Below are 101,343 nucleotides of genomic sequence, written 5' to 3'. Positions count from 1 at the left end.
TTTAAAGTGTGAAACTCAAACTGAAGTGTAACTATTATCGTTCTTCGGTTAAAAAAAAATGTTCAAAAAGCTTTTAGAAAACAGAAGTAGGTCAAGTCACCAGCTTTTTAGTACTGGATTTACCAAAAGAGAAAGTTCATTTAGCAGTTCAGAAAAAGTTTGATAAACTCCGAGCATATGAGTATATTGTGTAATTCTAGATCCTAAAATAGATTCCACTTGTACTTGAATTTAGTTTGAATGAATGAATTGTTTCTAATGTTTTCAGACCAAAAAGTATAGTTACAAAAAAAAAAAAAAAAAAGCCGGAAACCAATCCTGCGCATCAAAGAGTTATTTTACTGCATAAATAATAATGCATTTTTATATGTTCCTGCAAATTCCCATTAGACATTAATTGTAAATTATATACTGTCTTATGTGCATTCATTAAGTATCATTTTGTTATTATAAAACAAGAACACTCCAAGCTAAAATATTGTAATTACACCTCATTAATGCAAAGTGAAAACTTCTTTTTTTTCTTTTTTCAGCTGCAATATTCTCTCTAAACCAGGCTTTCTTCTTGTATTTCTCTTTCTGTGAAGCCACTGTTCAGATTCATGCTCAACCACAATGAATATTCCCCCTTTTACAGCAGCTCTATGATATATTTGTGTTAAATATTTTTGAAAATTAAGATTAACTAAATGAAAATGATATCATGATACCAAACACTCCAGATAAATGAATACAATCCTGACAGGTAATTAAATAATTGCATTTTAATAACATTTAAATTGAAATTTTCAGTATGTATCTCAAAATATACATTAGCAGTTACATCATTAGGTTTGTGCAGAGGTATAGTGTGACAGTTGTGCTTCAGTTTAACTTGGACTTTATTTTTATGCAAAAGATGTGAGTGATAGAATTTTATATACCTAAATGCATAAAAAGAGATGATTGATGCATATCATATTTGGGTCTTCATAAAGTAAAAAATAACCTACATAATATTTCTATCAAGGTATTAACATTATGACAATATGATTTTAAAATGTGGATAACTTACTTCCATATATCACAAAATGAACGTATGTGTGGAAAAACGAATTAATTAATTGTTGGTTTTGTCTAAAAGTCTGTCATTTTAAGTTTTTATTGTTTGTTTCTTAGGTTGAATGAATATTATTATGCTCTAAACCAGGGGTGTCAAACTCATTTTGGTTCAGGGGCCATATTTAGCCCAATTTGATCTCAAGTGGGACAGACCAGTAAAATAATGACTTAATAACCTATAAATAATGACAAATCCAAGTTTCTCTTTTTGTTTTAGCACAAAAAAAACCCAATTACATGATGAAAATATTTAGATTTTACAAAAAAGATGTGAATAACCTGAAAAAACTGAAATTTCATCAGAAAAATTAGTGCAATTTTAACAATATTATTCCTCGACTTATTATTTATACATTTACATTACACACAATGTTACATAAACATTTAGTAACAGGCAGAATATTGTTAAAATTTTTGGATTTTGGAACTAAAATTTGAACTATTTCGACAATATTCCATCTCTTATTATTAACACAACTCCACATCACAGTGAATCTATAGATGCACAAAACATTTAGTAACAGGCAGAATATTGTTAACATTGCACATTTCGGGTTGTTCATCTTTGTTTTTATTTATGTATTTATTTGCATTTTGTTGTGAAAGAATAGTTTTGTAAATGTAAATATTTTCACAGTGTAATGTTATTTTTATTTTTATTTTTTTTTGTAAATTTTTCCACATAATTTTTCAAAAAGAAAATTTGTAGTTGTCATTATTTATGGGTCATTGTGTTGTTATTTTTACTGTAGATCACATTGGTCTGTATGTGGAGCCTGAACCAAAATGATTTTGACAACCTTGACTGTTCAGGTTCATTTTTGCACTTTCATCCCGCGGGCCGGAACGGAACCTTTGGCGAGCCAGATTTGGCCACATGTTTGACACCTGTGCTCTAAACTCTACATTTTATTATAATTCTCATACAATTTATCATTATCTGGGTGAAAACAGCCAAATGGCCAAAAAGTTGACCTCATTTTTCTCAAACATAGTTCCTCATAAACTGCGGCTGAGAACTAGTGGCGTTGATGTTTTTCCAATAGAATCTCTTTTGCTTTGCCATTCATGCATAAATCACTATATGTTTTATGAACAGTCTTAGGTTATAACCTCTGAAGCTCGTAGCTCTTCAGTTTTCCCATAGGTCTCCATTCACTCAGGTGTGCAATGATTGAACTGCACTGCACGGTATGTTCAGTGACTTTAATCTTCTGGTTCCAGTCCATGACTAGAGCTGTTTAGTCACTATTTTACAGAGCTGCTTGGACTAAAATTACCTTCAGAGTGATACTGACTCTTCCAAACTGAGGTTTAAGTATGCCATGTTCTGTTGAAAATCCTTGATACAGACAAACAACCTCCTTTATTACTAATTATGTAACTTCTAAACCAGTTCCTCCATTAGATATGCATATATTTCGTATACATCCTTGCATGGAATGTATAAGTTCTTCCTGAGGCGAATGGATATTTTCCTTCTGTTGGTCCTTGAGGCAGTAATGAACACTGCGCTGCTATTTAAAGCAGAGTGATTCATTCATTTGAGGAGTAATGAACTGATCAAATGGCTTAGATTAAAGGCAGCAGGATGTAGCCGAATCTATCTATCTATCTATCTATCTATCTATCTAAATCACAGGTTTCAAACATGCGGCCCGGGGGCCAAATCCGGCCCGCCAAAGGGTCCATCCCGGCCCTTGGGAGGAATTTGTGAAATGCAAAAATTACATTAAGATATTAACAATCCTTTTAGTTCAGGTTTCACATTCAGACCAATTCAATCTCAAGTGGGTCAAACCAGTAAAATACTATCATAATAACATATAAATAATGACAACTCCAAATTTTTCTCTTTGTAAATGTAAATATTTTCATGTATTTACACTAAAACAAAGTATAATTTTGCAAAAAATGAGAATAACCTGAACAAATATGAGCAACCTGAAATGCCTGAAGAGAAGTAAGTACAATTTTAACAATATTCTGTCTATTATTAAATGTTCGGTGTATTTGTAGATCCACTGTGATCTGTAAGTTATAATGTACATGTGTAAATGATAAACTGAGGCAGAATATTGTTAAAATTAGACTTTTTTTTCAGTTTGTTCATGTTATTCACATCTTTTGAAAGGATAGTTAGTAGATGTAAACCTTTTCATAATGTAAATTTGCTTTTTTTGCCTTCTAAAACATAGAGAAAATTTTGGAGTTGACATTATTTATATATTATTATGTTATTATTTCACTGGTTCGGCCCACTGCAGATCAAATTTAGCTGAATGTGGCCCCTGAACTAAAATGAGTTTGACACCCCTGATCTAAATGAATGATCCTCACAGTGTCTCTTTTCTTTCTGTGGTTTACAATCATGGAATCACACTCCAGGACGTCTGTAGAATCTACTTCTGTAAATGCCATCTGTCTCCTTCTGGTTTTTAAATTATATGACTTGAGCTCTGGTCTTGGAAATAAAAATCCAGTCCGAAACGTGTCTGCAAAGAGGGTTTGAATCATTGTAAATTTTTTAGCACAGTGAAAAAACCTTGGGGTCGGGACTCCATGTGGGGTCGCCTGGAATTCAAATGGGGTTGCCTGAAATTTCTTGTAATTGATAAAACTATATATAAAAACATACTAATAAAAAATATGTGGTGAGTTCATAGAGACAATCACAATCCATAAAAGACATGAAAAACTGTGAAGCTGAAACTGAAGCACTGTGGTTCTGTTTATCTGTCAAATGTTCATTGTGGTCTGTTTCAGATGCTGCAGCTCTTTCATAATTCATAGTTTGAGCTATTTTTTGTTCAGTATTAATTGTCAACTTTGTAAATCCAAGCTGGACTGACTGTACATATCCTGACCAAGGTAAATAAAATTCTCACTTTGTGCAGTAATCTACACCTGGCTTTTCTGCCTCTGTCCATAATAATATACATTATAAAGTCTAAATGTCATGTAAAATGAACGTTTATTTGCAACTTAGTACAGCAAACTATTACATGATCAAAACACATTAATTCTAGCAAAAAAAATTATGCTTTGAATGTCTGGGGTCGCCAGAAATTTGTGATGTTAAAATGGGATCACAAGACAAAAAGTTTGGGAACCACTGCTTTAGCAAATCTTTTGGATGTAACAAATGACTTCAAAAGTAAATGTTGATCAAAATATGTGATGTTCATTATGACAGCTGAGCTTTAATAAAGAACCAATTTCCTTTTCTATTATTTTCCATCAAATAAATAAAGGATTGTGGAGGATTGTGAAGAGAGCAAGTAAGAGAAACTGTCTTCACTGAAACTTTTAAATGCTTTTAATTGTCCCAGAAAATATTTTGCACATTAACTTGTAAAAATGAAATCTGGTGTGGCCTAATTTTATTTCATTTGGAAGTGATTATTGTGTAACTTGCAGCTGTTTGTAATGTTACAACTTTGTTACAAATTTATTCACAAATTACAGTGAAAGGCCCTGGATTTTTTTATTTTTTTTATTTATTTTTTTATTTTTTTAAAATGTGACAGACTTGATTCATTTGTTCCTCAACCAGCATCAAATAGGCTTTTATTATATGAGTTGTGGGATGTCAGACAGGTAACAATGACAAATAATGTCACTACATATGTTATCGCCAGTTATATTAATAATATTTATGCAATCATTAATTAAACGCTCAAATAATCTATTCATACTGTAATGTACTATAACTATTACCAGTCAAATTAATTCAAGCAAAGGTAAACTAAAAGTCATTGTTAGTGTTTTGCTATTATATATGCAGTTTTTTTTTAACCATTTTACTGTTGAATTCATATGTTTCTTACATTTTAATGCTGTTTGTGTTGTGTGCTGTGTTGTATTATACTGTTTATATTATTATTTGTGGTACTTTGTGTGTTTAATCTACACTAATGCATCATATTCTATTAGATTATCATTTTTTTAGTGTCATTGTACGGTAAAAAAAAAAAACAGGCATCTCTTAAAACTCAACAATTACTGAGTTCAGAAAAACAGGCCTGTTTTTGTGAAAATGGTTTTTCCAACCAATCCAAAAAGGCTGCTGAGCTTCATTTTAAATCCTCACAGAGATATGTGGTTTTACCTGGAAGGGGATGAAAACTACTAAAGTAACTGAAGATAAAAAAAAAAAAAAAAAAAAAAAAAAAATTGCCTTTAATATGTTGTGGAGCAGAACTATGAAGCTGCATAAAATAAAAAATACTGAAGTACACACATTTCAAATTTATACTGAATTGCCGTCAATTGTTTGAAAGCAAATTATACATTTTTGATTTTTTTATTAGGATGATCACATGTTTAAAATTTAGGAAATATCTAACACAGGTACTCAAGAAATAATAATTGTTAAGAATTTGATGGGACAGACAGATGAAAAAACGACAACACCACGATCAAGCAGTGGGAAAGTTAGCAGTAGATCTTCAGGTGATCTGTATTTAGCTGGTAAACCATCTATAGGTAAACAGATATAACACTGTCTGATGATTTTCTTGATGCCAGGTAAACAGGATGAAATAGGAAAATAAACAAAAATATTTATGTCACGTATTGAAAATGATCTCAATACAGTGCATGGAGTTTTGGGAAGACAACAAACTAAGCTACACACTAACAGGATTTATATTGACATCAAGAACATTTAATAAACAACAAAAACAAAAAATAGACTAATAACTAGTTTCAGATGATTTAATATTGGATTACAGGAAGGCTAGTTTGGCCTCATAAGTAATTCAATAAAAACATGGAAACATATTTAAATGTCTTTTTTTTCTCCGTTGAAGAGATACTCAGGACCTCAATATGTGACTGACGCTATTTATTGAAAATATATGGTTAATCATGCACAAAAGTCCCAGTACACTATAAAGCAGCTGGGTAATTCCCTCCAATAGACGGCAGTAAAATGACATTTGGCGCTGCCCTTTTATTCAACGAAGAAGAAGTTAGCCGGAAGTTACGTTGAATGTTGTCATGGCGTCTCACTAGTAAATGAGCGAGCTGCGAAAATTATAATAAACATTTAATTTGGAATCTTGAAGGTATGTACGCATGTGTGACAATATAATTTTACAATATCTGTCTTATATTGATAGAGTTATTATGCTTAACAAAATGATAGCTGATACTTTGATATTTAACTGCACTTTGTTGCCAATGAGCTGCACCGCTAACCTGCCATGCTAGTCAAGCTAACTGACTGTAGCCGCTGTGGTAGCTTTTGTTATACTTTTATTCAACTCAACACTGAAGTGAATACGCCATCTATTTCACCCCTTTCGTTTATTTTCTGTTTCATTTTGTTATCAGGTTGATGTAAGTTTATTCACTTTCTGATCACCAGGACCAAAACAATGAGCACTCAAGTAAGCATGACATGTACAGTACACAGCCTCTGTTTTATATGTTGAATCCTATTGATTGTTTGAAATGGCGCAAACTGTCTTTAACTTTGCTTGTTTATTGATTTCAGTACAGTATACTTTTCAAGCAAGAACACGGTGAGTAGTGATTTCGGAAAATCTCACTTTGTGGAGTCATTCATGTGTACCCCGTCTATATGTAGCTTATAATGGGAACTGTGAAAGGTTTTCTCTGACTTGGTAATCACTTAGAGTTTTTCTTTTGAATCTTATTTCTGAAGACAATCACTTTAAATCATGGGGAGTGACTCATTCAGTGGTTCCTCCATCTAGAAACTGAGCATCAAACCCTTAATTTCCTCCAATCTGGTGCATTTATTTGTGGCTTTTCTCTACCCATTTATGGTGGAAGTATATATGTACAGGGTGGGGAAGCAAAATTTACAATATTTTGAGGCAGGGATTGAAAGACAGTGTATGACCAATTAGTTTATTGAAAGTCATGAGAATTTATTTGCCACAAGAAAATGTACATAATAGAAAATGTTTTTATTCTATGTGTCCTCCTTCTTTCTCAATAACTGCCTTCACACGCTTCCTGAAACTTGTGTAAGTGTTCCTCAAATATTCGGGTGACAACTTCTCCCATTCTTCTTTAGTAGTATCTTCCAGACTTTCTCGTAATAGTTTTGCTCATAGTCATTCTCTTCTTTCCATTATAAACAGTCTTTATGGACACTTCAACTATTTTTGAAATCTCCTTTGGTGTGACGAGTGCATTCAGCAAATCACACACTCTTTGACGTTTGCTTTCCTGATTACTCAAATCAGGGCATGGGCAAAAGTTTCTGAAAAGGTATGGATAATAGTGTTAGGTATGATAATGACATCAATATATGTTTGGTTTCAAAACAATTGACGTAGTGCCTGCTGAGAAAAAAACAACTAAATGTTCATTGTAAATTTTGCTTCCCCACCCTATATATATATATATATATATATATACACACACACACATATATGAGAAAATTTTAAATTCCAGCACCAGGTGACCACTTAAAACATGAAGTATCGAAGGCTTTAAGGCATCATGGGTTGCTTTCAGATATTTCATCTTTTCACATTTAATGTTATTCCTACTGATTCCAAACACACATTGGCCTGATTTCCTTCTGTCCTCTTTTGCTTCTGTTTTTGGGGGAGGTAAACTCAACAAAAGCTCATTAGGTCCCTGTTGGTGTAATTAATAATAACTAATTTATAAAAACTTTAACAGCTCATATATCTTTAACTCTTTGAGTGCCAGACAGTTAAGGGGATAATAAGCCTTAAAAGTGCCACAGAATTTGGCCGTTTTTCAGTATTTCGCGTCGTTTTCATAATATTTGAAGAATCCTGCAGGAAACCGCTCGGTAACATCCGACCGATTGCTGATTAGATCCAAAACGCACCGGACGCAGCCGATTCATTATTGATCGTAATTTGCATAATTTATAATAATAATAATAATCTTTATTTATATAGCACTTTTCATACATTAAAAACTGTAGCACAAAGTGCTTTACATATCAGTTTAAAAATCAGTACCGCCCCCCACCCACTCACCCGCACACACATATACATGCAAACCCACATATACATGCAAACCCACAAGCTCACACATACTTAAGAAGACTGACTGAGCACGGGTAGACCAGAACAAAAATGTACAAGTAAAAGTAAAACATCAATTTAGGAGGCGCTGTCTCAGGGAGCCATCCGCACCAGGAGGCAGCCGCCAACCCCGGCGACCAGGCACCAGCAACACAGCCCCGTATCCCAACTAGTGGGAGAGGGCCAACTGGGACCCCCACCCAGAAACACCGGAGAATAAGAAACATTAAAAAGATATAAAAATATTATTCGGTCGCGTGACCTCAAATTCCCGTCTGCTTGGTCTCAAAAGGGGGACACAGAAAGAACGTCATCGAAATGTGAGAAAGAAATGGGGGTGGATTGTTTGTTTGTACACAAATGTGGCGTGTTCTCCAAAGCCGATCTGATCGGCCCGTGGCACTTTAAAGGTTGTTTTCGTAAAGCCGATTTAATCGGCCCATGGCACTGAAAGTGTTAAGCAGGATTCATCTTCATGTTGAAAATGATGAATATATCACATATATATGTGATTTGGGGGTGACAAAGAGTCCTACAGCATAATTTGACCAGAACTGACTAAAAGACTGATCAGATTTAGAGATTAAGACATTACTGTGGGAATAAATGCACAGTATGACCATCTGTATATCCAAATATATACTCTAAACATAGCATTCTTATGAGTACCAATTAGGTGAAAAATAATTACTTGTTTCTAAAAGAAAAATCTACAAATAACAAAAGAGCAGTAGAATGATACAGAAACATCCCTACTAGAAAAAAACTTACACCAAAATTTGGCAAAATCTTACCTTCTTTGTGATGGTATTTGTTACAGTCTCTTTCTGTGGGATTGTTGATATAGACATGAAGTAAAATATTGAAGAACACAACAATTTATGTACTTTTTTCCACTACACCAACAATTTTCCAAAAGTGTAAAAAGAGATTGCTGTTTGTACTAAATTTTAAACTTACTCCATCTCAGCACACGATGATGCTATCTGGACGGCAGCATGGGGTAAAAGTGAGGCTGATGGTACAGAAACAATCGTCACTGGGTCACTAGATGACATGGTGAAAGTCTGGAAATGGTGAGAAAATGTAGTTTTTCTACTTTCCTATTCATGCAATGACTTTATACTGTTTATCAAGTGTTCGTTGAGTGTTTTCTTGTAGTATAGACAGGAAAACACTGAATGGAAAAGCACGTTGTGTCTCAGATTATTTTTTTCATATCACTGCACTAATACACTTTGCCATTCTTGGCGTGTGTGTGTCCTTTCATGTACAAAGAGAGGATTCAGATTTACACTTTCCATCTTTTGCTGCAGTCTAGCTGTACTTAGTTCCAGGTCATACCAGTCCAACTCCTCTCAGACCTCATAGTTAATGTCATGAGAAAAAAAAATGTATGTGAAGATTGAAGTGAACTTTTCAAAATCCCAAAGCTCTCCTCCAAATACATTTTAAGTTATGTAGTTTTGAATTTTTGGTGCCTCAGCTAAATTTCATCATTAGTTTCTGTGTTCTACACCTCACCACCTGCATACTTTTCACTGGGATGGCTTTAAATTTGTACTCATCATCCAAGAAGCCTAATGGGTAATCTGGCACATGTATTCATGCATGTAGTTGTGGCTGAAATTAATGAAGATGTATTAACAACCCAAACATTAATTGTGTTTAGTTGTATCGTGTCTACAGGTCATTTGTTCATGCATTAAACAATAACAGCTGAATATAGACTCATCTCGCTGTTTAATTCCAAGATATCGTTGAGAGGAAAAATGGCCTGTAACAGTGTTATAAGTGACTGTCATGAATAACCATCTTTGTTGTCCTGAACACGTAGGTCAGATGAGAAGCTGGAGCTGCAGTGGACCCTGGAGGGCCACCAGCTGGGTGTAGTGTCAGTGGACATCAGTCACAACGGAGCCATCGCTGCTTCCAGTTCCTTGGATGCACACATCCGTCTCTGGGACCTAGAGTCTGGAAAACAGATCAAATCCATGGATGCAGGACCAGGTAGAGCTTGGCGTCAGGGGACATTTCTTATATACTCAGTGATTGGTTTATAATATCTGGTAGGATGGCATGGTAAGCAAAGGAATCATGCTTGTCTCGGCTGTACACAAACCATGTCAGTCACTACTCCAGAGTTTTCCATATCATTAAGGTGTTTCCAGGTTTCTGTCACTGTTTATCATTGTGCAGCACTTGTGCTGATATAAGGTTACTGTAAAGAAAATAGTCAAATAACTTGATCAAAACACCTACAGGTGATAACAGATCATCAATTCTGTTGAGTTGCACAGCAAGCTTGTTTTTTTATACTCACCTTTCAGTAACCCTATGTTGTGTGTTGTGAACCAAGCTGCACTTTATCTAAATGTCATGTCAACTCTTATTAGTAACGCTTCATTGCATTCAGTGGTTGGTCAGGGTCGGTGGATTAAGGGCTTTTTACTTCCCCCTTGGACATTCTCTCTATAGTCATATTTGTATTCCTCAGAAATCAGCGTCGGTTGTTGAAAACCTGGATTTCCATCTTTGTGTTTGTTGTCTTAATGCAGTTTTAGCTTTAACTACAGTTAGGGCTGTCATGATATAAAAAATTGAGTTTACTATTAAATGTCAAACAAATATTTGTGATCAACAGTATTGCCTTATTATTGCCTATTCTGTTAACTTTGTGTCATCACTGTAGTATAGTAGTATATAGTAATAGTATAATGATTACACCTATGCTACATGAGGAAGGTAATATAGAATTTTTAAACATATTGTTAATTGTATTTCAGTTTGACTTCTGTGAAGAGAAATTGAACATATCATACAATTCTGTGTACAAGGACCAGACATATGCGTTCCTCAGTTTCTTTCACAATATATTCAATGTACATCTGAAATATACAGGAAATATGTAAACAGCATTAACAACAATGCATTTCAGAAAATGTGTGATTAGGATAGAAGCTACATATGGGTTTAAATGGACTGAGAAAAGAATAAAAGACAGCCAAAGTATAAAGAAAAACTCATGGACCATGTGCATGAAGCCTTGTATAATATACCACCAGATTATTTAAGAAAACTTACAGTTAACTCAAGATCACTAAACCCTAATAGAGATCACACTAAATTCTGATTTACTTGTAGAAGCCATTTAGTTCCATTTTTTCTTGTGTGTATTTTAGTGCTGTGGACATATTTCCTGCATTGTCTTGTATCTTAATAAAGAGACTAAGGAATAAAAATGCATACTCATTACAACCCTGAAAAAATAACAAGGTTAAAGGTTTCGTAAGACTTTAGCTGTTTTTTAAATCACATGATTCAAGATAAAATCCCATTACTGAAACATTAAGCCAATCAAAACAATCTATACACTTCCGTCAAAATATTTTTAACAAGCAAACTGGGCAGATCTGATCTAACTTAAACATTCAAAACCCATTATTAAAACATCACATTACAACGTCAAAATTAACTGCACTAGTTCTACATTGAACATGAAGAGTGTGGCACAACAAAGTGACAGTATTAAAGGAGCACAAGTCAAATGAAAATAATTTTAAAGTATGTTATTTCCACGCAATTGTTTTGATAGAGGGGAATGAAGACAATTATCAAAATTAAGTAAAATACGATGAATATTTCCTGTAATCGTGATGATTATGTATAATTGTGACAGGCTTAGTACCATTTGGGTGTACATTACAGAGGAGGTTTTAGTTCTAAACCACAGATATGAAGTATTTGTGGTTGGCCAATAGCAACATATATAAAACATTGAGTTTGCACATGTCAGTACATTGTGTTACTTTGGTAGTGATTGCTGTAGATAGTGTTGTTAAAAGAAGTGATTTCATAGAAATATTTGCTGCTAAGTTCCACTTTCCTTCTGTTTTTTTTATTCTCCTCTTCCAGTTGATGCATGGACAGTTGCCTTCTCCCCAGACTCTAAACACATCGCCACAGGAAGCCATCTTGGCAAGGTCAACATCTTTGGTGTGGAAAGCGGCAAGAAGGAGTATTCTCTGGACACTCGAGGAAAATTTATCCTGAGCATAGCTTATGTAAGGAACAATGAATTCAGATTTTGTTTGGCTTAGATATGACTGTTGAAGCTCAGTCTTGTACAAGACGTTACATGAACTCACTTTGTTTTGTGTTTTTCTCTCATTCACATCACCGTTTCCCAGTGTAACTCTAAAACCTTTTGTTCCTCTGATCTACAACTTATTTTTATCCATTTTCAGAATGATTCATCTCTCCAACATCTGTTCATGATAAATTACAGGGTTTTATTGTTTTATTCTGTTTTTTTTTTTGTTTTTTTTTCCAGAGTCCAGATGGAAAATATTTAGCTAGCGGAGCTATTGATGGAATCATTAACATCTTTGACATCGCCACTGGAAAGCTACTCCACACGCTGGAAGGTACGGTCTGTTATTTAGACTGAATTTAATGCCACATGAGGCTACTTTTATTACAGTTATTATTTGGAAGTGGAAGTGTATGATCTGATATATATTAAAGCTAATAAAAGTATGAAAAATGCAGGAGATCCTTTGACAATGGTTTATAAAGTAAATTGACTGTTTTAAAGGCTTTATGTGAGGATGTGGTAAGATTGGTAAATATTTACAGCTACTTTTTACAAAATATCTGTATTTTTTTTTATATTATACACTGGAATACATGATATATCACTTCACAAACAAGTATATGTAGGTTAATTTGCCATTCAGTGGTGTTGAACTAATGAAGATCTGGAGTTGGTCCCTGAGCACCTTCAATGGCAGCTCACTGCTTCTAATGTGTATAGATAATGCTAATGCTAAGGATGGCTAAAATGCAGAAATTGAACTTCCCTATTAAGACAATACATTGACTTTTTATCCTTTATTAATAGTTTACCATAGTGGGTGTATAACCTCCAGCCTTTTTGGATGAAAAAAGAGCTTCTTTCTTTTAAGTGTGAAAATCTGTAACAATCAGTCTGTCTCCTCAGGTCACGCCATGCCCATCAGATCTCTCACCTTCTCCCCCGACTCCCAGCTGCTGGTCACAGCTTCTGACGACGGCTACATCAAGATATATGATGTGTGAGTGCAGCTGGCAGTGTGTTCATACTCTTCACTGTTTTCAGTTTGGATTCTGTCACAAACCATGTGCTCCTGTTTTCAGGCAACACGCCAACCTGGCAGGAACACTGAGTGGACACGGATCCTGGGTTCTCAACGTTGCCTTCTCACCGGATGATACCCACTTTGTTTCGAGGTAAAGTGTAACATTTCAGACGTATGCCACTTCAAAGCAATCTCAGAATCTGCGTAACCGTCTTTGTGCTACTAAATCAAATAGCTGATGAAACAGTTAACACTCAAAGAAAACACTGGCAGATCTGAAGCAGGAGAATTTTAACTCAGCAGGGTAATTATCAGAGAGTAGCAGCTAGAAGTTTTGTAACCTTAAGCTTTCAGAAAAACCTCTGAGCCAACATACAGTGTGAAACATGTAACACATAAATGTCCTCTCTCTTCTTCACCCTCAGTTCATCTGATAAGAGTGTGAAGGTTTGGGACGCCAGCTCCAGAGCATGCATCAACACTTTCTTTGACCATCAGGACCAGGTGACAAAGTCAATTCTGTGTCTGCACTTTATCTGGAAAGTTGAACTGCAGAGTTTGTAGAGTATTTACAGCACTTCAACAGACCATCTTTGGCATTTAGTTTATCATTCAAAACAGAATCTTGTCAAATATGAGGAATCAATTGAGCCACAATTTTTCAAAGAATTTATGCATGAAAGGGTGATAAAGTCAGTGGCATCAGACAAATATCTGTAGAATATATGTAACAAGGTGTCTGCAGGTCATTTACAGTAAGTATTGACATGTCTTATGTTCAGTTGAATTGGTGGACTCATTTTATTTAATGTCAGTATGAGTCAGATTCTTCTGCATGAATGTTCAGTTTCTGTTACAATACCTTATTTTGCTCTTCCCTTTAAACTGTGACTTCTCTGTTGGCCAAATGTGGGTTAACCTAAGTCACTCTAGTAATCAAATCCCTACATAAAACCTACCTTTGCATAACAAAACAAGTTTAATACTTATCTGTAGATGTACCTGCAATGTTTGAAAAAGAAAAAGATGATTGGTCTAAAACTCAGCAAATGTACTACTTTTTGAGACCATTTTGCCCATTGAAGTGTCACAGAAAGTTACGTAAACTGTAGGTGAACTATTGTGTCTCTTTGCTGATTCTAATCCATATTCAGAGGGAGAACATAGGTCCTCTGTAGGTTGTCTGTTGAGGAAATCAGTTTGGTCACAGTCATGTAGCGGCCGCTTACACAACCCCTCTGACGTTTCACTTCAGGCAAAACCAATTATCCCAGCTGTCAGATCTCTGGTTGCAGACACCTGTAGGGAGTTTTATACAACAAAGCTTGTGATTACAATAGAGCTGCTCCTGTGAGGGGAGATCAGAGACGGTTTGGTCCGTCTTACTGTTTTAGTCTCACATGAAATGGCTGCCAAACCAGGAAATCTACAGGGACAGTTTGCAGCCAATTATCTCTGCTGCTTTTCTGCTTTGTTCTGCTATGTAGAGGATCTTCTCCATGCCTTCTCCGTTTAGTTCATAGCCATCTAATTCTGATCAAATGAGAACTATTTAGTTGCAATCCTGATTTATTTGTGAAATAATGTAATACAAGATCAGCTGTCAGTTCCATAAAGGGGTTATAGGTTTGAGACCTGCGGCAAATTTGATCTGAAGTCTCTTAAAAAGTGTTAGAAACAGACAAAAACAAAACATGGGTCATAATTTGTATATGACAGCATTATGGGATACATAATGAGAACAGATTTCTTTTTGTTGAGTACTGTAAATATAAAGTGATGAAGAGACTCTCACTTGGTCAGTGTCAGATGACTTGAAGAATACGGTCCCAAAATTTGGCGGCAAAATATTTTTTATTAGAAGTCTTCCTAAAGGTAGAAGTTTAAGTCTGCAGATTGAAGCATGAGTATGATAAGCCACTTTTTGTTCAAAAAAAGTATTTTTTCTTGGAATTTAATGCAAATTAGTGTTGTTTGAGATAAACTAGAACTAAACAGACATGTTCAACAGATACATTTACAGCAGACATGTAACCCAAGTCTGGATATTTGTTTGATATAAACCTAAGTCCAGGTCTGTCTCTCTGAAACTCCATGTTCATGTATTTTTTCAATGCTGTAAATAGGGTTAAAGTTTAGAGGACACCATATACAAGAGGATTCTTTTTGTTTTTTAAGTATTTGTTGGTTTTCCATTCATAATATGGAAAATATTGTCCAGTATGGAAATATACTTATCATATACACTGAGACACCAAAAGAAAACCAACTTTGATCTCACTCTTGTCTGGTTTGTTCCTCAGGTGTGGAGTGTGAAGTACAACAGCACCGGCTCCAAGATCATCTCAGCTGGAGACGACCGTGCCATCCACATCTACGACTGTCCCATGTGATGATGGGAGGCCAGTAACAAGCAACCACATGAGAAGTTCCAGGATTTCAGAGTTGTTCACTCGATTCATGGAGTTGATGTTGGCATTGGGGGGAAGGAGGGGAGGTGGCAGACTGGAAATGTCATGGATTATTTTGCACTGGCCTGCAGTGGTCAAATAAAGTTTTTGTTTTTTTTTTTTACTTGTCTTTTTTTTTCATTCTTAACCTCATCAATTGAAAAAAGAAATGGCAACAACATTATTAGTTTTATATTTTAGGATAAAGTTAGTTGGAACATTTATATGTGGTATGGTGTGACAGATTTTGTGTTTTGACCAGTATCCTTGTTTTCTCAACATCAAAGTACCACCTTGTGCTCCCCCCAGTGGACAAGCCAGTGTACTGCAGCCTCAGTATATACAGAATTACAGACATTTCCTTTCATACAAATCATTTTACAAGTTACAAACAGCGGCAGTGATTCAGAAGTCTTTATTACATTTCAGAAGTTCACGTGTTCAACGCTTAAATCACATCAAACTGCACATTTAACAGTTCAACACATTAAATAGAGACAGCTCACCTAAACACACACCTTCCTCCATACAGGCAATATGCTATTTTGATGTATCGTGTCAATTCAGAAACAGCAAACGAAAAGTTTAATCCAGTACTGTTGTGCTTGTATTAACTGGAAAGTGCGGTTTGCAAACACCAGAGCAGAGTATAAAAAGGATGAATGCTTCAACCTTCACTGAGGTGTGTTTACTGGCAGTGGTCTGGCTACATTATTTGCCTCTCCATCTCCATTATCAGTTGTTATAAAAATAAAATTGGCAGTTTATTGACCTTCAATTCATTAGCAACTGTTGGAGTTCAGTTTTGCCTGTGGTGCGATGGTCCTGCTGCTCTCTGTCCTTGTTTCCGTTTAACCAAACAGTAAGTGGTTTAAGCTGATTCATGATCAGAACAGTATAAATGTACATTAGCAAATGCAGAAGGAGCCCATTTGAGTCTGACATAAAACAAAAAAAAAAGTTGGTTTACTTTTGCTCTATTGCTCCCATCTTTATCTCGTGTGTTGAGCTTTACATTTTCTTGTCTTTGAACATCTGACATGTTCATTGGCACATTTAATTCATCATATCTGCACCATTGTTTCAGTGACATAACCTCTGACCTCTGGAAATAACTCACTGGGACATGGCTACAATATATAAAGGCTGAACATCAAACACCTACAGAGATGGATTTATTCGTCATCCTTTGTGTAAAGAGAACTATTGAAAATAATTTTGGAAATACTGCTTAATTTTTTTAAGATAACTTTTTTTTTTTAACTTATTCTTTATTCAGTTTAGACTTTCGTTTCTCTAAGAGATACACATTATGTTCCTTTAGCTGGAATGAATTCATACAAATGTCTCTTGCTTGTCGGTGCAGAAATAACACTCAAGTACTAAGCATAATTTACTACTAAGCTGGAAAGTACACAAATTGTGCATCAAGTCTTAATCTTTCAGAACATCTGTTACAATCACTTTGGTGCAGTTGTTTAGTATTATTAAGATACAGTAGATGAGCCATTAGGCTAAAAGGGATTTGTTTACAATCCTTCTGGGAGCAACATCTTTTAATCATCAGCTAATTTTTCAGAATATTGAGGTTGCAACATTTCACAGTGAACTAAATAGGCCAATAGAAATGGATCTGACAACTGGAAAATAATATGTAGTATGACAATGACGCAGCGTGGTGGTGGAATGGTTGAGGACACCGACCGAGGACCACATTCCCTCAACCACAACTCCCAGTCTGGATTAGCTCTGTGTATGTTGTTCTCCATCAGTCTGCCACTGCTTCCCGTTTTCTGGTACTGTTCACTTTCTAATAAAAAGGCACAAAAAAGGCCCTAAAATACACTTAAAAACTCAAAGACACAGCTCGTGAAGCGGTTTCCCTGTCACAGTCAGATCAGGGTTAATCCCTGTTGAGGTCCAAAGTGGCCCCTGCTGGTCTCCATCACCAGTGTCTGGACTCGATCAGCTCAGCTCGCAGGCTCAGTCTCTTCAGAGTCTCGTACCCCACTACGATGAGCACCGATGTGGGCGTGGAGGAAATGATGCGGGCCGACAGCCCCTTGGTCATCACCCAGACGCCCTCCTCCGCCAGCAGCTGCTTGAACGTCTCGATAATGGACGATCGTCCCTCCACCTACGGCAGACAAATAATAAACATACGGAAGCAGCATCGAATTCAGCTCTGATGATGTTCTGAACAGTGTACATGACTGATTTCCCATCATGCAGTTCCAGTGGTCAAATACAGTAGAAGCTCCTATTGCAGGGGTGGGCAATCCTGGTCCTCGAGAGCCGGTATCCTGCATGTTTTAGATGTTTCCCTCTTCCAGCACACCTGAAGGTCATTATCAGGCTTCTGCAGAGCTTGATGATAGGCTTATCATGTGGTGGAAGAGGGATACATCTAAAACATGCATGAAAAAAAGCCCTCGAGGACCAGGATTGCCCACCCCTGTCCTAGTACGAGTTTATTTCATTCCCTGACAAAGCTTGTTTTACGATTTACTCGTTTGACAAATCAATTTTCCCTATTGAAATTAATTGAAATATAATTAATCCATTCCAGCCCCCAAAAACCACCCAAAAATCCCTCTTTAAGATTTTTTAAACCAGGAAAGGTGCAGTTAGAGCAATTAGTTTGTATTTATTTAACTTTTATTGAAGCAGGTTGGTCCCATTGAGATGGGGGATCTCTTTTTCACGGGAGACCAGGCCAAGACGGCAGCGATACAGGTACGTAATTACAGTTTACAATAATAAAAGCATTTGCAAACACAGAAAAAACATATACAATCAGTTGAAACATTTACAGACTAACAGCCTTGATTCCATATTTATTATGTTTGCCTTGATTTATTATGTTTATTATAAAAATGTAATAAAACAGAATGCAAAAGAAATAAACTGGTTTTATTAATGTATTTATCTGAAAAGGTGAGATGATCTGTGCACGAGGGAGACAGTGGAGCAAGGAGGAGAAGGAGGATTAAGGTTTAGGAGAATCTCCTTCCACGAAAACGTCAGGTAGAACAACTTCTATCGTTGTGTTTCTCACTTCACTTAAAGGGCTCATATTTTGCTAAACCCACTTTTATTAGTCTTTGGTACATTTATTTGTGTATTTTGACCGTAATAGTTCAAAAAGTTTGAATTTGAACCCTCCAGGTGCTGCAAAGCTTTGTTTATATTCCTTTTGGCAAAAAATCGAGTGGATTTCTACAACCTGTTTTAATTCCTGCTTAACTTGTTACGTCACGACATTTGCACATGTAAGGTCAAGACTTCAGACGAACATTTCTCCGAGTACGACATAACTGTTTATCAGCAGTAGTGGTTGTAGTCCACACTGAAAATATGTCCAAACTTCAAGCCGATTACCTAAAATGTTCAGTTGTTAGTTGAACGGGACAGAGCAGCACAGCTAACAACCTGGAGGGGGTGGGGCAAGAAGTGGCTCATTTGCATTTAAAGGGCCAGCGCTAAAAACAACCTCTCATATCATTACTCAGAAATAGGGTTGAAGATGGACCTGTGAAGTTGAATTAATGAAGAATCTAGACCCAAGCAGAGCATTTACAGTTTATGTAGACCACAGGGAAATGTTTTAAAATGCATAATTCCATTTAAAAAAAGCAAAATATCACTCCTTTAATTTGTGCGTTTAGGCCTCTCTTTCTGCATTTCACGATTTTACATTGTATGAGCAAATTACTCATACAATGGTGCACTCATACTGCAAAGTTCTACTGTATTCTACTGAAACTACAGGTTTTACAGCTTGGTCTCAAACTAAACGTGGCTGGAAAGTAAAATCTGTCACAAAAAGTCTATTAGTACAACTCATGTTTTTCACAACTATCCAGAAATGAACACAAATGGATGATATTTTATTACACCTGTACGAATAGAAATAGCTCAACACAAACAGTTTCTGTCCTTCGGAGAGGCATTAAACCTGCTGGTCTATAGGGCTGATGTTCATAAATGAAACTCTGCGCTTGAATATCTTTGTATTTTGTTTAAATTATACTTTACATAGGGTTTACACCGTCTCTAATCTTAATGAGACAGTCAGTTTGCACCATTTCACTCTATGCATGAGACACATTTTGCTCCTAATCTGGAAAAAAAAAAAAGACAAATTGCTTTTAAATTTATAATCTCACCAAAATGTCTCGGTTAAATATATATCGTAGTGATTCCCTAATCAGACATCTTTATAAGCCTATTCCAGAGCTTCGAATAAGTTAATGTTAATGAAGCTGTGAGAAACTAGAGGAGGCTTGAGCTGCATTTTAACGAAAACCTCTGATGGTAAAGATCAGAGAGATTCATGACAACACAGCCTGAAATCCCCTTTATCCACTATTTGAAGGCTGAGCAACAAGATCTAAAATGTGTCACAATAATAAACTTTTACGTCAGTCAGAATTGCTTATTATCAAGATAAATGTCAAAGCATAATTTCTTTCACATTTTAAAGCTGATATGCGCTCCTGGCTGAAAGCTGAACACGTTGAAATGTGGTTTTCAGCTTTTCTTTATGGACAGAACTAGATAAACCCTTGCCAAAGAAGAGAACATTTCACAAAGCTGAAACAAACACTGCTCAGCTGCCTATAAGTGCAAAATACAGGCCTTCCTCTTCCTCTTTTTTGTGGGTTTAAGCAGAGTAGTGCTCTCTAACACGCATATGAATGTTGCAGATCAAGGTTTTGGATGCCATTTAAGCTTTTAAACAACAATGCATGTTCAGTGAACGTGCTATATTGAGAAAAATATTGTATCTCTAAGTTCTGGTTAGTATTTCCAGCATTAAATTAATAAAGAATTTCAAGCAAATGACTGTTTAAATAAAATGCTTTCTATTCAGTTTTCGACTCATAACATCCTATACACACTTTAAATGATAGTGAGCTGGTTGGAATAAATAGAAGCTATAAATAAAAATGTTTACCTGGACTCTCGCTCGAACTACATCCATGGGATTAGTGATGGTGGAGGCAGTAGCGGCTGCCATCGGTCCTGCAAAAGCCTGCAGAATCAGGTGTGGACACTGACTGGGCGCTAGATAGGACAGCTGCTCTAGGGATGCAAAGGACATGAAGACAATGTAAGGCTAGAACTTTTAAGGTGAAAGAATCAGACGATCGCCCCAGTAAATATGTTTTGTATTGTCATTGTTCCAGATTTTCACTTAAACTAAACAGATTCACTCAGTTTCTTTGAACTGGATCTGAATCATCACTGTAAACGGCTTTTTTCAAGTGGTTTTGCGTCAGCTGTTTATTCATCATCTGTGCATTACCAACAGCAGAAATCAGTCTACAAAATAACAAAGCAGCAACAGAACAGAAACCCCTGTGTTTTGCAGGTGAAATGACTGCTTTTGACATTAGAATCTGATGGCTGTAGATCTCCTTCAGAAACATCTGCTTTATGACATAGCAGAGTACTGAAAATACTCGAAATATACTGCTGTTGTTCATAATACTACACTGTGTAGTTTCCATGATAGTGGTGTTCATTTATTGTAGGTAATAAAAAGGGGTACAAGACATTGCTAATATACTTAAGTATTGCAATATTGTGTTCGGTGATTCTACACAGATTCTGAAAAACACTATCAATGTATAATTAAATGCAGACTTGTATTAATATTGGTAAATTTGCAATGCCTCGTGTCACAGTTCATTCAATGGCACATTTCTTGTAAATTACATTACAATTCATTTTATTTTTTAAAAATCTGTCCAATTTCTATGACTAAAACTAAAAGGTCATCAAAATATTTATTTTCTTATATTTATTTACCTATACCGAGTTCTTTTTCTAGCAGTTACTACAATGAGCAAGCATACCGCTGTGTATTCTTTATACATTTACCCAAACTTAAATTAAAAAAAACCCCAATAACAATACATTAAAATACACTGTGAAACACTAAATTATAAAACCTGTTTCATCATGGCAGTAAATAGCCATAGTAATAAATACAATATGGATATGTACATGCAATCAGACACCTATCGGATGTTCAGTGTTTATAAGGGATCAGTGCTATAACAGAATGTGTGCTTGTGTGTGTGATAGGTTTCTGCTTGTGTTTTTTTTTAACCTATCTCTTTAAGCTCCTTTTATTTGTATGTTTACAGTTGATTTTTATTCTGTGTACAGACTGGATGGCACTTTTAAATCTCATTGTACTTGTTACTGTGACAATAAAGGTATTCTATTCTAATCCAGCTGAGAAATGGGGAAATACATATACAAGTTCATTACAAAGACTTTTTTTACAGCAAAAAAGAGCAATAAGAATTGTTCACAACGTTGGTTTTCGTGAACACACAAATCCACTATTTTTTACAATCTAAAACTTTAAAACTCATTGACCTTGTGGAATTCAAAACTATTCAAATAATGTATAAAGCAAAGAATAACTTAATACCGGGCAATATTCAAGAAATGTTTTATGAAAGAGAGGGAGGCTATGATTTACAGGGAAAATTAAATTTAAAGATTCGTAAAGTACGCACTACATTAAAAATGTTTCTGTATCACCATCTGTGGAGTAAAACTGTGGAACACATTGTGTGTGGAGATAAAACAAATATCTAATATAATTCAGTTTAAAAAAAGATATAAAGAATTGATTCTCGAGAGGTACAGCATTTAATAATGACAATGAGGCCTGTTTGTTTATGAATGATGTTGTATTGATAAATATGCTGTAATTATTGAAGAAAATTGTTTAATTGTTGAGTCTGTTTGTATGACTGTACTGCCATGAACATTTTGTTGTGTATAATTCAATTACTGCATTATGTATTTGTTATGGTTCAATGCTAAAATTAGGAAAAATGTATTGTTTGATTGTTGTATTAAGTTAGTGATAAAGGTGTAAAAGCACTGAGAGGTAGGATTAAATAAGTTTATACTTCAGACTTGAATTCAGACTTGTATGTACTGGAAGATAGATTCTGTCCATTTAAATGTTACTTTGTTTTTGTCTTAATTTGCTTCGTTTTGCTTTATTTTGTTTCTTTGCATGTTCTAAATAAATAAATGAATAAAATCTGAACTAACCCTTCAACATGCATGAGTCAGTCATGATAAATGATCAAAAGGAGGTTGATTATTTACCTGCATAAAAGTGATAAAAAGGCCACCAGAGTGCACTGTTAGGGATGTATGTGAGTAGCGATGCCACGTATCCTCTGTAAAATCCCCTGAAGCCGTCGGCTGCAAATATCTGCACCGTAATGTCACGTGTTTGCCCGAAAGTCAGTCTGCGTTTCGTTGCTGCAAGCATCATTTTGGGTTTAGCCTTAAAGCGAGTCATGTGCTCCCCTTGTCCTTGCATCATCAGGTGCTGTGACACCACATCTATGGGCACAGTGATGGTCTGAGCCACCAGGGACGCCGCCCCTCCCGCCACCACAGACTTCACCGTGTTACTTGGAGAGTACTGAGACACATACTTGCGTACAAGTTCGTAGGTGGTGATGTAAGCCTGTCCTGAGACCAGAGTGAAAGTGTTGACCATGAAGCCGCGGTACAGGCCTCGCACACCCTCTGTTTGCAGGATCTTAAAGAACGCATCGAAGGTGCCTGAGTAGAGGGCTTTTCCTTTCTGCACCTGCAGGCGGGTTCGGATGAGGCTAGCGGGGTAGACGGTAGCCCTGGTGGTCAACGTCATGAACACACCAAGGGAGTAAAACTTCCTCTTGTCCAGGTCCTCCCATTCGATGATTTGGATTGCGCCTTTTTGCTGCATTGTACCAGCCAAGGCAGCGCCGAGCACCTACAGCTTCATGTCTGAAATGACCACGCCTCGGACTGCCATTACACCTGGAATAAAGTACAAAGGAAAACTCAAGATGACCAAGACGGGGAAATAACACAGAAAAACAAGCACAATTATGACCCTGAATCTTATGTTACTTAAACTTATATGTGTGACTTGACTTAATGGAAGGGGGGCGAAGGGTGTGTATTCTTACTATTTTTTTAGTTCTTTTAATACTATTCAAATATTTTGAATTTATATTGTTTTTACTCAAGCACCGTCTCCATAAAATATATCTGAATCTCCTTGTGTATGCTTTGTGCATACAGTAACAATAAAGGAATCTTGAATCAAGGATTCAAAGGCCTTTAGATGCATAGTTTAGAATGGGAGTCATTTATCAGATTTAACAACATCCAGGAGGACAACAGGAGCTTAAAACATGTGACACTGGAGAAGTTGAGAATGAATCACACTTCCTTTTCTGTTTTGGTGAACCAATGCCAACAGACTGCAATGGTTGTAATGAATGGCATGGAATTGAATGCTTTTAGGTTAGTTGCATTTGTTCCCACAGTTTTGTCATGTCAAAATGCTTCATTAGTTTAGTATTAATTGCTATTTATTTTGCAGTGTACTAACTGTGTTCTGACTGTGCTGAGCATATTACTTGTGCATGCAGCAATAACTAAATAAAACTCACTCTATCTTATCAAGAGATATGGTTAATCAAATAGTACACATCTTGGTGACAAATTTCTACCATGTTAAAACATGTTAAAATAATGACGCTTTACTCTGTTCTAGGTCAGTTCAGTCTGTTGTTGTTGCTGTTAAGGTGCAAGTCTAAGCCTGACAGACCTGACTGACTCGTCACTATTGTGCAGGGAAATGGTCCCATGTTATCAACAACACATATCAGTCAACCACGAAGAAGAATGCAGTGGGTTGTCCTACGGGTTACAGTAACACAGAACTAGTATTTTGCATGTAACGTGCACACTGCACAACATTGGGTGCATCATTGCAGTGGATATGTTAGTGTTGAGTGAGTTAAATTGAAAGATGATGCGTTCCTTTACGGGTTGAAAAACTGATATCACTTAAGTCAAACTGAGATTGGATGGAAAATGCTAACAAATGCATAACAAAACTTAAAAAAGGACTGTTGTAGTTGAAAAGCTGACTTATTTTAGAGATATGTGGTTCTAAGAGGACCAATATGCTATAAAAAAAAAAAAAAAAAGAGTAAAGCTTTGGAAATAATTATTACACTGTGTGTGATTATTTACAAAAATTCAATACAATATCCCCATGATGAGCCATTTTATCATTCTGTTCACAGAATATCAATTGTTTCAAGAGTGTTTTCCAACAACAGATAATCTCAATTCGTCATCACTCACTTATCCATATAGTTATGATAGTGTTTATTACATAGTTCCATAGATGTTCTAGTTCAGTTATCTGTGCATCAACTGCATCCATGTGTTTCCCCTTACTTCCCCCCTTCTCCCTCTCTCCCCCAATCTCTCTCTATCACCCTCTCTTTTCTCCTCCTTTACTCTCTCTCTTTAACCCCAACTGGTCAAGGCAGACGGCCATCCTCCAGGAGTCTGGGTCTGCTCCAGGTTTCTGCTGTTAAAGGGAAGTTTTTCCTTGCCACTGTCACCAGTCACAAGTGTTTGCTCCTGGAGGATTCTGTTGGGTTTCTGTAAATTGGCTTAGAGTCTGGTTTTGACCAACTCTATATGTAAAGTGTTATGAGACAACTTTTGTTATGATTTGGCGCTATATAAATAAAATTTGATTTGATCTATAAAATTGGGTTTAAGTGTTTTTAATATAAATACAGCCTATTTAAGTCTTCATTCATTCATCTTCTGAACCTGCTTTATCCTCACTAGGGTCGCAGGGAGTGCCGGAACCTATCCCAGCTACCTTACACAGCAAATATTTCATGTGTGCTTTGCCAGTTTTTTCAGAATTTCATTGTGTATGCTCTGTGTATACAATGACAAAACTAGGAATCTTGATCTTGATGTTGAGCTCATGTTCACTCAAAAACCCTAATAGTAAATTTTGACTTTTGCACTACTTTGTTGCAGAGTAACGTCCATGCTGTGTAAAGTAGTACAACATGTACTGCAGTAAAATGCAACAATCAACTGATTAGAAAACATCATGAATAATAGTACACACACACTGACAGGGACTATGTTACTGCACCATAACTATTTGAACTTCTCATTATTATACTTTTACTTGGTTTTCTTGCAAAACTTTAACTTGTTTACAGTGTGGAATGGGTGGACTTGGTACTTTTATGATCTGACTAGAGCATGCAGCATGCACTGTGATAATCAGATGTGTTCAAAAGTAGACACACTTTGCAAAGAGTGGAAATAAAAAAAAGAGGAAATAACAGGAAATGAACAGCTGGTTTCCCAATACTGAAGGCCAGCATGGGAGACAACGAGGTAAAAGCAAGATTTGTCCCGATCTAAGTATTTTTTTCTACATAATAACACTCCAGAGCAGTGTCATAACATTACCAAACCACGTCATTGTCTAATCTTTGCATCTGTCTTTTATTTTTCCGTGATGTCTTTGAAGCAAAAGCAAACACGTGTAGTCACAGTATGTACTCGGCTGTGTGTTAGCTAGCTAACATGGGACATCCATGGACGTGCATCCACACGTAGGGGTTGGAATTTCACCCAGACACATCGATGATACGTACCTGTTAGCTCTGGGTTCCGTTGGCCCTCCAGTGTGGCTCGGGTTAAACGGAGCAGCTTTGCTAACCCGGTACGGCCTGTTCTGTTCAGGGGAGGTGGGTCATGTCTTCCGTCCATTACTGCTGCGGAGGAACAGACATTGTGAAAGGTGAAAGGTCATGCATGCTCACGGAAATTTAATGCCCGGTATTGTCGCTGCCGATACAGACTTTCCCCAACTCAAAACAGTGGAGGGTCGAGTATGGTTTGGTGTTCCAGATGACCGCTGGAAAGGTTGTGTTTACTCATCTCACTGGTTTGTGTAATGTGTCGATGGTGATACGTTCACGGTCATCTACAACCGTAGGAGTTTACAGCTACGCCTCCAATGTACAGTCCAACCTTGCTTCCATTAGCCCAAAAATCCACATTTGGAACATGTTGGGAGGTTTGGAAAATTAAAAGTACTGTGTAATAGAAGCGCAATGTCCTATATGAGTCAAATTTCATGAACAGGAAACACTTTGAATGCCAAACAAATTAAACCAACAGTTGCTGCTGCGCACTGTGACAACAGCTTATTGTTTTACAAGTTGCAAAAGGAACTACACATAGTATTTATAATATATGCAAAAGATCATTTGGGCACATGATGCAAAGCACTGAACAATAAACGACTTTGTATTGGGCTTTAAAAGTCGAAGTTTCCCTGAAGGCACCACAAATATCCTTGTAGGAGCCCAAAGCAACAGCACTTTTTTTTTATTATTAAATGTAATTATTCAGATTATACTACTACTAAAAATACTACTAAAAATACTACTACTACTAAAAATACTACTACAAATACTACTACTACTACTGCTACTACTACTACTACTACTACTACTACTACTACTACTAAAAATACTACTGCTACTATTACTATTTCTACTACTACTAACATTAGAGGGATATACAGTCTGTTATGTAAAATTTTGAGATGTAAAATTGTAATTTTGTTTGTAATACAGTGTTTATATGGTAATGTCCATGCTTTTGACCACTCGGATTTAGAGAAGGTTGAATTCCATAATGCTTTACCTTTGGGGGAAATTTTCCTCTTTTCATGCAGTGTATTGCATATATGCTTGTTATTACAGCTCGAGCTAAAAATATTAATGCCATTAATCAATAAACAAGGTTTATCTGTCTGTGATGTTTAATAACTAAGATGACTTTTCATAAGTAAGAAAATACCATTAGGGATTGCTTTGAATACACAGGGGTGATTCTCTGAATTCGGTGCCATTTGGGGTCTATGGTTGCTGGAAAAAAAACCCATAAATGACTATGTTTTTGAACACTGCATTTGGTGAAGGACTATTTGAACCTCTGTGAAAACATGTTTTCCCACCTTAGGCATTAAATGTCATTCAGTATTATGATTGTGTTTGTCATATATGGTGTATTAAAATCAACCCCATAATGGGACATTTTGACTTCAGTGTGACTATTATCCTAAAACATATCCAAACTAATTCTCTCTGTGTCTTGGGGAACGCCTCTCCCTTGTGTAAAATAACTCATCGTAAGCGTATTTTATTGTATTCTAACTAATTTTTATTTGAGTGAATATTACGATATGGTATTTAATGTACAACTGTGCTTCATAAATCATGAAAAAATACTTTTACCTTCAAATTAGATAAGGCTTCCATATATTTTCTACTTGTCCCCTAAGCGCCATTAACATTTTAACAAACATTTATCTTCTATTAGTTGTTATTATAAAAAATATATAAAAATGTATCAAGTAACAGGGTTGAGCACAGTGTAACGGGGTTGAATGCACTGTAACAGGGTTGAATGAAATCCAACATTTAAGCAAATTAAAATGAACTTTATTGAATTATGAATTCATGAATGAATAAAAAACGTACATTGTTGTATTCTCTGAACAAAAACTTCAGTAAACTTCTCTAAAATCTTGAACTAATAAAACTTTTCCAGCGTACACGCTCTCTCCTGAGATATTTTCCCCTTTTCTCAGGATCTGAATTTATTCGCGCCCTGTACTCCCTTTGCCTTTCTGCACTGGACTTTCCTATATCTGAAAATAATGAACATGAAATAACATAACAAAGTAACAACAGTCCAACCTTCAACTCCAGAACAATAATTCAATCCCGTAACAGCATTTTTTGTTACGGGGTTGAATGTTACAGGGTTGATGATTTTAGCTGAAAGTAGCCACAAATCTGCATTAGCTGGGATATGGGACACCACATGGCATGAGGAAAACAAGAATGTAATATATTTTACCAACATTATCATTTGATTTTTCCAAAACAATATTAAATATCATTCATACACGTAATGGGGTTGAACGGATGAGCTTGACAATGCCAGTCTGATGACAATAAAAACAATGAAATATAGGAAAGAAAGCATGTTAACACCTACCTCTCTTTACAGTGTCAGTTGGAGAAGACTTGAGTGATGTCACTTCCTGGGTGCTGAGGAAGTTGGACTGAACCATTATGTTTAAAAAGGGGGGAATTGGTGTTCTGTTACGGGGTTGAATGAAACTGAGGGACACGATTACATAGTGATATTTTATTTGTAAACTGTGTGTTTTTCTCCGATTTCTTTTATGTAGGTTAAAGTAAAAAATCAGGTCATTTCATCAATATAAAAAACTTTGACGTACAACTGTTTATTCTTGGTTTTAAATCCAATAAAAATATAACTTTAGTCACTCGGGACATGCATATTTGGGTGCGCAGACAAATGCCCACAAGACAATTGCCCACAACCTTAATGAAAAAAGAGACAAATGCCCACAACTTTATTTCAAAAATATTTTATTAGCAACAAAAGTAACAAAATTATATACATTGTTAGTAAGGAAATGCAAAAAACAGTACCTGTGATATCCCATCACCTCCGTATGTAGACATATTCATAGCTACTGAGGAAAAATGTTACATGTTAAATTTAACAAAGACTACAAGTCCCATCGCCTGAGGATTCATATGTGAAATATTCACCTCGACGAGTTATAAACTTAAAGAATATGTTAAAGTCCCATGTAAGAAAAATCTGTATTTGCATTTACATGTTAAATTGAACTGTCTATTGCATTTTTATTTAATGTAGCACATACCATGAAGCACCCTCACACAGATCAAAGACACTGTCAGGGACGGTCTGCGGGCAGTCAAGAATGCCATTGAAGACAATCTGCTTAAAAGTTACACATGTGTGTGTGTACAGGGTGGGGAAGCAAAATTTACAATATTTTGAGGCAGGGATTGAAAGACGGTGTGTGACCAATTAGTTTATTGAAAGTCATGAGAATTTATTTGCCACAAGAAAATTGACATAATAGAAAATGTTTTTATTCTATGTGTCCTCCTTCTTTCTCAATAACTGCCTTCACACACTTCCTGAAACTTGCGTAAGTGTTCCTCAAATATTCGGGTGACAACTTCTCCCATTCTTCTTTAATAGTATCTTCCAGACTTTCTCATAATAGTTTTGCTCATAGTCATTCTCTTCTTTCCATTATAAACAGTCTTTATGGACACTCCAACTATTTTTGAAATCTCCTTTGGTGTGACGAGTGCATTCAGCAAATCACACACTCTTTGACGTTTGCTTTCCTGATTACTCATATGGGCAAAAGTTTCTGAAAAGGTATGGATAATAGTGTTAGGTATGATTATGACATCAATATATGTTTGGTTTCAAAACAATTGACGTAGTGCCTGCTGAGAAAAAACAACTAAATGCTCATTGTAAATTTTGCTTCCCCACCCTGTGTGTGTGTGTGTGTGTGTGTGTGTGTGTGTGTGTGTGTGTGTGTGTGTGTGTGTGTACATGTAGCACCTGAGTATTCATAAAATATTCTCCAGAAAAAGAAATCAAAATTGAACTGTCCTTTTGCATTATTTTAATGTAATCACACATCATAAAGGCTTAATTCAGATCCTGTATCAATAATCTGCAGTATTTGCATGCTTCATAGAGTTCCCCCATTGGAATAATGCCATACTACAAATTGTGGGCATTTTTTTCCATAACAGTCTCTTTTTTCATTAAGGTTGTGGGCATTTGTCATGGAATCCATATTTGGCTGACCTCTACACTTACAGCAATCCATAAAAAATAAAAACATGATTTTCACAGTATGTTTGTGTGTTATAGTCAAAGACACATGGGCCTTTCCATTTCTGACTTAAAAATGCATTTTGTGGTTTACTGTATGTGAAAATATTTAAGGTAAACCTGTGGGACACTAAAGGCACCGAATTCAGAGAATCACCCATAGTTGTATTCTTTATTTGGAATTGGAAACGAATTTATTGTCATAAATTGTTCATATTTTAATAAGTTCCCACCTTTGTCAAAGAGGTCATTAATGAAAATAATGCCTTTGTTGTTTGTCTGTAAAAAAAACAGATTTCTTTCACGATATTTCATTTTTACAACATTTTTATTGTTATTTTGTCGGTAATAAGCGAATGGGCGTGGTCTTAGACTTCTCGGCTCTGATTGGTCGGTTCGGTGTTGCCAGTGCAATCGTGAGAACGGGTCGTGTTGATTTCAGAAGTCATCATGGCGCTCACTCCCCCAGTCAAAGGTAAAGAGGTGTCTTCTTCTAACGATACCCAGCTTGTCGCTATGACACAAGTCTTGACCCTAACCTTAACGTTAGATAGCGACTGAAACGTACATCCTCGCCGTGGGGATGGTTGTCGTATTGCCGTGTGTTGAAGTTACATGTAGAGGTGCTGCCGTGTTAGTTGGACATTTAAGCTAACAGTAGCTAGCTTGGTAATGCTTACTCTCTAAGAAGGCTACACTGGAAAATGCCGCAAACTACCGGTGTTACATTCGCTACTGTCAAAATGCCACTACTTCAGGCTTTTCTGGTTAAGGTTATATTGTGTGTTTTAATGCCTTGCTTAAGGTTATCTTCAAGACCGTCCGTTCAGCAGCACGATAAGTAGTTGGTTAGCGAAGCTGCTCTCGGCGATAAGGACTAGTGTTAGTAAGTAGCCTGTGTATTACCTAAGGATGTTCCTACACATCATTGTCATCATCTCTCAGTACAGTCATTGTCAATATTCCCCACACCGAACACGTACACTACATCGTTTCTGTATCGTTTTTGACATTTAGACCAGTTTGGTTTTCCTGTAAACACCAGCTATTGTAGAAACTGAAATTTAAGGCCAGAGTCACATGTCTGACAAAGAAACGCTCACATCATCAGGTAATTTTAATCTGCCTTTTCATTAAAGGGTTTTATTATAATCATTTGTCAGAAAACCACGTCTCCCTAGTAAAAACAGGTTTTCAGCAGGATTTATCTCCCTAAGATCTCAGCAGTGTTTTCAGGTCAGAAATAGCACCCACACTACTCTTTATTCTCCGTCCGCTTGCTTTGCATCAGGCTTGGCTTTAGGATTTTGCCTACAGTTATTTCCGAACAAAGGCCTTTCAGTAGCTACGAAAATTTGATATTCAGTTGTTGTGACATGACAGGACATGATATGCTATGCAGGTAACGAGTCTGGTGACAAGGTTGGCATATCCCAGGCTTTTTAATTTCAGATCAAATATATTGCATTCCTTTTTTATTCTGACACTATGCTGATTATCACCTCAATTCCTCATCAGTCGAGCTAAATTACAGTATTTTTGTAACTGTCTGCTTTGACAGTGGTGATAATGCTCTTGCTGCAGTGCCCCACCAGCATTACACGTGTTCAGATGGAAATAATGCAGATCATAGTTCAGATTTGTTGGCAATAGACTAAACCAGTTCTTTTACGTGTATGTTTACATTTTTTCTGGTTAAGTTTTTTTTTTGTCTTATAAACTTGTATTTCCTTGTGGGGCATTCTCCCTTTTTGTAATTGTTCAGATTTTTTTTTAAGTGTTTTGCAGTTACAGTTCCATTTTAGAAAAAGCTGTGTTTTTCTTAAAGCTGACAACTTGATAGCTAGATTTACAGCATGATGTCGTGTTGTGAGCGCAGTAAGAAATGCTGTGAAAAGTGTAGAAAGGTTTCACTGTGCCAAGAGGTAGAATTACATGCTTTGCTTACTTAAAGCTTTGTCTTTTAAAGTGGAATTTCATTAACACTTAATAGTCCCACAACTCCGTTTAACCAGTAGGGTTTTGTTTTTTCACGCTGATGATGTTATATTACATAGGTTGCTGTATATTAGTGTCGTAACTACAGAGCAAGACATTTTGCATGCAGAAGTAATTATCAGGGCTGCAGTACTTTGTTTTAGTTAGGTAAGCACGTCCTGTTGTGAACTTTACACACACATAGACAAAAGAAGGAAAGTGACTGTATAGATTTTTTTCTTGTCTCTGTTTTATTTTTGCTTCAGAATATCCAAAATAACATCTAAGAACTTGTGTAGTAGGCTATACAGTCTTGATGCTGAAGACCAACAGCTCAACTGTCAGTAACTGCTATAATGTGATTTGTCTAATAAGCCTGGATACACTTTGTTCATAGACATTGCAGAAAGTAACATCATGCCAGATTCTTAGAGATTTCTCAGGCTTAGAAATTATTTACTGCAATCACCTATCAATAAAGTCTTATGCAGAAAGCCTGTCCGTATTAGGACAGTTGTGTTTAAATAAATGTGGGTTTCTTTTTTGCAGAGCACCCCTATAGCCATCTGATTGACACAGTAAAAGATGGCACTATCAAGTTCTTCAATCCACAGAAACTAAATGATCCCAGATACGGTGAGTTCATGCACTCTAACCTAAAAAGAGAAAACAGTGAATTTCCAAAGGTGTCCATTACATGTAATGTTTATTTTACTCTCATCAGCAAGCCTGACGTTGAATTGTAAACTCTGTCAGCGTTGTGTGCTTACATAGTAAAGGTTGTGTTTACTAGTGGTGTGTCAAGCATTAGTGTCGCTACTAACACATGATGGGATGGGAAGGGCGTATGTAATTGCATTTTCTCAGTATACAAACATTTGACAATCAGATGACAAGAGTGATCACTTAATGAAGAATTAGACAAAACTGCAAATTTTTTCTGCAGGAAAATAATTGCCATCCACTTTTTTTGTCTCTCTATGTAGACAAGCTGCCTCTATCCATTCGTGTCATGCTGGAGGCCACAATTCGCAATTGTGATGGAGTTTACACTAAAGAGGAAGATGTCCAGAATATCCTGGACTGGCAGCAACAGCAGAACAAAGCCGAGGTGCCATTCTCTCCAGCGCGAGTCCTTCTTCAGGACTTCACGTGAGTTTTGGTCCTGAATGCCATTAAACACTTCTGTGAAGAAAAATAAAAGTATGATCCCACATGCAGTCATCTTTATCATCTGTTTGACTGAAATAAAAAGAATTTCATATCACATTACTAGGTGGATTCTCAATTACTAAAATAATCAATAGCTGCAACCCCATACTGAATATGACGAATGAAGTATAAGTTTTCTTTTTGTCTCATGGTGTGTGCTATTTTTTGTAGGTTATACAGATGAAATTATATTTTGTTCGTTTTATTATTCAAGTGCCCTGTAAATTCTTGAAGCAAGGCCAAATGTTTGAGTTTCCTTTGACAGTGGCATTCCTGCCATGGTGGATCTGGCAGCCATGAGGGACGCTGTGGCCAAACATGGCGTGGACCCCAGCCTGGTCAACCCAAAATGCCCGACAGACCTCATCGTAGACCACTCGTTACAAATTGATTTCAGCAAATGGTGTGTTTCCTGACATATCTCCTATTTTATACTGTAGCTTTTAGGAATGCACTGATCTGATGTTTTCAGTTCTGATGCTTTTACATATAGTAGTACCTTGTACTGGTCCAACACTAGTGTTTAACCTTATTGTGGTGAAGAGACAGAGATCACTCTTTAATGTAAAAGGCAACACTAGACTTACTTTCCTAATTTATAAAATTAAATTTAGCCAATAAATACACATAAATTTACTATATTGTTCTTTATTTAATAGAAGAACTATCCGGTGTTGCTCTTTCCAACCACTGAATTCACGTACATTTTGTCTCTGTTTCTTTGTCTTATTCATACTCATAATTGTGGATTGTTCTCTTTAATGTTGGGCTGAACCTGTCTCCTTCTTTGGCATGTTGTCTCTCAAGTTGCTTGGTTAAATTAATTTTGCAGCACTATCACTACCTCACGTTGACTTTCCAGATGTTGCATGTGCCTGTGTGGCATAAAAAGCGTGAAATACCTCCCAGCTTTTGACCCTTTGCTTTTAGCTTTGTCTGTGAAAACATACAGGTCCACCAGTGCATTGCTCATGCATGATCTAATACCTGCAAGGAGTTGTAACCATAGAACTGAGCTGAATATTTAAACTTGTATACAGACTAGAGTTTTTTTACTTACTACTATTATTATTATTTTTATATAGTTTGTCTTTTGCACCGTCTTTACGCATGCACATTTTTTCTTGCACTTTATTCTGTTGCCGCCTTGACAAGTGAATTTCCCCATTGTGGGATAAATAAAGTCTCATCTAATCTAATATATTGGCTCCTTCACCATTGATACCTGATCCAAATATTTAAAGCTGCGTATGACTTTTGTCACCAATTTTTCATCATATCTGTAAAACCCTAGTCATAGCCCAAGTGTCACAAATCCTTAAGTCTTTCCGTGATTACGCACCTGAATCTCTTCCCTTACAGTGAACAATTTCGAAGGGTACTCCACCATAAGCAAGCAATTTGTTTACAAACAGAGCTGGTAGGTCACTCGGGCATTTCTGGAATTTTTTCGCGATGTGCATTGTGGGAAGCGGAGCTACATGCAGCCACATTATGGCCACAGCGACAACAAAGACAGAAATGGTTTCATTGCCTCTTGCTACTGCAGCTGTGTGGAGCTCCACTTCCCACAATGCATGTTGTGACAAATTTCTGGAAATGCCCGAGTGATCTATCAGCTCTGTTTGTAAACAAATGGGTTGTTAATGGTGGAGTTCACTTTGAAATTGTTCACTGTGAGGGAAGAGATTCAGGTGCGTAATCATGGAAAGAGTTACAGATTCATGATACTTACGCTATGACTGGGGTTTTACAGATTTGATGAAAAATTTACGAAGAAAGTTATACACAGCTTTAAGTTAATATCAGACGAATGTCTAATATATAAGCATCAAATCTGTGCATTCCTGTAGGTTACCATTGAAGCTCTTTTGTATAAGAAATGTAGCTGTGCAGTATAACCGGCCTTCTGTGCCTATATTAGATTATTAAAAATAATAATGATAATAATAGTCATCATCATCTGCTCTCTGAAATTCTCTCTTCTATCAGTGCCATACAGAATGCTCCAAACCCAGGGGGAGGGGATGGTGCTCACCACAGCCAGGGTCCTTCTAGGTCCACTCCCTCCAGGCCTCCGTCCAAAGGGGGTTCACACTGTGGAGGCCAGCGGGGCTCCTGTAGTAAATCTGCCTGCAGTGACCCTCCAGCGTCCCCAGGGAGACCACCAGCCTCTGTCCAGCAGATTGAGAACACACCTCTCCTCTGCCCTTTCCACCTGAAGCCCGTCTCTGAGTGAGTGTTTCTGACAGAGGTTTACTTCAGGGTCCTGCTCTGCGCACGGCGTTTGTAGAATTCAGTAATGCTCACATCAGTAATCGGATACTGACAACAGGATTAAATGAGATGAAAGTATGACAAGTATGAAATGTACAGGGTGTCCCATAAGTCTCCATACATAGGAGACATAATACATATAGTTCTAACATGTATTTCTTTATATTTCTTCTTTATAGTTCTTCAGCAGTGGAGGACACGCATTGAAATGTGTTCCTGACAAAATGGCAGTCATATAGAGCATATTATATAAATAAAAATGGTTTATGTCAAGAAACGTTTATTTTTCCTATGTATGGAGACTTATGGGACACCCTGTATAAGATGACACTTTTGATTTTTACCAAATGTTCAGTGTTAAATAAAGTGGAAATACATGAAACATGAGTATTTTATTTTAATCCGTTCAGCAGAGTCCAAATGACTTGACACATTATTGCCAAGTGACTGCTTTCCCTTCAGTGTGTCTACTTTTTGTTCATCTGTTCATTTTTCTGCAGAACTGAAACAGCCCTGAAGAATCAGGAAATGGAACTGATCAGAAATAAAGAAAGGCTTCAGTTTTTTAAGGTACAACAAAATAGAGAAAATAGGAAATAAAAAAGCATAATTTTTTCTAAAAGTATTATTCTGTTGATGTATTTTGCTCTTTAAAAGCGGTGTGAAAATGAGTGGCAGATTGTTTTGATAGCCAAAGAAAAATTACTCATGATATTTTTTTTTTGCTCTGACTTGAAGGCTGTTAAATGTATTATATGCACCTTGAATGCAGTTAAAATATTTTTGTCACTGGTTTCTTTTTGTAAACAGTGGTGTTCAAAAGCGTTCAAGAATGTGAATGTGGTTCCTCCGGACGTTGGAGCAGTCCACCAGGTCAATCTGGAGTATCTGTCCCGCGTGGTCCAGCTCAGCGATGGGTTCATCTACCCTGACAGCGTGGTGGGAACAGATTCACACACCACGATGATCAACGGCCTCGGCATCCTGGGCTGGGGTAAACCTTTTCTAAATGTTCTTATTCTGGTTGTTGATATTACTGTTTTGACACTTTCTCTAAGGTTTAGAACATGGGTCTGCATCCTGTGTCTATCCTCTGTACAGCCCTGTGTGGCTTTGTTAAAAAGTTTAGGGACCATATTGAAATAAACAGCTAAATTAATGATTTTTTAACAACATTGTTTGTCTAAAGCTATACTTGCATTGTCCATCTGTAAAAATGCAAATCCTATACATAGAAGAACTTTTTTTCAGCATGTCATCAACCAAAATGTGTCACACCCTATACTTTTTTGCCAAATTCGACAAGATATACTTTGTAGTTCATTTATTTCAAAGTAAGCCTATATACATGCCAGTGGAGATTTTTATCCACTACACACTGATATTTTCTTTTGTAAATAGCAATTCTCATTGACAATAACAAAAATCTCTACTGTCTTTTATATTGTATTGTAAAATATAGATGACGCAGGTCCAGATTTTTTCCTTTTTCTGGTCAAAAATGTCTCTTTTAATTCTAAAGGCTGCCAGCCCTTGGTTTAGAAGAAGGAATAATGTAGGGTAGATTGATTTAAAAAAATAGACAATAATTTATCCCTAAGGACAAATGTAAAACTATCTGAAATATTTCAAATTTAAATATCTCTGCCGTTAAAGAGTGCTTTTTATTTTTTGTGTGTGTTGCTTTTTCTTCATCAGGTGTCGGTGGAATTGAGTCGGAGGCTGTGATGCTGGGTCAGCCCGTGTCCTTAACTCTTCCACAGGTGGTCGGCTGTAAACTGGTGGGCTCCATCAACCCCCTGACCACCTCCATAGACATAGTACTTGGCATCACAAAGGTAAGTAGGCTCTGCTGCCCTGCATGTCTCATTAGGATTTTTGTTCTTAATATTATACCTGCAAGGCCAGAGTAAAAGAACATAACCATAGAGCATCTGTGAAAAGAGATTTTAGATGTAGAGGGTAGTGAGTATTGATGTACAGTGGTGGAAGAAATTCTCAGAGCTTTTACTTAATAAAAAGAGTAATACCACACTGTACAAGTAAAGCTCTGCATTCAAAACCTTACTTCAATGAAACTGTGAGTGTGTTACCTGGAAAATGTATCTAAAGTAAAAGTCCTCATTATGCAGTAAAATGGCCCCTGTCAGCGTTGTACAATTATATAGAATGTTTTTGGATGAATAATATACGGTTGTATAATTGTGGAAATTAGTTTTCACTGTTGTAAAATCAATCATTCTTTTAATAATCGTATTTTGTATTTATATATTGATTTATTGTTTCATAAAATATTCTGAACATAGTGAGAAACACTTTCATAATCACCCAGAAAGTTAGTTTGAATCATTCACAATAAAATTTTATATAAAGACAAAAGCAACACATCTTCACATTTAAGTAAGTGTAAACATGAGATATTTACAGTTATCCTAGTAAGTGATTTCTGTTTGTCAGCTCTTTGGTTGATCGTTTTAACTGTATTGGTCTGACCTGCTAGGTAATTTGGCTTACAGCAAAGTATCACAATACTTTGTCTTGTATAAAATCTGAAAATTAGCTACTGTAGTTTCCGGACTATTGAACGCACCTGAATATAAGCCGCACGCTACCGTCTCCAGCGTCTCACCATCGATTCATTGATGCCAAGCTTACGTGCAACAACTCTATTTCCTTCTTCAACAGCCAGATTGATCGCCTTTAACTTGAAAGCTGCCTCATATGCATTTCTTCATGTGTTCTCCACGATGAGGGTTTGTGCATGACATGCAAAATGACTGATCTGAAGAATTTAGTGAGTGCACATCATTGTTTAAGCCGCAGAGTTCAAAGTGTGTGAAAAAAGTAGCAGCTTACAGTCCAGAAATTACGGTAATGCTTTCAAACAAATGGACTAAAATGTAATTGTAATGTAGTATTTCTGTTTAAGAGGTACTGGAGTAGAAGCAAATTTGTACAGAAGTACAGTACTTAAAAGTACTTGGTGTGATTCCACCACTGCTAATCTGCTAACGCTATCACCTGTTTGAATCCTCCAGCATTTACGGCAGGCTGGGATTGCTGGGAAGTTCGTAGAGTTTTTTGGACCTGGTGTGTCTCAGCTCTCAGCTCCTGACAGAACCACCATCGCCAACATGTGTCCAGAGTACAACGCTACTGTCAGCTTCTTTCCTGTCGACCAAGTCACACTCAAGCACTTTAAAAAGACAAGTGAGTTGTTGCAAAAAAAAAAAAAAAGAATGGACAAGCATAAGATTTTGTTGTAGAATTTTCTCCATGATTAAGTGCTTTGTATTTAAGGATCATTTGTCATAATTTCTGTTTCAGACTTTACCCAAGAAAAACTTGAATTGTTGGAGTCTTACATGAAGGCTGTAAAACTCTTCAGAAGCTATGAGGACCCCTCAGAGGACCCAGAATATTCGGAGGTAAGGCCTTCAGATGATTCCCAGGGATCTAAAATGCAAAGCTGTCTGAAAATGTAATATTATTTCTAAGGCCCTGCATTACTCCTGTTCTATAGAGAAGTGAAGAAAATGATTCATTGTTTAGTTGAACAAGTCAGTTTGGTGGCAAAGACTCAAAAAGCACAGTCAGAGGGATTTAATTTTTCATACTGAACTGAAAAATATTTCTGTTGTCTGTGCAGGTGATTGAGATCAACCTGAGCTCCATGGTTCCTTATGTGAGCGGACCAAAAAGGCCCCAGGACAGAGTTGCAGTCGGTGACATGAAAGAAGATTTCCAGAGCTGTCTTGATGAGAAGGTCTGTGTTTGGCTGACACTCACTATCAGAGCGACCTAGTTTGTGGAGACAGTGTTGTCTTTTTGTAACTTGATAACTGAGTATTAAAAAAATAATAATATTTTCCTTTCAGGTGGGCTTCAAAGGTTTTCATATCTCTAAGGAGAAGCAGGAAATCAGGGTTCCGTTCCTGCACTGTGGTCAGGAGTACCAGCTGGCCCACGGCTCGGTGGTAATCGCTGCAGTTATCAGCTGCACCAACAACTGCAATCCGTCTGTCATGCTGACTGCAGGTAAACGCCATCACAGAGGAAAGACTGTAACCTGGTAACACGTAAAAAAAAAAAAAAAAAAAAAAACTAAACATGCCCTAATGCCATCTCTATGTGAATCATTACACACAAATATAACATTTTCCAGCAAATGTTTGTTAAAATGTTGGATTGTGTGCAGGTTGACAGGTGCTCTTTTAATGATTTACTGTCATTTTCAGTCATTTCTTTGTTAATCTCAGTAGTAAGTTATTCATGTCATATATTGTCTGTGCTTTGTTTAGAAGGCATAAGTGTACTTGTTATTAGGGCTGCACGATTAATCAATTTGAAATCAAAATCGGATTATTTAATTAGGATGATGTTTGAAAAAGGGTAATCGTCAAATCGAATTTCATCTCTCTCGTGTCTCCGGGCTACCATTGGCTCCTCCTCCTTGCTGTGAGAGCAGTCTCCACAGTCTTTGGTCTCCACACACTGGTACAAAAATGCCACTTGCTAAGGAGAGTGAGAAGTTTGTAGTTAAAAAATAGCAAGAGCAAATCGGTTGTGTAGAATTGGTACGGCTTCGAAGTTTCCGATGAAGACCAAACCCTTCCTCGCTGCAAACTCAGGCTGAAGGTGGTATCAGTCAAAGACAGCAGCACAACCAATTTATTTCAGCACCTCAAACTTCATCACATGCCAGAGTGGGAGCAGTGCATTGCATTACAGCCTGCACACGAAAATGACATGCCGGCTAGAATGCCACCACCAGCCCAAATCGAAAATCAAGTTTTTAGAGGATTTTATTTTAGGCCAAAATCTTGCCGCCCTACTTGTTACTTATACATTCCATTCCTAATTAGAAGTATTTGTGACGGTAAGTCAACTTAATTACAATTAATCATTTTAAACACTTGATATTGCCACATTTTTTACTTGGAGGTAATGCAACCTTTTCTCGAGTAGCACTTTTTTATGTTTATGTCAACATTTTGTCTGAAATTTATGAAGTTTATATAACCTTTCGAGACCCAGCAATGCATGTTTGTTCTCTGTGAGGGGACAAGTTTCACAGCTTCACTTTGGGGGGGGGGGGGGGGGGCGGCTGTCCACTGCAAAGGACATTCCATTAAAAGGAACTATTTCATCATGCTGTTTCCAATCAAGGCCCTTATTTAATGTAAAAAAGCCAGAACTTTTACTTTCCTGGGTCTCAGGAGGATTTATAGTTTATATATTTACTACCAGGTCTAAACAATAACTCAACTGTCACATCGATTTTTTTTTTTTTTTTTTTTTCTCTGACAAATTGTCGTAAAGCGACTATGTTTTTGTGATTGACAGGTCTGCTGGCCAAAAAAGCCGTGGAGGCGGGCCTTGTCGTCAAGCCTTACATCCGGACCAGCCTGGCACCTGGTAGTGGCATGGTCACTCACTACCTCAGTACCAGTGGAGTCCTGCCTTACTTTAACCAGCTGGGGTAAGCACGAGTCCACAGTGGCACACACAAGTACAAACACAAGCGCCCCTTTAGCTCTGAGCAGTGACCTGGAATAATCCTCATACTTGAGGCTCTGAAAGGGGGAAACTACAGTGAATCACAGCCTAACACTCCTGATATTAAAGGGTTAGCATGTTTTTACCAACATGTTACTAAGTTTTATTTTCCCCATATAGTACGTATCATATCAAAAAACATTAACCACACCTTTGAAACATTTTATAGAGTTTCCACAGGGCATCAGTATTTTGTGTGTTGTAACAGTGCTGATTAGTGTCACGGTCTGTGAGCATCAGTAGAGTCAGACTCTTTTCTCTGTCTCTTATCCTTTGTATTTTTTTGTCCTTTAACAGTGTGGATGTAAATGGGTGTTAAATTCTATTCATTACAGTATTAAAAAGTCTTAAATTTAACCTGTTCAACCCCACAGAAGCCTCAGTATTCATTCTTTCCATGAGCAACATGTTAAGCCATCTGGTGCATTCAAAGATTATAGTCTGGTCCATATTAATAGGCCTCTGTAAAACCTGATTTAACTCACTGGATTTTGGGTTTGAAAGTGGCATCACACACAGACACATGAGTTTCTATGTAACAACCTGGTTTTTCATTTCCATCCCAGGTTTGAAGTGATAGGTTATGGCTGTGCCACCTGTGTAGGAAACACAGCACCCTTACCAGAGGCTGTCGTCGATGCAATCAAACAGGTAAGATCATCATCATCATTTTACGTGCTGCTTTTCGTGTGGATGTAAAAACAGTTTTCCATTCAGTAACATCTTCCTGGTATGTTTTGATTCAGGGGGACCTGGTGGCCTGTGGTGTGTTATCAGGAAACAGGCATTTCGAAGGCCGCCTCTGCGACTGCGTGCGGGCAAACTACCTGGCCTCCCCTCCCCTGGTGGTGGCTTATGCTATTGCGGGCACTGTGGGAATCGACTTTGAGAAAGAGCCTTTAGGTAAGGATGGCACACAATCACAAGCTTCTCTAGAGGTATTTGACTGAAACCCGAGGGTCATTAGGGGATTTTAGGAATTTGGCTGATTTCAGAGCGTAAGCCTGGAGTGATTCAGTGTCTTGTGCGGACATGTGGTAACTGCAGAAGAGAAATGGAGCCGCGTAGATTAGTGTGTCATTAAAGAATGACATCAAAACCACAGATGCTGCCTGATAATTTTATATTTTTTAAAGTCCTCCAGTGAAGTGTTTTTTGGTGCTCATTCACTGTAGTCTTTGACTTTAACAGTACAGGCTTATAATTAAATAGAATAAATCATTAATAATAAATCAGTATCAGTGTTTGATCATTCAGGGATTTTTAGAACCCAGTCCTAACCATTAACAGCACGTTCACATTTTTAATGAGGCTGGAAAATATGTCTGTGTTCTTCTTTTTTTTCGTCATCTTCTTATTGTAGAACTAAATTATTATTAAATGCAAAGTATACTTAATTACACATGATGACAGACGGGGATCTGTAAATTAACGATGAAATTTATTCCAGTAGAACAAACAAATAGATAATGCTATATTAGTGGATGTGTAAGATTGAAGAATTATGTATTTTGTTTTAAGTTTTATCCACACAAATTTTCCCAACTCAGCAAAATATAAAATATTTGTAACCTATTAGTGATAGATCTTCAGGGAATTTCCATCTCACAAGAATTAGGTTTTTGTCTACAAAATGAGTGTTGGTGTAAGTATTTCACATAATTAGAATGTAATGCAGATGTATGCAAGACTCCAAATTACACCAGGATTCTAGGTGTTTTCGTTGGAACTTAGATCATATGTGTGGAACTGAACAGAATAAACAGACAGTGACACAGTTGTGTTTGATTTTTGATTCTGTCTCTAACTTTGGAGTGTCTGTGTTTGGAGCAGGTGTGACGTCGGAGGGGAAGGAGGTGTTCCTTCGAGACATTTGGCCGTCCAGGGAGGAAGTCCAGCAGACGGAGGAGGACACAGTTATCTCCTCCATTTTTAAGGAGCTCAGGGGAAGGATGAAGGTGAAGAGATTCTTTGTTTTGTCCTCTTTTGTCATTTTTTTTTCTTCACATCATTTCATTCCAAGTGTAAATGTTTTTTTTCTTTCTGATCTACTCCAATACAGAAAGGGAACACGTTTTGGAGCAACATTGAATGTTCAGATTCAGTGGTTTTCCCCTGGGATCCTAAGTCCACATATATCCGTTCACCATCGTTCTTCAGCAGATTGGTAAGTCAGCTGGCCTCGGTGGGTTTTATTCTTTATGAGGTGATGATTCCCAAAACTGAGGTCACATCGTGTGTCTGTGTGTGGCAGAGTAAGGAGCTACCGCAGCCTCAGTCGATAGAGAACGCTCATGCCTTACTGTTCCTCGGGGACAAAGTGACCACGGACCACATTTCACCAGCAGGCAGCATCGCTCGGGTCAGCGCTGCCGCCAAGTACCTGCTGAGCAAACGGTCAGTTTCCTATCATATATAATTACACTATGTGGACGAAAGTATTGGGACATGTTGAATTCAGGTGTTGTTTTTCTAACAGGGGTCTGGGATACAAAACAATAATGACTAATGTCATAATATCGTTTTATATTGGGATAAATATCACACCTTAAATTGTCATCTTTGCTTCCAAAATTTCTCAGAGATGGTTTTTACTTAATTTCTCTCAGCATTGATTTTTTTTTTCTTTTTTTCTGATTTTAAATGTTCTTCCTCTAAATTTCTAAAATATTTTTCATGCTCTGACTGTAAATAATTTTCAAACACAACTAACCGCCTACTTTTTTCACATTTCACCTAAGAAGAAAACTCTCCCATTAAACTTTAAGGAAATATTGATAATTATACATCAGATCAGTATGAACAGGATATCTTACAGCTGTAGACATGATGTGATCCAGTATCTTTGTCCATATAGTTTATAAACATCAATATTTCCTAAAAGTTTAATGGGACATTTTTCTTCCTAAGTGAAATGTGAAGAAAGTAGATGGTTAGTTGTGGTAGAAAATTAATATTTACAGTCAGGGCAGTAAAAAGTGTCCTGATATTTATTGATCAAAACATATGAATGATGTAAAAACATGTTGTATTTCTCCTGCGTTAATGTTTTCAGCTCCTCCTACTTAGGGGAGATATAGTGTTTTTGTTAGACTGGTGAGGTTGATTACAATAAAATGACCAGACACTTGTGTGCTTAGAGTAAATCACAATGTATTTATCCCTCTGTTTGAATATTTTCCCTCAGGCTGACACCACGGGAGTTTAACTCGTACGGCGCTCGCAGAGGAAATGATGCAGTGATGACAAGAGGCACGTTCGCCAGCATCAAACTCTGCAATCGATTCATGGGGAAACCAGGCCCCAAGACTTTGCACATTCCTTCAGGCCAGACGGTGAGTCTGTGTACAGATTGAACCACACCAGTGTGTAGACATGCAGGCTTTTTGTTCAGACCTGGTGCTCATGACGCGTCGTCTTTGTGTCCGTCTGCTCAGATGGATGTTTTTGAGGCAGCTGAGCGTTACCAGAGAGACGGCATTCCCCTCATCATCCTGGCAGGCAAAGACTACGGCTCTGGGAACTCTAGGGACTGGGTAGCCAAAGGACCATACCTGATGGTAACTGACACCACACACTAAACACATTACACCAGGGGAGTCAAACATATGGCCAGTGGGCCAAAACTGGACCACCAAAGGTTCTAATCCAGCCCATGGGATGACTTTGCAAAGTACAAAAGTTACACTGTAGATATTAACAGTGAAGGATGTCAAACTCATTTAAGTTCAGGTTCCACATACAGACCAATATGATCTAAAGTAAAATAATATCCTATAAATAATGACTCCAAATTTATTATTATTTTTCCTTAGAAATTTCAGTTTTTTCAGGTTATTCATGTCTTTTTTTGTGAAAGGATAGTTTGTAAATGTAAATATTTCCAGAATTTAATGTTTTGTTTGCACTAAAACGAAGAGAAAAATATACAAACATTACCTTCCTTATACAAATACACCCTGTCACAGGACACCCCCCCCCCCCAACATCAGCTTTTGTATATGAAAAATGAGTTACAATTTGTCTTCAGATTATTTGTAACAAAAGCAACAAAACAAGTTACATCATGATAAAAAACAACCTGTGTTAAAATCTATTATGAAATCCAGGTTTTGTTTACACCTCAGTTCTTCTTTGTTTCGCAAACAAGTCCCTGGCAAACACCACTACGAACAAAGTTCACTGTCAAGTGTTTTTTTTTAGAATCCTCAGCCTTTTTATCAAAAAGACCATTCCTTATGTCCTCATGAACTGGACAGTCAAACAAAAAATGAACCTCATTTTCACCTCACTCAGACAACAAATATTAAAATAAACATTAAACACATCAGTCTGAATGGTTAAAAGTAATCATACTGATTATAACTCACATAGTTTTGTTCTTTATGAGATAAGTGTTTAATGAAATGGATCTGAAAAATGAGGAAGAAGTAATTAAAGTTTATTCATATAGCACTTTTGTGCTTTACAGTAAAATCAGAAGTAGGATACACAGACAAAGACACACAGCTACATACACAGACATGAAAACAGAAGAGCAAATTGTCATAAAACCCACTCTTTTTAGTGTTTGCAGACTTGAAAGTATGTAATAATTCAGACCAGGTCACCCTTTCTGTCTAAATCCTGCTACATTCTCTGAGAGAACAGACGTTTGTTCGTTTTCTCAAGGTGGCAAGAACAAGAACAAAGTTCATTGTAGCCAGGACATTTCATATTTCACAAGAAACTCAAGTGCCAAAATCTGGGAGGTCCATTGCTTTACCGCATTATCCACGCCCACTCTGGATTTCTGACCAGTCACGATGTTTCAAGAACAGGCTTTGAGAACTCCCAAACTGGGGCTGCCCTGGGAGCATGAAGACATTTCTCTGTTCTTGCAGAGTTTGTTGCAGGCTTTAGTATGGTGCATGGAGCATTTAGTAATAAAACTAAACCCTTCTACATCTGGGATTGGCACACATAATGTAAGGCCTCACTGTTGTTTTTGACATGTGCCTCATTGGTCCACAGGGAGTACGTGCAGTCATCGCAGAGAGCTTTGAGAAGCTGCACAAGAACCAGCTGGTGGGGATGGGCATCATGCCGCTGCAGTTCCTCCCGGGCCAGAACGCCGACTCTCTGGAGCTCAACGGGAAAGAGAGGTTCACCATTAGCCTCCCAGACACCCTGAGTCCCAGGCAGCAGCTCAGTGTCCAGGTAAACGCCAGCTTTATGTCAACTCATGTCAACCCAGACCTTTGTAGCACATTTCAGTAATTCTGAGAAAACATTACCATAACACAAATTTTTAAAGATAATTTTCAGTAACAGGACAAATGAATACATAAATAAAAGGATAAAAAGCAAAACAATATCTATCAATCAATCAATCAAATTTTATTTATATAGCACCAAATCATAGCAAAAGTTATCTCATGACACTTTACATATAGAGCTGGTTGAAAACAGACTTGTAATATTTGCCTTGGTGTTACAGTGGTCATTTTCTTGCATTAGATTAAAATTTTTGGTGTTTTGTAATCAATCTGTTATTAGTGTTTTCTTTTTCATATCATTCCTTCTACATGTTACTGAAGTAATTATTAGAATAGAACAGAATAGATCAGATCTTTCTTGTCATTGTTACAGGAAGAATGAAAATGTGTTTTGCAGCAAACACTTACTGCAAAAAAGACTATAAAAATATCACTCAAAATACTGAGAAATATTGGCAATATACAAAAACTACAGAGATAAAATATTAAAGGTGCGGGAGACTTTCGTGAGCAATTTTTTATCAAATCTGTCAACCCTCAGTCATAGCCTAAGTATTACGAATCCGTAAGTCTTTCTGTGATTACTCACCTGAATCTCTTGCATTACAGTGAACAATTTTTAGGTGCCATCCACCATAAACAAAACATTTATTTACGTTCAGAGCTGGTAGGGAACTCAGGCATCTTCAGAATTTTGTCGCAATGTGCATTGTGGGAAACAGAGGCTCGCGCAGCCACCCGACAGCGGCAGCTACTAAAGACACGACACGGAAATCCCGCCGCTGCAAGCAGCTGTGCGAGCCTCCTTTTTCCCACAATGCACGTCGTGACAAAATTCCAAAGATGCCCGAGTTCCCTTCTGGCTCTGAACATAAACAAATGTTTTGTTTATGGTGGATGGCACCTAAAAATTGTTCACCGTAATGCAAGAGATTCAGGTGAGTAATCACAGAAAGACTTACAGATTCGTGATACTTAGGCTATGACTGAGGTTTGACAGACTTGATGAAAAATTGCTCATGAAAGTCTCCTGCACCTTTAAATATTAAACATACAAATACTACTAAAATATACAAAAAGCTAACTCTATACTACAGATAATAACTAGAAGCACTCAGAGAGCGCAGATCTCCGCCAAGGCTGATCAGTGGCCCCCCCCTGTGGGCCCCCCCACGCCAAGGAGGTTATGTTTTTGCCAGGGTTTGTTTGTTTGTTTGTCTGTCTGTTTGTCTGTCCATTAGTGTGCAACATAACTCAAAAAGTTATGGACAGATTTTGATGAAATTTTCAGGGTTTGTTGGAAATGGGCCCCCCCGTGGGCCCCCCCACCCCCGATCACCACCAAAATTTAATCATTTCTTCCTTATCCCATTTCCAACAAACCCTGAAAATTTCATCAAAATCTGTCCATAACTTTTTGAGTTATGTTGCACACTAACGGACAGACAAACAGACAGACAAACAAACAAACCCTGGCAAAAATATAACCTCCTTGGCGGAGGTAACTATGTACAGCATATAGGATATATACAGGTAATAAAGGATCTATACAAGGTAAAATGACAAACAAGGTGCACGGGTTATGGTTATTTAAGGTGAGTATTGTTATTTATTAATTATTAGGGTACAGTAATATCAGCCTCACAGTGAAATCCACTGCATTTTCACATTTATAAAAGCACTTTCACTCTGAAGAATGACCCTGTTTCTGTGTTTCACTACAGACCAGCCAAGGAAACTCTTTCGCCGTCACAGCTCTGTTCGACAGTGACATGGAGGTTTTATTTTTCCGACATGGAGGTCTCCTCAGATACGTGGCTCGGACGTTGCTCTGAACAGACCCGCGGCTGGGTTCCTGAGCAGCACCTTTCGTTTCATTTCATTCACCAGTTTGTGTTCAGCTTGGGTGAAATCTAGTTCAGCGTAAAGGCTTCGTACATTGGAGCTGGACCAGCATCTCCAGACTCCGTTCGCCTGTTGAGAGACATGAATGCGAGCTTTCAGACCTGATTCAGAGGCGTTTCTCCACATGGACACACAGCCGCTCCTGCATGCCGCCATTTGTCCACAACAAGTCAAAGAAAACCCACGAGGAGCTGCTTCAGATTCATTTCAGTAGCAGATTGGAAACAACAAGGCCAGTTTTTTTTTTCTTTTTCTACCGTTGGAGACGTAACTGCAGAGCGATAAGGACATTACGAAGAAGCCGCCGTCACTCCTTCATCAGACTCAGAAAAACAATCCTGCCTGGAAAGGCTCTGTCGGTGCTAGGTACTACAGCGTTGTTTGTTGGGGTGCAGTTAAACCCATTTTTCCCGATAATTCATCACTTGTAGGAGATCTCAAAGAAGCGCAGCATTGAAATTGATGTCAGCTCAAAAATGTATTGTAAATCACAGTTCTGATGATATTTCTGAATTTTATGCTTTTTTTTTATTTAATTAAAACAAAAAGTACAGTTGCCTTGTAACACACACAGACTTTACAATGTGTAAACGTGAAGATCGTACTGTTTCCTGCATAAACACAGCTCCTACGATAACTGACAAACATGACAAATGTAGAATAACGTCTGCATTAAAACACAGTGTGACGATAATACAGGTCAAGAATTGACACTTGCTAATATAATAAATTGCCAAAACGTCTCATGAATTTGAGAACTGCATTATTTCCTCCCCTCTCTCTAAAATGACACTGTAGCAGACGTTGAATTTGTGTGAAATATAACCGGTGTTGGTATTCGGTTACCCAAGTAACGCATCGTAAAGATTGAAGTTTTCCATTGTTACATAAACTGGTGCTGAAGTCAGTGGTAGTTAAAGTGATGTTGGCTCTTCATACTTGTCTTGTTTAGAGTTTTAAGTCCACTTTTGTGGGATTCCACCACTGAACGGCCTCTGCCTGCATACCCCCCCCTTTCCCCTCAGTGTTTATCTCCAACAGCTGTTTCCAGTTGAACTCAGCCTTCTTATATTTATCAAACATCTGTTTTATTTACACAGCGCTAGCTCATAACAACAAAACATAACTCAGGGCACTTCACGTTAATGTCGTATTCCAGTCAGTTGAGAGAAAACTGACAGAACCAGATTAAAGGTGGAGAGAGAGAAGAAGGACGAAACTGCAAATAAATGGTGGTTGGTGAAATTTAGGCTATGTTCAGACTGCAGACCAATGTGGCCCAAATCCGATTTTTTTTTTTTTTTTTCTGTTTTTTTTTTTGCTCGTATGTGACCTGTATCCGATCTGTTAAAGACAGTTTGAACAGCACAAATCCGACCCAGGCCACTTTCATATGTGGTCCTAAATCCAATATGTATCTGATATTTTGCGATACCAGCAAGGTTATTATCATTAACGAAAACTAACGGAATGACGAAAAGTAGAATTTTAATAACATTTTCGTTACCTGAAATAAATAAAAACTATAATTAAAAGAAAAAAAACGATAACTAACTGAAACTGTATTGTGTGCTTACAAAACTAACTAAAACTTATAAAAATTCTGGATAAAATTCCCTTCGTTTTCGTCTTTGTCAATGTCAGATTGATATCAAATTGATTTATTTCCCTCAAGCAATTTTAGCTACTGGCACCATATGATCTTTAACGGTCCGTCACTTCTTGTCACTTGTGGTTTAGAGTCGTCTTCTGGTCCCCACTCTACCTGGAAACATGGAGACTAAAGTTGGGAGAAAGCAGCAGAGTCCTGTCTGGGATTTATTTGAATATGACGGAGAAGAAGAGAAAAGATATAAAAAAACTAAAACTAAGCATTTAGAAAATAATGAAAACTAATAAAAACTAGCAAACCTGCTCTAAAAATGAATTAGAGAAAAAAAAGTCAAAACTAAATAAAACTAAACTATAATTAAAAATCCCAAACTATTTTAACCTTGGATGTCGGACACATTTATCGGACCTTTACGTCATTGAAATGCAACAAACGTCAGGAATGTTACTTCTGTAAACACAGTGCGTGATCACGTATTACATCAGGACCTTTTTTGCACATGCGGGTCACTTCAGGGTCACATTCAGTTCATCCTCAAAATTGATAGAAGTCGCATTTAATGTGTAATATGAATGATCACACAAAAAAATTGGATTTCAACAAAAAATCCGAATAGTGCATTAAGGCTTGCAGTCTGAACGTAGCCTTAGAGACACGGTGTGAGGCATTAGTGGCATAAAAATCCATGGATGAAGAAGAGGTGCAGCGAATCACAAAACTAAGTGAGGCTGATTTTTACAACAACATGGAGCACAAAAACTACAACTAATACTGCTGAAAATCTGTTTATCTTTGATGTAATTTGGATAGAATTAGCTGAATGTGTTTTTTTTTTTGTTAATTTTTATTTGGAATATCAGCATTTAAACCCAAAAACATAAGAAAAAAACATTCAAAAAAGGAGCGGGATGAAGTTCAACTTAAATTTGTGAAATAAATACTGAAATAAATGAATAATAATGTCTATCTGCCAGCTTTATCAAAATTATAGTTTTAAGCTTGATCCTAAATGTAAAGTGCACAGTCTCCTTTTAAAAGGGATCTGGTTTTACAGGGATCAAGTCTGGCATCTGGTCCTTAATAATAATTTCAGTCTTAAAACTAAAACAACTGCTCACTCTGCTTTAGCTCAGCACATAATTAATAGGGTGGTCCTTATATGGGGTCAAAAATTTTTTTTTGGAAATGTTCAACTCTCACCCCCTAAATTTGTTAGGATGCCAATAAAAACAAACTGTGCAAAATTTCAGATTGTTTTGAAAATATCTGGGGGTAGCTCAAGGCCTTTGAATATTTCCAAAATCGTTAAATATTGCATAAATTTCACCATACTTACAAACGCACGCCACATTACAAAATAGAATGCAGCATTGCATTTATTAACACCCACACATTAACTACATGTGCACAACTACACAATATAGCCATAAAAAGGAACAAACAAGCCAAAAAAGTTCATGCATGTATTTGCAGAAGATCGTAGAACTCAAGTCAGAATTATCGTCTTGTCTTCAGTTGAATGATCATAACTGTTGTCACATGTACAGGGTGGGGAAGCAAAATTTACAATATTTTGAGGCAGGGATTGAAAGACAGTGTATGACCAATTAGTTTATTGAAAGTCATGAGAATTTATTTGCCACAAGAAAATGTACATAATAGAAAATGTTTTTATTCTATGTGTCCTCCTTCTTTCTCAATAACTGCCTTCACACGCTTCCTGAAACTTGCGCAAGTGTTCCTCAAATATTCGGGCGACAACTTCTCCCATTCTTCTTTAACAGTATCTTCCAGACTTTCTCGTAATAGTTCTGCTCATAGTCATTCTCTTCTTTACATTATAAACAGTCTTTATGGACACTCCAACTGTTTTTGAAATCTCCTTTGGTGTGACGAGTGCATTCAGCAAATCACACACTCTTTGACGTTTGCTTTCCTGATTACTCATATGGGCAAAAGTTTCTGAAAAGGTATGGATAATAGTGTTAGGTATGATTATGACATCAATATATGTTTGGTTTCAAAACAATTGACGTAGTGCCTGCTGAGAAAAAACAACTAAATGTTCATTGTAAATTTTGCTTCCCCACCCTGTGTATTACAAGTATGTTACAAAATAGCAAGAAACAAATGAACAAAAATAGTGTCCTGCATTCGTGACTGAATACTGAACTGAAAGCTGCATGATGATAATGTTGATTAACAACTACTGTCACTCTGGAGCACTGAGCAGCGTGGCCTTTCTTGCATCGGAGTATTGTCTGTGCTTCACTCAGACTTGTATGTTTTTACTGTCAAAGACATACCACTACTAAAACACTAAACAGTGATTCCACACAAATTGTGCACAACAGCACCTTTTGGGGGAAACCCAAAATTAGGAGATGAGGTCAGCAAATCCAAGTAATATGGACATTTTAAGCTTTATCTAGTGATGTGCTGACTGGGTAAAACCACCACATGTGGTTACCAACAGTCAGAATACGTAATGCCCTAGATCTACATGATCAAATGAACCAATTTCAGCCATAAATCATTAAACAGCATGCCCAGAAGCCTGGCACACAATGCAGCATATAACATGCAAAAAATACTGAATACGGTTAACTGTTATATTTTAAACTTCTTGAGCAACCTCTAAATATTGGTTAATGTTCCTAAAATTTTGCCAGAATTTTTTTTTTTTATTTATCCTAACAAATTGGTGGGGTGAGAGCATCAACATGTGAAAGTGGAAAAATAAGGACCACCCTAATAATTAAAGTATATCTGAGCTTTTCTTGGTCAAAAAGTTCCAAGTATTTAGTGAATTGTGACGCTGAGTAAAAATAGTGTGTGTTTTTATGATAGAAGATATACCAACACACCTTTTATAAGAGCAAATTCTGTTAAAAACGACAAAAAAAGATAAAACCTGCATTCAAGTGACCGGTGTAGAGGTAGATCTTCATTTCTTTGGTGCTCCTTAACGTGGTGTTTATCCATAAATAGGATCGATTTCATGTCAGACTGTGCGTAAGATCGACCTATTGGAGAAAAATCAGTGCTTCAACATGATCATTTTAACAGTATTTAATTTGTCGTCCATGTACTGAGGTGCTGATGTGTCAAATCAGTCCTGCTGTTGTTTTTGTGTGTGTGTGACAGTGTATGAGGTTTTATTTGTGCATGTTCAAACCTTTTAGACTCAGACTATTTTGGCAAACTTATCCAGTTCAACACATTACATCTAAAAAGACCGTTGGAACGTTAGCCTTTATGCATATATTTATATATATATTTCTAGAGAGCATGATATTGTACAGGCTGTTTAATGAGAAGCTATTTATTGACTCTTACGTTTAAACCATTAACTTCCTGAAAGTTGTTTTTTGTCACGTTTAGGGTCAGAGAAACAATGTTTTTGCCTTTGTCCGACTGCCAAACAGAGCTGAAACAAGTGGCAAAGTTGTCATGTGAAGATGTCATTGGTTGTTTGGGTGCCTTTTGTGGAATTCGGAACAATCCTCAGTCTGTCATTGGTTCCAAACAGCCTCATATAAGCAGGATTCCTCTGGTCCATCTGTCTTCATAGTTTACCTTCTTACTTTTAACCCACAAAGACCCAAAACCTCCACTGGCGACCACAACCATCTACTGATCTAAAATGTTTAATAACTTCTAAACCAGGGGTGTCAAACTCATTTGAGTTCAGGGGCCACACACAGCCTAATAAGATCTAAAGTGGGCCGGACCAGTAAAATAATATAAATAATAGGATAAGAACTTATAAATAATGTCAACAGGCAGAATATTGGTACAGTTAGACATACTACTATGAAGACATTTCAGGATGTTCATATTTGTTCAGGTTATTCACATTTTTTCTAAAAGGCTAGTCTGTAAATGTAAACATTTTTGTGTAATCTTACTTTTTTATAACTAAAACAAAGACAAAAATGTGCAGTTTTCATTATTTATAGGTTATTATGATGGTATTGTACAGGTTTGACACACTTTAGATTAAATTGACCTAAAATTATTTTAATTTCCTTGATTGTTAATATCTTCAATGTAATTTTTGCATTTCACAAATTCATCCTATGGGCCAAACTGGACACTTTGGTGGGCCGATTTTGGCCCCCGGGCCGCATGTTTGACACCTGTGTTCCAAACCATTAAACCTACCAATCCATGTAAATGTTGGGTGTAAAATACAGTTTGTCATCTTTTCATGGTCATCAGATATGACCCATTTGGACAATCAGAGGCTCCGCAGTTACCATGGAAACACCGTCATCTTCTACAACGCAGGTGTCAAACATGCGGACCGGGGGCCAAATCCGGCCCGTAGGATGAATTAGTGAAATGCAAAACTTACACTGAAGATATTAACAATCAATGGTGTAAAAATAATTTTAATTCAGTTCCACATTCAGACCAATTAGATCTCAGTTGGGTCAGATCAGTACAATAGTATCATAATAACCTATAAATAAGGACAACTGCAGATTTTATCTTTGCGTCAGTGAAAAAAAAAGTAAAATTACATGAAACTGTTTAGATTAATAAACTATCCTTTTACAAAAAATGTCACTAACCTGAACAAATATGAACAACCTGAAATGTCTTAAGGGAAGTAAATGCAATTTTACCCATATTATACCTGGTACTGTATGTTTTGTGTATTTGTAATTGTAATGTAAGTTATAATGCCAAGGGAGAGGAGTAGGTTTGAAATTGACATTGGTGGGGACACAAAAGTACTCCTGAAAGTTGATGTTTTTTTTACATTTGTAATCATAATTTCACATCATGTCAAGCTGATCAAACAATCATAGAAAAAACTATTCAGTAATTGACATGTTTAGAATGCATATCTAAATATCTAAAGAGAATACAAGAATTTAATGCATTCTGCAAAGTTATTCTCATGACTAACATATGCATCATTATTTAACCTCACCTGTGAATTTCCTGCCTCTCTTCTACTTCCTCTCTACTGTCACCTGACATAAATGTTAATACATGACATATGATCAGATTAGGGATACAATGATCATAGAGTTTGATGGTACAGTTACTGCCTGAGCAAAAAAAGGCTTTTACTTTCAATTATTACATGTAATTTATTCCCCAAAATATAGATAAAATCACATCTAGAATCACATTTAGAATCTGAGGTTGGATTGTATTTTCCCCACAAATTTTCTTTATTTGTGTTTTTTAAACAGTTGCTCTCTTCAATAGAAATACATGAAAATAATAAGTAAAAATAACTTTTAAAAAAGTGCATGTGTTTGGCATTAAATAGTGTCTTCTATTGTATTGATAGTGACTGCACAGTAGTAGCTGGATATTGGTAGGGACGTGTCCTTAGCATCCCTACCCAGTTCTACGCCCCTGTATAATGCACATGCGTCAATGATAAACTGATAAACTGAGATAGAATATTGTTAAAATTGCACTTGTTTTTCTGAAGACATTTCAAGTTGTTCATGTTATTCAGATTTTTAAGGAAACTTTTGTAGATGTAAACATGATCATAATGTAATTTTACTTTTTTTGCTGTTATTATTTTACTGGTCCGGCCCACTTGAGATTATATTGGGGTGAATGTGGCCCCTGAACAAAAATGAGTGACACCCCTGTTCTATAACATTGATTCACCAGTAAAACTCATGGAGTTTGATCAGTGACAGCAATCACGGACACTTGGTTTATCTTCAGTTAATGATATCTTTGCTGAAAAAGTCCCTTTTTCCTCAGTTTTCTCTGTTTCTGATCTAATAACCCTCAACTTTAATCAGCACTTTTACAAACATCTACATGATCAGTGAATTAAATATAGAAAAATACCTGATTTTCACCGAAAAAACACAAAATACAGAGGATAATAATGTAATGTCATTAAATGGTGATCAATCACTTGAGCTAAAAACCTATTTTGGACCTGCCACAGAAGTATCCCTGGGTCTTTATGGGTTAAGAGGGTAGTTGTGGATGAGTCAGTGTGGACTGGTGCTTACAGCAGAATGATGCGAAGGCTTACCGGTAGTGTCGTCTGTAACTCTGAATCATATTGTATATAGTTTTTAATAAATGGTAAAGCGCAGCTGGTAATAGTCGTCTGTGAGGAGTGTGAGTTCTTTGGAAAATAACCATTTGAGAACAATCTTACTGATTAGATTAGATTTAGTGATTTATTCTGAACATGCAAATAGATTTTACATCTATGTGAGCAAGTAAAACAAAAATAATATAACAAAAATCAACAAGTGGTTCCAGGCACAGCAAACCCCATCCCTCGCACATATTTTGATCCCGCTGATGTCATCATGTGGTGATGTCAGCATATCAGTTTCCTCTATATATGTGCCAAGTTATGAGTAAATTGAAACGAAATTGATGTTTTTATAGAAATTTGAAATTTTGCCCACAATAAGAAATTGGAGAAAAAAAAAAAGATTTTAAAAATTCATAAAAAATTGTAACTTTGTCCTACTTTTCCCAAAATGTAACCACATCTATTCTGAATCACTGGCAATCTATAAACCCAGTTTGGTATGAATTCAACCAAAAGTTTTGCTGCTACAGACATTTGAAATTTCACCCATAATAAGTAAATGGGAAAAAAAAGATTTAAAAAATTCATTGAAAAAATTTCACCTGTGACATACTGTTCCCAAAATGTAATTAGAACTATTTGGGGTCACTGCCAACCTGTAACCTCAATTTGGTGTGAATGCAACATGGGTTTTATGCAAGGTTATTATCGTTACCGAAAACTAACGAAATGACAAAAACTAGAATTGAAAAAACATTTTCGTTAACTGAAATAAATAAAAACTATAATTAAAAGAAAAAAAACGATAACTAACTGAAACTGTGTTGTGTGTTTACAAAACTAAAACGGATAAAAATTATGGATAAAATTCCCTTAGTTTGTCTTTGTCAATGTGGGACTGATATGAAATCGATTTCCCTCAAGCAATTTTCTCTGCGGTCCCCATACGACACTTGACGGTCCGTCACTTGTCGTTTAGTCGTCTTCTGGTCCCCACTCTACCTGGAAATATGGAGACTAAAGTCGGGATAAAGCAGCAGAGTGCTGTCTGGGATTTATTTGAATACAACGGAGAAGAAGAGAAAAGATATGACAAAACTCAAATTAATACTAAAACTAAACTAAAACTAAGCATTTAGAAAAAAACGAAAATGAATACAAACTAGCAAACCTGCTCTAAAAACTAATTAAAACTAACTGAATTAGAGAAAAAAAAAAGTCAAAACTAAAGAAAACTAAACTATAATGAAAAATCCAAAACTATTCTACATATTAGATACATAAAAGATTGCAAAATCAATGGCAATCTTGTATAAGTCCAGAAATATACTCAATCATAAGGCACTACATATAATTTATTGTACTCCCTTATATGTCATATTGTGTGTGAGTGTGGGGCTTGACATATAAAACAACTGTAAATACTATAGTCCTCCTACAAAAACAAGCCATACGTATTATTAATAAGGCTGGTTACTATGAACATTCTAATGAATTGTTTATGAAATCCCATATTATGAAATTTAATGATTTGGTTTACTATAAAATAATGCAAATAATGTATAAAGCCAAATTAAAGTTACTCCCTGTCTGTGTACAAAGGTTCTTCTCAACACGAGTCTAAATATGATTTGCGAGATGTTTGTAAATTTGTTATACAAAAAGGTAAAAAAAAGAGACAAAAAGATGTATATCTGTTATTGGAGTTAAACTATGGAATGAAGCCAGCATGGATTTAAGAACGTGTAGCCCATTTTTGATATTTTAAAAAAATGGTATGTAAGGCAATTTTTGAAGGATACAATTGTTAAGCTCTAACAAGTAATAGGTAAATTATTTATTTTTGATTCTACATTAAATTACCGTTAATATGGTGGTTAAGTTTTCCATTTCTCTGGTTTATTTTCACCTTTTTACGTTTTGCTTGTGTGTTTGCTTGGATACATTGTTTTTGTTTGTTTTTTTTTCCTATATTGGATGCTGGGTAGCTGAATTTGTTCTGTAGGACAGGCATTAATGTAAGCATTTTGCTTCTGCCTGTGCCTTTTCAGTCATTAACCTGTTGGTAATGTTTGTAATGTTTGAAGTGTGGTTGTTGACACTGGTTCTATTATTATGTGATGTGATGATGACTGAACAAAGAATTTCATCATCATCATCATCATTCTAACCTTGGTTTCATGTATATTTTTAGTGTGGATGTATGGCTGTGATATCTATTTAGTGTAACTTCTGCTGCTGTCTTTTTCAAAAGTGTCCTGGCCAAGGCGTTTTTAATCTCGATGAGCTTTTTTCTTGGTCAAATAAAAAAAGAAAGAAAGTGATATACAAAGGTACAAGATATTTTTACGAACAAGGAGAATAATGGAGGTGGATGCATTTAATACAAGCTGAACCCAAAGAATTTATCTCCTGACACTTAACAGCAACATACGGAAAAAATAATGAGATGCAGAGATGTTTCCAAGTGTAAACAGTGCAACTTTTATTGATTTGTTTAGAAGACATTTCTATGACACAGTGCATGTTGCTGACATCGCTCAGCACGTTGACAGGTCATGTGACATACAGTGCGAGGCCCGAGTAGAAACGCTTTTAAGTAAGGCGCCGCCTAAAAAACGATCCCCTGCGTCTCAGCTGAAAACAAGCACATCAAAAACAGAAACTCCGTGCAAAGAAAAGTCTTTTCATTTAGCGATGTTTTTTTTTTTTTTTTTTTAAATGAAAACCGATGATGGTTGATTTGAATGTGAAAACGTGCAATTAAAGCTGTAATCGAAAGACGCTGGCGCAGGTCTGTTTTCATGGTCTGTCATCGAACTACAGACAGAGGCATCGGGGGAAGCATTAGATTGACTGACATGAGCACATTTCAACAATATTCTCATCACAAACGAGTCGACGTAACGGGCACAGTGTTGGCCTTTAAGGAACTATTACGTGCTTTCAATTTATTAGAAATCATATTTATCAGAGCTGAATAACAAATGTAAACAACTGAACTGAAAACATTACAGTTGAAGAATATCTTGAGAGAAAAAAAGAAGATTTCATGCTTTTCTTTATCTTAAAAGTATGAAAATTTCTATCTGATGCTACTTTTTGGGGCAAAATGATTAATCACAAACCATCGCAGATAAATTAATAATGGACAAAATAGTTTAAAGTTATCCTAAAATGGTTAGAACTTGAGTTGAACTTGTTTTTGAGTTTGGGGATTGATGAAAAATATCTGAGTAAGCAACTGACCGAAGAAAAGCCACTAAAGCTGCTGCGATTCGGTCAGCTTTGTGTTTCATGCAGGGACTTGAAACTTGCTTCATCGGCTAATCCAGAGTAAAGATGTAAGCATTCATTTGACTCCGATCTGCGTCACTGTTGCCTTTAGAAGCTTTACTTGACGAAGTGTGAAGTCTATGCAGAAAAAAAACACACGACGATGACCACGCTGGATGAAAACATGCTGAGAATTGATGGATTTGAGTGAGTTTCATTTGAAATAATAATGGGAAAAAAAAAAAAAGACGCCTGGATGGAGAAAACTCATCCTGAACATGTATGCACTGCAAAGTCTGTATTTAAAAAAAAAAAAAAAAAAAAAAAAAAAAAAAAAAAGAGCTTCATTAGTAACAAATGTGTGAATCAGATGAAAACACTGCTGGGCTCTTTGACCTCAGTGCTGACACTAGACTACAGCGGCTGCTGACACGCCCACAGCCACTTTCCCCCCCACACCGCGTTATATTTCGACACCAGTCTGAATTCAAAAAGGCACAAACGTCTGTAGTTAGAAGAGGAAATTTTTCACAATGATTGAAATTGTATCTAAAACCCACAAGCTTGACCTACGATGCAACCTTTGACCAACAGCCTTCTAATCTACTGCCTCTTTACCCTCCACCCCTCCCCCTCAGCGTCACCACTTATTTATCCGAAAACAAAAAAAAAACAAAACATGGCTGGTATTTAAGTACTTTATCCACCTCGTGGAAGTGCTCAGAAATCTTTTTTTTTTTTTTTTTTACTCTTTTATCCCTTTGTGTCGCTAAAAAGAAAGACAAAATAAATCTGATTGAAATTGGCCACTTTCTTCATCTGGGTCCCCAGAAATATAGGATGAGAGAGCAGCCGCGATGTAAACAATTAACCACCGCTGACGAGAAGGAGCTCCTGATAACACGTGGTGGAAAATCCTGAGAACAACGCACTCGCTTCCTTTCCCTTCTCACGTGGAAAATTAATGGAATCATTCAACGATGCTTTAGCTTTTCATGTGTCCGTTCAGCTTTGTATATGCAAACTCTTTTCATCTAATACGAAAATATTTGTGGAAGGTTAAATGAAAATATACAATTATTAATACAATAGAATACAGAGCTATATGTTAAAGGTGATTAAAAAAACAGGTTGATTGTTTCTCCCTTTACAATGCACGCATTTTCCTTGGTTTAAAGGCAAGAGGTAAAGTGTATAAGAAAAAGGCAGCCTGTTTAGTCGTCCAAAAGGCTGGTGCTCGAGGATTAGGCGATTGCTTTCGCTTCCGGTAAGAACGCCTCCCAGTATTTCATCACCTGCAGGAAAGAGAAACGGAGAAAGAAGGGACAGTTTTGATAAAATTATCCATAAATAATGATCTCAGTTTCTCTGGTTTTAGGATCAGAGTTCCTACAGGTTTCTACAAGATAAATTTAAGACTTTTTAAGACTACTTAAAACAGAATTGCCCATTTCATGACCATACTGGCAAAAATTTGTGACTCCTAGAATTTAGGAAAATCTATTTATTTACTCCAGTGCCTTGATTCCCACTGTTCCGAGTCATTTCTCACCGGGGGCTGCAAAGTTCATGATAAATGGTTCCTAATTTCAGTCTAAATTGTTGGGTTGTAACAGGTGGAACTGAGTAGAATAACATTACTTTCTTTGCATCTTGAACATTTAACAAACACATTTAAACACTAGAAAAGCACTCTGAGAGCGCAGACCTCCACCAAGGCAGATCAGTGTCCCCTCCCCCGGATCACCACCAAAATTTAATCATTTGTTCCTTGTGCTAGTATCAACATTTCCTGAAATATTCATCCAAATCCGTCCATAACTTTTTGAGTTATCTTGCACACGGACGGACAGACAGACAGCCAGACAAACCAATGCTGGCAAAAACATAACCTCCTTGGCGGAGGTAATAATACAGTCAACAAGTTTATGGCAACATAACTTAAGACCTACCATATCAAATTTAACACCCTTTAAAGACATTTTTAAGGCATTAAATGCAAGACTTTTAAGACCCCGCCAGAACCTTGTGGTTTTAACATGCGAGTAGGCATCATGTTTCAGTAACTAGATTTTTAAATTAGAAATAGTATTTAAAAAAAAAAAAAAAAAAACGTTTATTTGAACATAAACACTGAAATACAAGGCATTTTTCTTTTTCATGGTCAAAAAAGGATGAGAGGTTCCAAAAACCCTACTTTTATTAACCCTCAAAAACATAAACAGCCACCGGTGACAAAAACCATCTACTCATCTAAAAAGTTTAATAACTGAGCCAATAATCATATCAATACATGTAAATAATTCAGGTAAAATAAAGTTTCTCATGGTCATCAGATATGACCCATTTGGACGTTCAATGGTTTGATAAATGACAGCGGTTGTAGACACTTGTATTTATCAGGGTTCCCGTGGAGTCTTAAAAAGTCTTAAAAGTCTTGAATTTCCAAATCTGCATTTAATACCTTAAAAAAGTCTTAAAAAGGTATTAAATTTGATATGGTAGGTCCACCCTTTCCAACCTGACAATTTATATTGAAATTAGGAACTAGTTAATACTAACTTTGCAGCCTCTGGTGAGAAATAACTCGGAACAGTGGGAATAAAGGTGTTGGAGTAAATAAACACATTTTCCCAAATTCTAGGAGTCACGACTTGTTGCCAGAATGGCTGTGAAATAGGCATTAAATTCTGTTTTAAGTAGTCTTAAAAAGGTCTTAAATATGACTTATAGAAACCTGCAGGAACCCTGATTTATGTTCTTTTAATGATAAATTTAGCTGAAAAGCCACTTCTACATGATCAGTAAATTAAATATTGGAAAACACCTGATTTTCACGGGTAAACATGAACTGCATCCTATTCCTGGGCATGTCACCAGTTCATCACAAGGCCGATTCTTTCTTTAAATTTGTCTCTTGATAATAAAAATAGTGCCTCGTTTTTCATTTTTTGTCTTTTATATTTTAAAGAAAGAAAATCCAGGGACCAAAACCAAACCTAAATCCAGTTCTCATCTTAATTTCTTTTTCAACCAACCGTAAATTCTAAAAACATATTTACCCTTTCATGCATAGTGGTCACTACAGTGGACAGCTATTCAACAGCTGTTCTCTTGTATATTCATGGATTTTGTTGTTCTTTTTGTTGTTTTTTTTTGGTTTTTTTACACATATCTTTATTAAAGTTTTAAGACACTACATGTCTTTTCTGACGTGAATTGGTAACATTATGTAGATCTCTCCTGAGGATAAACCCCCAGAATCACAAGCCTTCCCCAGTTTTCACACAATTTATCAGTAAATACATGTTTCTGTGTGTCAAAAATTAAACGTGTGGTGTGCAGCTGAGTGGATATTTTTGCAACTTCATGAAAAATAGGTTCATAAGAATTTTATTGTCATTATTACCTTTTTTAATGTATTTTTAAATTTTTTTTTTATTTATTTTTTATTATTTTTATTTATTTTTCAGAAGAAAAAAATTCTATCACATTGTTTTCTTCATGCCTAAAGAGGAATAAAAACACTCTGGAAAAAATTTTGATTAAGGTTCTCATAATTCGTGCATGAAAGGGTTAAAAACGTAAACAAAACACTTAAAACTCTTTAATTATTCTTCAAATCTTATAACAAGACACAAAAATTATGACTATACATAAACACTGCCTTTTTATCCGAGAACCCTGTTAGATTATGTTAATCCTACGTGTCGGTGTTGGATACTCACCTGTTGCTGGGACTGAAGCAGAGACTCCATGTATTTAATGATCTGTCTCTTGAAATTCTTCGTCCTCTCTTTCTGCAAGAGGAAACACAAATTCAGGTCAGTGGTGAACATTTCCAGTCGCCTAAATCCTGATGTAAAAGCACTGAGGGTTACATCAGTACCTCGAAGCGAATAACTTCCTTGCGCACGGTCGCCGACACTCTTTCGAAGTCTCTTTCGTACTGTGTGACCTTGGCCTCCCACTGAGAACCAAAGAACGAGTTACAAGAAAAAAGAGAAAAATGTCTGTTGTTACAGGATGATGAAAGAAGCTTCTACAGGATGTAATGAGGGCTCCTTCGCTGACAACAAAGGATATTCTGTATACATATGAAACCAACTTGTAAATATTAATGTTTCTTTAGACCATATACTGTGCCATTTTGTGTGTTGTTTGTTTGTTGTAGCTCTGTAGTCTGGCCTGAATCCTCTCCATTTCTACAGTTCAGGCTTCAAACACATTTTTCAAGGTCAAATTCAGGCACTTTTCAAGTACTTTTAAGGGTTATTTTCAATTTTTTCCAGCACATCACCTTATTTCTGGAGTAAAATACATATCTACAGGAATATATATACACTCATGATTATTTTTTTTCCACTTTTTAAATCACAATGATGTACATTTTATTACGCTATGAACATCTAAAATTATGTTTTATAAGAGCAAAAAGTTTAGAAATTAAAGGAAAAAATGGGAAGCCACTTGACACACTCACACCGACCCAAAGATTAAGATAAAAATGTACCGAGTCGACCTGCGAGCACCAGGTAATTTTCTTTTTTGACAAAGTTTTTATTTTTCAAAATGTATCACCTCTTTGTAAGTAGCTTTGGTTTGTCATCTAACCTGCCAGAGTTAATGTTAAAAATAAATAGATAAATCACATCATAGAGTTATAATCGCAAGCACTTTCAAGCACTTAAACTAAAATAAAGTGGTTTCCAGACCTTGAAAACACAACATTGAAATTCTAGTATTTTCAAGGATTTCAAGCACCCATACAAACCCTGACAGTTAGATCCTCCTTAATCTTAACCTCTGGACCTTTGAAATCCCTGATCTTAGACAGGCCACATCAAGTATCAAGTCCAAACCCCTCAGAGTTATCTGAAGGCCCTGAGCTACATGTCCCATGTTTATTTTGGCCTGTGTCGTACCTCAACGATCTCCTCTTTGGCCAGCTGCAGCTTGTCGGGCTTGTTGGCCCACAGGAGTTTGGCTTCTGTCTCCCTCTTCTTCTGCAGCATGGACTGTGCATCCTGCCAACGCTGCCACGCCTTCATCCGGTGATCAAACGACCCCTGTGAGTTCACAAACATACAGGAATACTCCGTGTTTACATTGGGATGACTTTAGCCATGAAGCAGACGCTATTGTTCAGACAAGCATCACAAATACATTGAGGCTTTTACCGTCTTCAAGGAAATTCGACTTTTGTTGTGAAAAGAATCGAAGTTGTGTGCAATGAACAACACTGAGCAAAAATATCAACTCCTCATGTACAGTATTTGTGTAAAATGAGACGTCCGGCCTAAACTGAGCTCACAATGTCTTACTATTGTGAAACATGGTTAATTTTCTTGATTTGTAAACCGACTTTGTGTCCATCTCTGCGAGTGAGCACTTCCTCAGTGATCCAGTGATTAACACAGGTGTGGCCTGTCCAGACACTGCTCAAATAGCGTTAATAGTTACTCAGACACTCCTTATACTGGGGACTATAAAACAGGGTGTTTGTTCTTTATCCAAATAAAAATTTCAGACTCTTCCAAACTATTTTTTTCCCCCTACACCGTGACTTTAAGTACTTTTATACTTGTGTGCCTACTTTTTTAGTTGAGATTGTACCTGTTGTGTGTAGTAGAAAAGTTAATTTTAATAAATGAATGAATGAATAATTCATAGTAAATTATGTTTTACTGACAGAAAAGTTTTCAAAACATATGAAAATCACAAAAGTGCTATGATATACAAACAAGTTTGACTAGAATCATTCCAGTACTGACCAGTTAGAGAAATCCTATTGTTTTTTTTTTTATGTACTTTCCTCATGTATTTCTTATCTTACAAGATTATGTGCCTTTGTGCACACTCTAAAATTTGACTATGAGAGAAACTTTTTTCCATACTTTATTAAGACTTTCACACAACATTCCAGACTTTTCAAGGTCTGGAAAAAAGCGTTTCAAATTTCCATACTTTTTAAGACTTTCAAGACCTCCACAAGCACCCTGTAATAGGACACCTCAAAATGTCAAAGTTCATCAGATGTCACCACGCCACAGCTGTCACAAATCATACTGGAGCGTGCCGTTGGCATGCTTGTTGCAGGGATGTCCACCAGAACAGCTGCTAGAATAACATTCCACAGGCCACAATTGACAACCTTGTTAACTCGATGAGAAGACGAAGTGTCGCTCTACAGGAAGCCGATGGTGGACACACAAGACAGCTGGGTGGGGATTTCTTTCAACTGGCCCCCACCATGTCCACATGAATGTCCCTGAATGCCAGACGCCACTATCCTGTTCTAACGGACAGTAATCTGAGTTGATCAACAAAATAAAGTGTGTATGATGTAATATAATGTGCAACACCTAATGGTATTAAAAATTATCACATGGGGCGTTTATATTTTTGCTTGGTGCATTTAAGCACAGATTTGAGGTGCTTGCACTTTGAGTATCTAACTTAATATCTGAGAGGTAACTATTGTACTTTTCAAGTGATTCAAATGTGTTGATTTAGAAAGTTTGTGAGTAATTGAAAGATTCAGTGTTCCTTGACCAGGTTGAGTTTAAGTCTCTCCTCCTTAACCCATAAAAACCCTCAACTATTTTTTGTGGCGACTTCCAAATGAATTTTTCTCTACAGTTATCATTACTAAGTGATTTATCATCATTTATTCTAATACTATCTTTCGCATTTTTTCCAGTGAAAATCAGGTATTTTCCTATATTTAATTTACTGACCATGTATGTGTTCATAAAAGCTCAGGAAATTCCCAGGTTATTAAATCAAAACAGAGACAACTGAAGGAAACATGACTTTTCCAGAAAAATATATCATTAATTCAACATAAAAACAAGCACCTACAATCGTGGTAATTTGTCTAAGCACATGAACCAGTGCTGCAGAAGACAGTGATTCCATGTTCAATACAGAGACTATAGATGCATCTGAAAAAGACATCTGATGTTTGGAATCTACATTTTACATGAATTATTTCACTGTATTGATAAAATTAATGGTTCATATGTTCTTAAACATTTTAGATCAGTAGATGCTTTTAGGTCTTAAAGGGTTAAGATGAATAAACTCTTGAAAACCCCCTTTGCATTCACTGGAAAATGCATTGTCACAAAACTAAAGCTAAACTTATGAAACCTTGACTATTTAGAGATACGTTCTTCTCAAAGACCAGTGATAGTACAAACGCATGCTGCACTGCTGTAGAGAAGTGCAGTAAAATACTAAAAATATCTTAGGTACATAATCAAAATACTGAAAGGTAGTGTATTATTGCACAAATTACTTTCCATACTATCAAAAATCTGAAAGCTGCTCCACTTCACTTGTTTTCTAATCCTATTCATACCCTGACGGCTCCGAGCAGCCGGATGAAATCTGCGATGAGTTCAGCGAAGCTGAAGGTGTCGTTGGCCGCCTGCTCTTGGTGTAGCTGCTCCATCTTGTCCTCCACCTCAGCCAGCTGGGACAGGGCTCGGGACAGAGCAGTGTTGTCCTCAGCGCTACCCAGCATCGCTGCACTTTTGGCAAAGCTCGCTGTGTTCAGCGACAGCTCTGGAGAGGAAAAGAGAGAGTTCATGCAGATGTCAGCTCTATCCAGAGTTTACCATAAGAGATGAAAATGTGTGTAATATGTCATCAGTGGAAGACCAGGTCAGACCATGCGGCATTTGAATCAGTGCACAGACAACACTGTAGTTTATATTTCCTGAAGGCGTTAAAGACAGGCAGAGATAGTTTAAAACCATTGTACAGCATCTTTCATTTCTGACTTTAGTGACCTCCAGTGGAAGAAACATAATATGATGCACTATGTCGTCATTACAAACAAAATCTTGTGGAATCACCCAGTGGGAGTTAATATTATCACACACAAATGACACAAACAGTGACTGCAACATTAAAAATGGTGTAAATGGCTTTCTTTTTGGAGTACAATCCAAATCATAAGAAGCTGGGGCAGTTTGTTAAATTAAAAATATAACTAAAAGTAATGATTAGTAAATTATCTGTATTACATTGAAAAACAACATTATCTGCTGTTTCACTCAGTGAGATTTATTGCCTTTTCTTTTTCTTTACTTAAATTCTGATTCTTAAAATTCGTGTTATTTCTTTTAATAGCAGTTAAAAGAAATTTAAGTGATTGAAGACACCAAGTCATGAAGTGTTTCAGGTGTAATTTGTCCTATTTTTCTAACAAGTGAACCACAGCACAGGGTCTCTGACTCCTATTTCTTCATAGACTATATGAGAATGATGCAACAACAAAGTAACTTTTAATACCAATTTCATTTCTTAATTTGCATTTTCCATATTGTTCCGCTTTTGGCTAATATGAGATTGAGAAGAGTATAGAAACAAAGACAACTCACCCTTTCTGTGCACGACCAGGGATTCAACCAGAGTGTGAAGTTTCCTGAAAAGCTGGTCTGCAGCCTCCACCTCCTGCAGCTTCTCCTCAAACCACTGCACAAACACAAACAGATCTAGATCATCCTGCGGCTTTCATATTTACACGTTTTTTTGCCAGTAAAAGGCCCAGTAAAGAGGTGAAAACAGAGCTCTAGAACATTATGAAGCAGACTACTTAAGCTAAATCATTTTTAAAAATTACAGCTCAGTTCCCTTTTAGATCATTTTTATAACTGGTTTTACATTCAGTATTTGGGGGATAATGACTTTGTTACCTCCACCAAGGAGGTTATGTTTTTGCCGGCATCGGTTTGTCTGTCTGTCTGTCGGTGTGCAAAATAACTCAAAAAGTTATGGATAGATTTAGATGAAAATTTCAGGAAATGTTGATACTGGCACAAGGAACAAAATGATTAAATTTTGGTGGTGATTGGGGTGTGTGTGTGTGTGTGTGTGTGTGTGTGACTGATCTGCCTTGGCGGAGGTCTGCGCTCTCAGAGTGCTTTTCTAGTTTAATTCTGTAGCTTACCAAACATTACATCACACCATAGCAAACAAATATGACTGACTGGACACAAAAAGGTGTGCTCAATAATGCATGATTCTTCAGTGCATGAGAATGAGCTAAGCATTTAGTTTCCTTTGTATTTGTCTGGTCAAAAGTCTCAACCTTTCATTCTTTGTCCTGACAACAAAAGGAGAATATTTTTAGTGCCTCAAAGTTTTCTAAAAAAAACCAAAACAAAACAAAGAGAGCTCTGTTCTCCTCTACGTAGAGAAGCAGTCATCCTGTGGTGTCAGTGTTTCAGTGTCCTCAATGTGCCCTCAGCCAAAGACCTCCTTGAAGTGATCTGGTACCTGAGCACCAGCCTACAACGGAAATCTGTTTATAGCAGAACTCACCACATCCGACTCATTCATCTTGATGGTCATTTTACTGACAGCGTCTGTTGCTTTGTTGATCATTTTCAGGAAGCCAGCTCCACTCAGAGCCTGGGTGTTCACTGCTCTGGGTAACTGAAGACAAACACACACATATTATGATGCAGCAGTCACCAAACTACACATGACAAACCTAAGGTATTCAATGTAAACATGCTAGTTAGTCAAGCAGCACAGGAATCATACAGGGTGTCCACAAAGTTTCTTTAAAATTTAAAAAAATATTACAAAAGCAATTGATGAAACATGTTTATCACATTTGTTCGATGTACTCAGTGGTCATCAAAGTTTGCTGAAATAGGTTCTGTTGAATAAACCCCCAAAAATGGCTACTCCTCAGGAAAAGGCATAATGTGTGTTGTGGTTTATTGAAACAAAACCGGATACAGAGGCTCAGTGAAACTACAGGGTTAAGTTTGGAAGACATCCACCTGTCAATTCTCGCATGGCATAAGAAATTTATGGAGACGGTGACAGTGTTGAATAAAGGGAGGAGTGGATGATCCGTCACTCAAATATCACTCCCCTGGATTACTTTCTATGAGGTTATGTTAAAATACAGTATACTGAACAAAGACATGGGACATCAACGTCCTGAAGATCACTGTTGCCACTGAAACCATTGATGAGGCTATGAAACAGCCAACAAGGCAAGGAATTCAGTATCGTCTAAATCTGCTTCGTGCAAAAAATGGTGTCAATATGGAGGCGTATTAAATGAGGTAAAAAATTTCAATATCTACTTTTTATTTTGTAGAAAATGTAGAAATTTCCACAGCTTTGTCTAGTCATTTGCTTTTGTAATAAATTTGTTAAATTGTAAAGAGACTTCATGGACACCCTGTACAACCTTCACGATACTTAGTAGAAATGTATTAATAGCTTGAATGAAGATAGTTAAAGTAGATTACCAGTGGGATTTGGAGAGTATTTCTGAGTTCAGATGCAAACAGTCAAAAGAACACATCAAAAGAACCCCAGCCCTGCAGCGGCTTGAACTCAGTTTTAGCTCTTACCTCTTCTCTCTCCAGAAACTCTCTGACATCAGGATCTTGGATAAGAGACGGGTGATTTACCACCCTCTGCAGGTACCTGTTGAATGACAAAATGGCTACATAAGAGATTTATCGCATCAAAAATGATATACATTTTTGCAAATATCAATGTGTCAAATGTATGAATGTGATGCTCTATTAATTTCAATCTGATCATAAATTGCATATGATGGTATTTTTGGATTCTGGTTGAGTAGAAAGGGAAAATATTTGACTAAGGACAATTATAAAACACCTCAAGTAAAGTAAACTGATTGTTAGCTGTGGTATGAATTCTACATACGACAAGTGATAATGTCTAAATCTTGTAAACAATACTCCCCCCAGATATAATCACATTACACCATGGATACTCATGAGCTACTATTTAATTATTACATGTGTTCTTTTTATTTTCTCATATATTTTTCATAATTGAAATGAAAATAATTACAGACATCTTCTCTACACTGGAATGGCTACATGATTATGAACATATTTACTAAAGTATGCACTAAATTCAAGGTCAGATTTATTAGACACAACTTTTTGCCACTAGTTTTATTTTCTATATCTAGATGACATGAATTGCTTCCTGTTTTATATTTTTCAATAGTGCTCACCTCTCCAAAGCACCCCTCCTTCTCTCAACAAAGTCCGTAGATGAGGAATCCTCCTTTCCCACCTTCACCTTCGTCATACCTGTGTGAGACAATATTCATTCTCAGAGCTGAAAGAGATAAGAACATCCAGCACCAGAGGGAAACAGAGCAGTCACTGTGCCTACCCAGGATGCTCTTCTCTGGTGGCGGAGGCACAATGAATCCATTTGGTCCATGTTTTTCAGAGAGCTTTTCGTACAGGCCGAGGAAGTCACTGAAGCGTCGTCTCACTGTGAATGTTTTGGTGCGGAACATCGGCAGTGTGGTCTGAAGCAGAGAGAGGACACATGGTTTTCACTGAGTACAGGCCACTTTAACAAGTAAAACTCAGGTCAATATTCAGTAGAAGATACAAACATGATTAACCAGAGAAGAATATCTGACAGTCTTAAATTAATATGACACCAGCTTACATTCTAGGAACTAGGAAGAAAAAGTAAGAGAAGCTAAACCAGAATGAACTTTGGTTTGGATAGTAGGTGCAGGGCAGTTATGACTGATTATGATATGATATACTCTGTTAACCCTTTGTTGATCTGTTCATCAACATTATAACCATTTTCCCTAGAGACGATATACAGCACCAACTTTGTTTCTATGTTTTGAGAGTAACATGGCAAAGGCATCTTAAAACTGAAATCAGGACAGATTTATGGCAAAATGTAATCTCAAATGTAGGCTGGACTAACAAAGAGACAACACACAAGCTGATCCATTACAAAAAGAAAAAAAGAGTACAATATCTACACAGACTGTGACACTCAGGCTACCATGTAAGCCAATGTAAAAGAATTAATTAACATCAGTGCAGTCCATCTGTGTTCCTATAGCTGTAAACAATGAAGCTGAGCTAAGGATCACACATTTACAAAAGTGGTGATAAAATATGAATCTGGAAGTGGTTATAGCTCAGGATGAGATGCCCATTTGGCAAGTTTATTCTTAGTATTAGTAGCTATGTAAATTCAAGGTGGAATTCTTATCAGTTGTTACAATTCAAGTCAGTCATCCTAAATGTCTAACAATGGGGCTGATCACTGACCAGGTTGACAGTGTGACACAGGATTTTTCAATGCACAACTAAAGATAACCATATTTTCTCATATTTTGTCTTAAACAGCTGAAAACCACACAGTGTATTATCCAGCTTTACACTTCTTAGACTATTCAAAATTAACATAACAAACCGACAACAGGTGCCTGAAACTAACAATGAAGAGAGTGTGTATCTACAGTCGCAGAAAAAATTATTAGACCGCCACTTGTTTTCTTCAATTTTTTGTTCATTTTAATGCCTGGTACAACTAAAGGTACATTTGTTTGGACAAACATAATGATAACAACAAAAATGGCTCATAAGAGTTTAATTTAAGAGCGACTTTTGATGGTCTAATATTTTTTTCCGCGACTGTAGGACTGTCCCTTAGTTTGGCATTTCTGTAAAGATGTGATCAGAAACTTTGAAGAGTGGATAGAACATCCCCTAACTAATAAAATCTCATCTGTGTGTCTATTTGTTTGTCTTTAGTCAGGTACGGTAGTAATTGTTTGTACTAGTACTTGGATGTAACTTGACGAGCCCACACAGACCACAGATCAGAATGGTTCTTTTGAAACTTGGATTGCTTGTTTAAACACCATCCAGAACAAAACACCCCAAACTTTCCAAAATAATTAGACACTGTAGTGAGGATTCACAGTATGAAGTAAAAGAATATAAATGATTTTGCTGCCTTTTATTATCTAGGTCAGTGTTTTTCAACCTTTATGAACAAACGCCCACTAACGGTATCAGGAGCCTCCTGTCCCCCCCACCCCCGATAAAAAAAACTGCCACCGTGACAGACCTGTTTGCAGAGGACGTGGTGGTGGGTTATATAGCTCAGTAGGTAAAGCCCCCCTCACCTCATCATTGGCCACCTGGCGCTACCTCAAAAACTAATTTGTGTGTTTGGGGGGTGTGTGTGAGTGAGTATGTGCCTCTGTCATACGTCAGACACAGGTTCCTTACACTGAGAGGGGGGGCGAGTGATGTATAATATTGTAATATGCAACAGTGACTGATGCCCCCTATTTGTGCTGGAGCACCCCCCTTTCAAGTTTCTCCTTCCAAACACCCCTTGAGGATGTCCTAACACTTCCTGGGGGGTGGTACCGCCCCCGTTGAGAAACACTGATCTAGGTAGTGATTTATTCATGCTATATATTTTTGTGTCATGTTTAAATGTAAAAAATTACACTCTAACAATCTAAAGAAATCAAAGCTGTATGCAATATGACAAATGTAAAAAATTGTGTTTTTTCTAGGCTTAACTTGGTGAGACTGTTAAATACTAGCCTACTTGTACTTAAACTGTGTTATGTAATCTCTGTTTGCCTCCAACCACTAGAATGGGTGTTTCTCTTACAACACACTGACCAGTATTTCTTTTGTCAGCACATAGTTTATGACTAACTATACTCACTTCCTCTAGAAAAAGAGGGGATCATTTCTGATCCAAGTGAAACATCCAATCACTAACAGAATTTTACCTCTGTGGATACTTTGTAGGCCATGTATGCATTCATCCCGTCCCCTGAAACAAAAAAAGGAAAGGCATCTGCTGAGTCAGAGCAGAAAGAGACTTGAACCTGATGCAGATATTTACTTCATGGTGCTGCATTTTCCCTAAATACAAATTAAATGTTCAGTTAAAATCTGTTTACATGACATGCAGACACACTGCAGGGAACAGATTAAAATACAAATAAAAAAATACTCACCTATTTTTTCAGGGTTGGTGACAGAGACATTAATCTCAAATTTGTCATCCTCTTCTTCCTCCTCTTCCTCTTCTTCCAACTGTAACAAAGAAAATCTGCTGTCATCAGGCATTTCTACTGAACAGGCAACATCATTTCCTTTCAACTGAATCATTTCTCTGGTAGAAAATAATATTTACCGACTTCCATTGAGTCATACAACAATAAATCTATATTATGTTCTCAATTTTACACATAATTTAAAGAATTTACATTTCCTAAATTGAGATTTGTTAGACTTTGTTTCCTAACATGACAACATTTCAGGATGGTGTGGATGTTAGGATGAACTGTACGGACATATAGACATTGCTTAATAAGTTTTCAGTGACTTTGTTGCAGTATAAGTATTTCAGTCAGTGAGTCAATACGTACCTCCTCCAGGGCAGCAGACTGGGGCTTGGTGAGACTGGCAGCTGCTGCTGCTGCCGCCAGGGAGGGAGCAGATGCAGACGGCTTGGCTGTCATATCCTTCTTTCTTTCATTGTGTGGACTGTCTAGAGAAAGCTCCACTGTGGCTTCTGTTAAAGAAGAAACAAACTCAAATCATCATCAGCTAAATGAAAATGTGCAGTGAGACATCCTTGATTATTGCCCTCACAAGTTGAAACAACTTGCTAATGTGGATACTACAGTGTGTCATCAACTTTCATCTTTGCTGCTATCAGGAGGAGTTTGGGGATGATGGTTTTTCTCAGACTCATACTGAAATATACACCATAGAAGGCAGGGACCAAATGTTACAATTACCAGTTCAGCCAGTAAATACTAAAAAGGAATTTCATCCTAAAATTGTGCAAATGGTATGCAGGAGTGCTCTACATTTTTGTAATTTTTCTGTACGTGACAAGACCAAAAACTGTGGTAAACAAAGATTTTGGCCTTGACAAAACAAATACACAACTCCATGCATAAACACAGACTCTGAATGTTTTTAGTTTGGCTTATTTTCAAGATCTAGATCATAGAGACATGGCGCACTTTGCTCTGTTTGGTTTAACTCACAAGTAGTTCCTTTAATTGATACAGACCCATAGCTGTCATTCAGAAAACATTTTTTTTTTTTTTTTAAATTTCAGAGCTTTGTATGCTGTTATTTTGATACAGAAGTAGCGCAAAGGCAGGAAGCCAATGAAAGAGATTGACAATAATATGCTATGAATGCAGTGAATATTCCAGCTCACAGTCAATGTCTACAACAAGTCTACACAAAAAAAGACTGGACTGTCTGAGCTCTTCATGTTTGGTTGTTTGTACTGTACTGACAGACACGAAAAACAGACTGAAGACTGACACACCTCAAAACAGTATAGTTATTTAGAGAACATTAGTACTGGGAAATAACTAATTAGAGTTACTACATACAAAAATAAATGTCACTGTAAACTGTTACTGAGGAAGCACATTCACTAATCAAGATATTGGTGATTAAAAAAAAGGGTTATATCTAAATATATATTTTTTTTACATACAAAGCTTACATGTGGAAAAGGAACTCATTGCAGTGCTAGGAATTACAACAATATTTCCTTCCGAATCAGAAAAAGGTTAGAATATTATTACTGTAACTTTTACACAGATTTATCAATAATCAGTGTTGACTGTTTATAGTGGTTTATAGTAGTTGGTTTCAATTATTTGAGGCATTTTAGCTTTATTACCAAGCTCAAAACATCAGTTAGAAAAGTAATCAAATATAATAAGCTATTTTACAAAGTGTTAAAATAGTTAGATGACATATTATACTTTTAACCGAATCTATAGTAATTTGTAATCTATTATAACCTTTGCAACACTTGTGAAATTTTGTCCGCCACACTTAAATTAACAAAAATAATACAGCAGAAATCTTAATATTAACAGAGCTGATATTTTGGACCCACCAGCAAATATATCGGTGTCCTCCTCAGAGTGGACCCCATTGGTCTTGGAGGTGGCACCAGGGGTTTTGCTGACAGTAGGCGCCGTGATGACGGCTTCCTCCGTGAAGATATCAGCAGGTTCTCGTTGGTTGGCACCTTTGTCGCCTCCGTCACCACTAGGTTTGGGTGTGACAGTTTTGGGCTCTTGGCTGATGGTTTTCTTTGAGGTGGCACCCAGCGGCTCGGCAAAAAGATCCTCATCAGGTTCGCCGAAGAGGCTTTTCTGGGGCTGCTTGGCAGGTTTAGTCTGTCGTGGTTCTGTGAACAAATCACTTCCTTCGTCTTCAAACAGGTCAGGTATTGGCTGAATGGGTTTTTTGGCATCAACTGCTGGAGTATCACTAAACAGGTCAAGCAAAGGGTCGGCAATTTTGTTGGTTGTGGGTGGCTGTTGTGTATCACTCGCGGGCAGATCACCTGTGATGTTAATAATTGGATCAGTGGAAGTTTCTTTTGCCTGTTCAACCTTACTTCCTGTTTCATCATCAAGAGGTGGATCTGTGTCTTCGCTTTTACTAGCTTCAACCGTAACGTCTGCTACCACTACTTCCTCTTGTGGTGCTCCACTTTCACTTCCCAAAATGTCAAAAAATTCATCTGAGGGTTCATCTAATGGGATTTCACTCGTGTCTTTCGTTGAATCTGCAGTGCCTGTGTCATCAGGACTGTCGGTTCCATTGTTTGTTAAATCGACAAAATCATCCGAGGGTTCGCTGACAACTTCAGCCGCTGGTTTGTTTTCCTCTGGGCTAATAATGGGATCAATCAAAGGATCACTCATGATATCAATGGGAGGCTGTATTAAAAAATCACTGTTTTGAGATGTAGGTGGCAGTGTGGGCTCCATTTCAGCCAGTGACTGGTTGGTCTAAAGGAAAGGGGGAAAAGAGGTCAATAACAATCATCCATCTGTTCAGTGTTTTCTGACTGACTGTTGTAAAAATCAAGAACATCGTAAAAGGCTGTTTAAAATGATCTATTCTTACATATGATGAAACTGGACCCAGTGAATATTAATGTCAGTTTATTGATGGAGCAAACATTAAGGTATTTAAAGAACAGCATCTAAAGTGTTGTCATTAAACTCTTTCATACTTCAAAGCTTAAAAATGTTGATCAGTAACTCCTGCAACCAAATGCTTCAGAGGAAAAAAAAAAAGCTTCCAGTGTTATTTTTTCATGAGGATGAAACCATTCTTAAGCTATTCTATTAAACTAGAGCCTTATCCTACCCACAGGTGTAGAGTGGTTAAACACTCCACAACAGTGTTCTTCCCATTTTAGGATGCCTTTGTTGGATTTTACGAGAAGCAGAAGTAGTTGCAGCTGCCTGTTTTTCGGAAATGTAGATTTATGACAAAGCGACCTTGTGTTTGCTTTTATCCTCATTTGCATGGTGGCATATCATACTGGCGAATTCTGAACTACGCCTCTGGGGAGAAAAAAGAAAAAGCAATAACCTGCCATAGCTGGATTTCAGAGAGAGTCAAACAAAGCTCCTGTTTTTTCCTTTCATTTACAACAGCCAAGACTAATGTAGCGTAGTCCAAAAGTCCCGCAATAAACCCTACCTTCATAAAAGGTTAAAATGTTCTACTGCTGTAAAGCTGTAGTTTGTTTGCATTTATAGTATTTGATGTTCTCTAACTAACATAAAACAGAGCACTATAGTCAGAGCTGAGTGACAAATGTTAGTACTTTTATAGCAGGGAATGAACTACTCAGATACTATATTGAAAATGCCGGGTCTTGTTCATGCCAGTTTCAAGGATACCTCATCAGTCGCATACGCAGACAACTTTCATGCCTTTTTAATAAGAACATTATGTTAACAACTTTTAAATGTGAGACATAGCTTTTTCATGTTTTAAAACTGCTTGTAGGGTATACCAACTGAAATAAGCCAAATAAAAATGTGTGGATTTATACTATAATACATAATATAAGGATATTTTTGTTAAAATGGGAAACTAGTAATGGAAAAAAGTGTTGTTTAGGAACTATTATCAAAGACAAGAGATTGGTAACTATATTGAAAGTATACCAGTGGTAACTCCACTGTAGGTAATAGAGGTGTATAAAAATCTAAAAGTGGAACTACAGCAGGTTTAGCAGCAATATGTACTTAAAGTATAACATGAGAAATAGAGTGCTGCACTGTAATGAATTGATGAGTAGTTTAATCTTCAACAATGCATCAGATTCTACAAGATACTAGTCACTATACTTGCCAAGACAAATACTTGTGAAGGTGAGGAATAGCAACCTGTTTCAAGACAATGTGCATCAGAGAAAATATTGTTCAATTAAATTATTTAGAATTCAAGCCTAAATTTATTTATTTATCCATTAGGGACAGTGCACATTAATGCACATCTACATAAGTTGAAGCTGTAAATATGCCAGATTGTATTAACAGTGCTAATTTCCACCTGTAGTCTCTAGGCAGGTGACAAGAAAGACAACAGACAAAAGACAAAACATAATAAAAATACACAAAACACAGTGAGGACAATCTACTTTGTCACAGGCTTGGTTTTCCTTCATCCATTGTTTAAGTTGTAATTTGAAGGAGGCATATGATTGTGAGTCTCTTATGTTGAGTGGTAAACTGGTCCAATATTCAGTCCCAGTGATAGAAAGCCTAGTCTGTCCAAAAGTAGTACGCCTGCGTGACAAATTGAAGTATATAAGCTGTCAAATAAGTAGTGACTACTTATGGTAGTTTCAGAGACTGGTAAGAAAAGGTTCACAAGGTTAAAAACTCAATTTAACCTACCAGTGAATATGAAGAAAAGTTTCCCACATTTAAGAAGCTGCAACCAGAAACAGGCAAACTGCAATATGTTGCAAAAAAAAAAAAAAAAAAAAAAAAAAAAATTAAATCACAAAAAAGTGAACAATTAAAAAGAAAAAAAAGCGGATCACTTTCCTGCCAGCTGTCTGATCAACTAACTGTTGCAACTCAGCTGACAAACAGTTCTATAAAAATGTAAAAAGCCACTCTGACTCCACTCATATGACCTGTATCTGGTCCATTTCCAAACATCTCTAAAGCGTCAGCCTCTGTGAAATGTAACATCCAGAACTGCTGAGTAATGTTTTCCATGCAACAGTGAAAAAAAATATCAAAGACAGCAACTTTTCACTCTTTCCTCTGAACTTTGACTGTGGGAAAACATCCGGGTTCTGACCATGTGACCACATCCCACTCACATGACAGGAGGTAGCCAGGGCCAGCTTTTAATCTCCATTCAACAATTATTTCATCGGCCAAATAAACGTGAATTAACACCAACACCTCCCTCATAAGACCACTTTTTCCATAGAGACGAGGAAATGTAATCCCCAGCGAATTTCTTATGTTCAATTCCAGTTGGTTTGCTTATGCATGGCCTAAAAAAGTCTGCAAACCAAATACTGAGGAAGCAACCTTCAGATTTGGGACGGGGGTGAAACTTAACCTCAGAGGGTGAAAGTTTCACAAACGCATCCTGCACAAATGACACTCTACACCAAAAAAACAAGTACTGCAGATAACAGACGAGACTCAAGTGGAGTGTTAAGTGGGGCAAATCACAGTGGGGCATTTCTAAACGATGCAACTTACCAGGAGGATAACAGTAATGGAGCTGTCAAAAAAAAAATCACCACACTCTGATTGAAGCTACATTTGATATCAAGTGCGAAGAGGTGAATTTTACTGTTAAAACCGCACGGTGCTTTGATAATTTAACTTACAGTCAATGTTAGAAGTTCAACAAAACCTGACATGACAGTAAGGAATGATATTAGCTGTTGACTGTTTCCCGTATGGTAAAACTAACCCCATTTTCGACCCCTTTTCCAAACTTTTGCTGCCTCCTTAGCTTACTTCGCTGACGTTAGCTCTGTTCATGTCACCAACATCAGACGCAGCTTAGCTAGCGGGAAATTACATATAACTTCATTCAGCCATACCGGGCTCAGGAAAAGGTCTTCCCCATCGTCGTCGTCGTCGTCGGTGGCTCGGTTTGCGACTTCTTCAGTGTCCAGCACATCTTGCTCCTCGGAGTCCGGGAACGGAGGAGGACTGCGCTCCGAGCTGGTCGCCATCTTCAATCTTTTTAAAACACAAGGGGAGGTAACGTCAACTGAATCGTCTCCCTTCGGCTCGAGACTCACTCAGACAGACGCACGCACGGACGGACGAACGGACGGACGGACGTGTCTCCTTTAGCTGCTCATGTGAAGCTAACCGTTGCTAAACACCCAGAGCTAGCTCACTTCAAGGTCTGAACCCCCAGAAAAGAGTCGGGAAGACGGCCGGTGGGACGTGCAAACCGCTGCTCTCGTTTCTACTTCCTGGTCCTCCCTGACAGTCAGGTAACAGTTAGCCTGTTAGCTAGCACCACAGACAGACAGCCTGTCATGGGACCGCAGCACCACTGGTTCCAGCGGTAAATATGGACCTGGTTAGGGCAGCAGTTTGCACATAATCAGCCCACAGTGTCCTTATAAGAAACATCCGACTTTAGGCATGTCCTATCACGTGTATTCCGGAGAGGCAGAGACCCGGGAGCCGCTTCTCACCGGTGGTTATCTGGAGCCAGACCACCTGGACTCGGATGAAGGTAAAGTTTTGCATCAAACTCTCCGATCACTGACACAGAGCTACAGATGGTACAGTTACACTCACCTGCATCCACAGAAACTATGCTGATTGCTAAAGCTGGGAGAAAAAAGATTCATCACATTATCTTAGATTAAATAAAGTGGTATTAGTAGTAGGCTAGTTTGTGTCTGAACTATTTTTACTCAAATACTGTGCATAAGTACATGTTTATTCTAAATGACTTCCATTTATGGAGCTTTTTACATGTTAGGGGCAACTCCACTTTTCTGCTTCACTGTGAAAATTAATATTACTTTAATATAACTGCAACATTACTGTAAGAAAAATACACCTGTGCTGTAGTAAAAAGGTACAACACACATGCAACAGTGAGAAAAGCATTGTATATGATATAGTAAAAGAGTGTCAGGGTTTATTTTGGTGATGAACTTTAATATGTTTTAACTTAACTCAAATGATCCGTGAACAGGTACAGTTACACTCACCTGCATCCACACAAACCATGCTGATTGCTAAAGCTGGGAGAAAAAAGATTCATCATATTATCTTAGATTAAATAAAGTGGCATTAGTAGTAGGCTAGTTTGTGTCTGAACTATTTTTACTCTAAACATGTACTTATGCACAGTATTTTTCTAGATGACTTCCATTTATGCAGCTTTTTACATGTTAGAGGCAACTCCACTTTTCTGCTTCACAGTGAAAACTAATATTACTTTAATATAACTGCAACATTACTGAAAGAAAAATACACCTGTGCTGTAGTAAAAGGAATAACACACTTCCATGCAGCAGTGAGAAAAGCATTGTATATGATATAGTTAAAGAGTGTCAGGGTTTATTTTGCTGATAAACTTTAATATGTTTTAACTTAACTCAAATGATCCTTGAACAGGTACATTTACACTCACCTGCATCCACAGAAACCATGCTGATTGCTAAAGCTGGGAGAAAAAAAAGATTCATCATATTATCTTAGATTAAATAAAGTGGTATTAGTAGTTGGCTGGTTTGATTCTGAACTATTTTTATTCAAATACTGTGCATAAGTACATGCTTATTCTAAATGACTTCCATTTATGGAGCTTTTTACATGTTAGGGGCAACTCCACTTTTCTGCTTCCCAGTGAAAACTAATATTACTTTAATATAACTGCAACATTACTGAAAGAAAAATACACCTGTGCTGTAGTAAAAGGAATAACACACTTCCATGCAGCAGTGAGAAAAGCATTGTATATGATATAGTTAAAGAGTGTCAGGGTTTATTTTGCTGATAAACTTTAATATGTTTTAACTTAACTCAAATGATCCTTGAACAGGTACAGTTACACTCACCTGCATCCACACAAACCATGCTGATTGCTAACGCTGGTAGAAAAAGATTAATTTCATGATCTTAGATTAAATAAAGTAGTATTAGTAGTAGGCTAGTTTGTGTCTGAACTATTTTTACTCAAATACTGTGCATAAGTACATGTTTATTCTAAATGACTTCCATTTATGGAGCTTTTTACACATTAGGGGCAACTCCATTTTTCTGCTTCACAGTGAAAACTAATATTACATTAATATAACTGCAACATTACTGTAAGAAAAATACACCTTTGTTGTAGTAAAAGGTATAACACACATGCAACAGCGAGAAAAGCATTGTATCTGATGTAGTAAAAGAGTGTCAGGGTTTATTTTGCTGATAAAATTTAATATGTTTTAACTTAACTCAAATGATCCTTGAACAGGTACTGTTACACTCACCTGCATCCACAGAAACCATGCTGATTGCTAAAGCTGGGAGAAAAAAGATTCATCATATTATCTTAGATTAAATAAAGTGGTATTAGTAGTTGGCTAGTTTGTGTCTGAACTATTTTTACTCAAGTACTGTGCATAAGTACATGTTTATTCAAATTGACTTCCATTTATGCAGCTTTTTACATGTTAGGGGCAATTTCACTTTACTGCTTCACAGTGAAAACTAATACTACTTTAATATAACTGCAACATTACTGTAAGAAAAATACACCTGTGTTGTAGTAAAAGGTATAACACACATCCATGCAGCAGTGAGAAAAACGTTGTATATGATATAGTAAAACAGGGACAGAGTTTATTTTGCTGATAAACTTTACTATGTTTTTAACTTAACTCAAATGATCCTTGAACAGGTTTACACTCACCTGCATGCCCACAATCATGCTGATCGCTAAAGCTTAGAGATAAAGATTTATCTTCTTCTCTTAGATAAAAGAAAACTGTATTAGGCTAGTAGTTTTTACCTAAGATAATTACTTGTACCTGAATTCTGTGCACAAGCACATGTCTGAGCTGCTTTTATTCTTATTAACTTCAATTTTATGCACCCTGTTTACAGTTCAGAGACAGATATAGTGCTTCTGACTTAACTTTTTTGCATCACAGTGAAAACAATGTATCTCCATAGTTTGTGATTAACTGAAATGTTTTTATGGTTTAGGTAAATTCTACTTCTTAAAAATCATGTTGGATTTAATTTGTTGAATAAACTAACATGACTATAATTACTCATGTGCAGTAGTAAAGCACATGCAGAAGTGAGAAAAGCATTATGTATAAAAGTATAACGATGATAGACTGATATTACTTTAATATGTTTTTAACTATTTGTGACAGAGTATTTTCACTGTGTGGCATTAGGGATTGTAATCAAGTAAAGGGTCTGACAGTTGTTTCATCCCTGATTTCATCATTGATTTTCACTCAGGAGATTCTGACATTTTTAAAGGCAGTGTTAAATGCTATTTTGTGATATTTACTCAAAGATTCCATAATATGGAAGCAATGAGCAGATGAAAACAACATTTATCCTAATTTGAAAACTGACATTTTGCATCCTAGTTTATTGTTATGCAGTTTTTTTCATATAGTAATGTTATCAAAGACAGATTTTATTACGTTATAGTATGACCATTAAATATTTAGGTTATTTATGATACTTAACAAGAATCAGTTCCAGGTTACAATATTTCCTTTGGTGTTATACAAGAGTGACGTATGCTTGTTTATATTTATATACTTTGCAGCTTTATAATGAGCATTAGTAAGAAATGTCAAGCAGCAGAGTTTATTATCTAAGTATAGTAACTTGTTAATCATTTGACCTTGTTGTTTGTGCATTCTGTTTCTTTATAGGTGAAATAATATTTGACAGAACCTCCAACCTAAAACATGATGCTGTTGGAAGTACAAGGAGAAAATTAACATATGAAGAGGCAGTTGAGGAAGCAGGTATGACCACAGTTTATTGTCACTATCAGTGAAACCACAAACAAATCAACACTATGTATCCACAGACTCTACCACTCACTGAATGAGGTATTAAGCTCATTGTTTACACATCTGTATTATTTTATCAAGAATTTTCTTCTTTAAACTAAAACTCATAGCTGGTTAGTTTGACAATCAATCAAATTAACACTGTGTCTTATATTCTTCTGCAACAGCTGATAGTTTGCATTATAGCTCTGTTAGCTTAGCTCTGTTTTTAGACAGAAAACAGACACAATAAAACCACAAATCACCTTCATTATCTGTACAGTTTGTGTTCTCAATAGCTGAATTAGTCTGAACCATGCATCAACAAACAGCAACTTGACAAAGATAATAACGTCACATAATAACTTTATACGTTCATTAGCCTCCTAATCAAATTCACTTTGTAGAAGAAACGCTGCCATTTCAGCATGAAACTCCATTCTTTTCATATAGAACTGTGTCCAGTGGTGAAAACAACAACAGTACTAGATTTTATCACCTTGTCATTTTCTTTGGCTCTAAAAGTTGTTTCTTAGTGGTTCTCATCCCATCTGGTCACTTTCTGATGCTTTGGTCAAAGTCTGTGTGATGTTTTCCTCACCATGAGAGACGACTCACTACTCTCTCTAGTGGTCACATAAATTCCTCAGCCCAGTCTTATTTCTACAATCCATTCCGTCGGTGTCTTTGGCAGAACTTAAGATCTCTTTTTTTTTTCTAAATACTATAATGATAATTTTAGGTCATATCAATATCTAAAAGTAGAAATACTTCTTATAGCCCATTTTTAAATGTAAAAAATAATCAAGGTAATATGAAATGTTTAAATATTATTTATATATTGTGTGATTTCTTTTTTTTTTTTTTCTTTATTTTTCCAGTTCTTTACATTTACAATGTTCAGTTCAGAACATTTTAATTTAATGGCAATTTAGGACACAGCTTGTAGGGATCTATAGAACAATAAGTAGACTAAATGAACTCTAAATGAATAAGAGTTAAACATTTCACAAAGACCAGGTATTTTTATACAGAAAATGATTCAGCTTAGGTCTGATAACAGATAAAATCAGAATATAATGCTGTCATTTGCCCTCTCTGACTTTTGTGTTTTACTTTTAAATCTCGCTTCACATTTTATAGACTAAATAATCAATTAACTAACCTTTAGGCCTAATATAAATGATTCCTACTCGAAAATTAGGCAGATAGATTGTGTGATCAAACATCTCCCACTATTTACTCACACATGTGTCTGCTTTTGGCCTCAGGTTTCGGTTTGTTCCACTACCTGCTGTTGGTGGTTTGTGGATGGGCCAATGCCAGTGATGCCGTGGAGATCCTCTGTGTGTCTTTTCTGCTGCCAACGGCTCGCTGTGATCTGCAGCTCAACTCCTCAGACATGGGCCTCCTCACCGCCAGCATTTTTCTCGGTAAATCTGTCTTTAAATAAACCACTTGTCATATTTTAACAGGTGGAGTTGACCTGTGAATACAGACAGCGGGTGGGAAAAGCAGTCGGAAAAAAAGAAGGGGATGTTTTCACAGAATTCACTAATTTATATGAACTCTAAACTCATGAAAATATTTTAATATGTTACATGTGTTTGGGATACAAGTAACCTCAAAATAAGGTACACATGATTTTTTTCGTAAAACTTTAATTTATCATTTTTGATGCAAATACATTCTTTATCAAATCTGAATTTCTGACTACTTGTAGGACTAAAAATGAAAAATGTAAAACTGTTAATTATATGAAAAAAACCCAAACTAAAGCTTAAGTTGAAAGGATCAGTGCGGTCAGTACCAAAATCACCTGACTAAGCAACTCAAAATAAAGCAAAATATTTGATTACAGCAATAAAATAATACTGGAAAATCTTTAAAATACCCTAACTTTATTATTTACTACTGTGAATGTGATTAGGTAACAGTATTTAAGCAAAAGAGTTCTTAAAATATTTTGGAGAGATATGAATTTCATTCTTTAAATATGTTGGTTTGTGTGAATTTTTTATTTTATTTTTTTCAAAAAGTCTTTAATTTCTAATGTTGTTTAATGACTTTGTCCATGATCTAATGTACTGAGTAGTTTTGGGCCACATTATCAAACTGAAAAAAAAGCAGAAGTAGAAAAATCCATTCAGAAAATACAGGAAGAACTCAATTTCATGGTTCTTCCCCTAATTCCTGTTTTCTAGGGATGATGGTGGGTGGATACATGTGGGGGTACTTGGCCGACCAGAGGGGGCGCCGCAGGGTCTTGGTCATGTCCCTGACGGTCAACGGGCTCTTTGGAGGTCTTGCCAGCATTGCTCCGAGGTTCTGGCTCTTCCTGCTCCTGCGGTTCATCAGTGGTGTCGGGTCAGCGCATGATTTTTGTAATTGTTAAATCTAATAAGTTACTAGACAGTCACATGCTATCAGTTTAGATATTCAACAATACAAAGTAAAGGACGAACAAAAAGCCCCAGTACCATTCACGGGTAGATCTTAAATTTATTCACCCATTTCAGACATTAAAGGTGGTATTTTCAATTTTACTATTTATTCTTCTTCTGTGTTGTGATTGAACGTTAAAGAACAGTCCCTTGATTAGTTTATCATTGTTATACTTTTATATATAATGCTTTTATCACTTCTGCATGTGCTTTACTACTGCACGTGAGTAATTATAGTCATGTTAGTTTTTTCAACATATTAAATCCAACAGAATTTTTAAGAAGTAGAATTTGCATGAACCAAAAAATACATTTCAGTTCATCACAAACTATGGAGATACATTGTTTTCACTGTGATGCAAAAAAGTTACATCAGAAGCACTATATCTGTCCCTAAAATGTAAACAGTCCCAGTCCCTCTGAAGGAAAAAGCAGACAATAAAAGGTTTAGAAAGTCTGTTAAATTCATTATTGTCTTCATTTTACCTTTATAGTAGCAAAACACGACTTCTTGCCATAGATATTACAGTTTGGAAATTTTTAATAGTTTGTATTTTAGTATAGTTTTTCAGCTTTGTTTTTTGTTTTTTTGTTTTTTTAATTTTAGTGCGGATTCAGTAAGTTTTAGTTATACAAGTGCATAAATAGCTTAGGTTTTAGTTTTATTAAGAGGAATTGACTAGTTTTCATTTGTTTTTTATTAAATATGTTAGTTTTTCAGATATTCTATGAAAAGTCTTGATTTTGGGAAAAAAAGAAAAACTACTTAGTTTCTATAAAATCAAGATTCATCGTCCTGTAAAAGTCTGAAGTCATTTTATGAAAAACTATGTGTATTATTTGTATTTTATCAAATTAAGGAAAAATATTTAAGGAGGAATAGTGATCACGATAATGAAGTGTAAAATAGAAACAAAATGGATTTTACCTGCTATTACATTTTTGTTTTGTTTTGTTTTTGTTTTTTTTTCTGTTAGCAAAATATTTTTTTTACAGCTATTAGCACTTGTAACTATAATAACCCTTCTTCCTGTTGTCTAATACTGTCTATATATCTTCCTAATATTACTTCAGAAAGTGTAGTAACAGTCTGTTTTAACACTGCTTTTCTATTATCAGAATTTTTTTTTTAATCATAAACAAATGTCAAGGTTTAATTTACATTCCTCTATAGAAAGGCTGGAGGTTGTTAAACCAGCACTTGTTTCTTGAAAAAGGCCTTTTCTAAAACTATAAAAACAGTTTTGTTTTTGTTTTTTTTCTGAGAATCAAACTGACATTATATTGAATCAAAGAAACCTTTAAAGAATGAAAGGTGCTGTGTTTTTCCTCTCTGTAGAGTCGGGGGGTCGATTCCTGTTATTTTCTCCTACTTCTCTGAGTTCATGCCCCGTCTGAGGAGAGGGGCTATGATCAGCGCTCTGGCCACATTCTGGATGGCGGGAAACATCCTGGCTGCAGGTGTAAAGAAACACAACCTCTCAAACAATATCATACTGTTGTATCAGAGGTCAGGAGATATTTACATGTAGGTCAGGGGTGTCAAACTCATTTTAGTTCAGGGGCCACATTCAGCCCAATATGATCTCAGGTGGGCCTGACCAGTAAAATAATAACAGTGAAAAAAGTAAAATTCATTCATTCATTCATTTTCTGAACCTGCTTTATCCTCACTAGGGTCATGGGGGTTGCTGGAGCGTATCATAGCTACCTATGGGCAAAGGCGGGGTACACCCTGGACATGTCGCCAGTTCATCGCAGGACTGACATATAGAGACACACAATCACTCTCACATTCACACCTATGGTCAATTTAGATTAACCAATTAACCTATCAGTGCATGTCTTTGGATGGTGGGAGGAAGCTGAAGTACCTGGAGAGAAACCACGCAGACACGGGGAGAACATGCAAACTCCACACAGAAAGGTCCCACCCCCATTGACTGGTGTTGGAAAAAAGTAATTACATTATGAAAATGTTTACATCTGCAAAGTTTCCTTTAAAATTCTGAATAACACAAACAACCTGAAATGTCTTTTAAAAAAAAAACGAACAATTTTAACAATATTATTCCTCAGTTTGTCATTTACTCATGTGCATTACAACTTACAGATCACAGTAGATCTGCAAAGAGCCAAAACATTTAGTAACTGGCAGAATATTGTTAAAATTACTCTTACATCGGTGAAGACATTTCAGGCTGTTCATGTTTGTTCAGATTATTCACTTGTTTTGTAAAAGGACGATGTGTAAATGTAAAAATCTTCATTCAGTTTTACATTTTTACAATAAAACAAAGAAAAATTTGCAGTTGTCATTATTTATAGGTTATTATGTCAGTATTTTACTGGTTCGACCCACTTGAGATAATTTTGGTCTATATGTGGAACCTGAGCTAAAATGATTTTAACATCCTTGATTGTTAATATCTTCAGTGTAATTTTTGCATTTCACAAATTCACCAAACGGGCCGGATTGGACCCTGTGGTGGGCTGGTTTTGGCCCACGGGTCATATGTTTGACACCTGTGATGTAGGTTTTATGTTTAGGGGGTTGTAAGAATATGTAATTAGTTTTTTTTATTCCCTGCAGGTCTGGCCTGGGTTGTTATTCCGAACACATGGGCTCACTTTCAAAGCTGGAGGTTGTTCGTGGTGCTGTGCTCCGTTCCCAGCCTCACCTCGGCTCTTCTCTTCAGGCTGCTCATGCCTGAAAGCCCCAGGTTCCTCATGGAGGTATTCAAAGAGCTGAATAAATCTTTTACTGGTACTTTTTCTTTCTGCTCTGCACTTTCATAATCTCCCTGTTGTTTTCTACCAGACTGGTCAGGAGAAAGAGGCCATTCGTGTCTTCCAGATGATGTACAAGCTAAACACATGTGGGAAAGGAAAGGCTTTTAGGGTATGGATACTATTTCTGTGCTGCATCTCAATCAATTAAGTTGACAATTGTGTGAATATATAGTGACAGAAGATTTTTAAAATATTATTTAACCTTTATTTAACCAGGAAAAGTCCCACTGAGATTAAGAACCTATTTTACAAGGGAGAAAATACAACACACATTTACAAGATTACAGTTAAAATACATCTAACACACACATTTGACAATAAATTGTTTGTAAAAATAACATTTACAAGCAGATTAAGAAAAACAGTGCATGTTATGGAGTCGGCCTCAAGAACTTAGTTTGGACTTGAAAGCACTCTAAGAAATTAACTCAGGATAGCAGTGGCCACATCAAATAATAGAGCTCTAGACTAATCTAGACCAAGGTTATTATAGTTAACGAAAACTAATGAAATGACGAAAACTAGAATTGTAAAAACATTTTCATTAACTGAAATAAATAAAAACTATAATTAAAAGAAAAAACCGATAACTAACTGAAACTGTATTGTGTGTTTACAAAACTAACTAAAACTTATAAAAATTATGGATAAAATTCCCTTTGTTTTCATCTTGTCAATGTCAGATTGATATGAAATTGATTTATTTCCCTCAAGCAATTTTAGCTAGTGGCACCATATGATATTTAACAGTCCGTCACTTGTGGTTTAGAGTCATCTTCTCGTCCCCACTCTACCTGGAAACATGGAGACTAAAGTTGGGAGAAAGCAGTAGAGTCCTGTCTGGGATTTATTTGAATACGATGGTGAAGAAGATAAAAAATATAAAGAAACTAAAACTAATACTAAAACTAAACAGTTAGAAAATAATGAAAACTAATAAAAACTAGCAAACCTGCTCTAAAAACTAACTGAATTAGAGGAAGAAAAAGTCAAAACTAAATAAAAGTAAACTATAATGAAAAATCCAAAACTATTATAACCTTGATCTAGACTAGTAAATGGTTAGACTTCACCTGAAAAGCATTCCTTTTTCATGTACCTATCCTCTTAGGAAATTAATGTGACAGGAATCTGAAAAGATGGACTTAGAAGTAACTTGTTGCCTGTTTGTTTGTTTTTAAATATCTTTGGGTGTACTTCATTTGATGTAAAATACATTTTTAGAACAAAAACATGTTGAAAAATTTGAATAATGTGGGAATGCATTTTATCTGCCATATTAAAAATAAATGTTGCAGTTAGTTTATATGTGTGCCTTCAAAATAAGGCTTCAAAATAACAAACAAAATAATAGACAAACGAAAATACTACAAGAAAAATCTCTGTGACACATGTACAGTGCAAATCTTTACACTTACAATCAGTGTGTGCATGATGTGGTTTGTTCAGACTTAATCTACTGTATTCCACTGTAAGTACCAACTCTCACCTCAAACTCTCCTGTAGGAATGTAGTTTGTGCTGCCGCTCCAAAAAAAAACCAGAGCTGGAGGACAGCCGAACTTTGGCTTCACGGAAAGAACAACTAGTTAATATTGTCAAAAAGGTAACGTCACACACTAGATAAAGATTGTACTGAATATATGCTGATGTGATGTAGAGGTTTTCAGAGTCAAAGGATGTTAACTGTAACTGCCATATCTGCAGAAATAGGGAATGGATTTAGTAATGAAGTACTGTAACATGACATGTATTGGGTTTTACTGGGGGAAGGGGGGGGGGCGTTATTTTATGTTGTGTAAATGAGCTAAAAAACTGGATGTTTATATTTATATATCACATTTCATATTCAACCCTGATCACTTTATCATCCTGAGACCCAGGAAAGTAAACATTTGGGGTTAGGAAACATCATAATGTTTCTGATAGATTTTTTTTTTTTTTTTTTTTTTTTTTTTTTTTTGAGGTTATGTTAGTCATTAGAAAATATGACAGTAGATGGTGAAGCTAATACAGTAGCTAATGATAAGAAGTTTGTTTTGACCTTAACCCATAAAGACCCAGTGCTACTTTTGTGTCAGTTCCCAAATGAATTTTTCTCTCTATTTAACCTTTCTTAAGTGAATTATCATTTATTCATTATCATTCAATTATCATTTATATCATTTACCATTTATTGTAATATTATCCTCTGTATTTTGTGAATTTTCAGTAAAAATCAAGTATTTTCCTATATTTAATTTACTGATCATGTAGATGTGCATAAAAGATCAGAGTAAATTCAGAGGTTATTAAATCAACAGAGAAACAGAGAAAACTGAAGAAAAAGTGACTTTTTCAGTCAAATCTATCAATAACTGAACATAAACCAAGTGTCTCCATTCACTGTCATTGATCCAGTTCCATGGGTGAATCAATGTTGTAGAAGATGACGGTGTTCACACGTTCACTACGGAGCCTCTGAGTATCCAAATGGGTCATATCTGATGTCCATGAAAAGACGACAAGCTCTATTTTACACCAATTATTTATATGCATTGATAGGATTAGTGGATAAACAGGTATTAAACCGTTCAGATCAGTAGATGCTTTTGGTGGACGGTGGATGTTTGGGTCTTCATGGGTTAACTTCTGCACTGATTATTGCTTTTTTAACATGCCAGTGTCATTAAAAGTACTATTTTTATTTTGATCTACAGGCCTTGTTGCCCGTCAAACAGATGTTTAAAGAAAAACTGAAAACCAGGAGCATTGCTCTGGTCATCGTCTTCTACTGCATCTCATTCGGGTGAGAAATCCTCTCTGTCCATCTACATTGTTATTTTGCATTGCCAGTCTGTGAGGTTTGTGTTGGATAAATAAATCTTCAGGCTTTTATCAACAACGCTAATGTGATGAATACACACCGGGGTGCTTTGAATCACAATGAAAGATAACAGTTGGAAGTATTTTATTATGAACACATAAACTAACTGTGAAAAACTCTAGAAACTTGTCTGTTTTTGCACCAAAGAAAAGTGACAAGAAAAGAAAAAGCCTCCACTTTAAAAACTCCTACTCCTACCACAACAAGTCTGGTGCATTTTTTTTTATATGACAAGTAAAATGCTTTTTTACATTATTCTAATTTTTCAACATTTTTTTTGTACTAAAAATTTACACAAAGATTACACAAAGCAAAAGAAACAGGGAACAAGTTGTCTCCAAGTTCATCTTTTCAGATTCCTCTCACATTCATTTCTTAAGAGGATAGTTACATTATAAAGTAAGGATTGGATACATTTCTCTATAATATTTAATTTCATTTACATAAATACTTAATAAGGAGTTCTCTCAAAGCAAACTGAGATTTTTAACAAGACGTCCCTCTTTTATTATCACCTGAAGTCAATGCATTTTATTAAAGACATTTCCTTTTACAGTATTTGTATCTTTTCATCATTTCACCAACTGAATATTTAATACATTACTTTTGTTGAACATAATCTTTATACATTTTTATAATTCTGGTATTTATAAATCACCTATTGCACTGTCAGTCTGTATTGGAAGATCTGTCATGTGTGGGTTTTCCAGAAGTTTCATCCACTTCTATTTCCCATTAAAGAGTTTTTTTCTTCCGGGTGTTTTTCCTCACTGGGTTCAAGGACAGATGGGGTTATATTTGGTGAAGATTCTTTATTTCTTTATTTAAGGATCCTCATTACTCTATACCAAAGTAGAGACTATTCTTCCTGGGGTCCATTTGCAATATTAAAGTATTACAATTTATATATTTACAAAGCACATACACAGAAAAAAAAAAACATAGTTACTTTAATGTAGCATTGTTTGCTCTGTTTTTCGACCGAAATTCAGACACACACAAAAAAGCCCTTTTCAGGTCAAAGGAGCTGAAGAGGTTTATATCTCAGGTTTGTGGAGATGAATCCCAACTCCTTCAACCATTAACATCGACTCCTGATTTGTGATTATTTCCTCAAGTCTGTGATTGTCCCTCATATTGATGCAACTTTTGCCATACCTTTTCTTTCTTTTTTTTTCTTGACAACTAGATCAGAATTAGATCAGATCACAACAGAAACTTACCACTGACTGTAGCGTTAAGAATTGCTTCAAAAACTTCCAGTCTTCCAAGAACCAGTCCTCAAAACAAGCCCTACTTTTATTTTTGTAACATTCTGATGATTATTTCATTACAGTTGTTACTGTAATCGTGCAGTCTTCTAAAATCTGTGTTTTTTTTAGATGTGAGTTGAAAAATTAGTAGCACCCTTGACGCACCTTTGTAATGTTAATTCTAATACATAGGGTTGGATCTTGTTTGTTTGTTGTAGTTATTATGGGCTGTGGATGTGGTTTCCGGAGCTGTTTGAGAGGGTTGAGGATGGAGGCTCGCCCTGCGCCAACGTGTCCCGCCCTTCTCCGCTTCACAACCAGAGCTGCTACCCAGTGAAGACAGCAGGTGTGTTTCCAGGATGAGAAACGATCCGTGATGGGTTTACTGCCATCAGCTTTTTTCCCCGTCAGTGAACAGGGAGGTAGATAAATTTAGTTCTCATCACAGGACGAAAAACAAAGCCAGAAGACAAACAATGTTTCCCATGTGACTGATGATAATTAAAGAATTATGGAGGATGTGAGGCATACACTTTGACTCTTTAGACAAGAATTAGAAATGTGATGAATAGATGCAGCTGTAGAGGTGGTAGACTCTCAAAATAAGAAATCTGATAATTTCACTGGGTCAGTAGGACGCTATTTTATAAGATTAAACAACTGATCGATTAACGGTGTGAAAATAATTAATGAATTGGTAGTTAATTAATATATTAGCTTGTTGCAGCCAAGGTTTTAGATTTATATCCAGTGAATTTGTTATTATTTTTTTTTAACAACACGGATGGTTTATTCTCTGTGTTCACTCCACAAACCAACACACACATAGGAAAAACCTCCCAAAGCACATTGTTGTACAAAGAATATCAGTATCAATATCAGTTTGTGCAATTATGTAACTGTTAAAGGTCTAAATTTAGGGTGATTAAATTAGAAAAATGGAATTCAAATGCCCATCAATTTGACTCGACTCAAAATTGTAATTGCAAACTTGCCCAGAATAATCACAGTGTAACTTTTTCACCAAATCACACAGCCACTGCTTTAAACATAACTGTGACATTTTTTATTATGCTACTCTATGTCCAGTTGTTTGCCCCTTTTCTCTACTATGTTTGTCATTTTATAGTTATATACAGTAGGCCATGGGTCATTTGTCATACAAATATACAAATAGTTCCTATTAACTACATTGTCTATTGTTTACTTTAGGATTCCAATGTATGTACATGTAATAATAGTTTAATTATACACATTCACATTTATTGCTATAGAATTTTGGAGCAAGTGAAATTAATTATATTTTTTAAATAAAAAACAATACATGACAGACATGAAGTCCCTTAATGGCATATTCAACTAAGACACAAAATCAAAACAAAATATGCCCTTTGACCAATAAAGATCACAAATGCAACATTACAATATGCGTATATAAATTAAATACACAGTCCATCACTGATATATTAGCCCAAAAAAACACACATGCAAATAATAATAATACAATAAAACATGTAATTTCTGATAGTTTCCAGCTAATTTTATACAGGTGAATAGAACTAATTATCACGATTGGGTTAAATAACCACTATTACTTCGAATAATGTTAATGTGGTGATTATGTAATAATTGTGGCAACATATTTAATAAATTAGTAAATGGACAGGCAGTGTTTCCTCGTGTTTCTCAGGTTATGAAATCCCCCACTATCCCCCCTTCAAACCACCTTTGACAGAATTTCACATCATGCACTAGACATCGATCAAATTTAACAAAACCCACTCAAATAACCATTTCCAGAGTGGGTCACATCCCCCTGCACCACTGCAGATTTCTGGCTCCTCAGAGTTCACTTCACAGCTATCGAGAACACTTTAGAAAAACCTGTCCAAGATGTCAGTTTTTGATGTGCACACTCCACAGCCTTGTTCTCTTCAATTCCCTCATGTTTTTGTTCTTTTCCCGTCAGTTTACATGGAAGGTTTCGTTATTGCTGCGTCAAACTTACCAGGGAACATCTTCACCATCCTGATGATGGACAGCACTGGAGGAAAGGCACTGCTCTGTAAGAACATTGATCATTCGAGAGTATATTATTTTGACTATTTTAACCATTTTAACATGACAGATGTTTGACTTGTATCTGTTCTTTTCTCTCCGACTCAGTTTAACTGTGATATTACAGTTTTTCACTTTAAGACAGTTGATACTTGAAATTTTATCAGTTATAACTATTAGTTTCTTTTTCATCTTATTACACTGATAAATTATTTAGAACGGTTTATAAAATGCTCTAAAGGGCCTATATGTAGGATTTCTACTTCCACATATAAAAAATGTCAATGTAGAGATATGAATTGAATATATTCATACTGATGGTCTGGGGGATTTATGTGACCACTAGAGGGAGTAGTGAGTCACTCTGCCACAGGGCCTTTGACCAAAGAGTCAGACAGTGACCAGATGGGATGAGAACCACTAAGAAACAACTTTTAGAGTCAAAATAATTACAAAGTGATAAAAGCTAGAAGCACTGTTGTTGTTTTCACCACTGGACACAGCTCTGAATGAAGAGTTTGATGCTGAAATGACAGCGTTTCCTCTACACGGGGGAGTTTGATTATGAGGCTTATGAAGGTATAATGTTATTATTTGTTTGATGTTATTATTTGTGCTAAGTTGCTTTTTGTTGATCTATAGTTAAGACTAAGCTGTGACAGTTCTGACCGTGTTTGGACGATTCCAAACAGATCTTTAGATCAGATATTGACAACACAAACTGAACAGAAAACAGAGGTGATTTGTGGTTTTACTGTGGCTGTTTTCCGTCTAAAAACAGAGCTAAGCTAACAGAGCTATAATATAAACCAGGGGTGTCAAACTCATTTTAGTTCTGGGGCCACATTCAGCTAAATTTGATCTGAAGTAGGCTGGGCCAGTAAAATAATAACATAATAATATATAAATAATGTCAACTCCAATCTTTTCTCTATGTTTTAGAGTGAAAAAAGTAAAATTACATTATGAAAATGTTTACATCTACAAACTATCCTTTCAAACAATGTGAATAACATGAACAAACTGAAAAAAAAATTGTAATTTTGACACTATTATGCTTTAGTTTATCATTTCCAAATGTACATTATAACTTACAGATCACAGTGGATCTACAGATACACAAAATATTTAGTAACAGGTGGAATATTATTAAAATTGCACTTCTCTAAAGACATTTCAGGTTGTTCATATTTTGTTCAGGCTATTCAGAGTTTTTGCGAAATTATACTTTGTTTTAGTGTAAATACATGAAAATATTCACATTTACAAAGAGAAAAATTGGAGTTGTGAGTATTTATAGGCTATTATGAGATTGAATTGGTCTGAATGTGGAACCTGAACTAAAATCATTGTTAATATCTTAGCGTTATTTTTGTATTTCACAAATTCATCCCAGGGGATGAATTTGGCAGGCCAGATTTGGCCCCTGGGCCACATGTTTGACACCTGTGATGTAAACTATCAGCTGATGCAGCATGTAAAGATTGTAAGACACAACTATGTCTTATCATCTAACCTTGATGATACCATAATACAGATGAATACTGAGTTTTATACTTTATTCAGTGATTGATCCAGTCTGTGGATACATAGCGTTGATCTGTTGATGGTTTTCTTAGTCCTATGTGTGTTCTGGTATGTGTGTTCTCTGTTAAGAGTTTGGGATATCAGTACTATACATAACCCCTTTAATAATAACCCTAATATCTGTGTTGAAGTACTTAGTTCATTTATATTAACCAACATCACTACAGACAAATCACTGTAAACATAATGGCATGTCCATCCTCAATCTCTGCTCTCCTTTTCTTCTTTTTCTCCAGGTTTTAGTCTATTCATGTCCAGTTTGAGTGTTTTCCTCATCTACTTGGTCCACACCAAATCTCAGAGTCTGATCCTGTCCTGTGTGTTCAGTGGCGTTTCCGTCATCGCATGGAACGCCCTCGATGTGGTTGGAACTGAGCTCTACCCGACTCAGCTACGGTACGGCTTTAAACCTCAACCCGAGTCGTAAAATATCTACAGATGTGTCAGTATTAGCACTGCAAACACTGAAAGTCAACAACACACCATCTCTGTTCATTTACATTGACTTTTAATAATAATTTGGTGCTTTTTGTGTTGCAGAGCATGGATGCAATATGTAGTAATTTCCCTGAAATAGAATAGAATAGAATAGAATAGAATAGAATAGAATAGAATATTGTCATTGTAACAAGTACAAGGAAATTTAAAAATGCCGTCCAATCGTATATAAAACCTAATATAAAAGTGCAAATAAAAGCAGCCAACATCAATAGGTTTCGGGTAAAATAAATAGGTAAAAAAAAAAAAAAAAAAAGATAAACTTTGTATTAAGTTATTATATATTATGACAGTTTTTACAAAACACAGGAGTCACATTTGTATTTGTATGAAAAATGTAATAATACAGTATTTTTTGTTCAAAATGTTTTTATTGTGTATCTAGCCACAGAAAAGCATAATATAGTCATTGTTTTTGTTTTTTTAACCCAAACCCATGAACATTTCCACCCTGTTGCACCAAAAAAAAGAAGAAAGATAATTGACAATAATAATAATAATAATAATAATAATAATAATAATAATAATAATAATAATAATAATAATTAAATAAGGGACACAGATATTAGTCACATACTCGTATTAAAAAGACCACTGTGGAATAAATGAGGGATCTACCTCTTTTATGTGATTCAGAACAGGTTGCCAGATACTGCAAAACTTACTGGCACATCCTCTTATAGAATATCTGATTTTTTTCCAATGTTAAATGATGTAAAAGATCCAGAAACCAAGATTTAGATGTTAGAGGTTGTTTATCTTTCCATTTTAGTAGTATTAGTCTGCGAGCTAGAAGAGTGGTGAAGGCAATTAGATTTTTAGATTTTTGGTTAAAAGAATGTAATGTAATGCCAAATATGGCAATCGTTGCCTCAGGTTCAATATGAGACCCTGTTACATCAGAAAGAAATTTAAATATAGACTGCCAAAAGTTTTTCAGTTTTAGCCAAACCAGAACATATGAGACAGTGTGGCCGGTTCAGCTTCACAACGATCACAAGTAGGATTCAAGTCCAGTTTAATTTTTGTCAACTTCACTTTAGACCAATGCAGTCTGTATAATACAGTATTTAATAAGCAATTCATCTGTACATGTGAACTTCAATGATGCTAAATTAAACTTGTTTTTCTTATTAGTCTTAGATCAGAGCAATGTAGTCAACTCTCTTTAAAAGCAAAAACAAGATGAGGTTTTTATCAGATTTATCTTTACAAATAAAACCCAACTCAGACTCACAACCTGCACAAATTACTCTTTAATTTCTAGCTGCGTTTACTGTCAATCAGTTAATGTCACTGATCCGCCAACACAATCTCCTCTTCTTCTGTTTCTTCTCAACCCCACCTTCATCTTCTTCGTATTACTCTACTCCTCTATACCCTTCTTCTTCTCCTCTCCCTCCTTTGTCTTCATCTCCCCCTCCTCTTCCTCCATCTTCTCCGTTTTCTTCATCATTTTCAGGTCCTCTGCTCTGGGTTTCTTCACCGGAGTGGGCCGAGTGGCGGCGATCACAGGTAACATAGTGTTCGGGAAGCTGGTGGACACCAACTGTGCCGTCCCGGTCCTGCTGGTGTCCGGTCTTCTGCTCACTGGAGGACTAGCGGCTCTCCTCCTTCCACAAACCAGACAAACGGAGCTCACTTGATCACACGGGCCTGGACCTATTTTTATTTCCCACATGCAGAATGAATCGTTAGTGAACATCCTCTTACTGTCAGACAGGAGGATCGCTGCCTTTTGAAGTTCCACCAACATTTATCTCCTGTTTCTCTTCTCACATATTTAAATCCTGTGCCTTTTTTGTGCCTCATTAAAAATGCCAAAAGACAGTCAGCTCTTTTCACCTTCCAGCCTTATTTGGAAAGTTTAAAGAAAGTAGAAATGTACTTAATATTCTGAACCCTGGTGCATTCACAACCTCTACAGGCATTAGTTTGAACTGTCAAGGACACCTTCAAAAAGTTTAAGTCTGTATGTACAGGAGAAAAGTAAAGAAATGTGTCGATCCTAATGTTAGAGGATGAACCCCTGGGGAGAAAATCTCCTTGACTGTTTTCAACACCTGAATCTTTAAAAGCAGTTTCAGGCTTGTACGTGACATGCGTCTTTATCTTTGGGTTTTGCCTTATCGAAAGCACTAAGTGAAGGTAAAGGAGAAAATGCTGCACATTCCAACAATCTTTCCACGTGCATCTGTTTTACACTGGAATTAATTAGCTTTGAATGAACGCATTTTCAGGTTGACTGACTTTTTGTGATGTATAGTCATAAGTTAAAGAATAAAAGGACACCCACTTTGAATTCATGATTTTACACATTAGGACATGATAAAAAGATGATCTAACCTCAAATGCAAAACCACACACAACAGAACGCACTGTGCAATGATTTTATTTAACAAAAAATAAACCAAAATGTGGCGTATGAAAAACTAAAAACACACCATGGTTCAACAGCTTGTAAAACCATGTTGAGCAGCAATAACTTCAACTGTGTTTTTACCCACTCCTTACAACGTTTCTTCAGGTAATTGATGTTTAGGGGGCATGTTAACCCCACAAACGTAATAAACTGCAAACGTAATAAAAAATTTGAGGTTTTAACTATAATCCCACAAATGTAATAACTTTCCCACAAACGTAATAATTATTTCTTTTGTGGGGATTAATTGCGTTTGTGGGATGGTAAAAATCTTCACTTCCCAAAATTGTAATAACTTCCCACAAATGTAATAAATTAGTACATTACATACATTTAAGTAATGCTTGCATAAATATTCATTCATCTTTCTTTTTCTTCCTATTTATTCTTGTCCTATGGATACTTGCGTTTTTAGAATGATCAAATGTTGCAGTTACACCACATGGTACGAATTCCATATTAATAGGTGTTTAATTACAAATACAAGTGGAGGAACAAAACAGAATGGGCAAAAATGTTGTAAAGGTTTTATGATTAAAAACTTCAGTATGAACTGGATGTTATTTATTCTCTTTAAGTATAGTAGAAGCTTATGTTTGAAGGAAGCATGTAAATAAAATGTGTGGATATGATTTTGATAACAGTAGAGTGGGTAGGAGCACACTGTGGGAAAGTGAGGTATTATGTTTGTGGTAGGCGACTGTTATTACATTTGTGGGATTATTACGTTTAAAGCTGCAAATTTTTATTATGTTTGCGGTTTATTACATTTATCGGGTTAACAGGGCATTCATTTCCAATACAGGATTTCCACAGGTTAGGTCTGGACATTGTCTGGACCGCTGCTATACCATGATTCTTTCCTTTTTGTCTCACCAGTCGATAAATCACGAGCTATTGTGAATGCGTTGTTATCGTCTTTGTTGGCAATTTCTTCAAACATCCTCTCTTACACACGCCTGAATGCTCCAGACAAACAAACCTATGCTTCTGTCGAGGCGGTCACACTTACTAATGATCAATAAACGAAGGGCAGTTGCTCAGCAGCACCTGGATGATCCTTTCACTATAGAGGCAGCAAAGGTTTCTCACATACAGGGTGGGGAAGCAAAATTTACAATATTTTGAGGCAGGGATTGAAAGACAGTGTATGACCAATTGGTTTATTGAAAGTCATGAGAATTTATTTGCCACAAGAAAATTGACATCATAGAAAATGTTTTTATTCTATGTGTCCTCCTTCTTTCTCAATAACTGCCTTCACACGCTTCCTGAAACTTGCGCAAGTGTTCCTCAAATATTCGGGTGACAACGTCTCCCATTCTTCTTTAATAGTATCTTTAAGAAAGTCGACATTGCTGTGTGATGTTCTATTGGTAGCATGTTCTAAAACGCCCCAAATAGCAGAATCCAGAGGGTTTAGATCTGGGCTAGAAGGCGGCCATAAACATGATTGCCAAAAATTGCGAAAGTTGGATTTGTTGTTGTTGTCAACAAGTGTTTTGGTGTTCTTGTGTAAGATTTTAACTTCAAATCATATTTTACTGCATTTCTAACGGTCTTGTTGTCTACCTCAAGTTCACTTGCCATTTTTCTCATGGATTTGGTTGGATCCTTTAGGATTTTGGATTTGAGAGCTTTAATAAAAGCTTTGGTACATTTTTTGTTGCTTCCTCCACTTCCAGACTTTGTCGTAATAGTTTTGCTCATAGTCATTCTCTTCTTTCCATTATAAACAGTCTTTATGGACACTCCAACTATTTTTGAAATCTCCTTTGGTGTGACGAGTGCATTCAACAAATCACACACTCTTTGACGTTTGCTTTCCTGATTACTCAGATGGGCAAAAGTTTCTGAAAAGGTATGGATAATAGTGTTAGGTATGATTATGACATCAATATATGTTTGGTTTCAAAACAATTGATGTAGTGCCTGCTGAGAAAAACCAACTAAATGTTCATTGTAAATTTTACTTCCCCACCCTGTACTTCTCTATTTTGGCTTAATTTTCATCAAATATATAATGGCACAGTGGAATCTGTTGTGTGTTGTTTTACACTTCAGGGTAGATTTAAATAATTTTAGGACCGGATCATTTTTTTATGTCCTGATACATAAAGTGTAGAATGTACAGAGGGTGTACTTTCTTTTACTCATGTAAGTTTACAAAGTTTACAGTAATTGTTTCATTACTGTTCTTTTATGATTATTTGCACT

General features: G+C 36.4%; 5 protein-coding genes and 1 long non-coding RNA gene across 8 annotated transcripts; 4 read left to right on the top strand and 2 right to left on the bottom strand.

Annotated features, from left to right (window-relative positions):
- Positions 1–6,066: 6,066 nt before the first annotated feature.
- On the top strand, positions 6,067–15,846 carry skic8 (SKI8 subunit of superkiller complex). The gene is made up of 11 exons (XM_030136380.1): positions 6,067–6,173; positions 6,442–6,497; positions 6,605–6,632; positions 9,118–9,223; positions 9,985–10,157; positions 12,063–12,211; positions 12,481–12,574; positions 13,150–13,243; positions 13,326–13,418; positions 13,693–13,771; positions 15,571–15,846. Exons 2-11 carry the CDS (start codon positions 6,486–6,488, stop codon positions 15,658–15,660), a joined length of 918 nt encoding a protein of 305 aa, XP_029992240.1. The 5' UTR covers positions 6,067–6,173; positions 6,442–6,485; the 3' UTR covers positions 15,661–15,846.
- Positions 15,847–16,116: 270 nt separating this feature from the next.
- slc25a44a (solute carrier family 25 member 44a) lies at positions 16,117–26,575 on the bottom strand. Its single transcript, XM_030136379.1, has 4 exons — positions 26,253–26,575; positions 22,864–23,571; positions 20,678–20,805; positions 16,117–17,854 (listed from the first exon to the last, which is right to left on the bottom strand). Exons 2-4 carry the CDS (start codon positions 23,495–23,497, stop codon positions 17,663–17,665), a joined length of 954 nt encoding a protein of 317 aa, XP_029992239.1. The 5' UTR covers positions 23,498–23,571; positions 26,253–26,575; the 3' UTR covers positions 16,117–17,662.
- Positions 26,576–30,773: 4,198 nt separating this feature from the next.
- Positions 30,774–49,752, top strand: ireb2 (iron-responsive element binding protein 2). The gene is made up of 22 exons (XM_030136991.1): positions 30,774–30,856; positions 32,908–32,994; positions 33,345–33,510; positions 33,836–33,973; positions 35,563–35,805; positions 36,348–36,417; positions 36,658–36,841; positions 37,546–37,685; positions 38,886–39,057; positions 39,175–39,275; positions 39,497–39,613; positions 39,726–39,885; positions 41,194–41,329; positions 41,973–42,057; positions 42,153–42,309; positions 43,240–43,364; positions 43,469–43,573; positions 43,661–43,803; positions 44,594–44,741; positions 44,844–44,966; positions 46,420–46,605; positions 48,389–49,752. Exons 1-22 carry the CDS (start codon positions 30,832–30,834, stop codon positions 48,497–48,499), a joined length of 2,922 nt encoding a protein of 973 aa, XP_029992851.1. The 5' UTR covers positions 30,774–30,831; the 3' UTR covers positions 48,500–49,752.
- A 710-nt stretch (positions 49,753–50,462) lies between these two features.
- Positions 50,463–53,417, top strand: LOC115420328 (uncharacterized). Its single transcript, XR_003935535.1, has 2 exons — positions 50,463–51,345; positions 52,956–53,417. It is a non-coding gene; the product is annotated as an uncharacterized LOC115420328 (long non-coding RNA).
- A 5,270-nt stretch (positions 53,418–58,687) lies between these two features.
- Positions 58,688–79,653, bottom strand: snx1a (sorting nexin 1a). 3 transcript variants are annotated; one of them, XM_030136432.1, is made up of 16 exons: positions 79,565–79,653; positions 79,259–79,400; positions 75,260–76,166; positions 73,752–73,897; positions 73,338–73,416; positions 73,107–73,150; positions 70,700–70,841; positions 70,536–70,614; positions 69,895–69,970; positions 68,840–68,953; positions 67,897–67,990; positions 66,870–67,075; positions 64,429–64,572; positions 63,393–63,473; positions 63,232–63,303; positions 58,688–60,798 (listed from the first exon to the last, which is right to left on the bottom strand). In XM_030136432.1, exons 2-16 carry the CDS (start codon positions 79,391–79,393, stop codon positions 60,748–60,750), a joined length of 2,370 nt encoding a protein of 789 aa, XP_029992292.1. In that variant the 5' UTR covers positions 79,394–79,400; positions 79,565–79,653; the 3' UTR covers positions 58,688–60,747. The 3 variants fall into 3 exon arrangements, with proteins under 3 accessions (XP_029992292.1, XP_029992291.1, XP_029992290.1); XM_030136431.1 differs by having other exon boundaries at positions 79,537–79,617; XM_030136430.1 differs by having other exon boundaries at positions 79,259–79,602.
- On the top strand, positions 79,573–99,039 carry sv2 (synaptic vesicle glycoprotein 2). The gene is made up of 14 exons (XM_030136433.1): positions 79,573–79,663; positions 79,816–79,911; positions 83,084–83,179; positions 84,478–84,639; positions 85,411–85,573; positions 86,990–87,111; positions 88,244–88,386; positions 88,472–88,552; positions 89,950–90,048; positions 91,142–91,230; positions 92,780–92,907; positions 94,531–94,626; positions 96,443–96,602; positions 98,167–99,039. Exons 2-14 carry the CDS (start codon positions 79,818–79,820, stop codon positions 98,348–98,350), a joined length of 1,617 nt encoding a protein of 538 aa, XP_029992293.1. The 5' UTR covers positions 79,573–79,663; positions 79,816–79,817; the 3' UTR covers positions 98,351–99,039.
- Positions 99,040–101,343: the final 2,304 nt, after the last annotated feature.

This window comes from Sphaeramia orbicularis, chromosome 6 (assembly GCF_902148855.1).
Source record: "Sphaeramia orbicularis chromosome 6, fSphaOr1.1, whole genome shotgun sequence".
Classification (NCBI taxonomy): domain Eukaryota; kingdom Metazoa; phylum Chordata; class Actinopteri; order Kurtiformes; family Apogonidae; genus Sphaeramia; species Sphaeramia orbicularis.
Note: the sequence above shows the minus strand (reverse complement) of the source record. Positions and strands in the feature narration are given on the sequence as shown.

Bases quoted from the DNA above. Each gene is read 5' to 3' on its own strand.
- skic8 (XM_030136380.1), top strand. The intron at 10,158-12,062 runs GTAGAGCTTGGC...CTCCTCTTCCAG, and splicing joins ATCCATGGATGCAGGACCAG to TTGATGCATGGACAGTTGCC. The intron at 13,419-13,692 runs GTAAAGTGTAAC...CTTCACCCTCAG, and splicing joins GATACCCACTTTGTTTCGAG to TTCATCTGATAAGAGTGTGA.
- slc25a44a (XM_030136379.1), bottom strand. From the start codon at position 23,497: ATGCAGCAAAAAGGCGCAATCCAAATCATCGAATGGGAGGACCTGGAC. The intron at 20,806-22,863 runs GTAAATAATCAA...TTGCATCCCTAG, and splicing joins TTTTTATCACTTTTATGCAG to AGCAGCTGTCCTATCTAGCG. The intron at 17,855-20,677 runs GTAAACATTTTT...TGTCTGCCGTAG, and splicing joins TAGTTCGAGCGAGAGTCCAG to GTGGAGGGACGATCGTCCAT.
- ireb2 (XM_030136991.1), top strand. From the start codon at position 30,832: ATGGCGCTCACTCCCCCAGTCAAAG. The intron at 39,058-39,174 runs GTGAGTTGTTGC...TTTCTGTTTCAG, and splicing joins CAAGCACTTTAAAAAGACAA to ACTTTACCCAAGAAAAACTT. The intron at 42,310-43,239 runs GTAAGGATGGCA...TGTTTGGAGCAG, and splicing joins CTTTGAGAAAGAGCCTTTAG to GTGTGACGTCGGAGGGGAAG.
- snx1a (XM_030136432.1), bottom strand. From the start codon at position 79,393: ATGGCGACCAGCTCGGAGCGCAGTCCTCCTCCGTTCCCGGACTCCGAG. The intron at 67,991-68,839 runs GTGAGTTCTGCT...GTGTTTGTGCAG, and splicing joins AGATGAATGAGTCGGATGTG to TGGTTTGAGGAGAAGCTGCA. The intron at 63,304-63,392 runs GTACTGATGTAA...TTCCTCTTGCAG, and splicing joins AGGAAGTTATTCGCTTCGAG to AAAGAGAGGACGAAGAATTT.
- sv2 (XM_030136433.1), top strand. From the start codon at position 79,818: ATGTCCTATCACGTGTATTCCGGAGAGGCAGAGACCCGGGAGCCGCTT. The intron at 85,574-86,989 runs GTCAGCGCATGA...TCCTCTCTGTAG, and splicing joins CGGTTCATCAGTGGTGTCGG to AGTCGGGGGGTCGATTCCTG. The intron at 91,231-92,779 runs GTGAGAAATCCT...TGTTTGTTGTAG, and splicing joins TTCTACTGCATCTCATTCGG to TTATTATGGGCTGTGGATGT.